Source organism: Gymnogyps californianus, chromosome 3 (assembly GCF_018139145.2).
Source record: "Gymnogyps californianus isolate 813 chromosome 3, ASM1813914v2, whole genome shotgun sequence".
NCBI lineage: Eukaryota > Metazoa > Chordata > Aves > Accipitriformes > Cathartidae > Gymnogyps > Gymnogyps californianus.
The window spans coordinates 66,210,611-66,332,506 of NC_059473.1; the positions used below are offsets into that span (position 1 = coordinate 66,210,611).

A 121,896-nucleotide genomic window follows, 5' to 3' on the forward strand; every position below is an offset into this window, starting at 1 on the left:
AAAATTATGCAAGTTTTAAAGACTACGAGATAGATTATTCTTTTTTCCCCTGAAGCCCTATGTGTTATGCGGTATAATTTAAGAATAATATTCTGTTTACTTATCTGTTGATTTATATAATAAAGAGGTCCCATTCCAAACAAGGAGACTGACTTCACAGATGGGTTTAACTACCTACTTGTCCCCAAAATGTATATGCTCTTAAAAACCTTCTTCACAGCAACCTTCAAAGTACCTCACATCCCTGGGTTTTGGTGCTCCCTCTAACAAGCTCCTTGGGTTCCTGCTTGTGGCATCGAAGCCCCACAAAGCCCCCTTCTGAGGGAGGTCACTTTCCTCCTTGATCCTGCTCTGGGCCCTGCTGGGGTTGGTACAGAGTGCCCATCACCCTGTCACATCTGGTGAACAAAAGTGATGGCACAGCTAGGATCCTGTCCTATTTACTGCCTTAATCACTTATTAGAAGTCTCACATGAGACAGGAAGACCAGGGTCACTCTCTTCGCTGTTTGCATGGTGTTAGACCCACATCTCCAATGTGCTCATGGATAACGCAGCTGTGAGATACTCTGGGGTAAGGTTCCTCAAGCCTTCTGGTTTGAACTGTACCATTTTGCATGGAATAAGGAATGATAAGTACGACTCATTAGCTATTCTAGATAGCTCCCTTACGTGCTGTATTTTATTGAACTGGGTCTTAGATATTTAATTATCCCTGTGAATTTAATAAGGAATTTAGTGGCCTAGAGAGAAACATGACTAAAAATTAGATATTGCAATGTCCTGTTGTCCAGGAATACTTGTAGGTGCCCACCTCCACTGACCTGGGTTCTTACACAGAGCTGTTCCTAAAAGTATGATACTGCTGCTTTCCAAAAGGCTCATGAGAGCCACATGGATCTGGATGTTGGATCAGACATGAAAGCCTTGAGAACTTCAGGAGGGGTTCAATCTAAAACATTCCTTCAACATTCTTGAATCATCAGCCCCTGCGATGCCAAGTTATGGAAAACCTCAACTAGAGGGCAGGGAAAAGTCTCAAAATTTAGTCTGGCAATTCACAGAAACACAGAACAATTTAGGTTGGAGGTCATCTAGTCCAATCTCCTGCACAAAGCTTAGCTACTTGTCACGTAATTGCAACATCAGCACCAGGAAGAAGATGCTAAGGCATACGTATCCTACTGTCGTGGTTTAACCCCAGCTGGTAACTAAGCACCACACAGCCGCTCGCTCACTCCCCCACCCAGTGGGATGGGGGAGAGAATCGAAAAAAACCAAACCTCATGGGCTGAGATAAAGACAGTTTAATAGGACAGAAAGGAAGGAAAAATAATGGTAACAATAATAATAATATGACAATACTAATACTAAAAGAATTAGAATATACAAAACAAGTGATGCACAATGCAATTGCTCATCACTTGCCGACCAATGCCCAGTTAGTTCCCGAGCAGCGATCCGCCCCTCCCGGCCAACTCCCCCCAGTTTATATACTGGGCATGACGTCATATGGTATGGAATATCCCTTTGGGCAGTTTGGGTCAGCTGTCCTGGCTGTGTCCCCTCCCAGCTTCTTGTGCCCCTCCAGCCTTCTTGCTGGCTGGCCATGAGAAGCTGAAAAATCCTTGACTTTTAGTATAAACACTACTTAGCAACAACTAAAAGCATCAGTGTTTTATCAACATTATTTCCCTACTAAATCCCAAACACTGCACTATACTAGCTACTAGGAAGAAAACTAACTCTATCCCAGCCGAAACCAGGACACTACACTGTGAAGCCTGGAGGTCCCCCAGTTGCTGCTGTACTCACATGGACCAGCCATCCAATTCAGCTGTGTTGGCCCAGACCTGAAGCATTGAAGCGATGCTTGGATTCTGTGTCATTCTGGCATCAGCAATGCTGCTTTAAGGCCCCACCTAGGTAGTCTGCATGAATCCTACTTGCCATGTTACTCTGCTACCTTCGATAACCAAGCCCACACAGGCCCTAAAAAGAGCTCTTCCTGGACTCATCTGCAAATCACCTTGAAATTGGTATTAAAGTATTAAACTGGAATATAATAATGAGTAAAAATGGATTTATATTAAAGATCAGTGACGAAATAGTTGGGCTGTCCAACTGTTTGGCTCCAGCTGTTATTTAGTAAAGAGAATGCAAAATAACAAGTGGGTTGCACAGATGCAAGCCTCCAGCTATTCTGTTATTCTTCCTGTTTTTCTCTCATTTTTGTTTTGTGTTGCATCCTCAAAAAATATTGTAAAACATCCTCAGTGCTGAGATTTCAACACACTTGGACTCACATAGCATGGTAGTTAATATGCAGGAATTCTGAGATTTTACCCAAATCATTCCCATTTCTGGCTGCTAAAATGCATGGCCCAACACTGAGCAGAACAGGACAGCCCATATCAAGCCCTAGCCACAAAAAGACCAAAATCCTAAATCACACTTCATTTTCAGACAAATCCCCATGCCTAGTATTTGCCCTGACAGTGCAGAGCGAGCCAATAGGAAACCCTTGATCCAGAGATTTACATGGATTTTAGGCTTCTTAAATCTGGACCCAAAGTGCTGGACTCAAATCCCACTTTGGTTCACAGGAGTCTTTTTGCAGAGGTTAACCCCATGTGCACAGGAGCAGACCACCATCACACAGGCAAAAATAGGATGAGACAAGCTTTTCTGTGCTTGTCTCAGTTGCTGCTATGCTTTCCTGTGGGTAGAGGGAGGTATGCCAGCAACTAGATTAAAAGTCATGATTCCCTTAAAATAGTATTTCTGAAAGAGACAGGGTACCTGGTACAAACAGAGGAGAAAAGTGGGTAGAAATGAGTAATGTCACAGTCTGGCTACCCACAACAAGGATCGCTGCCTGATATTAGGCAGCAGTGTGCAGCCTGAATCTGTAGGAGTTGAATGCACTGTATTTTTTTTTAAAAGCCTATGAAGAAGATGTTATGGCTGTCTGCAGCTGCCTGATCAGAGAAGACAGAAGACATGAGAAATTCCTGTTAGATATTAGTAAAAGCTTTTTTGCCATGAGAGTGGTCCAATACTAGAACAGGGCCTCGGGAGGCTGGGGAACTTCCATCCTTGGAGACCTGATTGGACACAGCCCTGAGAAAGGTGATCTGACTAGACCTGCTCTGAGCAGGAGGTCGGAGTAGATGAGACCTCGGGAGATCCCTTCCCACCTAAATTATTCTGTGATTTTCTGAATCTGTGATTCAAGACACACAGAACCTGGCAGGGATGGGCCTTCAATCTTTGCTCACTCGTTGTTATGATCCCTCTCTGGATACGTTGAACACGCAAGTCATTTTCAGTGTCCACACATACAAGTGGACAATCTAGACAAGGTCATGCTTTATTTCCTTTAAATACGCTCAGTGAAATTAACCAGGAAAATTTGTATTTCTGTACAATGCTCCTGCAGAGAACCTGATGATGTCAATCCAGACATTTGGGAAAAAAAAAAAAAAAAGAAAAATAAAAGAAAAAACTCCCTTTGCCAGACCCAGACTTGGAGCCTGATACAGACCTCATTAATTGCAAAACATTGGGTTCATCCTTAATTTCAGTGGCTTTCTAGAGGCAATTTCAACACAGATATACTCAAAATGGTGTTGGGAGATCATTACATTATAGATGAACTCCTGGTTATACTCCAATGCCCATTCCCATTTACATGCAGAGGCATAGGATTTTGCCTCTTTTGCCTGTTACTTGTAGGTTGTTATTAGAAGCCTACAGAAAATAAATAAATAAATAAATGAACATGATTCAATTGTCAGGCTTTTGAGGTCTGCTCATTGTCCATATAGGCATGCTGCAAAAAGCTGATATAAAAGTAGGCATCAATACAGAGAAGGCTTGTACTCATTTCTCCTGCAGCCTGTACCATGAAGGAACTCTGCCCCTGAAAGTGGTCGTGGTGCTTGTGATTCACTGGAGTCTCTCTTCAGGGTTATGAGCCACGCCCGAGCTGATGCAGACACACAAAGCTTCATGCTCTCATCTGTTCCCATCCTAAATTAATAAAACCTTAATTGTAGGAGCAGGGGAGCAGTAATTATTTTTGAACAAATTAAAATACTCCATCATGTGCTTTGTGCTTTTTTCTAAGCAATTGGGTTTTTTCGCTCCTTATTAATGCGTTTCTCTGAGGATGCTAATGGCTTACTCAGTAATGATACCATTGCTTTTAGTTAATCAGTGTGTTAGCAGTCACTGCCGGTGTCAAAATGAAACCAAACTCCTCGTCTCCCGTCGAGTATAATTCACACATTGAAGGTTAAGCAGTGAAAGCATTCACAACAAAAGGTTTGTCGTAAGGTAGCTTTTACCCAGATACCTTTCTGTTGCAACCGTCATGCCAAATTCATCATCAACTATTAATATTTGTTCTCCATAAGTAATAAATTCCTCTGTGTTTTCTTCTCATTTGCAGAGGGGAACAGTTACACAATTGGAAAGGAGTTTAACCCTCTATAAAACGGAAAGATAAAGTTCTCAGTTGAATAATTTATATAAAGATTATATAGGGCATGCAAGGAAATAGGCTACAGTAGAAACTTTCGAGGAATTATCCATTTACATATTGGTATTGTCAAACTTTGACGGCTGGAACTAGGGATCCTGATGTTGATACTCTCAGTTTTTTACTACAGTTTAGGTATCCATTTTTACAATAATTTATCTTTTGTAAACATGAGAAGAATATTGGCTTCAGATTGCAAGAGGCCCAGAAAACCCTCCAGTTTTGAAGTTTTTTTCCACTGGCAGAATGTGGTGGGGACAACTGGCAGGTAGTGACACCTTGTCTTACTTTCAAGGTAGACAGAGGATGTGAAACAAAAAGACAAGTCAGTGAAGAGCTGACTGAAATTTTACCATTTGGTTTGCTTGTTATTATTTCTATAGGTAGATTGGCACGAAATCATTGATAGCAGAGAGCAAAAGAGGACTCACATTCAACACTGAAAGTACAGAGACACGCAGCAGCAAGGAGAAAATGAAAATAAGTGGTAGCCATAGCACTGCTCTGGTGTTCCCCAAGCTCTGTGCTACATCCTTCAAGGGAAAGGAGTGGCTGGAGGAGAAGGAAGAGGGATGCTTGGGAGATTCAGGGAAGGAATCATTGCATTTGCAACCCCAGATCTGAGATGCACCTAGCAGGAAGGACTGCAAGTTTCTGTTCCTCTGGAAGGAGGGCATAAACACAACAGTTTGAGAAATACACTCATCATCTTTTTCTCTTTGTAAGGCATGCACAAGAATTTAGAGAAGTGCGTTTCCAGTGTACTCACAAAGCACCAGGTATAAATGCCGACTGTTGTGATGCTTTCCTTTTCTTGTGTTTTCTGAGTCATTTAAAATTGAACCTTAAAGTAAGAAAAGTAAATCTAGCTTTAAAAGTAAATCCTGCATCTTATAACAGGTTGGATTAATTTCAGACTCTGTTTACTTTGCCCCTATAAATTTGCCATTCTCAGTACTGCTCATTACTGGTTTCTTATTTCAGATTTTATTTTTGGTTTCACCCTCTGCTGCTGTATTTTGGCCACTTGGTGCTGGACTTTTCATACATGTCTTCTCCCATTGAAATCTCCTTCTTTTGACCCCAAGCTGAAGCAGCAAGACAGATTGCCCATGAGTAAGGACACTGAGCTGGAGGATACAGAAACTTTTGAGGATGTTTTTCATTTCAATCACTATCTCCTATCAGAGTCAGTGGAAAGACTCCCATGAACTTCATTAGTTAGCAGACTGGGCCTTTACTGAACACCTGCCTCGACAATGATGCAGACAGAAACTCTCTAGCTAACATAAGGGTAAAAGAAATGTAGTGGAAATAGATCAAGTTCAACACTGTTGAATGTTTCTCCTGCAAGGAATGAAAAAGGTAGTTTAGCTTCTCAGCTTAGGAAGAATGTCAGCACATCAACTAGAATTCCTCTGTTTTCATTATTTTGGTTGGCCTGGAGTAGAAGGTGCAAGGAAAGATTATAGGAAAACCCCTGTGAATTGGCTAGGACAGTTAGCTGAATTTAAAATTTTTACTCAGTTTAATTTATAGTCCTTATACAGTATCTGATCAAACATGCAAAGCATCCCTTCTGACAACACACTTGTAGAACAAGTGGTGTATGAGACAAGATCACAGCTTCAGGGAAAGAGTAAACAAAGTAAGCTATCTCTTCTGAGTTTTGACCTAGTGCCTTAATGCAAGATGATCCACCTTCTCCAATCTGTAGCACAAAAGCTTTCACAGTGAAGCTATTGTCTTCCTATCAGACTTGATGCTATTTAGATGCACACCACTGACAAAGCATGAAATAGTCTTACCACGCAGATATTGAAGGAGATCCTTAGCATTCTATGCGATGAAGGTTAATGCAATAAAAGTTCCCAACTTCTGTGATATTTTCAACAGAAGGCACTAGAGAATTAAAGTTCTTCAGGAAAGAAGGCAATTTACACATGATCTCACTTATCTCAAGGGTACTGAATAAACAAATATATATATAGTTATTGTTTGTAAGAAAGTGTAAATCACTTTTTATCACTCAGTTCTACCTGAACATAGGAAATCTTTTTCATACCTAGCCTTTGGTCTTATTGAATCTTGCAAAATAAAAAACCCCAACACTGAGGGGGTTGTCAACAGAGCAGCCTCTTGAACAAGCAGAGCCTTTTGAACGGTCTTTAAAAATACATATATATGCTCCCTGCAACAAAGCTAGTCTTAGACATTATTGGGTCACTTTAGGATAGTTTTAAAAAAAGTCTATTTAGAAAGAAGAGCTATTACGAGGATTGTGTGGGACACATTCCTCATCAATTCCTTTTTTCTTTATTCAGATGCAGTATTTATAGGAGTATTTGGGTCACCAAAGCTTTATTTCCCTAGCATGTGTATGTTTTCACACTCACAGCTCCAGTGTCATCTGCCTTTGCTGGACCTCACAAACAAATAGGTGAAATTCTGCCCCTCTGTACCTGTGTAAATGAATTGGCTGGGTTTTCCAGCTCAAATGGGAATGACACCATCAGCTTTTGGTGTCAACTCTCAAGCAGCGATAAAAGCCTCATAGCTTTTCTTCACCACCAGACTGTGGTGCAGTCAGTCAGTCAGTCAATCAACCTCTCTCTCTCTCTCATTTAAGGCAAAAGCTGTGAATATTAGGACAAGAACATAAAAGGTTCATTCCAGTCTTTGGCTTATGGTGGTAGGACTGCTGATGAATTCAAACTAGAAAATTCACAGCTAATTAACTCACTAGGTAGCTGCTTGTTGACATAATTTGCTCTGTTTGTGATCTAAATTATTCAAGGATAGAAATAAGGCAGTCTCCTACTCACATTTTTTTAAAGCTGAATTGGTACCAGTGCTTTTGTTGTCCTACTGCTCCTTGCCAAAAGCCAAACAAAGGCCCCTCCTAAAAAAATGTTGCATCATAGAGAATGTTGCATAGTCAGATGACCCCCGCAGGCAGGTTTAAGAGGGGTTGACCTTGCTCAAATGAGGTAAATGCACAGAAACCATTGTTAAAGAATTAGTTTTGTGCAAACAAACTTGCTAAAATAAACTCTTCAGTGTGCTCTCAAGCTGCATGGATAGTGACAATCGGTTAGTCCAAGGACACTTGCCACGCTTGCAATTGTCCATTAGCCAAAGGTGAGGGCTGTGGGAACATGCTGGTGAGATGCAAGACTCATGGGAAGCGTGGCAGAGTCAAAGAGAAGGGAGGGACCACAGGGAGGTATTGGGATCCAGAGGGCCAGGAGGCCAAAACCAGGCTTTTTTGAAGGGTTTCAGAAAGGGCACAGAGTGAGAGTAGACCAGCTGTATAAATGCAGGGATTTAGGTCCACAGGTGAACAGTAGGAACTACCCTGTCCTCCCCAGCTCTTGGAAACAAACAGCTTTAATTAAGCCAAAACAAATATTATCCTCTCAGATGAAAACAACCTAAACAATTAGATGATTCATTCAACTAAAACAAAATATGTTGTGCGTAATTAAACTTTCAATTTTGTTTTCTAATTTTGCTTCCTTTCTATACCAAACCTGTTGTTTTGAATGAAACATCAAACCATTCTAGTCCAACAGCATTAAGATGAACCATTTTGACATTTTCAAACCAAGACTTTGTTTCCATGTCCCTTTGGTTTTTTACTGTTGAGGCATTTTACAGATCTATGTTGCGCATGGAGAGAGTACGAGCAGAACTGACCCATTTATACATGAGTTTTCTGAGGTGCATCTGGGGCTGTTTCTGAGGCGCTACTATGCTATAGCACTGAGGGCTACACAAATGTGTCTATGTGATGTACAAACAGATTTAGAGAGGAACTGGACAAGATTCATTAATCATTAGTATACAGGAACCTACGAACACAACTTTCAACACCAAATTCTTAAACTGCAGATTATGAATGCTGAGAGGATATGCTAAGGAAAGGAACATGTTTTGTTTTACTGTTTCTTAGAGTCTGGCTCTAAGTTTCTGTTTCTATGATGAGCCAGCAGCAGTCCTGGACAAGAGGACACAGAGAAATACTTTACCCTCACAAATCCAGTGTTAATACATTCAAAATTATAAATAAAACCTAAACATGTGTTTATCTATTCATACTGCCATTCTGCACAGCAACACTGAGAATATATATTTTAAAAGGATTTTATATTTATATATTAAATTATTGACATGCATTGAATTATTAAATATTGCATGTTAAATATGTAATTATTAAATTATCTAAATACAAGTATAAAATATTTAAATAGGATTTCAGTTCTACTAAGATTACGATTTTTTCCCCCCTGAGAGCAGCCTACATTAAAAACTCTGACTTTGGTCCATCTGTTGGTGGGGAAAAGACAACCCTTCCAGAGAGCATAGAATCATAGAATTGTTTGGGTTGGAAGGGACCTTAAAGGTCATCTAGTTCCAAACCCCCTCCCATGGGCAGGGACACCTTCCACTAGACCAGGGGGCTCAAAGACCCGTGCAGTCTGGCCTTGAACACTTCCAGGGATGGAGCATCCACAACCTCTCTGGGCAACCTGTTCCAGTGCCTCACCACCCTCACAGTAAAGAACTTCTTCCTTACATCACATCTAAATCTACCCTCTTTCAGTTTAAAGCCACTAGCCCTTGTCCTGTCACTACATGCCTTTGTAAAAAGTCCCTCTCCGGCTTTCTTGTAGGCCCCCTTTAGGTACTGGAAGGCTGCAATAAGGTATTCCTGGAGCCTTCTCTTCTCCAGGCTGAATAACCCCAACTCTCTCAGCCTGTCTTCATAGGAGAGGTGCTCCAGCCCTCTGACCATTTTTGTGGCTCTCCTCTGGACTCACTCCAACAGGTCCATGTCCTTCTTATGTTGGCACATAAGTACTCCAGGTGGGGTCTCACAAGAGCAGAGTAGAGGGGCAGAATCACCTCCCTCGACCTGCTGGTCACACTTCTTTTGATACAGCCCAGGATGCGATTGGCTTTCTGGGCTGCAAACTCACATTGCTGAGTCATGTTGAGCTTCTCATCAACCAATACCCCCAAGTCCTTCTCCACAGCGCTGCTCTCAATCCACTCATTGCCCAGCCTGTATTTGTGCTTGGGATTGACCCGACCCATGTGCAGGACCTTGCACTTGGCCTTGTTGAACTTCATGAGGTTTGCACGGGCCCACCTCTCAAGCCTGTCAAGCTCCCTCTGGATGGCATCCCTTCCCTCCAGCATGTCGACCACACCACACAGCTTGGTGTCATCGGCAAACTTGCTGAGGGTGCACTCAATCCCACTGTCCATGTCACCGACAAAGATGTTAAACAGTGCCAGTCCCAATACCAACCCCTGAGGAACGCCACTCATCACTGCTCTTCACTCCGACATGGAGCCATTGACTGCAACTCTTTGAGTGCGACCATCCAGCCAATTCCTTATCCACCAAGTGGTCCATCCGTCAAATCCATGTCTCTCCAATTTAGAGCAAGGATGTCATGTGGGACAGCGTCAAATGCTTTGCACAAGTCCAGGCAGATGACGTCCGTTGCTCTTCCCTTATCCACCAACGCTATAACCCCATCGTAGAAGGCCACCAAATTTGTCAGGCACGATTTGCCTTTAGTGAAGCCATGGTGGCTGTCACCAATCACCTCCTGATTTTCCATGGGCCTTAGCATAGTTTCCAGGAGGATCTACTCCATGATCTCGCCGGGCACAGGAGTGAGACTGACTGGTCTGTAGTTCTCCGCGTCTTCCTTTTTTCCATTCTTAAAAATGGGGCTTATGGTTTCCCCTTTTCCAGTCAGTGGGAACTTCCCCGGACTGTTATGGCTTCTCAAATATGATGGACAGTGGTTTAGCTGCTTCATCCGCCAGTTCCCTCAGGACCTGTGGATACATCTCATCACGTCCCATGGACTTGTGCTCCTTCAGGTCCCTTAGATGGTCTCGAACCTGATCTTCTCCTATGGTGGGTGGTTCTTCATTCTCCCAGTCCCTGCCTTTGCCTTCTGCGTCTTGGGTGGTGAGGCTGGAGCACTTGCTGGTGAAGACTGAGGCAAAAAAGTCATTGAGTACCTCAGCCTTCTCCATATCCCAGGCAACCAGGTCTCCCGTTTCCTTCCAGAGAGGGCCCACATTTTCCCTGGTCTTCCTTTCATCACCAGTGTACCTATAGAAGCTTTTCTTGTTGCCCTTGAATCCCTGGCCAGATTTAATTCGATCAGGGCTTTGGCTTTCCTAACCTGATCCCTGGCTGCTCAGACAATTTCTCTGTACTCCTCCCAGGCTACCTGTCCTTGCTTCCACCCTCTGTAGGCTTCCTTTTTGTGTTGGAGTTTGTCCAGGAGCTCCTTGTTCATCCACGCAGGCCTCCTGGTGTTTTTGCCTGACTTCCTCTTTGTTGGGATGCATCGCTCCTGAGCTTGGAGGAGGTGATCCTTGAATATTAACCAGCTTTCTTGGGCCCCTCTTCCCTCCAGGGCTGTATCCCATGGTCCTCTACCAAGCAGATCCCTGAAGAGGCCAAAGTCTGCTCTCCTGAAGTCCAGGGTAGCGAGCTTGCTGTGCACCCTTCTCGCTGCCCTAAGGATCTTGAGCTCCACCATTTCATGGTCACTGCAGCCAAGGCTGCCCTTGAGCTTCACATTCCCCACCAGCCCCTCCTTGTTGGTGAGAACAAGGTCCAGTACAGCACCTCTCCTCGTTGGCTCCTCTATCATTTGGAGAAGGAAGTTGTCATGAACGCATTCGAGGAACCTCCTGGATTGCTTATGCCCTGCCGTCCGACAGACACTGGGGTGGTTGAAGTTCCCCATGAGCACCAGGGCTTGTGAACATGAGGCTGCTCCTATCTGTCTATAGAGGGCCTCATCTGCTTGCTCTTCCTGGTCGGGTGGCCTGTAGCAGACCCCCACTATCATGTCACCTGTCCCTGCCCTTCCTTTAATCCTGACCCATAAGCTCTCAGTCGGCTCCTCATCCATCCCCAGGCAGAGCTCCATGCACTCCAGCTGGTCATTGACATAGAGGGTGACACCCCCTCCTTATCTCCCCTGCCTGTCCTTCCTAAAGAGCCTGTATCCTTCCATTCCAACACTTCAGTCACAGGAGCCATTCCACCATGTCTCCGTGATGCCAATAAGATCGTAGCCCTGCAGGCGTGCACACATCTCCAAGTCCTCTTGTTTATTCCCCATGCTACCTGCGTTTGCATAGAGGCATTTAAGTTGGGCCTCCGATGAAGTTGATTTACTGGCTGGAATTCCTTTGTCCTGCTCTTCAGGTGCTCTCCAGCTGACCTGTGATCCCTCTCCAGGCTCTGGGCATCTATTGCTGGCACTAGCATCAAACTGGTAGGAGTGGGATGGATTGAGGTTTCCCTCCCCCGGCAACTTTAGTTTAAAGCCCTCTTCACCAGCTTGGCAAGCCTATGACCGAAGATGCTCTTCCCCTTCTCTGACAGATGGACCCCGTCAGCCCCCAGTAGACCAGGTTTCTCAAAGTGAGTCCCATGGTCTAAGCATTCGAACCCCTGGCTGTGGCATCAGTCCCATAACCATTCGTTGATTCGCCAGATTCGACTGGCCCTTTCAGACCAAATGCTCAAATGCTTTGAGATATCTGCAGGTGGGTATTTTGGTGAGCTGCAGCTTACTTCAGATGATAAACAATTTCCCCCTTCTCAGGGGCTACACACCCAAAGGCAGGACACGGACATCCTGGTACTCCTGGCAGCAACAAATGCCCATGCAGAATCGCATCGGTTTTGTCTGGGGGAATCCTTCCTGCATGTCAGTGTGGCAGACTCACCGCACTGACTGTTCTGGGCTTGGTTCTCATCTTTCTCTCTGGCATGGTCCATTTTCTGTGATTGTCCAAGAGTTTCATTTAATGTAGTCCCTGCAGCAGTGAACCTAAAACATAGGCAATGCCTACGATCCCCTGATCTCCTCTCCAGCACGTTGTACTTGCTGGTGTTTGACCTTTTGCAGCAGGTTTTAAATTTGCTACAAGGTATTGGGAATCGCTTCAGTAAATGCCCTTTCTAGCCATCCGTTACCTGTGCTCAAGCTGGTCCCTTTCAGTTCAGCACTCCTACAAAGCCAGTGCTTGTGCACCGTGACTGCAGCATCGTGTTTTCACTGCTGTTTCAGCCTGTTAGAAAACAGGACAGTTTCCAAGCTGCCTTTCAGCGCTGCCTCCCAAAAGGCGATGATTTGGGTTCTTTGTTTGGTTTAGTTCTGGTTTTGTCGTCCCACTTCCAACAGACAGTCACGTGGACTGAACAGAAGTGGGAAAACATAACCCGCACCATCTGTGGCCCCTGAGGGTCTAATGACACGTTAACCTCAGAGCCCAGGTGTTTATCCCGTGCTAAATGAGCCCTGGAGATTTCTTCTGCTCAGTTAGCTGCTTCCCAAACCAACTGTGCAACACTAAACGCTCGCCGTGCTTAGCGCCAGGTATCTGGCAAGCCAGGAGCCACGCTGCCTCGGCTAGCCTTCGTCCATGGGGGCTTTGAGCCCTTGTTTTGTGAAGTGAGGATGACAGAAACTAGAGGAGCCCCGAGCAGCCCTCGATGCGGCGCACGCAGCCCGGCTCTGGGCCGGGGGGCTGAAGGAAAGGGTTTGCGCTGCAAAAACCTGAGCTCTCACAGAGGTAAAGAGCATGCCATTTTTTATCTGGATGCCATTAAAACTTCCTCATTTGTGCAAGATGCAGTAGAGAGAATTGTATTTGTTTTAAGGATTGGAAATGCTGAGGACTGTGTGGCTGTAACCCATCCTGCTTGCAGCCATCACCTGAAAACAGGCATGTAAGTATGCCCAGGAGTATCCCCCCGGGGCCCCAGAGACCACCAAGCACTTGGTTTCTTGGGGACTACTGGCATGTTATTTTGAATGCACAGGACAGCACTAAGGGGCTCTACAGGGAGGTTCAGGGATGGAGGTGGTGGGTCTGCAAACACGGGCCAGGGCCGGAGGGCCCTCAGCCAACCCGGGAATGGCTGTGGCTCACATGGGACTCTCGACTTCCCTGAAGGAAGATGAAGCGCTTGTCCCAAGACAAGCTCAGTGACTTTGTTTCCATGGGAAAGAGCTTTGCACCGAATGAAGTCGTTTCTGGACGAGCCTGGAGCTGAAATGGAGTGTCCCGGCGAGGTGGGAGGTCTCCTGCCTCCAGGCAGCCTGCTGTCCCCCCAGCCCGGCAGCCACTGCCCTCCCAGCATGGAGACCGAGAGACACTGTGTGCTGGCAGGGAAAGGAGACGTCCAGCAGTGCTGGGTCCAGGGCAAGGAGATGCCCCAAGCACGCAGGGCAGCTCCCTTGTGTCACTGGGGCAAAGCCGAGCCAAAAGGGCCAGGTGCTGGGGGCCCTTCCCTGAGGCTCCTGCTGTTTCTAACCTTACTCTCGTATTCCCTCTTTTCCCTGCTAAGTGCTCAGCCCTCCTTACTGTCAGCGATGACCATTACAAAACCGAGATGGAGCAGGACTCTCTCCAGTTGTCTGCCACATGACTTGCACCAGGCAATGGCTTTGTCAGTAAGGGCAGCAGGAGACTTGTTGTTTCTGTCATGACAGACACTGGCAGGAGGGGTGCTCGGTGCCCCAGCATGTGCTTGAGGGCTGGCAAAGCACAGCTCTGCCTGCCTGCCTCTCCCTGAACCATAACAGGCGGGAGGGCGCAGAGGAAAGAGAAGAAATCCATGGGAGCAAACCTCAGGGACAAATGCGAAGTGCTGGGAAGTGTGGGCAAGAGCCAGAAATAAAAAACAGACCAACAGTTTCCATATTGATGTTAAACTCCCAGCGATATACCTGTGTGACGCTTGGGATTTCCATGCTGGAACCTGGGACTTTGGCAGGAGGATTTCTCTGCTGGACCGGGCGGAAACTCAGCTGACATTTTCTACTAGCATCAGGAAGGGCCTTTGCAACGGAGAACTTCACTACCAGAGCTTTTTCATGTCTGCCGTCTTACTTTTCTGATAAAAAAAGTTTGTAACAACAATTTAAATTTCAGGATCTGATCTTTCATAACATAAATCAATGTCAATGCTTATTCATATTTTTTCTTAAATAACATCTGGCTGAAGTTAAGCGATTCTGGCAGAAGGATTCAGCATTGATGAAGTGGCATGTTGCCACTTCCAATGACTTTCAGTCCTGCTCTGTGCAGGCTGGGGGACATGAGAAAACACAGACGTGGCAGTTTAGCACAGTATTTCCTTACTAGCAAGCTCAACTGTCCTCTGTCCCTAAATCTTAATACACCTTTCAAAGTGTATGTCATGAGTCCCAGTCTTGCTTCTTGCCCGAGAGACATTTAAGGTCACTATGAGAACGATGGGTCTCAGTAACTCATTAAGAACAGTAAATTAATAAATCTGTAAAACAGCCTGAAGACCATGATGGTGTCAAACAACTGCAGCCCTTTTATTTCCTGGCAGTTACCATACAGTGACATACTAGAGCTGCCTGCTGTCTCATGATTCATCTGTCATATCAGACTGGGGCAACCACCAGTAACCACTGGCCCCGCAATGGTGTCCCTGTAAACGTGTGTCCATCTCGCAGTGGAGACTGGCTGTGTCTGGCAGCAGCAGTAGCTGCAGGACATGTTGGCAACGCACCGTAGGTACCAGCTCATCCCCATCTGCAGTACTTGGTGGTGAGCCACCAAATGGGGCATACTGTGCGTACCAAACCATATGTATGTATCTTTAGCTCTTTTAAGGTGTTTTGGTAGAATAAGTCGCTCTCTTTCCCCACTGTTCTCGTTCTTTCAACACCAGGTCCAGCCTGTCTGGTCCTGGTGGGGCCCTTCCTGGGTCCCTCAGCCAGAAGTGGAGTGGCCGCAGGCACTGCCTCCTCCCCTGGGGGAAAGCAGCTCCCTGGGGACACCTGAGAGAGACCTCTGAGGCCACACCACCCCCAGAGACCTCTGTCCCTTGCCACTAACACCAGAGAGAGTGTGTGGAGGGAAGGGTACATGTGTCTGAAATGTCCAGACTTTGGGGGATCAGCTGCTGTAAGGGGGCAAGCTGGTTCCTTAGTAGCTACATGGACTTTGGGACCATGTTCAGTTCCTGCCTTAAAGCTGGTCACTGCTCCAGTAACTCACCTAAAGACTCTTAAATCTGAGTATGAACAAATTAAAAATAAAGTGTTTAAAAGACATAGTATGAATTATTGGGGTTTACTGTAAAAAAAAGTGAAAGAGGTTTTTAATTTTTCCCCTGTGCTAGTGAGCACCTAAACAACACATTCTCCTAGACCTTTAGTTGTCTAAGCTGTTTCAAAAGCTCAAAACCCAACTAAAACAAAACAAAACAAAACAAAACCAATCTCAGAAAAACTGTTGAAGTGAATGAGATTTTTAATTTGAAAACTGAAAACAGAAAGTCTTACTCTCCGAAGACCACAGAATTGGAGCAAAACACAAAACACAAGGCGGAGGCATCCCACCATGACCATGGGGAGCCGGGGAGCCCCAGCTGCCGTGAGCACATTGTCTCCAAAGGCGTGGACTTTCTTCGCCAAGCTGGAGGAGCTCTTTTCCCAAGGGTCGGCAAATGTCCTAGAAATAGAGAGGAGGCATCAGGTGGAGAAAGGGACATACCTGGATGGGACTGCTGTGGCTTTATGCCATGAAAGAAAGCTTAGGTCTATATAAAAGACTGTATTTTAAATTAATGTATCATAGTGATCTCGTGTAATATCCCCTGGGTGGAACAAGGCAGGTCAGGGTTTTCCCATGGCTGCTCTCTCACCTGGCTCCAACGAGGTTGCATGGCAATCGCAGATGCTTCTCTGAGATCTTAGATGCCCTGATATCCCAGCTAACGATACCTGCAGTGTGTTAGGGTGCCGTACTTCCCAGCATACGCTAGAGAGTAGCCTTAGAGGGCACGCTACAATATTAGTTCATGAATGCCTTCAGACAGGTGAGGAAAGCCTCCCACTTCCCAGCCCAGTATTTGGTTTAATAGATGCTGGGAGTGAGGCAGGGAGGAGAAGTGATTTACTGTGGGTTCAGAGTAAAAGAACTTGCAGGGCCAGGTAGAATTGCTTAAAAGGTTGTTTTGAATAAAATGTTAAATAAAAATATTGCTTTAAGTACCACTAGGCAAGATTAGCATCAAATATCATCAAAATGCCAAACAAACAGTAAGACGGTTTTATTAAATAGCAAATAGCAAAAGGAAATGTACCTTTCTCTGCACAGCAGGGAGGAAAAAAACCCGATCAATAGGGGACTAATGAAAGTATTGAACAATTAAGTTGCCTCTGGCATTGCAAATGAGAGCTGTAGACAAGTGTACATATAAAACTCGATTTACAAGGTCAGAAGAGGACTCATGCACCATGCAAAGAAGTGGCATCAGATCACGCCTAAGAGATTAAGAATATTTTAACTGAACAAAGACTCCCAGCTGGAAAAAACTATGGAGAATCTATGTTTGTTTCTTGGTGTTTTCAGCATTTCTCCAAGGGAAGAGAGATCGTTCCCACAAAAGAAAAGTGTGAGCAGGTTTTCCTCGAAGGAAGGTTTCTGCTTCAGATTTTCATTTCAAAATAATAACTGATGTCAAACAAACTTTATGGGATTTTTAGGACTTCTGCTAATTTTTGTTTTTTAATGTCTTGTTCTCTGTTTCACAGATGCTGCTAGGACTGGAACTGCTGCATAGTTGTGTTAAACTGTTCCCAAAGTATTTTCAGCCCAAACAGAAACAGGAAACCCCAGTAATCATAAGGAAAACCTTGTTCTAATCCAGCCACAAGGTTTAGGTGCTTTTTTAGTTGCTTATCTAAACACCTGCTGTTATCTCTTAAGTGGTTTTTCCAGGATGACTTATCAATGGCAGTTGTGATATCCAGAGGCATGAGACCGTTGAATTTGTTTTAAACTTATTTTAAATATTAAGACAACACATCATGTGAACCAAAGTTCAAACATTTGTTCTCTTGCAAATGAGATGTACGGTGTGGACTACGTCTAAATATACAAGAAAATTTTTGTCTGGATAGATCTGTTTCTCTGTCATTGTGGAAAAAGTAATCCTAAAGGTACATTTTCAGATAGGTTTGTCCTGATGTAGAATAAACTCAAGACAATAAAACTATATTGACATATGCCAAAGATCTTCTCCAGTGCTGAGTTTTGCATTTGAAAATGAAGACTTAAATTGGATTCTTGCATCTGTTACTCTTGCCACATCCCTCAGAAAGCTGATGGGACCTTGAGTCTTTCAAGTTTGCTTTCCATAGTGCTAAAATAGCAGGCAGTGTTGCCACTATACTTAGCAGGTTCGGGATCAAGCCACGGGGTGAACTCTGGTTCTGTTTCTAGCACTAGCAGAAGGGAATGTGCTATAACAGGCTCCTTGCAAGGATGTAACAACTTGCACATTAAAGAAATGGAATCTCTGAAGAGAAAATCAATCTAGTATTTGATGCTCAATATTTAGTCTAACTTATGCAATATTATCATTGTAACTGAGTTTTAGAGATCACTGTAACTGAGATATGAAGCTTACACAGGAATGAAAATATTTCCTGCCTGAAAACTGGAACAGAAGTCCAGATGGTGCGAAATGGCTTTAGCATGACAGAAAATTGAAAGCAGCTTTCTTTTTGAAGGCCAAAAATAATTTTTCTTGTATGAAACATTATTACCTTCAGCATGTGGGTTTTTTCTTTTTGTTAAATCATCTCTGTCCCTCTCTCTCAGATCCTTATTTCCTACCCCTCAAATTGCCTAAATCTAAATGCAGTCAAGGGGAAACGAGTCTAGACCAAAGCTATTGTAAATGCTTGGAAAATCTCCCATCTTCTCCTTCCTACAATGAACTGCTGTCTGAGTTTGTGCCCTGGTTTCACCTGCACGAGCCTTGGCAGAAGGATGAAAGGGGAGGCCCATGCAATTTGACCTCCACCAGTATCTCTGTTTTCTCCCCTGAGGTGAGCATGGGGTCACCTCGCTTGGGAGCTTTCGTTAGCCAAACTATTCATCTGAAAGAGAAGAAATACTCTTTTTCTTTTTGGTTGCGAGGCCATGTATGGTCCAAGGTTCTTCTGGTTATTGCTGAATTGAGAAGGAGGTAGTTGCACATGAGCTCAACTATTTGAGCTTCTCATACAGCAAAATTAACTAATCCATGTCAGTTTTGTTAAACTCGTTATTATAAAGGATCTAACCCAGTTTTCACAGCACATTTTGACACAAGGACCGCTAAAACCTTTCTGTTGGAAGTGCACTGTACACTCAGTTAAGGCCACTGCAACAGGTGCCTGTTCTTACTACTTTCTGTCGAGCCTTTATCGGTAGTCTAACAAATCCAAAAAGTCCTGGAGTTGAAAGCAACTGATACAAATGAAAGGTGTGCTCATCTGCAGGCAGACGAGGTGCTAAGCCTGCAGTGTGGCTCCGCTTTTCCTCTGAAATTTCCCACAGCAATGCAGCAAAACAGACACGGTAAAGTCCGGCTACCAGACCATGAGTAATTTCTGCTTGACTCAGTCCTAGGATGGTTTGAAATGGCCAAACTGTACCACATTGCTTAAAATTACCTCGGATCCCAAGGACTGGAAAATGGTAAACATGGCATCAATATTTAATAAGACCCCTAGGGAAATTTGGAGAATTACAGGGAGATAAATCTGCCTTATATACTGAGTAGATTAATGGAAAAATATTAAAAAATAGATAAATATGTTATACAGGGAATGAATCAACATGGCTTTTAGAGTAAAATCTGTTGGAGTTATCTGAAGGTATCAACAAACATACAATTAAGGATGAGCTAATCACCAAATCATTTTAACAATGTCTCTCCTCAAAGTGCATTAAAGAAACGAAGCAATTATGAGTATAAAATTAGTAGAGTAATAGGAAAGGGAATAGCTGTCCATAAATGTTTGTAAGTGATCATGAAAAGAATGTGAAGAATTAGGAGACACTTTTCGCCGATGATACTGAATTATTCACCGTAGTCAAAGCTAAGCCCATCAAGAGCTGTAAAAAGATTTTGTTTTGTGAGAATACCAGTAAATAATGCAGTAGCTGAAGAAATTCAATACTGATAAATACAAAATAATGCAAAACCCACCCTAATTACACATTCACAACAATGGTCTCTATATTAGCTATTACTACCCAGGAAAAAGGTCTTGCAATCACTGTGAATATTTCCCTGAAAATTTCTGCTTAGTTCAGGGCAGTGATCAAAAAGCTAAACTGAATGTTCGGAATTATTAGGAAAGAAATAGGGAATATAAAAGAAAACATCATCATGCCAGACTGTATATGCCTCTGGAATGACAACGGTGTCTTCAGTTCTAGTCACGTCAGCCCAGAGGGCCTGTCCTAGAGCTAGAGAGGTATAACAATGGCCAACAAGGATAAAACCACAGAAATACAGAATGGTTCCCATATGAGAAGAACACACACTCCCAAATAAAAGAGAAATAGCAAGTAGGTTATTTGTGTTAGTAAAGAGCTCTAAACTGAACTAAAAGAGGCAAAGGATGAAGGAGGATAATTCTCTGTGCCAGTGGTGGGAAAGATACTGCTGAAGCAGGAAAATTCCCTTGGGCTATGAAAGAGCGATCTGCACATCTTATCACCTCCAATAGGCTGTCCTGAATTTACCAAGTCTATGATCATATTTTTATTCGTAATATGATCGCAGCTTGGTAATAATGTTTTTCCTGTATACGATCAAATGTATAGTACAGCAACTTTCCAAAGCCCAGGGAGTAAGGGTAGCAAAGCTCACAGCTTTTACAAACTAGCTGAATTAAAAACTTAAATAATTCCATATTTTGAAAGACAGAAACAGTTTTACAGTTGGGGCTTTCCTGAAGTGGATATGGTTTCCATATCAATCCACAGTGGATTTCCCCTCCAAGTACTCATCCATTCGTCCCCCTGAGCCATGTAAAGATTTTCCATTAACAAGATCCATCTGCAATAGATTCCACAGGTCAATTATCTGCTGCATGACAAACCCCTTCTTCTGTTTGTTTTGTGTCCTGCCAGCTTCTTCTGATGCCCTTTCCTGCTCACAGTATATTGAAAGGATCCAGGCTGCCAAAGCACCAAATAATAATATGCACCCAGCCTGTTGCCATGTATTTGAGAAGGACCATAATTTAAAAGAACATACATAGGAAGGAGCATAACAAAAAAGGAATATGAATAATACTTTCTCTTCAGTTAGCAGGTTTGTGCATTAAGAAGAACCAGACTCTTCTTCTAGCTATGGAAATGCTATTTCACCCCCAAACCAAGTGGAAAAACAAAAGTGTAATTTCATTTGTAATTACTATTCAGTAATTCAGGCAACATTTCTCCTGACCTAATAGCACGGTAAGAACATTTTCTTTCAAAATATGTCTTTATTTTCTGCAGCCACAAATCTACCACACATTAGCTATTTTGCCTAATGTATTGCATTTGACCCTCTGGTCTAGTTGAAATACATTTGCCCTGGGAGGGCGTAAATTATCCAAATTGCTTACCTGTGAGAAGGAGATCTTGCTAATGGCACTACATTCATGCCAGGCAGAACCGCATGACTGCTCCACGGCTGGTGGCCATGGCCTCTTGGCCTCCCAGGTGGCAAGGATTTGCAGTGTTCCATTTAAAAAACAGAGCTGTCCGCCAGCTTGTTGCTGGGAACATCCTCCTTACCACAACAGCCAAACGTTTCTGATTCAGCATGGCAATAAAAGGACAGCTGTCGATCTCAGTATTTAAGTGCTTTGGGGAAGGCTTGCTACAGGATGCTGAGAACCATGGTGTAGTATGTGCTTTGCCATTCCCTGCGCACGCTACGGGTACAGATTCATAGCCGATAGCAGTAGGGCATATGAGCAACCCAAGCCACTCAGCATTTTGCAGCCCACTTCTACTTCTGTGAGAGCTGGAACTATACCAAATAATACTCGATTCATTATTGTTAAATAGAACTGAGTTTCTCTCTAGCTCATTAATTCACTTACGACTTCAACTGTCTTTTATTATCGTCTTCTTATGTCTCTTCTCTGCTTTTTGGAAATCATTTTCATTTTTGGTAATCATCAGGCTGGTAATCAAAGCCTCCAGTTCCAGACACAAGCTCCCACTCACAAAATCCCTGAAGGGTTGATTGCTGGAAACTGGGAGGATTTGCCAGGAAGAGAAACACTCAGCTGCCCCTGTTTAAGCAGCCACTGCTGGCTGCTCTTACAAGCCAGCAACATGGATCTTTGCTCTAACTCAGTTCTTACGTTCACATGAGTAAAGTAGATGGGGAAAATTTCTGGTTTGAAATAACATGTTTATTCATGTAAAGTACAGTTTGATATGTGTAATACCTGTTAAGACAGGGGATAGAGTTCCTATTCTCATTTGGCTCTGAAATGCTATAGGAAGGGAAACAGTCAAAAACAGAAAAAAAAAATATTGAGTTTCTCTAATGTTTTGTTTGTTGTAAAAACTGGGCTGATTATTCTTGCATAATTTTATGCATCATGATTTTTGAGCCCATAAAAAGCAATAATGATGTGACTTGTGGAATGAATTTGTAAATATGTTCACAGGTTTACTTTGTCATTATTTTACTGTGTTTATCCCAGAGGCTCAGAACAAGAGTTTTAAAAGTATTCACTGTTGGCCTAAGTCTACTTTCATTTCTGTTAATGTGAATGTCCCATCCTAGGTATGTTTTTCCTGTAGACTGTTAGATGAATTTACCTCAGTTGGGTAGCAATGGCATTTTCAGTTTTTAAACACACTCTAAGTGTGTTTCTTTTGAAAGCTTCTTAATTTATTTGTATGATTTCCAGGGTATGTGTTGGTAGGATACGAAGTTTCTTTAATATTGAGGGAGTGTAACTTGGCTGCTGCAACATGTTCACACCAGACTGTGCTAGGTCTCTGTTGGGCTCGTGTTTATTTTTAAACTGGTCTTATACAAACCTACAAATCTAAATAACACGGATAGTGAAGGATGAATTAAACAAAATAGCTGAACATGAGCATTTCCATGTGGCATAGCCTCCACCAGAGGAGCACTGCAAGATGGCTCCCAGGCAAACCAGAGAAAGGAAAAGATGACGTGCAATATGGAGATTTTATCTGTGTGTTCAGTGTCCATCTCCCTAGGTTTCCATTTGATTTTGGCCATATGCCTCCTGTGCCTCTGCGACTAACCTTCTGGGGCCAGCCATGGCTAAAGCAATCTTCTCTTTGGATTTCTCTAGAGTGAGAACAGGAGACAGGGTAAGAAAATGCAAAACATTATGGCGGAGCCAAGTGCTATGGGATTTCTTTCAAGAATAATGATTAACAGATGTTAGCTAACACCCTTCTGAAACCTCCTTGTTCTAATTCTTGCAAGGACCAGTTTGAGTCTGGAATATTAACAGTAACATTAATCCACTCATGCATAAGCTAATGTAGTATTTGGATGGAAATGTCTGCTGGTATGGGGAACAACTCACATGACAACTGTGGACGTGGCTAGGTCACCAGTCGTGTTGTGGCTATGGGGGTTGATGTGGTGCAGGAAGGGCCAGCCGAGGCTGCGCAGAGCTTGCTGTGACCCACACGCCGGCACTGCCCCTGCCTGCCCGGGGTCCTGGCCGAACACACGCTGAGGCATGGCTGGCCTTCCTCAGTGCCAGTGCTTGCCCCTGCTCCTCCGGGGAGGAACAACACGGATGTCCAGCCAGGACTTGGCCCTGCTGCGTGGTACAGGCCACCTACAACCATGTCTTAGCTCCTCTTCCCTTTCTGTGAGTTCGCCTTTGGCTCACAGCAAAGCTAGGCCAGCCCCTGTAATGAGTCTCCCTCCAGCTGGGGGTTAGCTGCTCACCTACCCGGGAGCCAAGGTCCTGTGCTCTGACACGGCCCCTCTCTGCAACTCTGATTCAGGCTGCTGAGAAAGATGTGAGACATTGCGGCAGGAGGTCAGCAGTGCAAAATTACCGTGCCGGGAGGTGCACCAGCGTTGGCGGAGGGGGTGGCAGGCAGCAGCTCAGCACCGGCGAGGCTCCGGTCCAGGGGACTGCGGAGACCGACCCCTCTCCTCCTGTTCAACGCCCGCCTGGCCAGCAGAGAGACGTTGGGGTGGGGAGCATGCTAATGCTTAGCTTAGTAGTTTGTCAAATCCCATTTTTTAATGTGTGTTATGTCATAAATGATCACTTTATGCTTTTGAGTTGTGCATGTCCTGTTTGCAGAGTCTCTTTGTGCCCGGTTAAAGATGCCCAAACAAACTGACCTGAAAGAGAAGCCATAACATGTTTTGAGCTAGGACTTACTTGTGTTCACCTTCCCAGCCTAGGTTTTCCTGTGCTGGTGGGGCAGGTTGTTCACCCAGCTTCGCAGAGCACATCATTGCTCTTCTCCACAAAGACAGGAGACTCCGCACACATGGTCTTTTAGTCTCTCTTCATGACCCTGGTGACTTCATTGACTACAGAAAAGATCCTTCTTCCCTTTGATCCTATGGCCTCCAGCCTCTGTTACTCCATCAGACTCCCTAGTGTAAATTATTAATGTATATAAATTATTAATTTGCATTGATGGTCCAGAAATGCTACACTAGTAAAAACCCAGAAGCTTAATAAGTAATTAGGAAGGAGCATCTCCACAGTTACCACAGATGAAAATGGCCTTCCAATAGTCTGAAGTTACAGGATAGCAACAAGACCAAATGACGCAAATTGATCTGTGGCTTCTCCGTACATATCTGTTGTGTGACTCACTAAATCCGGTGATGTCCAGTAACATGCGTTTAGTCTGTGTTATTTTGAAAGTAATAAACCCTCATATACTGAAAATGCAAAAAGTGTGTAGTATATAACTAATTAAGTTAATTTCCAGTTTCTCAAAAAAGTGTATAACTTCATTTCCTTTTTTACACTCTTTTTTTTAAGGTACAAATTAAGTGGGTGTCCTCTGTATTTCAGTGCCTTTCCTGTATTTCTACAAAAATTGTTACTAGGTCTACACGGAAAATTATAGAATACATATGTAACAAAAATGCCAGATAATTTACAATAAATGTTAGCTTGCTGAGCAATGAATCTATTTCTATATGTCTGCTACCTCTACCACTAAAAGCAGTTTCAGTTATGTGTTTCCTTGATTAACACATTTTTTATGGTTTAAGGGTAATGGAGCTATACATATTAGAGACCCGTCCTGCACTTGAAGTTTTGCTAGGAAGGGTGAAGTTAAGAATATCTGGATTTACTAAAAAATTAATCAGCTTTTTCCTTTCTGCACCTTCACTTTTAAAAACGTCTTCCTTACCTTTGCAGTATTATTCATTTAGGATGTTGATTTAGCCATTCTCTACATATTCCCTTGTCAGCAATCGTTCTACAAACAAGAGTATCCAAGCTGGTGCAGTGATACATCTCATTTTAGAGCATAGTGGTAAAGCGGCTTTTCATTTATCTAGTTATCATATTTGCTTGATGATTCCGCCTGGTTTTGCAGTGGATCTTTTTTGGTAATTAACCTAAATAAGCTTGCTGACATTACCTATACAAAGAATAGACATTTCATTTCCTCTTACCCATGATTTGTATTCCAATTTCCTGTACTTTACAAGCATAAAGTAACGCAGCCATCGCAGTCAGCCATTTGCAAGCATTCAGTCATCCATTTGCTTCTGGAGGAGGGAGGTTTGTTTCCCACTCTGCTCCGCTGGCTGGCAGCATGCATACCCCAGAATTTAAGATTATTTGCAATTAATTTTTGTAGCGCTCTGTGCACATTTAAGGATTTGACTACTTAGTCCACTTTGATTTCTAGACACAGAAGTTCAGTGGACCTACACAATGATAAAATGCGTTAGTAAAAGGAGCTTCAAATGCACGCCTTGTTTCTTTGCTTCTTCCTGCTCCTCTAGAGACCATCTCCCCGAGCTTTGCCTTGACTTTGCCTTGACTTAGCCTCTATCCTGCAACATTTCTTGTAGCCCTTCACTTCAGTGCTCTGCCAGAGCGGTATTTCACAGCCACATGCTCATTCAGCCTTCCCTCTCAGATATGTTTGATTGGAAAATGTGACTGGGAAATGGGACATTTGCCTGTACAGTACAACTGAGTGACAAACACAGGTGTGCACCATTTGACCGACCAGATGCAGAGAATGCTATCATTTTGCTTCATTTCATCCTTTATTCTCCTAAACATTTGGACTTATTACATGTTTTTTACACTGGCAGCTACCTTCGAATTTTATCAGTAGCTGCTGGCGTTTCTTCTTGGCTTTGTTTTTCTGTTACATTTTGGTTGTCTGAGTTATGACTGAAGTTAAATCATATCAGCATGTTTTCTTCTTCTTCTTCTCTTCTGACTGTTTCAGTGCCTGAAGTTCTCTGTATGGCTGGGGAAGAAAAAGAATTAAAAATAAAAAGGATTCTGAAAGTGCAATGCTTTCCCTGACTTTTAATTCAAATTGTAATTTTGCTAAAAAAACCCCACCAGAATCTCTAGAGTCAATCCTGACCTCAAAACATCTCTGCCTTTCTTATCTGAAAGAAAAACTCCTTTTATTTCAAATAAGCTTCTGCTGAAATCCTTATGTGTCATTTCTTAATCAACTCCTTTTAACTACCCTAATTCTGCATTTTTGATTGGTTTAATCCTTAATCACCAGGAGCAAAAGGGGGCTTTATTTTCCAGCAATGAGGAGAGTCCCTTGCAAGAAACAGTTCCACGTCCCAGTCTCTGCTAATGCATTTTGCGTCCAAGAGTCACTAAACAAAGCACATAAATAGCAGTGGGAGCAGCGACCAGAATGCAGCAGTCAAACTCCAGCCTCTTGCTGCAGAAGTATTTGCTTATCGATGCCAGAGTGCCCTTTTTGCTATGCCAGGAATGGCAGGCATATCACTTTTTGTTTTCCTATGTACTGTTCTAATTATTGCTCCACTATGAGTGCGTTCTATTTCTCAGCCCAGCCGTCTCTCAGGACTGATTTTCATTCAGTACAAATGTTCTCATTATAAAGACTTAACATGAGGAGAATATAAATGAGAAGATGAGTGCACGCTAAGAACTTGCTTATACAGAAACTGTATTGATCAAAGGAACAGCAGAGTAAAACACATGTCAGCATTAACGTGCTCCTATTTCCAGGGTTCAAACAGTTTCCTTTCCCATAAGAATGGTGTGACTCCTTGCCTCTGAAACCAGGCCAAAGTAATGATTTTGTTTAACTGAAATAAAAAGTGCAAAGCATTTCTATAGAACATTACGGTACGGCACTAATGAGCTCTTTGAAAGCAAATGCACGTTCATCAGTTCCAGAGATTACCCCTTATCACTATGTGAAAACTTATGGAAGAATCAAAATTCCAAAAGGTTTTCGCAAATTACATTACTACATGACCATGACTTAGAACAATTTTCATAAAGCTGAAACAACATTTACTTACTTTATCCAACTGCCCCCTAATCACGCAGCTGACCCTCTCACCATCTTGGCTCTGGGACGTGCATCCCTCGGGAACTGCTTTTGTCCGGTGGTTTTGGGCTGTCTCCGCTGCCTCAGGATCAGACAGCAGTCATCTCTAGGTGAAGACTTCAGCAAACAGCCACGCAGGCCCTCCTCTGACCTCTGGCAGTTCGAGTGAGACCAGAGGTGTCTCTGCAAAGACATCAACCTCTTTGGGATTTCAGTGACAACTTCCCCCCTCGTCCAAAGGGATGGAAACAGCTGAGAGCTACAGTACTGATTCAGTCGCTCATTTTCTCAGGCCAAGACAATATGCCATTAACAGCTGAACAGAGGCAGAGGGCATTCACAGATAAAAGACTGCTTTGAAAAAGACTGTGCAAAACAAAGTCCCAGGCTAGAAGCAGAGTGAATCAACCCTCAGGCGTCCGGCTACCAGGCTCCACCTGAGGCAACCGGATTCCCTCCTGGCTTCCATGGGGCTGCAGCTGGCTCTGCAGGTAGTATTTCATCTGCAGTGAAAAAGTTTCAGTTTACACTTCATTTCACGAGCATATTCTCAGATATAACTGAATTTAAAAAGTAAATTTATTTTTTTACTAAACTTCAAACTTACAAGCTCTACTGAGCACAGTGGCTTTGCTCCTCTATTTTTCCTGCTTGCTGACTACATAAATGTGTAGGATCTCTCTCAAGACTTTTATAAAATCAGAATCCTAACAAGAATATGTGAGTCATGTCTAGACTGACATAAAAATGAAACAGTATCATTCTTGTCACCAGAATGAAGCATGGCTGACACTCTTTGATCCATGACACACTCCCATGGCCTTTAGGCTAAAATAGCACACACAAAAGTGTGCACAGTTATAATCAGAAACTTCTATAAATATATAACATGAAGCCTCTTGAATCCTAACTTCCAGATTGTATAACCTTGCCATGAAGTAGTGTTTTGCCACTCCAAGCATCATACTTTCTTCAGTAGGACCATTAGTAGATACAGGGCATTATCCAGTGTGGGTCGCAATATCTGTGTATCTGGATGCAGTGTCTGAATCTGACCTTAAGCTCCAATCCTTTTTAGATTTATATCACCTTCAGTCAACACAGAAACACTGTTTAGTATCCTTTTCACAAAGATCTTGATGCACGTTCATCTGCTGCATTACTGTCTAGCTACCAGACTGAGCATCCTTATGCCATGTTCACCCATGCTTGGAGACATTGATTTCTACAACAGTCTCTCTTCCTGCATCAGAGAATTGGTGTCTGTTGGTCAGGACTTACAAGGATTTACTGATCTCTCTGGTTACTCTTGTCTACTCTTAAGCACAGCGCAACAGTGCAGACAATTTATGGCAAGGGCTGCTCAGGTATCAAATGTATGGCTTCTGCAACTTTTGTGCTCTACGCCTAGACTAAGCGTAGATGTCAGGAACAGTTTCTCAGTGGGTCACGGCAGTCCAAAGACCTCCAGCTAGCCTAGTCATGGAAGCTGAGCTACTGCTTTTAAATCTGTCACAGACATGTCTACAATCAGCAGTGTAGAAATACTGTTGAGTATGAGCAAGCTAGAAGGTAGAACTAAAAACAAAACATGGACAAACTTGCACCATCTGTTTTGAAATGCCAACACTTTCCCGGAATAACCTGTGCATCACTACCTCAAGACATTCCCCAAAAGAAGCGCTTAATTAAAAAACAGAATTGTTGTCTGAAAATGATTTATGAGTGTGAGGAAGGCAACATATTTGTTCTGGTGTGTGCGGCTCAGAGCTTCACACCTGCCTGTATTAGGTTCAGTCTCTATGTATCCGCATTCTTCAGTGCTCATCTCACAGCTCCATACAAGAGATTTATGCTTTAATTTAGCAGCCAGACTTCACTACCAGTGGGGGGAAAAAAAAAATAGAGAAAGCAAGAAGGGTTGTCATAAGAGAATGAATCCAGATGCAGGATTTTTTTTTTACCCTATTTTGTTTTCAATTTTGAGTAAATTAATAGTGGTGTCTTGTCAAAACCAGAAATAAAGGCTATGGTTAGCATTTTAACAGAACGTGAATGGCTTAGAAACAAAAGCCCTGTTGACTTTCATAGGTCAAAACATCTGAAAATCAAAGATGGGGTTTAGTTGCTTAAACATAGGTATCTAGTGTCTTTTTAGAGGCTCTGGGGTATCCTCTAGCCCACAGTTCCTGATCCAGAACATGTCTCCTGCAGGGTTTGCCTCATATTTGCCAGACCTATGCCAGGCCCGCTCTAGGGCATCCCAAATGATACTAGCTGCCTATGTTCAGGCCATTAAGTCCCCCATATTTTATTTTTTCAGAGCTGCTATTCTTGATGCCATCCATAAGAACTGTGAATGAGCAAAGTCTCTAATAACCAGGTCACCTATCAAAGTGTCTGGACATAAATTCAGTGACTAATTTCTACTGTCTTACTTGAAACTTGAGAACAATGACTGTTACAAGCTGAAAAATACAAAAAGGCACTTAATCATAGTAATGACTGGTATGGAAGAAAGGGAGATGACAACCTGAGACTCAGATAGAATACAATAAATTGTTTTCCTGTTTTCATAGCCGATTGTCTGGCGTTGTGTTGCGATCTGCAAGTTGGATTTAAATTGCTTGATACCATATGAATAGCTATCTCAGAACGAACTAGTACTCAGTAATGTTTGATATGACAAAGAAACTTCTCTCCTCAGGAGAAGCTTCTCTCCTCAGCCTATAGAATAAGGGAACAAGCTGGGCTCAGAGAGTCACCGTGCAGGGATGTACAGATCCACTTGTGAAAGTTTGGGGTTTTTTTTTATCTCCAGGCATGACTGCAGATTCAGATTTATTTTTTTTTATTATTCTAGAGCAAATTTGAGACTACTCATTAAACTCAAACTCAATTTTTGATGTTGAAGAGTGGATACAGACCTCTAAGAAGCTGCACCAGTACTTCCTTCTAAACCCACACTGCTCAGAATATAAATTAATCCCTGGAGTTTCAAAGTTTTGCTATCTAAAACAATAATGACTTGGGACTAGCTTATCTGCATGAATTCCTTTACATGATTTCAGCACCCAAGCTCTAGATCAGTATCTTGGCACAACACCTGTAGTCCCCTTAATGGTGTGATTCATACAAGCACTGTTTCTGTCAATCCTGTTACTTGCAAGTATTTAATTTTATTAAAGTCCATTTGGAGATGAGTGAAAACATACATAGAGCGCAAAGGGAAAAATACTTTATTGTGAACATGGCACATATGAGACTCATTTCAGCATATACTGTTATATATCAAATGAGGAAAAAAGAAAAAAAAAAGCTCTGATGCATGAGATAAATGACCAGTGCTTGAGACCAATGAAGAATATGCACACAGCTGTTCTAACAGCACAATTCTGATACCAATCACAACATATATTATATAGCTTTTATGATCAGAGGCAATTTTAAACAATGTTTATAAAAAATGCAAATATTGGACCTACTCCTGCATTGTTGTACATCCAAAGCTTCAGTGAATCTTGCAGGTGTGTGGAGGGAACAATGAGAGTAAACTGACACCCCACCTCAGGCAGCAGAAGGCAGAGATGGAGAAACATCAAAAACAGAAGACAAAAACACTGTTCTACAAAAGTAAAAAGGCAAATATTATCCCAAGGAGTATTATTATTTTCACAAGAAATCTTAATTGCAGCATCCTGACTCCATTAAAGCCAATGAGAGTCTGCCATTGAGATCAGTGGAGCCTGAATTTCATTCTGAAATTTAAAACATTCTCGCGTTAGTGTAAACATCAGCAGAAACAACATGTCAGCATCTATACAAGTATTCAAGTGCTGTTTAAAAAAAGAAAATAAAAACCAGACAGTGCTAACCCAGAATGCCAGTACATATCCAAAAGGCAGATAATTAAAAGTTTTTTTTTTTCAAATATACATTTTAAAGTATTTAAAAGCATCCATTTTTAAATATTTGTCTATCATTGCTAGGGAAAGGATCTATGAGAAAAATCTGAATTATTTGTGATGATAAAGGAAGGGCACAGTGTTTGCTCAGATTTATTTGAAACCAGTATTTTTCCACTTTGGAGTCATGACATATACCTGCACATTCAAGCGTGTTTCAAAGCAGTGCTGAGGAGTGGCTGTACTTCATCATTATGAAATATAACCCTTCTGTGCAAGTATTTCAGCATGATTCCTCATGAGCCATTTACACCCATTCATATCTTCAGTAAAAACGAAACAGAAAGGAAAGTTTCTTGAAGAAATTTTTTTGTCTTTAAACAACCCGATGAGATTTCACATCATTTACAATCATGCATTTGGAGATCCAGAGTCTATACTACTTTTCCATTTACTGTTAGAGTTGTGCCTGTCTTCAAACAGTTCTTTACTAATTTTCGTGCGGATCTCAGGACTGGATAACAGCTCCTTTATCTGATTCAGTCTGGATAACAGGGCCTGTGTTTCTCTGTGCAAAGCTTCCTTTACTAAGTCTGCTTCATGGCTCTTTCCTAGAGGAAAAGAACAATATAATACATTTTATAACTAGTGTCATTTAGAATCATTAACGTATGGAGATAAAGAGACGGTATCTGGTTTGGACAGTATTAAGTGCTCAGCCTTTTACCCACATTGATTTTTTTATAAAAAGGTACTTTGTCAAAAAAATATAATTTACATCAACGAATGCTACCAAAAAGTGAAGAACAGTACAGCGTCACATTTAAAAGAAACTCCTGCCATATTACATACTGTGTAATAGTATCTGCGATGAATATCTGTAGTGGTAATTTTTAGCTTGGGATTGACTGCTGTTGACTAGGAAACAGCATGTGCTCTCACAAGGAGTAAGCAGCCCTGCGGCAGTGCCAAACCCTCGGGCGGAGGGCATCGCTTCCACTTATGGCAAGGCCTCTTCCATGGCCACTCATGACAATCCGAAAGGCAAATGCAAAGGTTTCAGTTTCTCTTCAAAAGCAAGGAAGGGACTCTTGGCATCAAGAGCCAGCGAAGACTGGAGCTGCCTGCTTCACCATTCTTGTCTTTTTTCCACCGTCCAGCCCTCCCAGCATTCAACAGATTTTCAGCAGCGCAAGCACTTATTAAACCGGGAGACAGTGTCCTTCGATTCAGAACAAACTTTTGATAAGAGACTCACAAAGCAGAGTGCCTGTCACCCAGCACCACTTAGCAAATTTCAGCAGGGAGCTGGGACATGTTTTTGTGGTTATTCTTGGTGGGATATTTGCTCCTGGGCTTTTTGCACAGTGCTCACTTGCTGTTATCATTGTCGCTCTCATTCTTACTGCCGCTTGCTGCTTCTTCAGTTTTCACGGGGCTTCCATCAGTCTGTCTGGTTTTGTTTTGCGTTTCTTCCAAATATTGCTGTACAGCCTTCAGCACTGCGTTCTCCACCAGCCTTTTGCTGAGGCTCACCAGCTCTGCATCGTCTGGCTCTGCTGCATGTTTTTCACCTATGTGTCACAACAGACAAGAGAAGGAATTCATTGCCACGGAAAGATAGTAGCCGTAATTGTATCAGGAGCCTCTGCCTGAGCTGGATTTTAAGTTATTAGCTGCCTTTTCCTGATTGTAAAAAGTAATTTCCCCCTTCTCAAGCTCTGAATCAAAAGTGTTTCATGAAGATGTATGCAATATATCAGATTAAAAATATTTCACTGGTCATCTTTATTGTAACACTCCAGTAAAAGCCACTGGCTAACACTATGAGCACCCACTCAGCTTAGAAGAGTAAGCGTGCAAATGTAATTTCTTCTGGCCAACAATCACCTGTGCCATCTGGGCAAATATCAAGAACATGGCACACGATGAATTTACATTTTAGCAGCACTCTTAAATTTAGCTGCCCCTGTTTTGTAATTTTGCTTAAAAATCTAAAATCTTCTACTTATTTATTCATTGCTTGTAATTCAAGAGTTTCTCATGGGAAAAATGACTAAAATACTCTAAGCGCAGGTTAGAAATTTTTTTCTAAACAAAGCATAAAACTTGGAAAAACCATATACTCCCTCCCTGTCTCTCTTCTGTCTCCTAACTCAAAGCTCTGACATTGAAGGAATGCAAGTTCCAGCAGTCTATTCTTAGATACCTGCTGATAAATGCAAGAAGCTGGCGTTTCCCTGCTTTGTTAAGAGTTCACATGAATAAACATATACAACGAAATAACTGTATATATAGTGAGGATTCTCACACATCATTACATGTATTTTGAAATTGTACTTTTCCATGAATCATTTTCCTAACAAACTATATAGCCTACTACAGCATCCTCCTTTTATGAAGAATGCAATCCAGGAAAAGTAGATTTTATTGTCCGATGTCCACTGGCCATGTAATTTGCCACTTCGCAATTTCTTGCACTAGGTAAATAACTGTTTCCCTCCATCTACATTTAAAGGCCATACTTTTAATGTCCTTTTCTGGAGTTAGCATTCTGCAACCAGTAATAAGAGGCTGCTTAGTCACACACATCTGGTGAAAGAGAAACTATTGTGTGCTCTCAGCACAAAGCTCTGTACTGTTCAATTATCTAAATTTGCTCTTTTTCATATATGTAAATTTATTCAAGTTTGCTAGCACATATAGATTATAGTTCTAAAAGACTTTTATTAGTCTTCCTAGTAGATTGCACAGCCCGGGAGTGATTTCACTGATAAAACATAATTCATATAGGGATTCGAGGGGGAGAGGGAGAGGTAAACAAAACTCTTCATTTTCAGAGGCAGCACCTTTATTAGCTGTTAATATGAGCATCCCGCTCTGGAACAGCAAGACAGACCAAACTCTTCCCGTTCTGAGCCTCCACAGCACTGTTACTGTGGGGAAGGAAGAACTGTGTTCTCCAGCTGAAGAGTCATCAGACTAGACCTGGGTAAAGCATTTCATTACATTTTGGAAAAAGTTTTGAAAAATACCCTAATAAATATTTTAAAAGGCAGCTATGGGAATAGTTTTGGTTAAAACAAAATTAAAAAAATAAGAGAAAACATTAAAAATGGGTTTAGCATTTCCAAGAAGAAACATTTTAGGTTAATATGCAAGTCCGAGGGAGGCACAGGCACTATTCCCAAAACCACTCAAACAGCTACATACTCCATGTTCTCTGGCCCACTGCTTACCACGTTCCTTTGCTATCTCCAAAACCTGGGCTTAAGCCTATCCTTTAACTTACTTAGAGGAGGGACTTAATTCAGGCTTTTATCTCTCAGGAGACCAAGATATATATGAGCAGAATCTCCTCCCAGCTTTTACGAATTGATCCCACGTGCTCCTTTGAATGCAGCCCTTTGATTCCAAATTTCCTTTCCTTTTTGCTTGACAAAATGTTTTGGCTGTCCCAGTCTATTTATTCACTAGAAAAAAAATAATACTGTGGCTTCCAGTTGGAGAGTTTCTTATTTTTCAGAATTGCTAGTAAATCACAGAAATTGTTACTCACACAGCTCTAATGATCTGTCCACGCAACTCTGAACAAAATCAATGGGAAATATGGTGCTCAGCCATTCTGACACTTAACCCTATAGTACTTAATATGCAGAATATGACTAATCAGTCACAGAGGCCTCCAGATACCACAAAACAGTAGTGATTATATTTACTCAGAATGTAATTTTACTTCTAGTACATTATGTATTATTCTTAGTCTAAAAAAGGACTGAGCTCTTCTCTCATAAGCATTTTCTGCAAAACAGTTCTCATTTACATATATATATATATAAAAAAAACATATATCTACTATTGCATTTAGAACTTCAAATTAAGTAGATAGCTCACTGTGTAAGTAATTTCTCAAGCACGAAAAAAGTCAGACTACTAAAAATCAGCCTTTTAAAAGTACAGTTTATGTAGCTACAGAAGAATGTTGGGGGGGGTTATTTGTTTGTTTTTAATATTTTGAGACATTCATGGCTCACCAACAGTTTGGAGTCAAGTCTATAGTACGTTCTAAGTAAGCTCTGCATTCCCACTGGGAAGACATACATGGGATGTGACTGACGTGTAAATGCGAATGCATGCACATCCCTGTATGAAGAGCACCCTTGGATTTATCTGTCCAGCCACCTTTGTAGACTGACACATGGGGCTATATGATTCACTCATACTCTGTTTATATTCTCAGACTCCCTAAATAGCAGTTGTGTGAGTGTCTGTGCAATGCTGAGGTTCATTGGCAAGGCAGTTGTATAGTATCGTATCATTCCTATTCATGACTGTTGACAAGAAGAAATAGGTCACATAATAACAACAGGTATTGATCATCTGTATTTACTTGAATATTTAACACACATATATGTCCTCTTTATATCTCTCTCTCCATGCTGCATCTGCTGCTTGCCTGCTTCGTAGATGTATACAATTCCTTTGCAGCAGGCAAATGCTTCTTTGTGTAGACTGTTATACGTTATAGGAATTATCAGAATACCAGTAAAAAGCCATTGTAGATATGAATGGCTTAGATTTAAAAGGGAGGTTTAAAAATTCAGAATTGCTTTGTTTGTAAACTCTGTTCTGAAAAGGGAACAGATATACCACGTGCACTGTATTTGCATCTATGCTGTGCCTCTCCGTATGGACTGTGCCACTATATTTCTGTGCCTGTGAATAAAAAACTTCCACTGCCTTCTCCTGCATGTGGCTCAGAATAGAAATGAAAAAAACCCTTTCATTTTGTTTATTCCAGAATTCTCTTCTATAATTTTCTAAAGATGAAAAAAAATTCATACTCTGTGAATGTATCTCAATGCATCCATGCTAAGCAGTGCTTTTTATTACTGAAACTGAAGCATACCTGTTGTCCTGAAATGACCACCATTTTTTACAAAAGGGAACTATCAACTGCATAGAATTATTCAAAAGGGGCTTTATGATCCTACAGCGTGCTGCTAGCCATTATGGACATGAACCAGATCCCTGCAACCAAATCCAAGTTTGGATTCAAATTCACTGCTGTATCTCTCTACTGGACTAGGTTTACTCTCCAAGTCTACATCCCCTTACACTTTACAAGACTGTGATCTGGATTTTGAAATACTGCATTGGAACAAATCAGATTTCGTGGTCCTGGTACAGCATTTTCATGGTCCTGACACAGCCTGTTTTAGAGGCCATGTGGATATCTCAGATTTGGAGACAGGCAGGACAGTTACTTGGATCCCTCTCCTGTTTATACTACTAGTCCATTTTTTGTGCGAGATTTAATTGAAGGAACTAACAGTGGATCCCTTTTACAGAAAAAGCCAGTTTTACAAACTTCTACCAGCTACACTCCAAGACAACGTTCTGCAATCCTTGCCTCATGGCCTCAACACACTGGGTTTTGTTTTTCCTTCCAACAACCTTTCATCACAACAAAGTGATGCTAACATGGGGCAAATTATAAAGGAGACCCTTGGTATTTTGAATAGGTGGCTGAGACCAGCTGGGAAGTCCGTACTCTGGCAGCAGAGGTTACAGTCTGCACCCTGGGGAGGGCTGCGGTAACAGACATGCCTCCATCTACCTTTTGGTTCATCAGTTTTCTAATACTGTTTTTACAAACTCCAGAAACAAAAAAACCACAAGGGACTCAGGCAATCTTTCAAAAACTAAACGTTAAGAAATTCCTTCCGAATGCTGGAAGACTTCTTTTTTCTACTTATGCTGTGCCTCTTACTGATACCAAGAGGGCGAGCCAAGTTGCTGTTGCATACATGCAAAGCTTTCAACCACAAGAACCCCTTTCTATGGTGACTCCTCAGTGGCTCCAACTCATAATAATCCCTCACTATAAGATAATTGATTATTAAGCCCTCTGTACAGGGGCAAAAGCTTTGCTGGTGTGCAGTATAGTGGGACTAGAAGGAAGGAGACAACTACCCTAATTACTGATGGACTAAGAAACCTCCAGCAGATAACTATCAATTATTTTTGCATATGGTGGGGTTGGAGAAAACAAAGGAAGGTCAATAAAACAAATGCCAGACAGATTTCAGCATGTGAATTCATACAGTTTGCGATGTCAATGGTTGTGCCTTTATCATGGTTCACCATCTCTATGTTAGCAGGACGTAGGAGTGGAGATCATTTATGCTCACAACACCCAGGCAGATGTAGACTATTGCAAGGCTGCCATGCCCGGCTGCAGCCAGTGGAAACATCTAGTTTTTGCTACACTAGACTTTTCTGTCTACAGAATCTGATTCAAAATTAAATTAAATCTCATTGACTTCCATGGGAATTGGATGAGGTTCCTACACCTACATACTGAACTGCAGTGTCCTATGCATCAGACCAATGTGTTGAACATTTGCTTTACTGAGGACTTTCAGATAAATTTGGTAGGGCATATATATTAACAGAACTATAGCATTAGAGAAATACCATCCCCCTTCACCCTGCAAAGACAGTGAGTCCACAGTCCACAATAAATTGAATAACAAGCTATAACCGGGCACCAGACCGTATGCTTCCCACCCTTGCGACAGACGGTGAATGAGCCAGCACATTCAAGATCATGGTTTTGAAGTAATGAACACAAACATGAGCATGTGCCCATATCTAATCAACACAATAAGCATAGACAGGAAAGTCAAAACTCTGAACATTTCCTTGTTAATTAGGAAGGACTTCCATTAAATGTCTCTTAAGTGGTCACTTAAGCAATTGGCACAAATAAGGCACCGAGAGGAAGGGTGAAATTATAATCTCATTATGACATGATGGTGATGACATTTGTGTTGCTGGATGTTCCCAACTGATGTTAAGCAGTGTGTGTAGTTTAGCTCTCCTCTTGGAAATCTAACAAACTTGTTCAGATTTACATATGTTGCTCTGTAAATACAGGACTGTGTAACAAGGCAATACCAATCTGTCCTTCGTGCTGAATACATGGGTTTCTAGTTTGCTGAAAGATTGTTTTATTTGATTTGGCCCACCACGGAATAAACCCAACAAAATTAGGAATTTCTAGTAAAGAGGAAATTAAGGGTGTTGCAGCTATTCAGGGAAAATGGTGCTCTTGCCAGTTTCAGTGATGACAGCAGGAATACCTGCAGCTCCCTTTGAGCTGGCGGCCTGGCAAACGTGGCAAAAGTTTGTTTTGTTTCGGACAAAACCCTTTGAAGCTCAGTGATCTAAAATTTCTGACCACCTCTAACTGTAAGTGGAGAAACAGGATGTGCTCTGCTAAACCTACTCTTCCTTCTGCGAGCACTGAAGGATGCGATGCCACAGGCATGAACCTTCAAAACAAAGAAACAGAGAAGGTAACTAAGACTCTACTCCTGGCATACCGGAAGTTCTGTTAAATACCTTGGTTTTATTCTTCTGTTAAAAGAGATCTGCTGACAGAGAAATTTCCTGACTCCCTTAATGTAGTTTAATGCTTAAACTTAATGAATTTATAAAAAGCCTAGTGTAACAGGAAACAAAGATAACATAATGGCTGAAGGAAAGAAGATGGCTTAAAAAGCTGAGTTTTACTTGATTTTCTCACTGATACTCAGGTAGAGAAAGCAGCCCAAGTTACAAAAGTGGTTTTACATAACCACAGGAACATCCACTGTGCACGCTGATAATGGGAGAACCAAAACATCCAGGCAGATTGTGATAGCAAACATCCAGGCAGAATTATTCGCCCCCCTTCACCATCCACAGCGCTGCCTGGTGCTAGCAGCTCAAGGGAAGCAGTGAACAGGAGCCGCCTGGGCCGGCAGGGCTGGCGGGGAGAGCAGGAGAGTTCCTCCTCCCTCCCGGACACAGCCAAGGGGGAGGCTCCTGCTGTTTTCAGAGCCTGAGAGAGAGACCAGGCTTCCCAGCTTCCCAGGGAAAAGCTGAATTCTGGAACAGGACAGACCCGGCAGTCCCCCATCTTCAGTGGCCCTCCAGAAATAATACTGAGAATGTAATACACTGTGGGAGACAGCGTAGGTTGCTTGCCCATTAACCTTGGTCACCAGTGACCGCAGACAGAGCTGGATGGTCTTGAAGGCAGAAAATCACCCTGCTAGGTCACTGAGCTGAGGGAGGTGTAGGCCCAAGAAATGCAGCAGCTAACCAAAATAGGATATACACACACATTTTAATTGTCCAAGTCCAAATGTGTTGCCAAATCCTAGAAGTCCCTGCTTATGGACCAGTCAACCATGAAAATTGAACGTTTACTCACAAGTGTGATGAGGGAAGTCATTTAATATACATTCGCCTCTCGTTACTGTTTCCTAACCTTCTTATATTCTCTGTGAACTTCAATTTCAATTCTTTAGGATTCATCTGTTACTATACAGCTTCCAATGGGACACTATTTTGGCTGAGACTTCTTCATGCTACTGTCAAGTAGACTGAAAAAAGCAACCTTTTTTGGACTAAGACAGTTGTTAAACAAGTGTTAATAAGTGAATCTCAACACGCTGATCCTGCGTTGTTGCTCAGAAAAAGACTACATACAAACTCATGCTATCAAACAGTCTCTCACATAGTACGTGTCTTTCCTCTGCAAAAGCAATTTTGAATATATTTGTAAACTATGGAGACAAAAGTCACATTTCAATCAACATGCATTTTCATTTAATTATTTCAATTGCAGTAACATGAGTTGTGAAACACAGCTGCATACTGCTTGAACTGCAAAAGGAAGATGAAATCTTGTCCAAAAAAGATTAAGATGTAAGTATAACTACAATTCAAGAGGATGTCCAACAGCATCCATAAAATACTGTAATAAGGTGCAATTTTTATGGAAAAATGTCATTTGCAAGGTGTTTTTAACATCTCTGTAATCGTGCTTAATTAGACTCTAAATCTAATGCAAGAAGGTTCGAGTCACCTCTTCTGGTAGGAGCATCTTACATAGGTTTGAACTGGTAGTGTAGCTACATCCTAAGGGATGTATAGATGTATAGACCTACAAAATAGATGGGTCTAATCCTTTTCCCCCAGGATCTTGCATGAAGGAATTGAACCCACTTCATCAGCTTCTTGGGCAAACCGTGAAGTTATGTATTTTTGAACATAAGAGTAGTATTGTTGCTGTCTTTCATTTCATGGATCAAGCCTACAGAATCTGACCAAATTTGTTAATAGCTTTGGGAAAACTAACATAACACCCTTAAGTCAATTTGAATGTCATTTAAAAAAAAAAAAAAACATTAAGTACTTATCATGGCATTTTCTATCTTAATCCCCTTTATATATTTTGCCTTAAGTAACATAGTTAGCATTATTCTTTCTTCCCTCTCTTCTGTTTGCCACATAACCTCCACTTTAAATGTGGTTTTTTAAAGCTAGAATTTGATGTAAGTTTTCACTCTGATTTTGTGAGATGTAGCTGTATAAATGTTCACTGCTCTACCACATATAGGTTTATGAAAGGTTCGTAAATATGAAATTTATTTTTGACACTTGGAAAGATTAGTTCATAAAAGTTTAGACCTCTCTTTAAATGCTCTAGCGCTGAACCCATAAAACTACTGCTCAGGATCTTCTTCAGGACAAGCTCTTCCTCAACTTTAATCTCTCTCTAAAAGCCCAAATATACTTCCTTGCAAGAACAGTGAATCTTGATGTCCAAAATATTTAGGTAAGATAAGCAAGAAATTCAGAAATGTGTTTGGTCATAATAAATTGCTCTGTGTCATGACGCTTTTGGTCATCTCAGCCATATGAAATCAGCATAGCTCTAGTTAAAGAGTTAAGAATGCTGACAGTATGACTACAGTTCACTTAATCTAATTCACAGGATTCTAAAAACTGTTGCTAGAGTATAGCATAAAGAGAGATCACTTAATGAAATCTGTGGATGAAAAAAATTGAAACATTACCATGTCATAAAACTAAATTTAATGCAATCAATCCTTCACATAAAATAAGCAGACTTTATAATCTAGGACAAAAAAAAAGAAAGAATATTAGAGGACAGCACTCATTTTTTTTTCCATCCTATTTTCTTTATGAATAGTGCATATATCTTAAGTTGATGAGCAAGCACCTAGTAATCAAAATTAACATTATTCTTGAGTCTGCTTCACCATTAGAAATCAAGAATAATTGAGTCCTGATTATTTGTTTAAACCAGTGGGCCTTACTTTCACATCTTTTCTATGCTAAATATCAAATAGTTGTAAAAGCATTTTCTTTGTGAAACAACATAAAACTCCTTAAGAACATAACCAACATTTCCCTCCTTAACAGCAACACTTCTTTCATGAGAGTAATTCCCTACAGCTCTTACATTGCACTCTAGCAAAAGAATAACTCCCTCTCTCTCTTCCCCCATACCTCTACTTCCTCAAACTCAGTGAGTCAAAGCCTATTCTAGCAGCACTTCAGTGAAATCAATCCAGAAAAATACATCTGCTATGCCAAAACCTGAACTAATTCTCACAACTTTTACCAACTTCCACTCTGTACCATAACGGATTGCTCATAACCATGCCTTAAAATTGATGGTTCTCTTCTCTTTCCACTCCTTTTTCCATTTGCAAATTTTATCTCTACCTACACAGCATACACAATTCCATCCCTTCCTCTTCAGCATCCTAATAATTCTAATTCAGTCCCATTAACATCAATGGAGAACTGCTTATTTATGCCAGCTGGTCTTCTGGTCCTTTATTTCTATCAGGCTAAACAGTTCTAATTCGGAGTTTCATCTTTGTTTCTTCATCCCCTCTTATTTTAAAGTAATATTTTTCTCAGTCTTTCGCCAACTCAGAGAAAAAGAATAAAGGTCGGATATTCATGCCAAAAACAGTTTTTGCACTTCTCTTCACTACATTCAGAACCCACTGTGAAATCTAAAGCAGGTATTTTTTTCTTCACTCCAGCTAAACAGCAATGCATTTGATTCCACAGTTGCCTTTGCCTTTATGTTTTCCACATAGAAAAGTTCTCCCACTTCTATGTTTGGCCACAGGGGCCAAGAAAAGTTCATTAAGGATGAGGAGAAGGAAAGAGATGGGCAATGGTTCCCCTCAAGAGCAAATTATATCATTCATGATTTTGAGATTTCCTGAGATGGGTAAATGCATACAATAGTTGCACGGCACAATGCAATGTGGTTTTAACTCCAAGAATGCAGGTATAGCTATACATCGGAGTGTTATGCGCTGTTACCATGCGGGGCACCAGAAGCAGTAACCTAGAGCATTTGAGAATTAGCCTGTCTTCACAGCCTGGGTGCAGCATCACGTCAATCCAGATATTCCGCTGCTGATGTAGGAGCTTATACTTGGACACATCTTTCCACATAACGTGTTTTTATCTGAAGTCTAATCCTGTAATCTCTTATTTTATGCCTTCTATAGAGATCATGGCTAAAAAAGAACCAAGGGAATGACATTAATCTTTCAAAGCAAAATAATGCACTTCATTTGGAACAGTTATTATGATTATTATTATTAACTTGCCCTGAAGCAGGCATTACAGGCAATGCCTCCATGATCTGGGCAGTGTTACACCAAGCCCTCTGTCCTTATTACACCTGGCCCTCCTTCCAAATGTTTCAGTCTAATTATAACAGAGAACACACACAATGTGCGAATAGGGCACACAGGTGGGGTCAACAGAAAGTAATATTTATTTCATTAAATCAGAGGATCAACAGTGTTTCAAAAGACACAAACACTACACCAAATTTCATTTTAACAAGAGAAAGGTAATCCCAGACTTTAGGAGGGCGTACAATCACTAGAACTCACCTTAGTCACAGGTTATATTTTGTAGAACTACAAGAATAAACTTTTCATTTTGTGCTGGAAAAACCTCTCACATTCTATTAACAAAGTGTAACTGAAAAGTAAAAGGGGACCCGAGAGAAGAGAAGAAGAAAGGAAAACCTTTTTGATTGCATTAGGCTATACTGGATGGTAATGGATTTTTAAGACAGCAAAAAATGTTATTTGCTGATTCTCCTCAGCCACAGTAAGTGCTGCAGAAAACATGCCTGATACTTAATATGTTTTTGTTCAATCCCCATCCTTTGTACTAAAGTGGAAAATTGAATAAAATGCCATTTAAAAAGTTATTTCTATGATGTGAAACAGAATGAGTAACACAATAATAGACCGTGGCACAAGACATTTCTCCTCTTAGCAAAAGGATACAAGTTCTCTAGTGAGAGCAAATGAATTATCCATGCCTGAGGATTTTAACTCACAGGAAACTCAGCAGGTGCCCAGATGAAGTTCACCTGAGACTGGCAGATATTCAAAGGGATTAAGTCATCAGCAGAAAAGATAAAGTTAATGGTGGATTTTGAGATTTTGGGGATTGGGATCCAGGAGAGATATTTAATAAGGAGTGAATTTTCTCTATACCAACTTAGGACAGCAATTCCTAAGGTTCATGAGAGTTACAGGCAGGGTCAAGAGCCCGATAAAAGTTCAGCTGTGTATGCTAACATCAGAATTACAAGTCTAAAAGCACCGACTATTGTAGAAGTTTGCCAGTGCCAAATCTATCACTGGTACAGTGTATTTTTAGCTACTTAAGGCCCAAGGACTTAGTCTATAGTCAAATGTTTATCAATTGAAGGTATCTAAATTCTAAACAATGTTTGTGGCATTCAGTTCATTTTCCTTTTGTTAAGGCAGGATAATTTCCTAGCCCTTTCTCCATGCTAAGTTCCATAGCATATACGACCTCATACCCAAATTCCTCTAAATCCCAGTCTCTTCTGTCAATTCTACACTTCAAGCTTATGGAAACAGAATCACTCAAACTTTAGGAATGGCCAAAATGATTAGGTATGAAACATTACTAAACCAGCAATAATCAGCTGCTGAACAAGGTGCCAGTATGCCTTACTACAATGCTTTTCAAGATATCTTATTTTCCACTTTGCCTATAGTAATTCCACAAATAATAACAGACCAGTGTCATTTAAAGGACAATGTCTCACTGGACCAAGGACCTCGTTTGCCTTGTTTTCTTTGCCTGCATTAATCTGAAAATCTTGGTCACAACATTGCAAAATGTAGAGACTCTCTGCAGTCCAGCATCTGTTACTGACAGGAAGCTTTCCCCGAAATATATACAAAATGTTCTCTCTTGTTCTTATTTTGCATGATGCAACAGAAGTAATCCCGTGCTATCTTAATAGTTGCTTAATCGTGTTAACCAGTTCTTCCTTCTGCCTTCTGGCCTTGTAGCTTTTTTTTTTTCCCCAAAACTAGCTAGTTCCTACTCTCAGAGCACATGGGCTGTCCCCAAGATGTAGCTCCGCAGCTCCCCAGGCATTTTCTGAAGTGCAGCCTGGGCTCCTACTTTGCGTTTGGAGCATTATCTTCTTTTGAAAACGTAACCCTTCCTCCAAACTTCTTCCTCCTCTCCTCCATGATTGTGCCTCTTGAGCTTCTAGGACAAAAGTTACACTGATCTTTCCAGTGCAGATTTAGCTAGCACTGCATGCATGCCATTTCTGCTAAAAGGTTGTAGGTCTGGTGGCACATGATCTTGCTGGAGGGGAAAAAAGAGATAGGGTTGGTTTGTTTTTTTTTTTTCCTTTGCAGAGGTGAACTTTTTCCATAGATGAAACCTGTTTCCCCCCCTTTTTCAAAGAGGGCTGAGTACAGCCTCCTGATCATTCCAGGTCAGTATAGAAATGTCAAATTTGAGAGTCTGATTATTTGTCCAGATTTTGGTTTCTAGAGACCTTTAATGAAACAAAATAAAATAACTTATTTTCCCTTTCTTAATTATATGATATCTTTAAGAGAGGCTGTGCAAACCAATTTTATATTTTTTTTAACTTTAATATTTTAACTGTTTCTGGAATAAAGATTAAAACATGCCTGCCTGCTTCCAGGAATAGCACTCTCCATTAGAAAACAAAGCACTCAATTAGCTAGCATTAAGCATCACAAATAAGACAGTATAAGAGAAAAAAAGCACATTTAAAACATCAGGTTAGGAAGAAGTAGACAACTACCACATTTTGGTAGTTTTCCCACTGCCAAGTGTGGCTATTCTATTTCTGTAACAGATGTTTTTTCCATATGTTACAATTTCTACATTGTGAGTGGCTCCACTCTAAGCTCACAGCCATTAGGTTACAGTAGGACTTGTCATGCAGCAACACAATAGGTCGAAGCAAATGAGTATCTAAATTGGGGTAGCTGTTCATATATAGTAACAGAGAACAGCATTTCATGTTTAGCATGTCACACTTCTTATTTGGCTGTAATATGGATTTGCTCATGCATCACTTTTGAGCAGAGAAGGAAAATTCAACTTAGGTTCTATGTTGACATTAGACAAAACGCCTGTCCTCACAGTAACATGAAAAGCATCTCTGAAACCCAGTGTTTCATTCAGAGGTACCTGGCTATGTTTGCACAGGTGAGCTCCACAATGCCAGTACTTGTTCTTTGGCTATGAGGCCAATTAGCACAGAGCAGCTCAGGTCCATCCTAGCCAGCTCTGCTAGCCTCTGAAATGGCATGGCTGCACCCAAACTGCCTGCTGGGAATGGACTTGCGTTGGTGCTAACTCCTAAGCAGTGCCCAGGAGTTGCTGCAGAAGGTGCCCTTTTGCCAGGGCCAGAACTATGCCAGGGTCATAGCATGGGCAAGGCAGTCCCAGCGCCCAGGCACATCCCCAGACACCCTGTCATGCAGTACACGGGAGTCCAAGACACAGAGAGTGGTCTGCAGAGCCAGGGCATGCCTGTAGGTTGCAAAGCTGAGAAGTACATTGAGCCAAATCCTGCATTTATAAAAGTTACTTCTGTGGATTTCTACTGGCAGAGGTTTGACTCATAACTCCAAAGCAGCCCAGCACAAATGAAAACAGAAATATGAACTAAGAACAGTTTCAGAGTAATGCAGTAGTAGCTAGAGTAACGCGTGTGCCAGAGGACAGGATTTGGCTCGTGACTCCAGTAAAGCTGTGGGAACAACACAATTTCCATTTCCTCTTCCACTACAATGAAATCCTACTGCTGTAGTGCTGATTTAATCTCCAGAAGCAAGGAAATGGAAAGGTAAAATTCATAACTCTAAATAATTACACTTTCCGATGCTTTCTACTTTTCAGGGCAGGTCTTACAGCACCTCAGAAAACCATTCTGCTCCTTCTACTGTTTAGTGAGTAACAAGTGGCACAATTTGTATAGTGAGTTGAGAGGCACTGTGCCAGAGTATACATAAAACTAAGTAAACTGAGAAAGGAGTATATAATAATGAATATGAGAAACAGTACTAAAGGGATTTCCATTATACAGAAAAAGGTATTTGGATGTTGTTCACTGGGAATATAGGGCAGCTTTTAACATTATCCAATAGCAATGGCCTGTAATTTACCCTTTGGAAATCAATAAAAACATAATGTTGTAGCCTTTGCCTTATTCAATAGTCTGCTAGGGTAAAGCAAGCAGAGTTCCTCTGAGAACCCAGTCTTCCTTTTGTTGTGGCAATGGTGTTACTAAGATAATCTTGAAATCATCTTAACAGCTTAAAAGACAGAATATCTCATATCTAGGTGTATATAGGGTGAATACAAAATATATTTTCCACTGATGGGCAATAATGTTTAACCTGCATACTTACAAAAGTATGAGAAATCTAATACAATACTTCATCTTCTTAAGTGGAACATCTGCATACAGGCCAATCAGTGCAGTTACTCTCTTCAGTTTATGTAAACCCAACACATGTTTATGTATGTTTACTTTGTCTTTTGCCCTTTATTCTCCCTTTCAAACCCAAAAGGATACAGGATAGCAGCAGACACACAGCTTAGGCAAACTATTGTAAATGCAGAAAATTTGAAAGTGATCTTATTTTCCTTCCAGGCTCACTCTCGCTTTAAGAAATCATGTTGGAAGTCTCCTGCAAGAGCTACGGGAGCAGACTACCAGCCTGATTTTTAATGCCCAGGGCTGCAAGAACAGTATTTTACCCGGCCTCCTTCCCTTGCTGTGTACATACTTACAAAGAGGATTCCAGATGGAGTTGGCAATTTGTTGGCTTGCCATCTGAACCAATCTCTCTGATATTATTTATAGAAGGTCTGCTTTCAAATGGGCTAGCTGATATTCTCATCCATCTCGCTGCAGCCCTTGACTCCAGGGACTGCCAGCGGACTGTCACAGCCATGACACTTGGCAGGCCGGGTCCTTGGTTGGTATAAATCAGCACTATTCTTGCTTAGTGCTGCTAAGAGTTTCACTTGACATTTTCACTACCGCTTGATTCATGCCCCAGATAATCTGTCTCACTTTCATGGTTTTACTTGCATGTTTAGCAAAAATCCTTAAACACTGTTAGCTTGCTTCTAATGGAATATTCCAACTGAAGTGTCCTTTTAGACAGCTTCCAAGCACTGCAGTACTAAATGGTATATTATTATTGAAATTATTACTTTTAATGAATATAACCATTATTAAAATTCCCATTTCAGTTACTGTACATCAGAAATTTTTCCGAGATTTTATCACTACCACAAAAGTATAATTTTTATTACAGAGAAATAAATTCATGGGCAAAAGGAACATGTATTCTTATTTATGTTATGTTGCAAAATGATAGACAATAGTTAACTGTCAATTATTTCCCCTTTACAAAAGATTAAAAGCTATTAGCCATTACAGTATATTTAAAAAGAGTTATTAATTTCTATTCAAGTTTTTGTTCTAACTTTATGCTGGAGATTTACAAAACAAACTAATTGCATTTGAAAGATCTGGCCCCATGAGAAATGGTATTCACCATTCTTTGGTCTGTACTACTGTTTGGTTTTTTGAACCAAGCAGCAGCACAATTTGGAATATTAAATGCAATTTTCAGCTCTAATCTGCCACTGCAGCTGGTGGCCCACAGAAATGCCCACGGCTATTTGAATGCTATTGCAGCAGAACTCGCTCATATTCCAAATCATCGTAAAGCTTCCTTTTTCTGAGACTGCCATATGGAGCGTTTTGGATATATTCTTGGGCCTTTCCCCCCCCTAACAGGACAAGGAAATGACCTACGGTGGATGGAATTTAAACTGATATCTACATAACTTAAATACAGGGCTCAATTCTGTATCTACTGAAGCTTCCTGTCTCCCCAAATGTTTGCCAATCAATTTAATTGAAGGAGCATCAGTGTGCTCGGTAAGGAGATCAAGAAAATACTACTTTTCCTTTGGAATCTGCTCTTTTATTCATGTGGTTCTTTGAATGAAATACCTTCCGGAAACAATGAATAAAACGTCTGGCTAATGTCACGGTTAGAAACCTCTCCACATAAGCAAGTTTCCAGTGCATTACTTCTCCACATGGACTGCCTGACCTTGTAGCAAAGCATACTAAAAAGTTACTTGGCCATAAATTTTAAAATAGAGAGCAAAAGCAAGAAAACAAATGACAGAAATAATTCATTGCATCAACGTGCAGTAAAATAAATATTTTAAGGAAGGTCCCTCTCCTTGACAGAGGATTATTTTTTTCTTTTCTTTACAGTGCTATACATATAATAGCAGCAATACTGCAGGGTACTGATCATCGTCTCTCACTGTGTTTTATTTCCACCCAGGAAGAATAGCATAACCATAGTATAACTAATACTGCATTTTTCACAACCCCCCCAACCAGCAGCCTCTGTTAGTCTGACAAGCATGCTGACTAGTTCCAGCAGTGGTGACCTTTGTATGGGCTCACTGAGATCACAGACTCAGTTCCCATAATCTGCAAAGAAGCCTCTAGCTGTAAACAAAACAATTTTAATGTTGTCTCTCATCTTTGCTCAATGAAAAATCCCGTAACAGAGTTATCCACTGCAGTACTAACATGACTAAACAGTGAAGAATCTGCTCTGGTATAATTAAATACATTATTTCACCTAAAAATCCACAAATGGCTCATACAACGCCCTTCACAGCAGAAATGAGGTATAAACTTGCATTAGTTGTTTCATTTTCTTCCATGGCTCTTAACATTCCCACACTGGCATTAACTAACTATCACTTCTTTGTCAATAAACTTGTTTCTGGAATTCTCAGAGAATTATGGTTTTGCAGATCAGAAGAGGAAGGGGAAGCATACAAATATGAAGATAACCTTCTTGTGAAGTATAAGCATGATAAATGCTACAGCACCTTGGAAGTTAGCCAACCAACAAGAAGTACAGTGCTTTATCCTGTGGGACAGCAGCCATATGAGGCAATACAACTGGAGGGATGGCAAAAGGGAGATACATCGTCAATACACCTCTCAGAGACTCGCCCTTCCAACTATTCTTGCTGCAGTTCCTGAAAAGCATTGGATCACAACCAGGCAGGTCATCCTTGTTCTCTCCATCTGAGTCCAGGGCAGGTACAGAGACACCATTTCACTGTCCTGAGAACACTGACCTTGGCGGGAAGGCTGACCCATCTGACATCTACATGATTGAATGTTTGATCCACAAGTATCAGTGGATCAATCTGCACAGAAACAGAGCTTATTACTTTAGACACAGTAAAATCTCTTTTATTGCACCAAGGGAGTAGTACAGTTTTACTTCATCTCAATGTAAATGTTACTAAGAGTCTGTCGAGAAAGACACCGTAATTAACCTATTCTGGTCAATGTCCCCTCCCCTCACACCACTAATCCTTCCCATGTGCAAGGAAAGCTTCAGCTCCTTGCCACCCCAGCACCCTCTGCCACCAGCAGGAAGCCAGCATCACCACGTGTGCACATGTTCACAAGATATCGAGGCTGCTCAGCACTTTGCAAGGCTGAGCCTGTGTATTTCTGAAGCAACAGATATTCTTTACTGGATCCAGTCATATAGTGGAAGAAGTTATTGGGGCTAGGTGGTGCTTACCATCATCTGCCCCAGGATTTTTGAGGATTCCTTAATTCACTTCAAGCAAAATTAGCCAGGTTAGTCAGCCAACGATGGAGAAGTGTTTAACCTCACTGGGGTGATTTTGCGTTGAAGGAGTGCTCACATAACCTGCTCTGCTATGGATCAGTGCACACAGCATACATCACCAATGCATGGTGTACACAACCGGCGATGGTGGCAGCAATGACTACATGGGATCAGCAACTTCTTCTGTCAGCAGTTTTGAATCTAAAGAGGATGGGGTTTTTATGGCCGTAGAGCCATTATTGTTTTGCTTATCTAACAATTGCCAGCATAGTAACTCTGTTTCTATCAACATTTATCTGTAACAAGTGAGGTTAATTAGTACTGTGTATGATCACGTATTTCTTCCTAGAACTCACTAGGAAAGATGACAGCTTGTACCAACCCACCACAAAGTACAGGCACCACAAAGTACAGTTACCAAAAGTGTAGCCAGTTTTCACCTTCATAGTCTTATCAGGGAGGCAGGCATGCCAAAGATCACACAACTCCCACATAGGGGGTAAAGGGGACTGCGATCATGATGAAGGTGAAAGCAAAAGACCAGAGTTATCTTATGCCCCCTCTGCCAGTCATTTAAACGGATATAAAAGATATGTATAATTCTCTCTCTCCCAATGCGTTTGTGACCTAACGCAGTTGCAGAGGTACTGACAGTAAGGGAATAGTAGCATGCGAATAGAGGATGGAGCACTTGGTCTCAATATGGAAAATAAACACAATTTCAACAATATAGGAGGAATCTATGCAAATACTTCTGCAAAATATTATGTGTCATCTGATAGTCGAAGAGGTCCTTATTTTTTCCGCCTACGCAAAGTGATGGTTTGGCAATTACACTGACCAGAAGATGGACATTAAGCTATTTACCCTTGAATACTTAAGCTAATGGACAGTCTAGGTACAACAGACAGGAACAAACTGCCCACAAAAATACCCAGGGGGGAAGTTTTAAGAAGGTCTTAACCATCAGCGCAGACATTTTCTGCAACCGGCTCCCAGTGGCGTCAGTGGAAGACAGAAAACAACCAATATATTGCAGTAACAGCAGGCTGCACGCTGGGACCTGGGCTGTTCTCATCTTGCTACACAGTCACAAATGACTGGAGGCTGGTTCTCTGCCAACACACTTTTTGAAAAGTGATCATTAAGTTCATTAAAGTTCCAACTCCATCAACATGGAGCCAGTTTTAGCAACCTCATCTCCATTTCGAAGTTTCTCATCAGGGTCTTCTGAACTTTTTTATTACTCTTTTTCTTTCTCATCTTCTCTTAGTGCAATCAAGAAGTAGTGTTGGTACCTGTCCCATCATGAAACTAGTCATCGATACCAATTAGCTAGTCCTGGTCTTCTTGCTACAACTGAAATGAAATGAAATCTCTTCCTAACTTCTCATGGGTAAGTCTTCAATTCCTTTAATACAAACAGGTTTGATTAAGGGCTTTGCTCAAGTTTCTCAGTGTAGAGTAGTTATGGATCACTGTGGTCCAAAGTACTCCCAAAAAAGGCCTTTGGCCCCACATATGTCTTCATTTCATACATAAGTGCATGTTACATAAAGATTAGACTTTTAACTTAATTTACAACTTTCACTATTTTAGAACAGTTACAAATTAACCTGGACATTTTTTGATTATGAACCAAAGAACTCCCTGTCTTCACTCATGTTTCCTTTCAGGAAAAAAGCAGTTCTGCCATATCTCTAAATAAATTATATAATAAACACTGCTGCTTTTTTCCCCCCATCCGTAACATAACTTAATAGCTAGGCAATCACATTTGACTTGATTCATCTCCAGAATTTCTAGTTGCAATTCATTTTACACAAAACATCCTGCCAGGAAGGTGGAAGGGAGCCTAACATCTGTAATCTAATAGATTATAGAGCAAGACAGTCTGCTGCATACTCATGAAATAGTAAAATGTAACCTCGTTTTAAAAATGATATAATTCTGTGCTTCAAAATTCCTTATACCCAAGTAAAAACTGGTACAAAAATAAAATTCAGTAAGCTAATTTAATTTCTTTCCACGGGCCGTATATGCTGATAGGATTTAAATTTGGACTTACATATGTCAGTAGTAAACATAAAGGGAGAAAAAAAATTGAATTTCACTTTTCAGTTAAAAGTCAAATGTCACCTGAAATGACTATAGATCAGACACTGGAGGAAATTCAGCAATATGTGTTCATACCATGTAGGACTATTTTCCAAAAGCAGTTATTAATTAAAAAAAAAAACACCAAACAAAACCAACAACAGAACTAAACCAAAAATGTAGAGACATTGTAATTTCAAGGAGGATTGCCTAAGGCATATGGACACATCTAACATAATTTTAAAAATTCCCCAATTTCACAGTCATCATTATGTTTATTCTCTTTACTTCAAGATGACTATATTCTCCATTTTTTGAGGTCACAAATAGGCATTCACTGCTGAAGGCTTTTTTAAATCTCCCTCCTCCTATTTAAAAGCCTGTTCTTCTATCATCCCCTCCTGGATACCTTGCAATGAAGTTGAACTTAACAGTTCATCTAAACCCCCTATTTGCTCTCCTAGATTTTCCTTAAATCTCTGCTTTCTCGTTGTCTTCACTGGTGCGTACAATTCTTCTAGCAGTCTAGCTTCATTACTGATTATTTTTGACAGCCAATGTCAGTCCCAAGAATGGACATACAAGTAGAAATACTTGTGATTCACAAACACTAATGACAGTCTTGGCTGTCATCAGGCCTTGGTTAGGCTTATTGTCTCGGTCATCAAACCTAACGTTGTTGGTTGCAGGCGAAGAAAGACTTGTGTAACTTTCAACTTTGACATAGTAAGTATTGAACATTTAGTTTTGGTTGGGACCACTAAATTTTCTTCCTTCTCTTCCAGTAGAGAATGGAAGCAATCTTAGCAACCTAATCACAGGCACTCTGAAGTTCTATGACGGAAAAAGACAACACCTAGTTGTTATTCAAAATGTGATTTCGAGGAACGCGCCTTTCCTTCAAACTATTTTTTTTTTCAACCACATCATGCACCTCTTTGTCTGTGTATATCTTGTGTGTATGAGTGAACGTATGCGTAGGAGTGAAGAAACAACATTACACAGGGAGATTGGCAAGACAGGAAAGAATATAAGTGCTGGAGAATGGAGTGCATATAGGGCTCACCAAGCTCAGCTGACGAGTGTGTTTTCACATTTAGGGAAGAAGAAGGGAAAAGGATAATGACTTTATAGTACCAGAGCAGGTATCACTTTGAGCAACTAAGAGTTAAAACCTCATAAAACAGAAGTGAAAAGGACACACAACCTGTGGGATGGGGAGCTATCAGTATTGGAAACTAGTTAGCCTGGCAAATGTACAAGGGCTGTTTAACAACAGGGATTGACTTACTATTTGTGGTAGGCAAACCTGTCCTGTCTCTCATGACAGGAAGCCAGACAATGCATCTTTTGTACTGTAGCCACATAAATGCAAAATAATTCATGACAACTTATAACAAACTGCAAATTTGACCAAGTCATTGATCTGCAAATGTAACTTTCAGGATTTTCAAAATCAGTTTAAGACCTAAATAAAATAGTTGCATTTCATTCACTGAGCTTTCCTTTACCCTCAAAAACCAATCCCTACTTTGATACACTTGGGCAATTTTAGTCAGGCCCAAAAGAGCAAGATCTGGACTGAATGTCACTGGCCTGGCTATGTGTTGGAGCTTGCCTGCTTGCCTGGTTCCTGTGCACAGGGTACATAGCCCCAGGCCCCGTGTACATTTACTTATTTCCACAACTATTTGCATGTGTTATATTCAATATGCACCAAAAGTAATGGTGTATAATAGCTATCAAACAACAAATTAAGTGCTTAATCTCATTAAATCAAAACATGTAAAAGTGCTCACATTGCTGTGCTCTGCCCTCTCAAGTTGTGAATCACATCTTTTAGAATGCAAATAAGTTTCATGTTCTATTTTGATGTGACCAGCTTTATTTCACATCAGTAATTGTCTGATACAGGAATTTTGTATGCGTTCAATATTTAACAGCCTTTTTTAACAATTTCTGGCCAGTACAACAAAGACTCTAATCCTTGGTTTCCTATCAGGTAGCAAATGGGCTAACACACATACAGCTACAATGAACTGCAACAATGCTTATTTTGTAAAATGCTCTCTTTTATGCCGCATGAAAAAGTGTCACTCTATGAAGTTAAAATAAACAAACAACTTTAGACCAGAAATAAGCTTCCAATGAGATAATTTCAAAAAGCAGTTAAAGATCATATGAGATCATTTTGAAAATGAAAAAGCACTTATTTAGCATTGACATAAGCAAATCAATATGAGGTCTAATTCCAGGGTTATCATACAGGGAATTCCTTCATGATCTCAGAAATATGAAGAATTAATTGTTAGACTATACACTAGTCTTTTTTTGGAATATGCAGTCTTTCAAAAGCCCCTCCTTAAACACAGCAAGCCAAATTTTGAAACCCCCACCAACTTCACTGGAATTTAACATTGTTGAATGAGAGAAGAAATAACATTGGGGTTTTTTGTTTTGTGGTTTGTTTTTTTTTAAATAAACAGATTCCCACCCTAAGACTTTTAATTTAGAAAAAAGTCTTCATAAATTTTATCAAAATTTATGTAACCTCTGAAACTATTATTTCCATTCACGAGCATAACTTCCTTCAAATTTATAGGAACCTGAGGGATCTCTTGCGCAAGATCAGGATAATAATATCAATATGATTTCATTTTATGTACTTAAAAACAAAGAAAAAACTAGTTAAGCCACTGGTTATTTAAAAAGGGTTGTCTGGTAAAGGACTCAACATAGATGCATAGATGAATATACATAAAAGCAGCATTTGGAGATGCTGAATCAGGTGTCCACATCCCTATAGAAAGCTCCCCAGCCTTAGAGTGCTTACATGATTGTTCACTGAGACAACTGAAAGAATAGGTTGTGAAGGTCCTAAATGCCTAAGTTATAACAGCTTCTACTCATGCTTTACTTGTATCTCTGTCCCACAACCAGTGGTGAGGACAGATACTTCTTTCCTTCCCTTCTCTGCAGAATACCCTAGCTCTTTGCTCCCCAGAGTACATTCTGGGAATTGATTTCTATCATCAAGTGTGCCAGAAAAACTGTTTATTTAGATAGTACTCAGTAAACCAAATTGTATTTGTTGGCATGGCTAATAAGGTTCTTCACAAAATATGTATTTAAGCTGTAAAACTCCTTGCCAGAAGATAGTACAGATACTACAAGTTTACGTGGATTCAAGAGGTGATGGGAAAAATTCTTGGAAGAAAAATTTATTAAAGACTTTTAACTATCAAGGATGCCACCCCGCTTCACAAAGTCTACAAGCCTTGAACTGCTGCAGCATTGGAGCTGTATTTTGAGGAAACACCTTCTTACACCTATCTTTTTCTAATGGTTTTATTAGGGACCCTGTGCCTACAGTGCTGGGGAGAGGGATCTTAAATCTGGTCCAGAACAACCACTCTTATGATCTTATCATAACCATAAAACTTGGCTAAATGTTTTCCAAGGTTATACCTGTATTTGAAGAGAATAGAGAGGGATGTGAAATACATACTGTGTGTGGATAAAAGATGTAAGCAAGTGGCTGTTCAAACTTAATAACACAACTCAGCTTCCACTTGTCAGTACTTCAGTGCGTTTCAGCTACAGGCATCTCAATTTCTAAGGTTAATTTTTTTTTATTTTTTTTTTTTAAACAATGCAAATTAGGCAATGGGTTGAAGCTAAATTCAATTCAGACTTGATATGAAATAGATTTAAACTCAAATTTTAAAAAGCACGCCATGAAATCAGTAAGCTTTCACCTCACTCAACACAAATATGTACTATGTAACAGTACCAGATCATATAATCTACAACACCTTTTGAAGCTATGCTATACATGAAATGGAAACATTTCCTTACCAAGTAATGAACTCTCAGCAATTCAGTAACTGGCATTTGTCAGCTGTATCTAACTTAAGTCACCTCAGCTGAAACAAAACTCATAGGAAGACCATAATGAAGTTTGGACATTTTCATCTTCACTGTGACTGAAGCGAGTCAAGTAGCACGGTGAGCTGCTGTTTACTGCAAATGCTTGCCTTTATTTAATGTACTTTTTGTTTCTCATATACAACAATCACAATCGTGATTTGCACCTGCACGTTTGCTAACCAGGATAATTTAGTGGCAATAAAAAGCCCAGGTTAATTTCCCAACACAATTAGTTTAAAAGCCATCATGATAATATGATAGGAAGATGAAAAATGGATGTGAAAGTCATTCCCTTCTGCCTGTTCCGTGCGCCCAACTTCAAACTGTCCACCTAGCTGAGGCACGGCCACACGCGGCAGCGCTTCCTCCCACCACCCAGAGGGAGAACCAGGCGTGGCAGCAGAGAGGGAGGGAGGCCAAGGGACCAGTCGAAAGGAAAGCCCTTTCTGTTCTCTCTCTTTTCTCCAGACTGTGCTGGACTGAGGGAAAAGCCAATCGTATCCACCATGCTCGTCACATACTTCCTCTATCTTTCCCTTTTTAAGATGTCTCAGTCTGTCTTACTCCCCCACGAACACTGGTAAAACAGTGCCACATCTATTTTTTTCTCCTCATTTCAGACACCGCCCTCTTACCTCATCCATAGCCAGACCTCCTTCCTTCAGATTCCCATCGTCCTATAACTATCCTTTTTGTCCCTTCCTCATTCTCAGGGGTTTGCACCGTACCTTTTTTCAGTTGCTACATGCCAAAAGCCCACCTCTTTCAAAAGCCTTTGTGACTTTGCACACAATGACATCTCCTGAATGATTTTTTTGACTACAAGCAGTTTGAGGTCATACTATGCTAAATGCTATATTCAGTGTATGTTCCATTCACTCACAGGAGCACACACGAAGAAAGCCGGTGCATGACAGGTAATGCCAAAAGAAAAGTCGAAAAGCAGCGAAGTGAGGGGACTGAGAGAAGCAGGATGCAGAAGAATCTATCGCTTTTTTGTATCTTTTGTTCTGTGTCAACAGAACAATCTTAAAAACAATTTGTATTTGCTGTCTGTCTTCACTTATTCTGTATATTAGGGGTGAGATGCACTATGTACTTGCTTTTTACATAAAGACATTTTGTACTGGCTATATGATAAAAAAGTTTTGAAATATAAAATATTCCTAGCCATTTTACCCAAGTAAAAGTTACAACATTTACCCTCATACCATGACCTGTGAAGGAAAAACATTTTAAAACAGCCACTTCATTTTCTTGAGGCTGTCTTCCAGATTTCTTGCACTATTAGTGTACACATTTATTTTTTAATTGATAGTATAAACTCTCATTTTATTTATGCCTAGTCAGCTTCCTGAGTAACAAGAATGAAATATAAACCAGATCAGAAAACTGGATTTTCTAGCCTACAGCTAACGAATTATGTGAATTTAGTTAAAACTGATTTCAGACACAATGTGACAGAAATTTGGCTGCATCTTCTAGAAGAAAGGTTGAAAATATTTCACTGAGCAAAAAGTCAAGAGTAAATATTTTATTGTGTAACCAAACTTAGGACAAACATCATTTTCAGCACATAATTTAACAGAAACAACATTCCAGTCAAATTAGCTAGCTTGACTCAGTGCACCAAAGGATAAGGTAATCAGAACTGCTTCCTCTAATTCAACTTACATTTACTCAACTAAAAGCCAAACCAGAGATATACTCGACAGTCACTCCAGACACTACCAGATGAATACATAAAGCGCAACTATTCCCTCACTCGGTCAGCTTAAACTACACATCCAACCAACACCCAAATGGAAAATGAACTGATGATTCCCTTCATCTGTCAACACTGCCATCAACAAAATCTCCATTCTTTCTATCTGTTGCTAATGAGCATTACCATCAACATATGTATGCTATCAACATCAAAACCTTCTCATCTCTTACTCTAAATTACACTTGCTAAAAAGGAAAATTAAAATACTCACTTTGGCTACATTTGTATAGAGAAATGGACTGCTAGAATGCTCATAAACAAAATGAGACATAATTACTTATCTCTATTACAAAGAAATCGTAATCTACTTAGTGGAAATATTGCTCAATTTGTCTCCACCTATCCCCATCCTTCCTCTAAGAAGCAATCAGTTAATTTTCCAAAAGGCAAAAAACCCCCCCAAGGAATGCCCGTCTGCTTCCCGCAGCATTCCCCTCCCCGAGGCGGCAGCAGGCAGCGCTGCACACTACTGCCCACTTACTGATTTTTTCCTCCCCTCTGGAGAAAGGAAAGCAGCAGAGCTGGCCCATGGCATCTACGGCTTTATTTTCTTCCTCGTCCTCTCTGGGCGCACCTCAAGCGAAAGCTGTAGATCAGGCTGCAGCCCGTGAAGAAATTGCTTATTCTGCTCCGGCAGCGAGCGGGAGACCGGGAGTGAGCGGCAGGCCCCGCCCCCGCCCCGCCCCGCCCCGCCCCCGCGCATCTCCGCTCCGGCTCCGGCAGCCCCAGCCCCAGCCCGCGGGGGACGGGGGACCGGGGACCACTCGCACCCTGCGCTTCCCTCCCTGCCGTGCAATCTGTCTTAAAGACGGCTGCCCGATCTTCCCTTTCTCGTCCTTATGTTAAAGGAGGGATGGGCACTTAAAAAAAATAGGCACCGTTTGGCCACCTTAAATGAGGCACCGGTCGTTTAAAAAGTGTGGCTGTCTGCCCTCTGCCACCACAGTTCCCCTCCACTTCACAAAAGTGTGCTGAGAAACGGGAGGAAATATGGTTAAGTATATACTGAGTATATATATTAAGCATTTATACCTAATAAACGGGCTCTCCTTCTTTCCTCCAGAAGCGAAAATGAGGTTATAAGACTAAGCAAGGAAAAAACTGGTCGAGCTGCTGGAGGAGCGGCAGCCCTAGCAAGAGATGGTGAGAAAAAAACTGGGATTATTGCTCTCAGTTCGGTGGGGATTCGCTACCGACTTACAGAGCTGGTCACCTCCACTCCAGGTTACTAGCCTTCCTTCTCAACAGGGTATATATTACAAGTGTGGGTGACGAAGGTCACCTGGTGGATGCAATAAACTTGGGCTTTTCTAAGGCAATAAAAAACTAACGAGATGCAACATCAGTAAAGAGTAAATTAGTGATTAAAGATGAAAAATAATCAAAGGCAGTCCTACAGGGATTAGTACTAGTCCCAACATTACTCAACACAGTCATTAATTACATGAAATTAAATAAGTAATAAAACACCTAAGAGTGGAAGTTTGGCATACACGGTGATACAGGATAGTAAATGGGCACAGCCTGCACGGCTTTGGCAAACTGAGTCTATTCATCCAAAGTATGTAAAGAAAACCAAATGTAAAGACATGTATTTTGTTTAAGTATTCTTGCGTTCACCAGAATCAAAATCGCCTGGCTTCCTACCTATTTTGTCTTGTGGTTCATTGAATTTTTAAGGGAATTAGACAAACACTACTGGGGTGCTCACATGCTGTTAGCTATGAAAGCATCCTTGCAGGGCAAGTATATTGTGAATATCCCAGTTTTTGCTGCAAATAGCTGTCATCACAAACTGTTCTGTTAGACAACAAAGAATGTACACAAGGTACGTGGCTGAGAAGTAGCTCTTTGGTGTCCAATGAACTCATATTGAAGACTGACACATGGTAAGCCATTCATAATGACAACAGTCCCTGGATGCCCCGTGGCTCTTAAAAGTTGAGCTCATACTGCAATTTTTCCTTCACTATGGGAATTAATAAAATCTCTCTCTTCTATCTGGATGTGTATTTCTGCTAACATGTAGATATTTAATATTTTGAGACATCTACATCTGTTTAATTTACCAGAAATTTGCCAACAACTTTTAAAGTTATTGTAATGGACAGATAACACACGCACATACACATACGCAAAGCATGATTGCACAAGCCTTCTATCATTAGGCTAATAACAAAGGAACGCAGGTATACATAGAAATTGTGGGATTACAGTCTAGAAAGTCTGTACACAATTTCATGTCCAGAAGATCCAGGAAAACCATGGTGTTTCACTGAAAGATCATCTGTGTGCACTGGAAAAGCAGCCTTTCATGGCTGCAGTCACTTTGCTTTTGAAAGTAATTTTTTTACATTCAGAATGTAAAAAAAAAAAATTCAGAAGAAACCAAATCCACAAATACTTTCTGTTAAAAGACCTAATTTTGCACACCTCCTCTGGTAATACGTGCAGTCACTGATACATTTTGAGCACCCACTGAATATAACAGAGAGCCTGTGATAGCAACGGTTCTTAACATTTAATATTAATATGAAGGATAGATAAAGTATGCACTTGTTTTCCTTATCACACAGATAAAATAAATGATAAGGCTTAGATGACTTTTTTTTAATATTCTAAAGACTAATATTTACAATTGGAAAAAGAATCCATTTACCACAAAATGAGGGTACGAATTCTGCTACTATTAACCCTCACTTTTTAAGTGTTCTAGTTTGTATGACACGCTTTCCAGAAAACCAATAATTTAATCAGCAGCAGAAATTCTCCACAAAAATGTCTAGTGCTTCATATTCAAACAACTACTTGATTCACGAAATTACATGTTTGTTTTCCTAGATGTAAGAATCTCAGACTGGAGAATCCTATGAATATTTCATATTTCTTACAGAGATAAGTCAGCTTATCTGAGAAGAACAAGTGTAATATATTTAACATATTTGTAAGGCATGGTTCCTTATGAAAATAGAATTGTCTTTAAGCTAAGTACTATTCCAAAACTAAAATGCATTAAAATAAGGTTGCCAGGTTGTAATTTTTTTTATTCTTTTCCATCACTACTCTGTTATTAACAATAATTAAAACATCTACTGTTTTAAGAACTATTATCTTCCAGTAGCAGAAACAAAAAATCAGGATGGTATACAAGTTTTTAAAATAACAACAACAGTTATTAAGTTCTATATTCATAGAAATTCATTTCAGCTGTGCAGTTGCCTCACTTGAGGAGATGCTGTCAGCCTAACCAAAAGCAAAAAGAAAAGAACATGACCCATATTCTACAACATAAGTGAATTAAACATGAATACTACAGGGCATAAGTGAAGCCAGTCATCAAAGCACAGAGAGACTATTTCTAAGAGTGAGCAGTATCTTCCATTCTGCTCAGGATCAAGACAAGAACACAGGCAACATTTTAGGCAAGAAAACATATATTCTCCACCAGGAAAAGTTAAAAACCCAGAAATGTTCAAGTAATACACCAAACAATAACATATATTTTTCAGTTTTATGTAGGCATAATCTCCTATATAGACAGATCACATCTATGTAGTACCTAAATGAATACAAAACTCCTGGTGCTGTCATCTTTTGAGAAGCATGTTTAACAAAGCAGCATATGAAGCACAAAGTCCTCTTGTACTTAAAACCAAGCATCCTTCTGTTAAAACATGCAATAACCATAGTTCTTACTGATCACTTTCTAAGCAGTCCTGGCAATCCATGGATGCCAGGCTGACAATACTCTATTAAGCAATTCTGGAATAGTCACAACCAGTGACAGACCTCTTTCATCCATCTACAAGCCATTTTTTAGCCAAAACTAACAAAGCACGTAAGTGCAAATACGGATGCGGAGAAGAAACAGAGGATTCAAGGAGGGCCCTGGCCTTTTAACACTGGCCAGATCAGTGTACGTGCTCTAACTTGCAAGATGAGGGTAGGGACCATGAAGTCAATTGAAACCTCCAGAGCTGGATATCATCCATCTTAAGTATTTGGGCATATATTCAGTACCAAAAGTGGGCCCGATCATATTTTCAGTGCTTTGCTAGCTCAAGGCCTGTAGTTTGTTCTGTTTTGACATCTCTTGAAATTTCGGTGAGATATACAAAGTACATTTGACAGAAGTTACAGCACAGTGGCAAAGCTTTCAGCTGTTTCAGGCACATGTGACTGGATACAGAATTATAATAACTCTAGCCGTATGAGGCCTAAACAGCCAAAGTATTATTAAAAATGAACAAGCCCCAAAAGACACTGGTATACATTTTGTTGGGAGGCAGGGAAGCTGGAGGGCACCTTGGGATTGAAACTGAGGGGTGGAATTTTTCCAGGTAAGGAATGGCAAGATGCCATCCTTTATCAAGGATGGTTGCCTAGACCAGCCAAGACAAACTGGTGCAAAACCAGCAAACAGAACTACTGGCCTCCACCAAGCAGAAATTACAATTTTGAATCTTGCAAAGTGTCTCTCTTCAGAGCAGATAAAGACTAAGAGAAACTAAAAGGTATTCATTCTAAGCAGAGACAATTTCAGCTTTCCTAATGCTCCTGCATACTGTTCAGCTGATCCAGAAGGAACGTAGCAAAGCTTTTTTTAGATGATGCTTGTGGTGCAAATTATGTAAAAAGTGGGTGAGGAAGAAAAGCTGATCTGCATTTCAACTTAAAAGTATTTCTGCACTCAGAACCTAAGCTGTTCCCAGGCTTATGTATATAAACACACATATACACACACAGAGAGTGCAGAAGACAGTGTATCACTGTAAGTGTTGTTTTGGGAGCACCTACCAAATCAGAATTACAATCCCCATCTAGAAGAAAAAACAGGGATAAACAAATCATCTGTTGGACTTCCCAAAATGCAAGCATTTTCCTACTGTGTTTGACAGTGCAGACTATGCTCCCATTTCTTTCTGATACTTGGTTTGTAATGCAATGTGTAATTCTATCACATTTTCAACTGTGTCCTTCTGAAAACACTTCCAATTCAATTTTTCTGGAGAAAAAGCTTAAATGACTAGACTAAACTATTTTTAAAGTATTTGATTTTCTTATTCTTCAATGGCTTAAGAATATTCCTAGAAACATGTACTATAAAGAAAAAAATGTTACTGAGTTGGCATTTGCATTCTAAACCAGAAGTGCCTATTTTAGCTATGCTTTTTAAAACCACATTAAAATACTTCCAGGAAAATCTCATCACTAATACATGTTTTACAACACTGCCTTCTAGAGAGAGAATCTTGCTCCTATTCACTGTAAATCACTATTTCTGTGAGTTTCATTTGCTGAACGCACTGTACCTTTTCAGCAAAGGCTGGGACACCAGCCACCGATACGCCTGCCTTCTATTTTAAGTGCAACCTCTGGGCGAGGCTCAAGACCAAATCTGCCAACTGTCCAGATTGTTTACCCTCAGGAATGCATTCAGAGCCGTGTTTAGAATAAGCCATACAGCACCTCTGGGTGAAAACCCCAAATATATTCAAGCTCTGCGGAGTACGCACAGCACCCTTCTTTGCAGAGTGGACATGTCTATCTGTGGTGTGTACGTCCCGAGGTATCCCATCTATTCCTGCAGTGATTTTGCCTGACTGAGAGTGGGTGTATGAGATGGACTTCATAGTGGATGCCAGCATACAAGAATGTGTCCCTCTTGACATATGAGACTTGTAGATATGTCCCAACACAATGACAATGTGAAAAGCTGGAGCAAGATACACCTCACACTTCAGGGTCTTCCCAAGGCTCACCTTACAAGCCTAAGCCTCTGAGACCTATCAAGCATTCATTTAATTCAATATTCAGCTAGTTCCTGCTGTTGTGGAAAAGAAAGATTAAGGAATGTGTAAAAGTGGGGGGACCAGAAACTGAAGGATATGTTAGTTGTTGTGGGGGAAAAATCCTCCAAAATCACACAAAGAAATTGAATCGCTTAGCTTAATACAAATTACTAAATACCATGTGTGAAAAAACAGTGCAATTTAAGTCAAGGCAAAAATTTTGGTACTTATATACTTTTTCCTTCTAAAACTTCAAAAGTGAACTGAACAGTTGAGATAATGAGGCTTGAAAAGAGTTATGTTCATAGCCTGGCAGTCTCTCAATGATTCTGCCAAGCAGTAAGTAGCTAAAGACAGCTATCATTGTCCAATTATGGTTTACTGAGAGTTAACCTCACTGTGAGGACACCAAAAAAGTTTTAAGGAGAATATAAAAACTTTCCCTTACTTTCAACTTACTTACTACAGTAAAATAATGAAATTTTTTTTCTTATGTGTATAAAAATTAAACAAGAGAAAGATGTGGCAGTGGCAAGGCTCTAATGACTATGTTCTGATAAACTGGTAAACCTTAATTTCCAAAAAATTATCACTACACTGTTTGCCTTTTTTTTAAGAGGACTTCCATTTTTTGCCCAAATGTTGTTTTGAATATTTTCTTTACTTTCCTGATTACATTTAGCATTTTTAAATGCTTATTTTGAAATACAGGAAAACCTGGCTACCAAGAAAAAGAAGTTAGAGGTCTGTTCTTATACTTCCTTCCCTTATTCTCCATTCAAACATAACAAATTTTTACATTTAAAATAAAATTCAATATGAACACAGCACAGTGAGATATTTTTTCCAATGTACATATATTATCAATCAAACACATTATGTTAAAACTTGCTTTCTGGAACACTGAGTGTTGTGCATAGCCTAGAAGAACAATTCTTGTTAAAAAAAAATCAAAATTAATTTTCCACTAGAACAAGCAAATTGAATAAACTTTTTTAAAAGGCAAAAAAAATTTAAAATAAATGGTGACTACTAATATTCTTTCCCTTCAAAGTTTGTCAAGAAAGTCAGTGAAATGCACTGACACTGTATCACAGTTTTGTGTGTCACATCTGCTAAGGCCGCTGACTCCAGTCAGTATTTTATTGCTGATGTATTGCTCTTCATTATCGTTCTATACTAGAATTCTTCTGGGATATGGAACACTTATTTATTTTAGCTCACTAAATGTGCCCGAACTTTAGCTGGCATAAGGTTGCACAGTGAGGCCCTGATTACAGCCCTCTTTCCATTCCTGTTGCAACACTCCTCAGTATTGCAACTTTTCCCCATTCTCCAACATGTGGAGCTCCAGAGTCCAGATTTGTTAACTTTCTGAGAATATTACAAAGTTCCTTTTTTCCTGCTTGTTAAACCTGCTGGTAAGAATGCAAGTCAAGACGGAGTTGAGATTTAAGGTAGTCCTTTCTGTAAAATTTTCATTTATTTAAGAGGTACTTGACAGCAGAAGGCTCCTTAAATATGTACTTTTACAGTCTGAAGAAAAAGTAAATGTTGAATACACAGATGCCCTATGCTCTTTGAAGTTCAGGAAATCAGCAGTAATAGGTTATTTCTGCTGACTTTCTGGTGAGAACAAAACCCCAGCATTTTAGGTCATTTTTCAGTCTTTTGCATATTATTCTGGTATGCCAGTGAAAATGTGGTATTTGGTGCTGTGCAAATAAACACTTAGCATTAAAGAATAGAAATGAAGGGACCAATGCTAGTTACTGTGCATTACAGTTATGTTTTCAAGATTGTATCAAAGGCTCTTCATGATTCACGGGAGGACAAAAGGAAAGTAGCATGAAGTCAGCAAAGGAATCCATGTGAAAATTATATTTAATAAACCACAATTAATAAGTTTTTGATGTTGTCAGCTGATAGCACTTGCTAGATCGCTGCACCTTAATATGGTTCACTGAAATCTGCCTGCATGCTGTCATTTGCTTTAGTAAACTGTATAGCTACCCCAGGAACACACCTTAACCAATCTGTTTGTTCAGATTATACAGAAAAAAAAATATTCTGAAAGAAAAGGATTAACCCTTGACTTGCTTTCCTTTGAAATAACACATTTCACCTCAAAGCCTTCCAGAAAAGGAACCTCTAGATTTGAATATATCCTTAAATACCTCCTTTTCTTTCACAGCCAACAGGCCTTCAAAAGGATCAGCCACAGTGGGAAGAAGGTCTGTGAATGGAGCAGGAAGAAAGAAGGATGCTCTGACCAGTGACCAGGTTCAATACAGAGAATCCTCAATTTTGAGTGCTTGACTGGCGCACACATACGAAACGTGCAGGAAGTCAGACCGATGACCAAAATTGATGCCCAGAGGAATTCTAGCTTCCTCCACACCAATGAGATGAGAAAGCAGCTTAGTCTTCCAAGCAGTTAATTCTCCACCATTGCCAGGACTTTGACCACTGGCAGCAGGCAAAACGTCCTTGTTCCACGCCTGCACCACGCACCTGCAGGACTCCACAGGAACATCATCTTTGCAGCCTACCTAAACCCATTCAGCTCAGTGAAGGGCCAGGTGGGCTAACAGCCCATGCTATAGCAGAGATCAGGCTGGACTATGGAATCATCTCTGGCTTTATACTTCATGCAGCTTCAACAGCTATTTTTCAGAAATTCAGCAGTCTCCACCTTGAGTTTCAAACAGAAATCAAGTACGGACCCTTCAGGCTACCCTCTTGTTTGAATTGTTTTATCTGATTTATGTGCAGCACCATGGCTTTCATCTGAGATGCACAATGTAATTTAAAGCAGTATTTACAAGGCTAAGCCCATACCTATGCCAGCTAAAACTGATACATGGAGTACAATCTTTTGCAGATAGCAAATGCGCTAAACTGTTAAGCTCTGCTCTGAGTATACCGGTTAAAACAAACTTATTTCAGGAACAACTTTGCTCTCAGTCCTTCCTAAAAAGACAGAAATGGGGCAATGGAAAATATTTCAGGATCTAGCACACATATTCTAGAATGCTGTAAACATTTAGTCTAGCAATCATTTATTGACTGTAATTTTAAAAAGCTGTTTCTTTCCTTTTACAATTTTTTTCTTGCTGTTTTAATTTACACTATGAAAAGGAAGGGGAAAACAGCATGGAATTTGAAATGTTCATTCTTACAAACAGGCACAAAAAACACATTCATTATTAATGTATCTTTGCAGCAAGTGTACTGAATAATCTGCATTTATCACTTGCAGGTGACCCCTTAGCATATGGTCTACCAAGACACCACAAACACATTACCAAAGGATTGAAAGTTGGACAACTGTTGATGTAATTTTAACTAATAGGTATTGCACTGCCATGGCTGCCTCTGTGTGAATCTATTGGATTCATCATCATGAAGAGAAGTGCCAGATAGTCTCTACTAAAAGATCAGGACAGGCAGTAACACTGACTCATTTCTTACGGTATTCTGCTCCAAGGTTTTCTTGAGACCAAAGCAGAAAACTCATTCTAAATGGAAAGGAGAACTGGGAATGCCAGACAGCTTTTGCTTTCCCAGATGACTGTGAACTAAACTCCTTTTGGTTAGTCATACACAGATGCTTGTTATTGCCTTCATACATTCTTCTCAGAAAAACCTAAGTAACACAAAAATCATGTCCTGCCCCAAAGTTAACAGAAACTTCTGATGGAACCCAGCCATTCTTTTGCTACAGATCAACAGCCTCCTAATTTTAATACTGATTTAAACAAATAGTTCTGCCATTTTCCATTGGCCTCCAATTACAGATGAGATAAAATATTAGAGTTCATTAAAATAATGTAAACCTAACTATACTACTTACCCAAGAGACTCAAACATTAACAGAATACACTTACAGATTTAAAATTAAAATACACGTATTTTCAAATAAACTCAAATCAATGTTATTATTTTGTAAGTCATTATGTATAAGAGTATTGACAACAATTAATCTGAATGTCATGTATACCTAGAAGAAGTAAAAAGTAAAGTAAGAACAAGTGAAGCAAAGCTTGTGCATTACGATTTTCTATCACATCTCTATAAAAAGATGTAGAAGTGATATCTACTTAATATAAAGTCGGTAACACTGAAAGTGCATAATCTGAAAGTCCTCCTAGAAATCTATGGAGTCAAAAGTGAGCTAACAGCTAGGAGTGATTTACTGGAAGGTTCTCAAAAAAAGCCAGCTAGCACTACACCTAGAAGAATTCCTTGTATCTTCATCTAGAAACATGCTTATTGTCTTTCAATCTCAGTTTTCTAGACTTATAACTACGAGGGCAGTGTGTTCTGGAATTTTCGTTTCATATATGAACACCTATTCTATTTGTACAAAAATTGTATCATTTTGAGAAAAACATTTTCATTCTTGAAAGGGAATTCAAGAATTGGGAGCTTTGACTGAGATGCCTATATTAACTAAGTACAACTAAGTAACTGAGTGGGCATTCCTACATATTTCTTTAGTCCAAGGACACAGTGATATTTATAAAGGTCAAGAAAAAGGGAATGTGATTCTGCATGTGCTGTCACAACAAGGAAAAGACAGAATATCTACTAAACGAAATAACAAATTCTTTCTCCCTTCCTCAATGTATTGAAAAATATTTCTTCACAAAATGTACTCATGTATAAACAGGCTTTAAAAGAAGTAAAATGGTTTCTTGTGTTTTCTCTGGATTCTGTTTATTTCCATAAAATTTCTGTGTACTGTACAAACTACAACTGTGTTTCCCTCCTAGGGAAGGGAAAGAGACATTTGTTTTCATCCTTAGCAATGATAAATATGTTTTGGAGATAGGAGAAATCACTGGTTACACCTTCAGTAGCTGCTCTGATTTTTAAATTGCTGTTTTATACCAATTGATAAAATAGGATTTATCTGTTTTAATTACAATGTTAAACATGAACTTTTTATTTAAGTGCTAATGAAGCTTTTATGTAAGAATGCAAAAGATAGCATGGCTTGAAAAATAAGCTCACATACAAAAGATAACAACATGCAACAATCAAAAAAGATGCTCCTTTAAATGGACATTCATAAACATGTCAGTGTATGAGACTCTCTGAACTGTTTCCAAAGAAAAGGAACATTTCAGTGACTCATGTACTAACAATACATCAGAAAACGAACATCTGGGCTGTACTCAGTCCAAAGCCTATCATGGGGAATCTACTGTGCAACTGGTAGGAAGCAGCTTTGATATATGTCAAGGTACCATATGAGTCCCATAGTCAAAGGCTGTCCAAACCCACATTTATTCACTGCTTTTCTGGTGTGCTTTTTCTTAACCTCCTCCATGCAAACACCACCCACTTCTGTGGCTAAATTGATTAAAAGGTTTCCAGCAAGAAAAGAGCTGCTTAAAAGTAAAATATTTTGCATTACCTCACAGTAAAGTAATTACCAGGAGTTATGCTATGTAGACATGGATGCATGTGCATATACACAAACGTGCAAACACACACACACAGAGACATATATACATGTATCTATCAACCCTATATACTGATAATTTGTCTCTAATGAATACCAAAAAAAGACAGGCACCAAACAGAGCATTTAGACAGGAGTGATGTGTCTGCATCCAAAAACTGAATAAAAAACACATATTCTATTATTGTCCAGCAGTAGAAGTAGCCACGTTCAGAACTGGCTCAGTTTGAACAGCCTGGGCTCCATCTGCTTAGGATCCAGAAACTGGACACTCCCTTTCCTAAATTGCCACAACATTAAGAGTCCAGTGGGCATTGTAACATTGTGCCTGTGACCTCCATAAGGCTAGGCACTCCAAGAAATAATCACAGGATTACAGAGTCTGACCTGGGGCAAGATGGGGCTCATTCTTTGGCCCTATGAGATCTGAATTCTTTGCTACTCTGGAGAAGCTCCTTGAAGAACACAGGTGCATCATTCAGCTTCCATGCTAAGCTGCTGGTTGTGGCTCTTCCAGCCTTCAGGGGCTTGAATTCCCCCAAGCTGGGGGAAGAAAAAAGCCCTGATGTCCAACTTGAGTGGAACCAAACTATATATGTAGTAAATACTTCCTCTTTAAAATAAAAGAAGTGAAACCTGATTTAAGTACCCATGTATCATCAGCAGAGGATACTGGGGTTTGGATCCCAGTAGGGTGAGAAGCCTAACTCAAAAATCAAAGAAAGAGAGAGAGGTGTTGACACAGTAAGAACTGTGTTGGGTGTTTCCCACTGGCTTGTTCAATGCAGCACTCAGTTCAGCCTGCAATTTCTTGACTCTGCTCTGAGACACTGGACTCTGCACACAATTGGAAATGGAGGCATCTCATTCTGGGGCCAAATTCCTACAAAAGATATTCACCTAAAACCTTTCTTTGACCTGTAAGTTTTGTTTATACACAAAGACATATAACAAACCCCTCCTTTAATAAAAAACAGCAGGACTTGTCAACATAATACACCTATCAAATGCACTTTTCAGTCAGGTAGATAACATACATTCAGTCCATGTGTTATAGTTCAGGGCGCAAAAGCCTGTGGACCAGGACTGTGGACCAAAATCTGTTTGGAAAACAGCCCGTAAGAGAGTGTCTGTAGAGCGAATTCTTACTATAATTGCACTAATAGCACAAAGTTATTAATATAATTGCACTGATGGACCATTACATTTGAATTTGCACAAATGTAAATTTACACTGAAAAAATGTATACATGTGACAGAATGCAACCCCTTACAGGTTCTTCCATTAGATTAAATAAACCCATAAAGACAAAAGTGTTCAAATAAAAAAGCAATAATCAGAATAGCTACCGCTACAAAAGACAAACTTACTAAATATATGCAGCTGACTAATTCCATGCGTTTGAGCATTGCAACTCATCTGGAGTCTAGACAAGAGGGGTGCGAAGTAGAAGCTCAAAAATATTCAAATATTCAAAAATATTTTGTACTTGACTGTTGCATTCTACTGTGTAATTCTTACCTTTAAATCTACCCTACTACAGAGCAATATTCTCCCAAAATAATGTTCTTTTTCTTAGAATTTCATTATGTAAGCCTCACCACCACTGGCCCTGTACCACTGAAGTCCCAAACTCAGAAAGAAGTGAAGAAAAGGACTGAAAGTGATTGGAGAGTTTAAAATTAAAAGGGCAGATAAACAATCAGAAAGAACTCAATTTTTAAAACCTCTTAGCCCTTGTTCCTCATAAGCAACCTGAATAATTACAGCATCATGGTGAAAATTGGTAATGTAAGCCAAAAAAGGCCCCATGAGACAGAGAAGCAGTAAAAATACAGATGATACTTTATCAGGAAATTATTTACAATAGTTTAAAAATAACTAAGGCATTAGGATTTACACATCTGTATTTCAAATTACGGATTTAGGTTTACTTCGAAATATGTGTTTGTTATGCCTATATAGAAAGAATTGTACTGTAATATTTCAAACTCCATTTGGAGAAACAGTATGCCTTCATGTGTTTTGTGTTCTTCAAAATTAAGAAAAGCTATCCTCAAGAATATAAATAACCACTAAGTACATTCAAACCAATCCAGGTAATGAATTATGAAGAAAGATAAACCAGATGTTCTGTATATTTCTGAAAAGAAAAAATATGTATGAGAAGCTCTGACTAGATAACTAGATAACTAACTGCAAGACGACTGGAAGATGTAAAGGATTGAGGTAACAGCTAATCTGGATTATGGATGGTAATTGAGATATTTGGAGATCAGCATCTCTACATCTTGGGTGATATGTCAGGAAAGGAAATGACAATGAATAGAAAATGGAATTCACCAATAATAAAGATCACAAAGAATTCAACATATGCTTCTAAAAGAGTACATTCATAAGTAGGTATATTTGCCATGTAAAATAATGATTGCTTTTACTTGCTTTCATGTGAAAATAACATTTCTAATATTAAGGATACACTAACAAGTCTCCTCTTCTGCCAAAGGTTGTATAACATCCTAATCAAGTGATGTACAATTTTAACATCCAATGTGTTTTGTGTTTGCAATACAATAGATAGGAATGGGGAAGGAAAACTATAGAGCTTGCCTGCATTTGAAAGATAAGACAGATTAACACTGGCTGGGAATTTTAAAGTACTAAGAGCTGTTTCTGAATAACTCCATATGTGAACGCTCTTATTTTGGAATAAGAGTGCTTTGTTCCTGTTCAGCTTGACCCACTTTCCAAGTGTATTTAATTAGGAACAGTTTTATGTGTAAGTAAGCCTTTTGTTTGTTCTCTTGATTAAAGCAATAAAGTTGAGTATCTAGGGTTTCTGATTCAAAACACCTTAAACATTTTAAAAAAAATAAGCTATGGAAACAGTGCCTAGGTATTAAAATGCAATTGTGGCATTTTCACTGTTTCCCTAAATAAGTGTTTTCAAAGGTAAAAGGTTTTTTAAACAGTCTTCAGTCAGCAATTACTTTCTGCTGTAATCCGTAGGTTGTGGATGGTTACTCAGAATTCTTTAAGACAAATCTGCTCTTCGCAAAACACGAAGTTACAGCAGAGGTTTTTAAAAGTATATGCCAAAGGGTCAATGGTAGTGTCTCAGCACTTCAGAAATCAAGCTATTTACCTGAAGTAAAACCATGCAGTCTAGAGAGGACAAGTGGAGCTCACTCTTCCTGTACTTATAGCTGACCCAAATCCAGGTGAACAGAATCTGTGGTGTCAGCTCAAGCTGTCAAGCTCTGCACTGTGCCAACCATATACTCCTAGATATCTGCTCAGAATGCAAGCGGTGTGAATCCACACTGACTCAGAAAATACAATGTAGACATGTTTAGAAACTTGAAAAATTGGAAGCCTAACTTCAGGTGTCTGCAAGTATGTCTAATAAGTATGAGTATGTATGCATGTTTGACCCAGGCCTGGTACCACAGCTTTGGCCACATAAATCTCCTGACCTACTGATGCTTGTGTAGAAATTACTACATAGCTGAACACTATAGCATCAGCCTAGAGACGGCAGCCAACACTTGAGAAGCAGGAAGAACAGCTTCATTAAGCATTGTCATCTCCACCTGATCCCGAGTGCTCCTTGTTGGTTCCACAGCACAAGCAAGCGGGGTACCTTAAACTGCTAAAGTAATATCAGATAGTTGATGTCATGAGTGGTTGACACATTTAATCGTGCAACGGAACAGATGAGGAATGTCCACCTAGAATGAAAGGCAGTGTAAAACAGTTATTTCTTATGCATTGCTCAGCCATTTATTATTGGCTGTAAACGGCAAGGTTTGGCGCTGCTCTGCCTACAATGGTTCTATTCTAACCCACGTCCTCTGGTAAATTTTCAAGCTGTGGGGCAGGGGGATTAAGCCCAATGCTGGACCGTCCCCTGCTGGATGGCTGACAAGTAAGGGCCCACATGCAGACTCAGACATACTTCACCAAGAAGAAATGGAAACTCTTCACCTATGTAACAAAGCAACATGTTTATGAATTGTATATTGCACCCTCCCAGAAAGTTCTCTAAACTGCATGAGTACACCCTCCAACTGTTCATACCCAACAGATCTGTGTAAGTGTCCTATAAACAGAAGGGTGGTTCAGATTTCTCTCCTGTCATTAAATCTTAATTCAGATCTTAAATGTTTGATCTTCATTTGAAAAATAGAAGATCGCATACTATGTGTTCAGCAGGTACTGTGATGACCCTTTCTGATGTGTTTAAGAACAGATTAAAACTTCAGGTAATTTGGCAGCCTACTGATAAGACAATAATGTCATGTTTTAGCTTGTGGTGGACGTAAACTTGCTCTTACATTCAACTGCTTCCGTAAGAAACAGAGCATTGCTGCTTTCTAGGAAACAAGAAAGGACACTATATGCCACATTAACAATGTTTCTTTAAAATCTCTCACATTTTATCTTGGAATTATTTCCACTGAAAAGAAACCACTTTACAAATACTAGGGTAGGGCCTTCAAAAATATTTTATGTACAGCCTAGAATAAGAAAACTACTGGAAATGCAATTATCACCTGTTTCTATTCGTTGCTGAGTACTGTTCTGAAAGAGTCACGTAAGTTGTAGTACTAAGCAAAACAAGCCCTTTTCCTCAACAACTACATTTTTATGTCACTCTATTATCCCTGAAGTACAGATCTCTATTGATCTGCAACCATGTCTTATTTTAGAATACCTCACAGGGATTAGGTAGGAAGAATAGTAGACTCCCTCTGTGTAACCATGCAGCACACTGGATAAGCTCTTCAGATCTACACGAACAATCAACAATTGAAAAATGGGGACATTTGAACAATGGAAAACCGGTTTTTCTTTCACTCCATGTCCTTCAAACTACTGAAAAACACTCCCCACAGGAACCGCAACCTTCCGTTTGATGTTAAGACTATACAATAAATACATATCAACAAAAGCAATATCCTAGATAGGAAAATTTTAAGAATGAAAAGTAATTATTTTTTACTGATCTATTCAATGAAAGAATATTACATATTTAATTTATTCCTCACCTCCTAGGCGGTCTGTTTACTTTTTGCAATTAACATATCTTGAAATTAATGTTTTACATAATTTCAATGTACTTTTAATATATTAAATTTAGGAATAATTTATTTGTTTGGACACCAAAGTCTGCTTGAGGAAAAATGTCTTTAAAGCAGAAATACTTAAGATACAAAAAAGCTGCTGGACGTTATTAAATTGTATTTTATAGCATACTATGTTATGTTGCAAAAAATCAATTGTCTTTTTTATATACTCAACTCAATTTGCAGTCATGAGTCACATTCTTACTGATGTCAAATATGCTTTTGTGCTTTCCTGTCAGATTTACCTCATCAGTTTTATCCCATTGTCTGCACGTATTCTTGAAAGTCATTTGTGGAAAATCTTATTTTCACTTATTTTCAACTACTGATAACAGCTCTGGCATGAAAACACATCACTACTTCAAACACCTTTTTGTTGAAAAATAAAAGGACAATAGCCTTTTGAATAGAATTACATTATGGTATTTTTTAAAGAAAATTGCAAAAATCACCCTGTACAATAAAGCAAATATTACATACCTCATAATCACAGAATCATGAATCACAGAATCACAGAAGGTGATGAGAAGGTTTTACTTACTTTAAGTATTAGGAGATGAATGATTGAATTCTAAACATCATGTTCCTGTCTTTAAAGCTCCTTGTCACTTTCTAACGAAAAGTTTGTTACACATTTGCCAACATTAAAGCTCAAAGTCAGGGACATTAGAATTTGCCCTCAAAACAATGAAATAATCTGAAATGAAAATTTCCACTTTCAAACCATATTTACATTGGTTGTTTCCCTCTCATTCAGCTTGTTCCCTCCTTATCCACACACAGAATGTATCAATATAGCTTTTAAGTTATAACTGGTATTACAAAATTAATGTAAAAATGCTATCTCATTATGAAAAATGCTATACTAATGGTCAACGTTTCAACAGCAGAAAATTACCAAATACAGAAGAAACTGCCCAATGTAGCGATACAAGATGAGATATGTCGCTAGAGCTAAAGAGAACATCCATCAAGTTTTAATGTAAGACTAGTGAAAAGGAATTGATAGGGGACCACTCTGTTCTCAGTAGTGAATGGAAAATATTTGATGTGTGTAAGAAACCACTGGATCACCACTTTCTAGTCACTGTCCATAAAGAGGCTGGCTTCTAGGTTAATAACTAAAATGGGAGTGTTTCTCTGTCATGTTTAAAAGAATCATTTTTATAAGTCAATATTCTACCACATGACTCTGCTAAGAAATTGTGCTTTAGGAAAAGACTTTGCTGATTAGCACACAATACCTGTTGCTTTTTATGTAGGCAAAGAGTTATTAAGCATACTGTATGCACAAAATTGCAGCAGCTGTGGATAAACTCAACACAAACAGTGAATTAATTACTAATTTCGAATGTTAAGAAACAGCCCCTGGGAAGCTGCCCAAGACATTTTTATCCAAAAGCAGTATGACTGTCATATTAGTAAGTAAAATTTGGGAAGAGTGCCATAGATATGCAAGAAACTCAAGAGCAGGTACTCACAGCCTCGTAGAGTGGAGATAGTAGAAGCTAGCCTACAAATAGACTGTCAAGGAAAGAAAAATTGAGAAGAAACAGACCTAGGAGCATTTTGAAATTATAGAAAAAGAAGAAAGAAGGACAGATACCAGATAAAACAAAGAATGATTCATTATTTTAGAAGAAGTGATTCATTGTCATGCAAGTAAGAAGGAGAGTAAAAGAAAGCAACACATGATATGCATAATTTTGCAGGATGTAGAATCTGGACAATTAAAACAGCATTTACTTGGTTACCATTGTTGTTTCCAATCTGCGAAAATGTTTAATTGCTATATGAATAAAATCAATCACATTTAGGTCAAAACATCTGTAGACAGAGAAGCAGGAGAGTATCTAAAGGAGACAAATGCCAGTCTTTCTCTTCATTTAAGCCCGTGTCACTTTAAAAAGATTTCAGACAAATTGGGCAAACTTCATATTGCAGACTGTATTTGAATCCTCTTCTTCCTGATGATTGTCGTAGTTTAACCCCAGCCGGCAACTAGGCACCACACAGCTGCTTGCTCACTCCCCCCACCCAGTGGGATGGGGGAGAGAATCGAAAAAAACCCTCGTGGGTTGATAAAGACAGTTTAATAGGACAGAAAGGAAGGAAAATAATGATAAGAATAAGAAAATGACAATAATAATACTAAAAGAATTAGAATATACAAAAGAAGTGATGCACAATGCAATTGCTCACCACTTGCTGACCAATGCCCAGTTAGTTCCCGAGCAGCGATCTGCCCCTCCCAGCCAACTCTCCCCAGTTTATATACTGGGCATGACGTCATATGATATGGAATATCCCTTTGGCCAGTTTGGGTCAGCTGTCCTGGCGGTGTCCCCTCCCAGCTTCTTGTGCCCCTCCAGCCTTCTTGCTGGCTGACCATGAGAAGCTGAAAAATCCTTGACTTAGTATAAACACTACCTAGCAACAACTAAAAGCATCAGTGTGTTATCAACATTATTTTCCTACTAAATCCAAAACACTGCACTATACCAGCTACTAGGAAGAAAATTAACTCTATTCCAGCTGAAACCAGGACAATGATGAAGGTGAAATATTACTGTATTTTTTGCTTGACACTGTAGGTGCATTTTTTTAAAAAGAGCAAACTGAGGGATGTTGACAATCTACCCAACTATCAATTGGTTTCCAGTTCTTTTATTTTCAGTCTTCTATTTCTTCTCAGTATTATTTTGAGATCATAGAGTGACGTTATCATATCTATTTTCTGTTTCAGGTACAGATGAGTCTTTTCTTCTGTTCTTCTTTCTTCTGTAATTCTTTCTTCTTTGTGGGTATTCCCCAAACCTATTGCTGACAAACTGATCTTCAGTCTGGAGAGCTCTTATACAAGGTACCACCGGGAGCATCTTGTTCTTTGTTTGAGACATGGGTGTTGAGCAGCTGCCTGGCTAACATTGTAAAATGTAATGTGGAAGCATAAACTGCACCACTAAATCCTAACTCAAGGTTATTAAAGTTTAAGTAACTAAAAAGTTACTTAAATGATTCAAATCATTTAAGCCTAACAGCAGCAATCTGCAAGAATAAATTTTGTTTGTAATGTGTTCCATTCATAATGTTACTGATCTCCCTCAGAAATGTGAAGTTTGCAAATATAATGCATCTTTTTGTCATTAAGTTGAAAATTTGTATCTTTACATATATATATATAAAATTAGCAAGCAAGCTAAGTAACAAATATTAACAACTGTTCAAGTATTGTATCTTAGACACCTCTTAGATCTTGCCTGTCTTACACACACACTTTAGGATGGGATGAACGACTTTCTGTGTGTGTGTCTCATTTCTGAGAGACTGCAGAAGGTACCTTGATGACAAGGTCAGACTGGACACCGAACTTGTACATAGTTCCACTGAAATGTAAATCGACCCATTAATGTTCTGCTACTTAAAAAGGTATCTGTCGGAGGTATTATTTGAGCAGCAAGGACCATTACCTTTTATCATATTATTATGCTTTTATCCAGATAAAATAGATGTTTGTAGTCTGATATTTCAATTTCCATATTGCTACTGCTAGATTGCAAGGGTTAAGGGGAACTGTAATAGCACTTTAACCTCCAACTTGGCACACATTTCGGATATATGAGTTCTGGCTGTGCAAAAAGTAAGAGTAACCTGCTGGGTGGTTTCCACCAAGGAATAGACTTCTTGAAGTTTTTCTACCTCAGAGATAGCACAGGGGAAGTATGATATATAAACTTCTCCTTACTAGTTGCTCAGGATAACCTTATCACAGTTTACAGGCTGAATACAGCTTGGCATGTGATAACTTTCTTTAATGTATATATAACCTCATTTTACATTATATTACTATAAACAAATTTTCTTTGAAACAAGTCTACAAAAATCTTCATGAATGGATCTTGGAAATATTTAAGTGAGACACTTAACGCTAAAGACACATTTAATATAAGAAGATTTACATAATGTTCCCTTTGATGGTCAGAGGGTCTACTGAACATCTTCACTGTGATGTAAAGAACCAACCAATCATTCAGGTGAAGGAGTATATACTGAGAAGCTCAACTCATTCCAGCACTCACTGGTCTTCTTTGGGATTTGAGGTGACATACAACAGCTGCCATGAGGTAGGTGGTCTGAAGAAGGACACTTTGTTGGCTTGCTGTTTTGTTTGCTTTAAAGAATAAACTGAACTCTACTTTGAGGATGAAGCTTCAACATTATTGTCACTGTCACATCAAATCTTAACTCCTGAATACATACCCTGTGGGACTGGCATGCAGATGCAGAGAAATCTTCTGGTGCGGATATCTGTAGGCTCTGCTGAAGATAGTGGATGCTGCTCTGTAACATACTGTCAAAGCCTGTTTACCTGCTGTGCATATTGCTGCAGCTCAGCAGGTGTTTCACCTCTGCCTTTATTCCTATCAATCTCTTATGCTTCCCATATTTTTAAACATGCTTTTAAAATGTGCTGCTACCAAGCTGATATGTGTTGTGGCACTTATTAGCCATGGTAGTATGCAATTCTTCATTGTGTATCAATTTCTGTTTCTAACATTAGTTCTGATCCCTTTTTAGATCTTTTCATCTTATTAGATGCGTAACACTCAAGTCTGGCCCAAACTCTAGGTAACAAAAAGTAAATACTGTTTTTGTATTTCTGTGCAATTCAAGAAAGAAGATAATTGCTTGAGTACACGTACACATAGAAAGAACTAGAGCTGGATACAGTGTCTATATTAAGTAATTTTCAAATTTCACTATTTCTGATGTATTAATAGAACTGCATTAACTCCCTCCTGTGTTTATTTTAATGTCCTAGCTGCCTATAGTTACTAAAAACCCTATTCAAATCACATTTTAAAACATTTTAAATCAAATTTTTCAAAATTCATTAAAATATAGTTTCTTCTTCTCTGAAATTAAAAAAAAAGTAATTGAAACTCTGTTCCAATATAGCTGTCTTCCTTCTCCTATTGGCTTTAGATAAATATATATTAACATCTACAAAACCAGAAAATTAAATGCATGTATTTGGGCAAGATGCACCATGTCCATATAGGACTGAGAAAAGTGGGCATAATAATACTACACTTTCTTAATGTGGGATCAGTGAAGAACATCCATTCAAATACTATGGCTAGAGAAAGCCAGATGTAGTACTCATGTAAAAATAATTCAGAGGAGAATTCTGTTTGGACTGTGAAAATAACACTTCCCATAAATTCTTTACGCATTGTCACACCAGGATTGAGTTAAAGCCAAACAAGCATCTGATTCTTGCTTTGAACACCAGTTGATTGACTGCTGTTATAAACCATTTAATGGGACTCATATTCAAAAGACAGCTGAAAGACTGACTGTCTCATTTTAGCATTCTGAGATGTCAGTAACAAGACAAGTTCAAGAAGAGAGATTAAACAAATATTTGAAAAAACATTGTCAATATCTACCAAATATACTACTAAACAGCTTTTATTTGTAATGAGTTATTTACCAAATTCCTTAATCAGATACACATTCCAAAATATTCTGAAGTATATTTGTGAATAGTGGAGCCTCAATTTCACCGAAATGAAAAATTTTATACCATGTTAAGTAATCTTGTAATTTCTCTTTCTCTAAGCATTTGGATACACATAAATAATATTTTAATGTACAAACATGTACAGAAGACGTTACATATATAGTTATATACACAGATATAAACATAACGAAGACATGCACAACACAAGGTAATAAATAGGTTAATATATTTAGATAGATAGATAGATAGATAGATATGTATAAATATATCTCACTTTGATTTTGACTGGTCTGGATTTTGCAGTAGTGTTGTCACTAATTTAAACAGACATCCTATACTTCTTTTCCTCTGTACAGCTTTCGATTTGTTTTGTAACAGTCTACCTAAGCTGAATAAAGGTAGCCCTAAGTGCAAACAAAAACATTAACAGCAATTAGCATTTGCAAAGTGCCTGACATGTTTAAAGTATTGTATACGTATTTAATCTTAAGTCCTCAAAACAGTCCTCAAGACCAGTGAGCACTTCCACCAGCAATGCTGCAGCATAGGGAAACAAGTTTCCACAAGGCAGAAACCAAGTCGTCACCAAAGCCCTACACAGAACCAGCACTAACTTTTTAATAGCAGTATTTATGTAAAGCTAGTCCAAACAACAGGAATTTAGAAGTCATACTAACTGTTCATGAACACCTTTGTCTCCAACATAGCGTTAGTTTTATAGCATTAAGAATGAAACAATCCAGATCTTGAAATCGGCTGAAAAACAGCAGATGAGGCACCGGGTATAACCAGGTATAACCTGCCTATTAACCAGGTAGAGTTTTTATGATTATGAAAAAAAACAATATGTGCTTAGGAAAAATGGAGTATAATGCATTATTCACATGTATTTCTGTCAACTATAAGCCTTTGAAAGTTGGATCTTTCCATCAAAATTAGCTCAACTAGAAGAGATGCCTGGATCGGAAGTTTTCCTTTTATTTTATGCTCGTCATACCTTTAAAGGTTTTGCAGAATTTGGGGATGGGCACGGTACCTTCATAAAGTCTTCATATTCTTGAGATTTCTTAGTCCTTAAGGATGTATCTTCATAACAAACAGAAGTTTTCATCTTTTCGAGATTTCTTAGTCCTTAAGGATGTATCTTCATAACAAATAGAAGTTTTCATCTTTTTGAGACTCCTTATTACTTAAGGATGAAGACAGGGCTTTCCTTTAAAACTGTCCACACAAGAAAAGATTCCAGTGAAGGCGTTTCTATTCAGCTAGTTGGGATGGCAATGGTCTTGGAAGATTTCCCTAATGTTGCATGTTTTGTTCTTTCTTTCTGAGGATATGATCATTCCTTGGTCATGAATATTTTCATTACTAAGGGTAGCATGCTTTGGATTGGGAAACATTAGATCCACTGAGTAATTTGCTTGTTGGAATGATTTCTGGTAATTTTTTTTTTTTAATTTCTGCTTATTACCAGAAATCTGGAGAATGTTGCAAGGTATATGAGAATAAATTTATCGTAGTCTTTAAGCAAGCATTTTATTGTTGAGGCTCCTTGTAAAAGATTTTTCACATTTCTTTCCTATTATTGGAGGATCCATACAAGAACAGATGTTCTCTTTTCCTTAAGTAGGTCAAAGTTAAGACTTTGCTTTATTAAGTTTTATTAAGACTGTCCATATTCTTGTTGAGATGGAGCTATTGCTCACTGACAACATGTCAAAGAGTTTTGCTCTATTTCTAAATTTATATTTCTAAAGAAAAAAGACAAAGTTAAGTCTTCACATAAACTTTTAGTGTGAATTTCAGAATCCCATGTCTTCCAACACGACTACATTCAACCTTTGACACGACTGCAGAAAAAAAAAATCCCAAAAACATAAAAAACAAGCTGTACCAGTACAAAGAAGAAAAAATATAAACTGACCTCCAAAGACCATGACCTGTTCCCTGCTATAAACCTGTCTTTTGAGACTCACCTCTAACATGACATATACAAAGAATCAGCCTAATTAGGACAGGTGAAAAAAGCAGTTAATATAAAAACCTTTGCATTTTGCTGTATTACTACTTAACCATCTTCCCATGTCATCTGATTTCTTAAAGATCTGCAGGTGCAGGAATGGTATTTTTAAAGATATTCCCAACACATCACACAATACATTCCTAGATTTAAAGGGGTGACTGCATTTAAGAAAAAATCCTCAACATTCTCTAATTATTCCACTTAGAGTGTTTTAACTCATGTTCTTAATATGACTAATAGCAGCCCCAAGATCCACTATCAGCTACTGGGAACTAACCATCACAGAGACGTTTATTGTACAAGCCATTATCCCATAGTCTCTCAGTCCGTAGACCTTCCATGTGTACCACCTGAACTTCCAGCTATACACAACTTGTGACAGAAATGAGAAGACAAGCCTAGAATATTAATCATAGGGACGTGAAGCTTCTGTTCAGATAAAGCAGGAGGACACAACTGTGATTTCTAGCATTGTAATGATCCAGGCAAGGTGTCTCTACAATGTTTAAAGTCTTGATGGTATTCTGAACAGTTATTATGAAATCTGTTGTACCACTGAAATTCTCTCTGTATATGAATATAGTCCAAGTAAGGTCACATCTCTGCCAAACCAGAGACATTTCACTTAGCTTTAGTCATCTGTAATTACTGCGTCTAATCTAACTCAGTCACACAGGCTGTCTTTATAGCCAACAGAGAGATGAGCAGCTCCAGGGAGTGATAAATCTCACTTATCTTAAACACTCATTTTAGGATGAGAAATGGAACTGGATTCTGGGGATGGATAGTTGAACATAAATTTTAGCTGTCAGCAAGAAGCACTGCACAGTGTTCCTGGAGAGCCAGGGTTGAAGGACAGACTTCTGTCAGACCCCATGGGTATTACTACAAGAATCGCCTAACATACACTCCAGAAAAAATGGCTTTTCAGGCATATAACTTATAGACACAACTGATACAAGAGGAAAATGAAGATGTACTTACCAAAAACAATAGAGGACTCACAGTAGTAGTAACCATTCGGTTGCTTTTTTTTCAACATGGAGCAAAGATCTAGGCGGTGCAGGATTTCATCTCCAAAATAACGGCTTTTAAAATCTTCATATAGGCTTGAGTCAATTTTTTTCACCTTTAAATAGCAACATAAAATTCAATTAGGCATTCTACTAGAAGACTGAATTTTCATATTTAATTCTTATAGTTTTCATTTTAATCCGAGGTGTAGTTAGGATGGAAAACTACTTCAAGATGCAAAAAGAATACAGAAACAATAATGTGCCAAATCTTCTGTTTTAGTTAAGCACTGTCTGCTGGAGAACTTAAACGAGGAAATAAAAGTGTCATTACACCACCTTTCTACCCCTCCCTCTTCAGTCCTGTAGGAAACAAACTGACATACACAATGCTACAACTGGTTTAACTTCCAATGGTTTGCAACGCTCTTCATGGAACAGGTAACTGGAAATTATTCTTGCTGTCATCACTGGGCATGCTACTACAAGGAAGAATCTCAAATGTTTGTCAAGGGCAGTTTTCTGGGTCTTTAAAATCACCAAACAGGAAAATGTGATTGTATTTAACTAGCACTAGACTTTTTATCTCAGTAAAACTAAAAACTTACAGTGATTTGTAATATCAGTATCATTATGTAGTTTTGCATATATGAAATGGAACATAATAAATATTCTATTAGGCTGTTTTCAGAAAACCTCATTTCAGTAGTTATTTTAAGAGTTTAGGGGTCCTCATTCCATCATAATCTCAATAAAAATAGATGATCTCTGTAGAAATTCAATATTTTCTCCTTCAATCTACCTCACAATAATGCTGTTTGCTTTTTAAAAATTGTTACTATATGCTAAGGGATGTTAGGAGCAACCGCTGCCTCGAGCAGCTCCAGCCCAGGGCTCCCTACTGCCTGACCGCTGGAGCCCTCCCCATGCCCTGGGGACCCAGGGTCTCTGATGGATGTACCTGCTGCTTTCACATCCCAGAGACACGTACACATGCTCAGAGGACATGGACACAGCCGGCTACACAGGCTGCCACAGACAAGGCACTGCTTTCAACAGCACTCACATACATGGCTCACATGAAGACACAAGTGTGGGCAGCCCCCAGCAGAGACAGAAGGTCACTAGCACAGGCGCACACATGACTTTCTCCAGGTTCACAAGCACACGCACATTTGTCCATCCCCCAAGCACTGTCACAGCCCCTCTGTCTGCCCGGCACCCCTGCCCAGATCCTAGGCCCCCTTACCACAGGTCCCCCACTTGCCAGCTGGTCCACCTTGAGATCTGGTAGTGACCCGCACCCCTCACACACACCCAGTTTGGGGAAGATACAGACATTTGCCCCCAGCAGCCAGCACCCAGCACACCGGTTCAGTCAGACAAGCGTGCCCACCAGCCCTGTTTTACACAGGTCTGGCCCCTTTTACACCCCATTCTGTCCACTCCTCCTTTGTTCCTCCCCATCCCCTTCCCCTGCACATCCCCCATCCATTTGCACAGTCCCATCAACCCCCTCAACACCCTGGACTCCCAGCTTTACATCCCCAACAGCTGCAAAGTCCCAGTTTCCCTGTGGTTTCTTGACAGCCTATCAATTAGTGTGACTAACAAGGTTTGTTTCTTGGTTTTGTGTGTTATGTTTGACAGGTTTGTGTCTCTGTATATTTTGTTTATGGCTTCCCCCTTTCCCTCACTGTCCCATTTGACAAGGTCCTCAACCAGCCAATCCTACTGAAATAAACATCCCCGCAGTCCACATGCCCTTATCAGTCCGTGTGGCTGCCCAGCTGTGGCTCCTGTTACTGCCTCCCTTATCGGATGCTGGTCAGGTTTGTGTCTCTGCACGTGTTGTTTAGGGCCTCCTCCTTTTCTTATTATCACCTTCTGCACTGAAAAGGTCCTTCAGCAGACACCCTAAAGGGGACAGATGCTATCTCCTTCCTCACACCCTCACACTATATCTGTTCATCTGAGGATCACACTCACGCATTTCCTGTGGTGCTTCATTCACAATTACTCATATGCAAGATGGGCTCTCTCTAATTTAGAGACTTTTGGTCCCCTAAAGTGTAATTTAGAGAAGGTCAGAAATGTCTTTCCATTTCCTAAATCTCTGAAATGATGACATCTAGTGGTGGATGCTTTTCATTTTGGGTACACAATATCCTTGGAAGTCTAAATTTATTCCAGCCTCACTGTCATTATTTAAAATTTTATATTCTATGGCTACATTAGTCCTTATGTACTAAGGTTATTTTGAAATTAAATCATCATTCTTTGCTTTTTGGCTGACAGTTCTTTGAAATACATTTAGACATCAATCAGTAATAAAAAAAGACCTTTTCAGTCAGGAGAACACTTGTCAAAATGTGAGCCCTGAGTACTCATGGAACAAAATGAGGAAAAGAACAAAATCACCACTTCACGCTCCAATAAAAAATACCATTTACAAGAGGTTGGGATGTTGCTTGTCAAAACCAGAGTGGTAAGGTGTGAATCAAATGTTGAATGCTCAGGAATTGAGTTATGCTTGTGATGCACTACTGAAAGATATTTGGAAAAGCAGCCATGGAAAAACTGTATGATATTTTTAGTAACCTGGAGCAATTTCTGGAGCGCTGTTTGCAATGGTTGCAATGAGATGTGAAAGGATGAAACAACGCAGGTGCATGGGAAGGTCATGGTTCATTTCTTAATTGAAAGGGATGAAAGAGAGAGTTGTTCCCACATGGGAAAGTTATAGATGCTGATTATAGAGATATGCTATAATTGCAGGAGGGTGAAAAACAAAGTACTTGAGAGGCCATTTTGAAGCATTTGGTGCTGGAAAGGGAGGAGGAAGACACCTGCCTCTTGAGGAAGCACTGTAACGCATGGATGCATGTAAAGGAACATGGTTGTGTAACATGAGCCTGGAGAGGCGTTGCATGTGGAGCTCTTGCAAGACCAGCAGGGCACCAAGGAGACAGCATTTGGTAGCCCTGTCATGTCTGTTAACTCGCTGTCTGCACCTACTCTGTATGCAGGCAGGGAAGGTGCAGCCTGCCATCCCCAGCCTGCAGTTAAGCCCTCCAGCTGCATGGAGTCCCCGTGGCTGCTGTCAGCAGGCAGCCGGGCAGCGTTTGCCCCTTCGTGAGATCAGGGGCAGGAAGGCTCAAGTGGTGGCAGGCCTTAACACGGCTGCAAAGCGAGGCGCCCAATGCCCCCAGCAAGCATCTTCAGTTTCCATGTACTGGACCCAAAGCCAAAATGCCCAAACACCACACGTCCAGCTCTCCAAAGGTGAGGGCTGCACATGAAGATTCATTTACAGTTGCTCAAAGTAGCTCGTTAAGTGAACTGAAGAAGCCCCAATGGGTGAAAGAGGCCGGCAGTGGGGAGCCGGGCAGTGGGTAGGGACAGCCATGGGTCCCGCTGGAGCACAGGCAGGTGGTGCAGAGGCAGATCATGGAGCTGCTACGCAGCAGCAGGTACTTGGCATCCCTTGCCGGCTGGCAGGCTGGGCTGCTCAGGAGGCTTCTTCGAACCGCCTCCTCTCCCTCCCCCTCAGCGCGGGGCTCCGAGGAGGCCGGGGAGGGAGGTAGCCAGCCGCTCCCCGCGACGGGGCAGGGGCTGGCGGGAGGAGCTCGAGCCCCGAGGAGAGGGATGCACCCATTCAGCCGGGAGGCCGCAAGGGTGGTTGAGGGTCCATTCCCCGCATGACGGCAGGGACTTCCTGCCGGGAGAGGGCTGCTGTGGGCCCCCGGCAGCGGGGGGCGACCGGCGGTTAACGGCGGCGCGGCAGGGGCGGGAGCGGGATGGCGGCCGCGGCCTGGCTCCGGAGACGGGGTTCAGCGCCACAGCGCGGCGCCATCCTGACAGGACCCGGCGGCGGGGAGGTCTGAGCGCAGGGAGAGCACCAAGCTCCTGGCTGGAGAGGGAGGGGAAGGGGGTCAAGATAAAACTTTTGGGCTGCAAGGAGACGCAGCAGCCGAGACGAGCTGCCCGTCTGTGGTGAGGACGGTGAGTAGAGGGGGGAAGAAGTGGAGAGGGTTGGAAGTGGTTTGCTGACAGCGACTGCGGATTCTGTAAGGGAAACTGTTTGGTATGGTTGATCTCTGCAGCAGTACATTATGTACTTGTATAGAAACCAGTACTATGTGATGGTGCTGCATAAATACTGGGGTAGGACCTTGAAACGATGACCAGTTTATGTGGCTGCCTTGTTGTGAGGATCTGTGGTCAGTGCTCGTAGGTGTCCCATACCTCTGAGGGAGGATGATTTTGTACATGTATATACATGCGCATGTACATTACCATATTTATGGGTATTTGGGCATACATATATACTTACTAAAATAAAGGATGCAAATTAAAACTGTAAAACTATTCCAGCATTGCTGGTAGCTAGCTCAGTTACACCTTGCTTGGAAGGAAGATGGTGGCTGTAATTATTGGCTGCATCTTTTTACTTCAACAAATAACATCTGTCTTTAATTTCTGGTAGCATCTTAGTTTCTCCAGGGTTGGAAGAATGAGTGTTAACCTGCTGTTGTCAATTACAGTTACTTCTCAGGACTTTTTGGATGAGTTGCAAATAAAAATACCTTTCTCCAACACAATGAGTGCCACCTCAGTCACGAGTTGTGCCTTGCCACCACCACTTGGGCCCGAACAAGAGGACCAAGAGTGCTCTGAGACACACATGTCTGTTTTGTGGTATGCAGGGCAGCTTGCAATTACTTATTATGATACAGAAGATTGCTCAGTCTACTTCATGCCTGACATACCTGATAATGAAGACCTCAAGCTACTGCATAAAGTGATTGGGGAAGTTAATCCTCAATGCATAGTGACCAGTGCAAAACAGGACCAAAATATTGCCAAATTCCTCACCAACCTAACAGCTACTGCTGGTGATAAAGATATAGGAAAACCAGAAATTGTCCTGTTTCCTAACATAGATTTTGGCCTAGAAGTCAGCAAGCAACGGATCCTATCTAGGCAATTTCCATTTATCCCATCTCATATGACTGCAACAGAGAAAATCCTCTACTTGTCCTCAGTCATCCCTTTTGAGAGCCCACTCATGATACGAGCCCTAGGGGGACTCCTTAAGTTCCTAGACAGGAGAAGGGTTGGAGTTGAGCTCGAAGAAAGCACTATTGCAGTTCCTATTCTGGCCTTTAAAAAGTTTGTGCTGTCAGATATTGTGAATATGGACCAAGACACTTACTGTGTCCTGCAGATATTTAAAAGTGACATCCATCCTTCTGTGTACAAGCTGTCCAGTGGATTAAAAGAAGGATTCAGTTTATACGGAATTTTAAACCGTTGCAGGTGCAAATGGGGAGAAAAACTGCTGAGGCTGTGGCTCACACGACCTACTCGGAACTTGACAGAGCTGAACAAACGGCTAGATGTTATCCACTTCTTCCTGCTGGCTCAGAACTATGAAACAGTCCTCACTCTTCAAGGTTGCCTCAAGAATATTAAAAATGTGCCTCTTATTCTGAAAAGAATGACTCTTTCCCACACAAAAGTTAGTGACTGGCAAGCACTCTATAAGACAGTGTACAGTGCAGTGTGCCTTAGAGACACATGTCGTTCTCTGCCCAACACTATTGAACTCTTTCAGACTATTTCGCGTGTCTTCACTGATGATCTGCACTACATTGCTAGTCTAATCAGCAAAGTGGTGGACTTTGAAGGCAGCATCTCAGAGAACCGCTTCACTGTTAGACCAAATGTGGACCCCACCATCGATGAGAAGAAACGGAAGCTGATGGGACTGTCAGACTTCCTTACAGAAGTGGCACGAAAAGAACTGGAGACCTTGGACAATCATATTCCCTCCTGTTGTGTTATCTACATTCCTTTGATTGGGTTCCTTCTCTCCATTCCACGGCTACCAACTATGGTGGATAAGAGTGACTTCGAAATCGAAGGCTTGGACTTCATGTTCTTGTCAGAGGATAAACTGCACTACAGAAGTGCTAGGACTAAGGAGCTAGACAGCCTGCTGGGTGACTTGCACTGTGAGATCAGAGACCAGGAAACACTTATTATGCACCAGCTGCAGACAAAGATCTTGGAGAAGTCTGAAGTGCTTAACAGTGTGATTGAGTATACTGCACACCTAGATGTGCTACTAGCTTTGGCAGTGATGGCCCGGGAGAATGCCTACTGCCGGCCATGCTTTACTCACCGCCATGGCTTCCACATCAAGGGTGGGAGACATCCACTCATGGAACTATGTGCAAAGACTTTTGTGGCCAATCCTGTGAACAGTGGCGAGGCTACCAGACGAATAAAGATCATCACAGGGCCAAACTCATCTGGAAAGAGCGTCTACTTAAAGCAAGTAGGTCTTATAGTATTCATGGCTCTAATTGGCAGTTATGTCCCTGCAGCAGAGGCAGAGATTGGAGTAATTGATGGGATTTACACAAGAATCCACAGTAGGGAATCAGTTTCTGTAGGGCTGTCCACTTTCATGATTGATCTTAACCAGGTTGCCAAGGCAGTAAACAATGCCACAGAGAGGTCCTTGGTACTTATCGATGAGTTTGGTAAAGGGACCAACACACTGGATGGTCTGTCCCTTCTGGCTGCTGTCCTGAGGTACTGGATCAGTCAAGGAACACAGTGTCCACAGGTCTTTGTCTCCACTAATTTTCACAGTTTAATGCAGCTAGAACTCCTGCCTGACACACCTCTTCTGGAGTACCTGACCATGGAGACCCACCAAGACGGAGATGAGTTGATATTTTTCTATCAGATCAAACAGGGCGTGTCCACTGTTAGTCATGCTGCCAACATTGCTGCACTAGCAGGAATGCCAGCCAAAATCATTGAAAGAGGAGTGGAAGTGTCAGAACTGATTCGCAGTGGAAAAGCTATCAAACGTATTGATCATCCTTCAAAAGGAGATCGAATGGAAAAATGCAAGTCTGTTGTGGAAAAATTTCTTTGCCTAGACCTTGATGATCCCCATGTGGACTTAGAAGAGTTCATGCGTAAAGAAGTGCTGCCTTCTGCAGCCTCAGTCCTGTAACAGGGGTATGCGTAAAAGCATAGATTACATCATATCTACCATGTTCAGTAGGAGAGTTTGGTAATTTAAAGAATGATCACTATGACTAACAGCTCACACTACATTTAGCTTGTAACAAACTGTCTATAGTTACGTCCTTTCTTCTTCTTGTTTAAAACAAGTACTGTAGTTATATATCTCTGCAATATGGTGTATGATATGAAAGCAGGAAGACAGAAAGAAAAGAATTTAAGAACCTCTTCCAGCTGTTGGGTCACTCAGTTTGTGCATCTCTGCCCCTGTTGTTAGATTTTCAAATTAAAAAAAATACTAAAAAAAAAAAAAAATCACAAAACATTTCTGCTGGTCTCATAAGACTGAGAAAGCAACGTGTTTATTGTTTTGTATTGTGCCAAAGTGATCCTTTCCGCCATTTTAGGATTGGCATCAAAGATTCCAAATAAGTATGTGCCTCAGACTCCCATATCAGTAAGTAACAGTTGTCACAATACAAACCACTGACATAGAGGCTGATAGAGGAAATACAGAGGGATTTAATGAGCTCTGCAGCTTTTCTTATACCAGCATTTCTGTCCAAAATGCCAGAGATCCCAGGAGTTATAAAAAGAATGCTGGAGGTCAGAGTCGGTGGGGACTGATAAGCAGGACAAGTGCTTTGGTTTTACTGAGAATCACTCTCTTCTCATAAGGTCCTATATGGTACGACTATGTATCTATGCCATATGGGTATAAATAAAAGCAAAACTACAAATTTAGGAAACTGAAAACTATACTAGGGAAGTAAGACAGAAATGCACATTTTATATTCTATTTTTGAGTATTGAGTAAAACTTAACATTAAAGGAATAATACCAGAAGGGGAGGATTCCCTTTCACTTCTCTTGTCATGCGGAGGATCTTTACTGAACACAGTATTTGATGTATGCATATGCAACAAAAATCCATTAACCCATTAATGAAGCAGGAGACATGATATATAAGTACTACAGAAGTAATAACCTTTCCTGCAACGAGGTAAGTGCCTCAGATTCCTTATCTAAATAAGACAGAAGACATTAGATAGCTTATTGTCTGACTGCCAAAACTTTCTGTAGCTGCTTGCAGTATGGCTAATAAAAGACATCAGCAGATATGCTACATCTCTCTTCAGCTATATTTGATTTCAAGAAGCCAAAAATATTAACGTCACATAAATTGAGAGAAAATTTACATGAGAAAAAATTAATTACCTTCATAATTATCAGTATTAAACATCCTATCTGGTATGTCTAGCTGAAGATAGCAAAAAGATGAATGTGGGTGCACATCAAAAAGATTTGAATTTGGAGACACTGCTTTGGGCTTGATTCAGTGTGGAATTTCCTCCTTTATGATGAAGGAATTATTATTCTTACAAAATAAGTACCTTGTTATCTCTATATGAAACTAGGATAGTGGCAAAAGGTTAACATAATTTACATTAAAAAATACAAGAATGAATTACTGAATCATGCAGTTACTGCTATTGCCAGTGCAATCATAATAATACTGTCTGCAAAATATCTAGCATCTTGACAATGTTACCATTGAAATTGAATGGTAACAGCGAATCAGGCCCTGTACAGCACTTGCAAGTGTTGTAAAAACGGATTTTTCTCACTAATATATTCTCTTTTACTAATTATACATATAGCATTCTAAAGATATACTGTACAGAAGAATATCATATATTAAATATTCATAAATTATATTTTGGGCATTTTTTCTTATCAACCACTGTCTAGGCTAAGGATATACTTGTTACTAATTAAGCAGATGCCATCAGAGCAATTTAGCTGTCAGTCATCTTCTACTTATGAAATCCATTTCACAGTACTTGCAGTTCTGGCAGGACTAGGTATCAAAGGATCTCCAAATGTCATACAGCATTTATCAAGTGTGCCTCACAACATGCCCTGAAATAAACAGCAGTCTGGACGAATGAAAAAGAGGGGTTGTGACTGACCTGTGGCAACGTAGCAGGCTAGTGAGGGAAGCAGGAATATAAATATTATCTTCAAGTGCAAAACTCCAGTTGCTTCTTTCATGGTGTTTCATTAGGTTCTTTGTACAGAAGACAATGATGCTAACCCAAGTTTCTTATCATTCAAACAATTGTGGAAATAGCTAAACAAGTGCAAGTAAATTATATCCCTTTATCTCCTTCCACAAGGACACCTAGAGGCACACTGTACCTCCTTATTTTGAGGAAGTTTTCAGTGGCACGTTTGATCTCAGAATTGTCCAACTAAGCATGAAGAATGAGTTGCTCCCAATTCTGAGTAGGTAAATAAGTTCTTTAACCTGAGAAGCTGAAGAGGGTACAGTAACCCAGGTAGCTCTTTTCTAACCCACTTTATCTCACATTTTTATCCTTTATTAATGTCTGTTTCCAATTTTTTTTGCATTTACCATTTTTAGCTTAATGCTGTGCCTTCGAAGTGGAAAGCTGATTTCTTGAGATTTTTATTAATTTTGAATTCTCAGACTCTTTGCTTTGTAAATATTAGCAGCAATTTGGGAAAGTTAAAATCTTTTCAGAATATATGCATTTCAAAAATGCCTGTAACTATATTAAGGTTTGAAAAACAGATTTATTTTTTTTTCCCCAAAAGATAACTCTGGTGGAATTCAGATGTCATTATGAGGAGAGTGACTTAACAGAGTATTGCTTCAAATAAGGAAACTCACATTTAAAAAAAAAATTAATATAGTTATAAAGCTATAGCTGTGAACTATACTCAACTACTTTAGTTCAATTTGCTCTTTTATATGCTTTCTCATGTAATCTTCATCCACCCTCCCTTTCTTGTTTTTCATACTGTTGTATGATCTGAAAATGCAGTTAGACATTATATTAAAATGTACTACAAAATAGTTATTCCTTTTATGTTTCATGTTTCTATTTATTGTTTTCAGTAAATGCATGGACACAGTGAAACAAAAAATGATAGTAAAGACCGATGCTTATGCCTGACAGTGGATTGACAGAGAAAAATTTACAGATTTTTAATACATACTATCTTTCTATACAGCGTATCTTTAGAATACCATATGCATTATCCAGCATTATGGAGGACTAAGGAAGATGATTTGGAATGACATTGACCTGGTTCTGTCAGCAGCAATGAATATCAGAACACAGAAAGTATGCATCCTGGCTAATAGTTCATGCAAGGTAGATAAATGTAAACAAAACAAACAACCAGCTAAAAAACAACAAAAAAACAGAATGGCAGAAAACCCACCCTGATTGTCTCAGATGTTTTAACCAAAGAGTTAAATTACTGAACAGCTGATATTCTAGAAGAGCTGTGGATTTTTAAAATGAGTGTTATAAAAAACAACTGTTAATACAAGCAAAGGCTTATGTGAGCTTACAAATTTAATAGCTATAATATACCACCTATAACCTGTGGACAAGTCCTTATTTCTGTTTCAGAGCGAGTATGTGTGCCCTTGAAGTTTCTTGATGTATCTCAAATCTCACTGCCTTCTTCCAACTGATTTCACAATACTACTTAATTAAAATGTGCACCTTCAGCATTTTTAGAGTTACTTCTAATAAAATTTTAAAGTATTTTTCTTTAATGCTTACTATTAAGGAAAAAAATCAACTTAAAATATTTATATTATGTACTTTAATTCTTATTTAAAAATGTAATTTTTTTGAAAAATTATTTTCCTGGGCAATGTTAAAGGATCACGTAAAACATTCTATACAACATCAGCAAAAAAAATTTATGGAGATATACCTTATGTTAAATAATGCAATATTACTGTTAAATTAGTATGAAATAAAAAACTAGATACACTAGTATTGCTTCTATATATTTATCATCATAGTTATAACCTACTTTTATGTATTTGTGTATTTTGTCAAAAAAGCTAATAAATAGGCAAGAAATAACTGCCGGCAAGACAGAATATAGAAGATGTGTTTCACCACTACTCTGAAATTCACCAAAGCATATTCAATAGAGGGAACTGACAGTCTGCCTATTATGCATAATCCAAATATAAATGCCACTGTTTATTTGCTTATTTTCTCCTATACAGTAACAAAACAAAACCATCCAAACAAACTGCATGCATATAATCTACACCCTAATCATAATTCTGTAATTTTGAACAAGTAGTTTCATCCTTTGGTCTTGCCTAGTTTCACTAAAGAAAATAGACCATGATATTACTGTACTGAGAATATCAAGAGTGGTAACTTAAAGTACAGTACAGGACTACTGTTTATATGGTAGATGTACTAATTATTTTTTCTAAAAAAAATCAGTATTTTAAAGTCTTACCTCTTCAGCTGGTTACAAAGTAGAAAGTATGATGCTATAGCATAAGCAACTCCATCGTTCGTCTCCAAATTAAACTTTCTAGATTGCTGCTGAGCTATGTGAAATGTGAGCTCACCTGCTTACGTAGCTGTGTTGATTTTGACAACTTCATGAAGGTCAGATGTGGTTTAAAAGCTCTTTCTTCTCCTGCCAAGATGCCCTTTTCTTGAAATATCTTCTTCATAGTCTCTGAGGGGGGAGGAAAATGTAGAGGTACAAAGATATTACATGACAGAATGCTTAAAAATGTGATTTCAACTGTAATATGAGTCACAGCCGCTCCACATGGAAGAAACAAGACGATGAGTACTAAAAGGCAGAGAGATTTCTAGTTACCTTCAAAGGTATATATTTTTTCATGTGAAAATAGTCTTATATTTGCAGTTAATATGGGTCACAAATTCGGCTTTACTAAAATAATGGCAATTAGAAAGCTGTCCATACTGTCTGCTTTTGCTATCAAAATAGGAACTTGACAGGAGAACTGTTCAGGAGTTACTCTCACTGGAAGTTTTGGAAACTTCAGGAAAACTCTGAGTATGTAACAGAATTGTCTCTCTTCAAAAACACTGTTTTGTGGTGAGTTCTATTATCTGTATTTGGGTAGTCTCTCGCTCAGACCAAAGGAAACCTGAAATTGAAAGCTCTAAGTTCTGGCACTGGATTTACATGGCAGAATTAGAGAACATACCAGGTATGCTGATGATTTTTGTTTGTGTTTTTAAGCTTCACTGTTGCCTTCCAAGCTAATTTCCTATTTTTCATGTACACTTTTATCTGTCTACAGTCCAGGCCAAAGCAACACTGACCTAGTTTACTATTTCCCAACTCATCTGCCCAATGTAATGCTTTATTTCTCAGAAATAAATTTCAGTATAACTTTTGAATTATGTTCCATATTTCTTTCAGCTGAAATACTTTACATGAAAAATTTCTGTTACAATTTTGAAAAAAAGTTTAGATAAAATTGATAAAACCTGTGGCAAAAATAATACCAGTAAGTAGAATATTTCTATTACTGAAAAACAGAAAAACTGCAAAAACTTTTTTTTTGTTTTGCAAATACAACTTCCAATTTTTCACTAGCTGTAGGTCTAGCTGACTCATACTATCCTTGAACTAAAATCAAAATGGGGGGGGGGGGGAATCAATCCTATCACATTAATTTAATCAACCCTTACCATAATGATGTATTTGCATTTAAGTGTATTATTTTTTGGCTTGATAGTTCAACTGTAACAGAAAGGTCCAGTGCTTTATTCTCCCACCTGGAAGAAAATGCATTACACTGGGAAGCAAACACCACAGCTGGCTGAAAAAAAATAGGGAAGGCCCAAGGAAGAGGAATATAGGCATATAAAGCTGGCTAGCATAAGTCTGCCAGTTCACGCTCCTGTAACATGTCATTCCAGGGTCCTTACTCTTACTGTTGTTTTTTTTCTATAGTAACTATTTAAGTGAGCTACTCTGAAAGCACACTTAAGAAGAGATTTTACAAGTTTATGCATTACTTTGCAACAGAAAAGTTCTAGAAGAAGCTCTGAGTATTCACTTGGGACCTGGAGATCAAATTCACTTCTCTTTCTCTGCTGCGTATGATTTATAACCTTAGGCTCCACAGCCTATGCGAAAGTTGGGATTTTGAAAGAAGCCAAGGAAATCAAAGACCCAAATGCCATCTCTTAAACAGGCCCACTTGAAAATTCTCTTTCAACCTTCACTTCCCACTTAGAAGATGCTGATGCATTTTACAAAAAAGAATTAGCCCAACCTTTTATTCTAAGTCACGGGATGCTGAAAGGACAATCAGATTAAAACTTGTGAAGCATTTACACAATGGTAATAGGGGTCATATTACTATGGCAGATGCTGAAAATAGGCTACCACAATGGTTGAGGTGGGAAAGGACCTCCAGAGGTCAGCTGGTCCAACCTCTCTGCTCAAGCAGGGCCACCTAGAGCCGCTTGCCCAGGACTGTGTCTGGATGGGTTTTGCGTATCTCCAAGGATGGAGACTCCACAACCTCCCTGGGCAACCTGTGCCAGTGCTCGGTCACTCTCACAGTAAAAACGTGTTTCTTGATGTTCAGAGGGAGCCTACTGTGTTTCAGTTTGTGCCCATTCTCTCTCTCTCCCTCACCCCATGTATGTATACATGTATACACTATACAAGCATAACTGCTATACAGATCTATAGATCTATGTATCTAAATCTATATAGCTATGTATCTAGATCTATAGACCTACTATATATCTATAGCTATGTATTTATACACAAGTACAGCTTACCTACTTGTATTATTTTAAATTGTGTCTGCGGGAAACATTTCTAAATTTACACTGAATCCCCACTAAGCTATTGTACAGCTATGCACACAAATGCTGCTGAACAACAGATTAACACATCAAAACAGAAGACTACAAATAAATGTTTGCTGCTTCTTCAAACTGAGATATGGAAGTTCAAATTAAATCATTTAGTTATGGTGTGCATGTATTTCCATGCATCCAACAGCCCACTTATTTTCTGATGTTAGGAAGCTAATAAAATGTTACATTTATTTAAAACTGAAATTATCTGTAACAAAGCCATTTTCTGGTTCCTGTGTTTGGTTCTCTGAACTGCATCATTTGGGGACTCATTGACTTTGATGTTCCAGCAAAGGATTAGTCTTATCAAAACCAGGTTTATGCTACCCTGTGATATTCTGACTCAGTCTTTTTTCTCCCCTAAAAGCTCAAATTCTTTCTGCCATCACATCTTACGCCAAGCAGTGTCTTATCTCCCTCTCTGCAATTAAGATCTGTGCTGGTGAAGATCTGCACCTCTAAGGGTGTCCCCCTAACTCCAGTAAGAGCTTAGTGTCAGACCAGTGGTTTGCCAATGTGCATCTGATCACAGGATTTTAAACCCTGTGTTTTCAACAGGGTAGGCTGATTGTATGGCACTATAAATACGTGTTACAGTGGGACAGTAGGACACCTACACTTTACGCTGCTGAACAGCAACCACATGGCCTGCGTGTCTTCATTTTGTGCTAAATAGCTTCGTTCAATATCTGCTTCTATTTATCTTTCTAAATTCACCTTTTTTTCATACCTGGCAATTATAATCAAGAAAAAACATAATGAAAAACTGGGTCACAGGAAAGAAAGCATAACTTCAGAGAGAGATTGCATTTTTAAATTTAATAGATGTACGTGTGTGTGTCCACACATGTTCTCATAGTGATCAGACTTCTCACACAGCTTTGTCACGGCACAGACTTACTAAACATCACAGGCTCAAGAGATTGGCCAGGCTTGCTGGTACTACAGATAGCCCCAGTTTTGCAGTATTTGACACTTAGGGAAGTGTGACATTTTACTGGTTAAGGTGACTTACAAACATAATTAGCACAATGTTTCCTTCTTCAAAAATAATGAAAACAGAAAGAAATCTGAGTAGATGGAGGGGAAAAAAAAGAAACAATGGGAAATGTTTTCCTGAGAGCACAGGAAGGTTAAAAGATAATGTAATGCTATTAATATCCATGCAGCTCTTTGAAGAAGTGGCCACAAGAAGGGTTTTAAAAGAAACGGGGAAGGAAGCATGGATGCTGTGGGCAAGAGAAAGTTCCAGGCTTATGGGACAGCATGAAAGTGGATTTGAAGACTGAGCAAATACACGAAGGTTAAAGTTTATAATGGAGATTGCCTGAACTGAAAGAAATTAGAGGCCAGTGACAAGAATCATAGACAGACAATGCCCATGGGTCTTAACAAATGAGGATCTGCCATCTTTCCCCCAGACATCAACATTACTAGCTAGACTGAAAAATCAAACGAGATCTGTGTTTTCCCTTATTAGTCTCAGGCTGACCAATGTTTGCAGGTTCAAAGTATACCCTAGAAAAGTTAAGGCTATTTTTACAAGCTCAATGACTTCCTGGAACAAATTTTTGGACAGCTTTCAGACCATCTTTCCTGCAATTTGAAGTACTCTGCAATACCGTTTTGTACCTTATTTTTATAATGTCAAAATTACTGAATGTCATCTGCCTCTTACATTGGATGCGGCAGAATCCATTAGACAACTGTTTCCCCATAATTAGACTTGAAATGCGATATATGAAAGTTACTCAGAACCACTATATGCTGGAAAGGCTCAAAATTTCAACAGCTAGATCAATACAGAATGATTCATAGAAAAATTGCACACTGAACCATATTCCATAATACAAATGGCCATCTTCTCTCCCAAGATTTCACTAAGTATGGAAAACTGCTATGTATGTACATTTTCTTCCAGTCTATTAATTTCTGCTTGTCTCTGAACCATGTTCCCTCAATTAAAAGGTTTAGAATTTAGAAACAATATTCTTTATTGAAAAATTCTTTTACTTCACACTTGGAGCTGAAGAAAAGCTAAGCATAGATAACTTACAATTGTAACTATCATGTTCAGCCATGTTAAAATTTTTAAGTTCTTAGTTGTTTTTTAAGAGTATTCTGTTGGCTATCAGTTAGCAGAAGTTTGAGGTTTACAAAGAAGATCTTCTGGTCATCTTTCCTTTCCTAATAGCACTGAGGATAATGCCCTTGCAAAGCCTTACAAGACCTAATTTCCAAACCAATGAAGAACTCAAAGTCATCTATTTCAGATGCTAATATTTATCATTACCTCAACTATATGTCACCAGAGGTGAGCACCACGTATTAAAAAAAATTATTTTAGATATCATGTTATGCTTGGAATATATAATCAAAGGCTGCATCAAGCACCAAACTCTCTACCATCCTACTGTTAAGACCATTACGAAGGCTAGTATCAGCCTGAGGAGTGTCCCTGGTTGCTGCCTGACAAAAACTACTGACTCCTGAACACCTCAGCAATTCCCAATCTCTGATGAAAAAAAACAGTGGCTAAACCTGGGTCAGTCACTACCTCATGTGCTGGTGATTTTTATCTCCACGATATAAGAAAAGGAAAGGCCTTGCTTCTCACCTCTCCATGTGAAAAGAGGCTATTTTTTCTCCCCGTCAGTACTAGCATTTCTCTGCAAATAGTCAGCTTCACACTGTGCCAAAAGGTAAACCAGAGTCAAGCCAATTTCCCAATGGTTCTTCTACTGCTACTTGGTTATATATTACTTAGGCTTTTCTACAGTGAGTTGTTACTGTACCATACTACTATCATATATCAGTGAGCTGTATGGTTATTTCAAACACGTATCAGCAGTGCATGCACAGGTTGTTCTGTTTCTCTCCATTGCCATACACGTATATAGAAGAAAGATGTGCTCACTCATAAAGCAGGATCCAAGCAGCAGCTGGACCAAGCAATCCCCACTTTGTGCACAGATGCCAATACGTAAGGTAAGCCTTACAAGACAAATAATGATAATGTGAAGGCTCAAAGTACTAGACTGAAATAGAAACTTAGGTAGGACCTCTTGACGAAACTCGGTTCTTTTACTGGCTTTAATCCATTCCAATACTTCCTAAAAGTTTGTCACAATCACAAAAAGAAGAGGGTGAGAGTACCTTCTATTAAACCACAAAAAACATATCTTACTGCTTCATTTTAATGAGGTATTTATCAGAGTTATTGTTATTCAGTGTTTGGCAGCACAATATGAAGAAGGTGGTAAATGAAAATCCAAAAGCATTTGCTGTCCTTGCTTTCAGAGAACCATACTTTACATTTTTAGCATTAAGGAACTAATGTGGAGATCACTAATGGGTGTTTTAGAGGAACGAAGGCAATTAACATAGTGAACAGCACATCCAGTTTCATTAGATAATACAGCAGTGCTCAGTGGCCTTTAACCAGATCATCGTATGTGTTCTGTACAGAGGGATGTTAACAAAAACATCTCATAATAAACAATCAAGGAGAAATTAAATGGCAGATTAATTAAATTCAGAGCCAGGCATGCACGTGGTTAGTTTGTTTTATATATTTCACATATACAACTACGGTGAGAATAAAAACCACAATAAACATCAAGGTGCAAAGATAAAATACTATGACAAACTGAAGATGTTTCCATCTCCCTACTAATTGAATAAATTCCTTGCAACAATTTAAAACTTTGCTTCCAGTCCCATCTGACTACACAACAGCAAATTAGAGACTACCTGGTCTGTAAATGCCAAAATCCTCCCATAAGATTTACTTTCTCCTTGCCTTACAAACAGATCCTCTATTTATTCCTGCTACTTCAACTTCCTTTCTATTAAACCCTTATTCTTCCCTTGTATCTGCCCTCTCTGTACCTTACTGAAAATGGCATTATACAGCCAAATCACATTTTTCTTAGCAAATTGAAAAGATTCTTTCTGACTCCTTCCACACACCTGATCAAAATTTTAAGACCCTGCATGAAGAGTAGTAGAGTCAAAGGGCAGGAGAGGCACTGTAATACAGTGCTCCAAAGCCAGGCCTCTGTCCCAGCCTGTTGCTCTTGCATATCTACTTTAGCCTCTTCTACTTGTCATGTGACACGCAAAAAAGGTGAGCTAGGAGATTTGGCAATAGCACAGCATTTAATATTCCCATGCAACTAATAAAATGCTAAGCTTCAGCGCAAACCGTATTTAATAACTGTTACCTGTTGGAAGCACAAACTCATAAAACTAACTGGTGTTATATTAGGCCGTAATAGTGACTGTTCATTTTCACTAAAATGTTTGCCCTTGTTGTCAGCATTTGTCTAGTCAAGGGGCCTAAAACAAAGAAAACTGTCGTGTAGCGCAAAGCTGAATTAGAATAAGGTTGCATGCAGAAAACTTCGTCATATCAAAAGGCGTAAACAATGTTCAGGTCTATTGGAATCAGTCCTTCATGTAAGTACTGTCAGCAGGCAGGTATCTCGGCTCTTGTAATGAAATCAAGAAAAGAATTGTTGGGGTTTTTTTCTGCTGGTTATATTCATCACACAATATAGCATATATATATTTGCTGACATAGATAATTATATTCTTGAGACAGCAGAACATTGCCATGTTCAAGTTTAGAGCATGCTTCTCTTCTTGCTGTGGATGAGCCAAGTTTCTACACAGCCCAGTAAAGTTCTGCTACACACATTAGTAGGAACTATAACTAATGGCACATGGACTAGAAGAAAATCCAACATGTCACAGCAGCACATTTTCAATGCAACTGTTATGGATTTGGACTAGCAGCTTTTTGTTCACTTTGTACAAATCAGTTGTTTTAATGGAAAATTACAACAGTTTTCAGTTCTCAGTTTTTCCATCATGTGAAATGACTTAAGAATAACTGACAAGACGCAAAATTAATTTATCTTAGCTTCAGCCATCTGGAACTAAAGTGAACTAAATTAACTGAATTAAACTATTTCCCTAGGCTCTCTGAAGTCAGGGCAATGTAACTCACCCTAAAATAGATGCTAAATGTGTGGTTTCATAATCTTTAAAAAAGCTCATAAACCACCATCCTTGCCAAAACAGACTGTTCCTCTCCAGCCCCATGCCTGCCACTGCTCCTGTCTTTTGTGCCGACAGTCATGTAGCTATACAGTAAACTGCACTGGCAAACTGAATAGGTTAAAAATTAGCTGGCAAAGGTAAAAACATTAATTTAACCACAGTTGAATTTACCATGTGGCTGCACAAATCCCCCGCACAACAAAAGGAGCCAGACTGCTTTGGTATGGTGGTAATGCCAGCTTATGCTTGAGTAAAGCTGTCATGTACCTAGAGAAGACGACGGGCAGTATGACTCCCTTTCCATTTCTCTCTCTCTAGTACGGACTGTTGGAAAAATCAATTTAATGAGATTAGACTAAATGTCATTTATATAAAACTAAAGTTAAAGGAAATGACTAGTTAGGTGTACTACATGTCTATCTAGTGCAGTCCTAACTGTATGAAAATATTTAACCCAACAAATCAACATTTCTTAAAAACAAAGGACCAAAAGCAAATGAAATAGTTATCTGCATAAACAGAAGAGTAATTTTTTTGTTCATGAAATACAAGCTCCCCCTCATGGTCAGACCATAATGTGAATCATTCATCCATAAAACCAAAATCTGCAAATCCTGCGGGTAAAAAACAGGATTCACTTATTCACTTTTATCATCTTCAAATAGCATTTACAATATAATTATCAAAATGAAAATTGAAGCCAAAGAATTCATTAACTTTTCCAAATTCACTTAGTACTTCAAATATTCTGTAGTGTAGCAAAGCACAAGAAATGAAGAGTTTTTTAAAAATCACTGTAAGTGTATACGTCGCTTTTAGCTCAGGATTTCTAAAAAGACTTGGACAAAGAGTGATTAAAATACTCCTCAAACTTCTGTCATAACAGTTTAGCACTATTCCTGGTAGATAATTATATGATGCTCATGTCTTTTAATGGATTGTTGGGAAACAACTAGCAAATCATAACTAACAGATCCATCCTAGCACTGCTCTTCCTGAACTTTTGTCTCTGGCAAACCTACGTTTACCTTGATATTAGCAGACATGCACTTACCATTATAACGCTGTACCACATTCAGACATTATTGGTATCAAACAAATTTCCATATAATTTATGGAACTAAATGGGCTCTTACAAGAAGCTGATTTAACTTCATGTATTTTCTATTGCTTGTGTTATCAATATTTCTCCTTTAACATTCATGTAGAACACAAAATAACACATGAAGTTAAAATTCACCTTAGAGCATAGCAGAAACCAAACATAATCTTGAAGTAGCAAAACAGTAATTCTGTAATAAACTAAACTTAGGTCTTGCAAAAAATCAAACCAGCTACAGAAGTGATCTCTCTCTACTGTTCCATGGACAAGAACAGAATGATTAACATCCTGCAGGCAATACTGTAAATTTTTTTCCTTTCTGCCAGCTTCAGTTTTAAAATTGCAGTTTTCTAGGGACACAAGTTATATCGCAGGCAAGCTGTACTAGGAGCCAGAATAAACTTGACAATTAATTTCTGTCAAACATATATAACCTCACAGCAGTATATATGAAGAGCTAATAGCAATCTTCACACAGATCCTGACAATAGCAGTCCAGCAGAAAAGAGTTTCCAATGTCTTCTCTTGCAGCTGTCTCTCTAAAATTGTGTAATCACGATACTATCCACAGAGCAGGAATACTAGGCATAATTTTGACATACAGCCTGTTTTGAATTAATATATGAAACGTATTACAGAAAATAAGCTCAATGGCACATTTCTGCTAATACGATTCTTTACATTAGAAGGTATATTTATTGTGTCAAGTACAGCCCAGAAAGTACCCAAAATGCAACACCTTGAGTAGGAGGTTTGGCCCTGAGAGGACTGTCTGCTAATGTGTTGTAAAAACTGCACGCGAACTAAACTGTGTTGCAATTAACTCTGTAAGTGTAGTCTTGAGTTAAAGGAATTATACATGATACCTGATACGCTTGGGGAAAGGGGTGGGAATCCTAATGACTCTCTTGTTTCCCTCATCAGTTCTGAAGAGTTCACATGGATTCTTTTGTTTAATATTATTTCATATTCCAAATTGCACTGCCCTGAAGGACATCTGTGTAATAAGAAATAATCTATTTTTATCAGGTTACTTATATTCAATTCTTTGCAATTTAATCTAATGAAGACATATGTAGAAACTATTTAGTGTATTCGTTTTCTTCCTACTCATACCTGGCCTTTCCACTAACTTAATATGTAACTAAGCTAACTTTTGAAACACACTTGTATAATCTCCAGTGTTACATAATTACAGACCTAAAGTCTTTTTTTCTGGCAGAAGCATCAGTACAAAAACTGAATTTGCTTTCATGAATTATAGGTTACCTGTTATGAAATAATATTAGCACTTCCAAGAAGGCATAAAAAGATGCTCTGAAATCAGCAGCAATTCAGAAGTTACAGTTATGACAGTCACTAAGAAATGTTAAGATAGCATATCCTGAAGTCATACCCATTAAATACTTTCAGTCATTTTACGATTTTCTTCTGGTAACGTTCAGCTCCCTACCCTGTTTCAGAACTAAATCCAGACGAAACAAACATCATTGTACAAGTCTAGAGACTGAACGATAGGCCTAAGGCCAAGAAATGATCCATTGGGTTGGCAAAAGTAAGCACTGAAATAAGAAACATTTTTACTAAACAGCAGTGTTAAGTGAAAATAATAATATACAGCTGTAGTTCTAATATAAGCAAAGAATGCTCACCAGTGAGTATCAGTAGTTATGCTTCACAAAGAAAACAGAGGTTTGCTTGCTTGCTAAATTTGACTGTACTATGAGTTTGTCTACTAGGAAGGACTGTCAAACTGAAAAACAAAGGTCGAAATCTGATCTCATCTTTACTTGGCTAATTCTGATCAAAATCTGGTTCACTAGTCTAAGATGTGTAGAAAATCACTCATAACAAACTCCTTTATTTCCTGTAGTTAAAAGATATTTGGCTCTCCATGTCTAGCAACTTCAATTATTTTGGAGTTCTTAACTATAAACTTCTCAAAATCAAAAGTTACTGTCACTAACAGAAACCATTCATCTCCTTTCACAAGAGGTATTGAAAGGGAATACAGTTTATGAATTATCTCACTGTTTATAAAACAGCACACATACAATATTCTGTCATCTTTAGAAGAAATATAAAGACAAACTCAAAGGATGAGGAAGCATAGCGTCCAAAGGACTAAAGAAATACTTGGTAGATTCAATCTTTGAAATAATTGTGGAATTATTTGACAACTGAAACCTCCCTGGAACCGTAAGAACTGTTCAATTTCTACCATACTGAATATAAGAAATACTTCTCTATCCAGCGCTGCTTAAGATAATAAAGCATTGCCCAATAACAGCATAAGCAATTTGGTAAGCTGAAAAGCTCAGTCTTCTATTCAACCTTTCTTTAAAATGTAAGTTAAAAAATACTCAACATTTTGTAGATGCACTTCAGAAATTAAACTAATGAATTGCTAGAGAAAGCACTGTATAAATAAAGACTTTTTCCATTTTTTCTCTGCACTGGACTGCAAAGAGGTAGCGTGACAGCAGCAGTCTTTGCTACTCTGCAAAATGTCTTATATGGGTTATTGCACTATTAAAAAATGGTGTGACCTCACATTCCTCAGAGCACAAAAGATAATTCATCAATACTGAAAAACTCTTTTAAAGAGTCTTTCCAAGGAATACTTGGAATTGCTGGGATAGTTTTAAAGGACACCAGTGAATTACAGACAGTACTGTTCTCTGAGAATTTTTATTTAATAACTGTAAACAACATAGTTTAAGTATAGACCCATAGACAGATAAAAAACTCCACTCTACCTTGTTTTGGTCTAGGTACTGACTGCTGTTTCTCAGCTGATATTTATACTCCTTTTAATTTATATATTCCTACTGACTTGAACTGTATCTTTGGATGCACTTTATCTGACTGGCAAAGGCAGTGGCCTTAGCTCCACTGTTACTACAGAACTGAGAGTTTTGCTCTTGAAGTGAACATGTGGGTGCACATGCATAGTGAGTAGCATGTACCTGCCACATCTTTCAGTAACTTCCTAATTGCTAAAGGAAGGCAATGAACATTGAACAAGCCACAGACTAGTTCCATAACTGCTCCAAAAAAAAATTTCAGGCTAAACCAGCATGGAATCCAACTCCATTACTCTGGCAGATGAGTCATGTCCTTCTCCTGAATTCCCCTTATCCTCCAGGGGTCCAGAGAAAGTCCAGATTTTAGTTTATACAAAAATGGAAGTGTATGTATAAAGTACATATATATACCTATACATATATACATGTGTGTATCTATGCACTTATACATGTGGGAGTGGTAAGTTACAGTTAATTCACTGAGATTTAAGAGTGATATGTATAACACACAGTAAACACAAAACTCAAAGACTCCCCAGACCATGGAAGAGGAAAGAATGTCACTATCTCTCAGTGCTCTACTGAGCATGAACACAAAGGAGAGAACTATGTAACTTTGCAAGTCTGGTAAGACGCATCAAAGATACAGTTCTTAAAGTCAGTAAGTATGAATATACAAATTGAAAGGAGTATAAATATCAGCTGAGAAACAGCAGACAGTACTTGGACCAAAACAAGGTAGAATGGAGTCTTTATATCCATCTACAAACCTGCACTACGTTTTTTACATATACTAAATAAAAAGATATCAGAGAACAGTACTGTCTGTAATTCATTAATATCCTTTTGAACTATGCTGGCAAATTCGTTATGTAGCCTTTGCAGTTGTTAAAGGTAAATTAATGTTGACTAAATCAGCACCAACTTATCTTTGTGCTCCATTCTCATCTACATTGTCAAAAAGTCTTTAAAGCACTTAAACTAGATTGACAAGTTGTACCTGCTATTTCCGTAAGTATAGTTGTATGATCATTTTCTGCCAACTTCACAAATCCAACTTCATTTTTGAAGTGATCAATTCCTTGAAAAGATAAATCCACAATTTTTCCTTTCAGGAGATCTTCTACAAAATCCTTGCTGTCTGAAAGAGCACCAACTGCTCTGTCAAGAGGAAAGAAAATATCTATATGAAAGTCAAATATATTAATACTGTTTACATTGCTATTAATCATTATATCCAAAAAATCTCACAAAGTTTTATTAGTATCAATTTATTATCTACTCAGGTACTTTTGCACTACTTCCTATCAATGCAGTCAGTATTATTATTACCATTTTATAAAGGTAAACTTTATAAAGGCATACACCCTGCTGTAAAACCACAGAAATAATAAGGCAGACCTGGCAGCAGGTGTAATTCCTCGAAACAATTTATCTCAGTCCTCAAGGTGACTAGATATTAAGATGATAGTGTCTCTATTACTCTGTGCATCCCATTTAAATAAGATGCTTACTCGGAAGCATTTGGGTTTCCATTCTTAAATTAATTAACTTTTTTTATCTCCTGATAGCTCAACTGAACACTCTAAGATTCTGCTTCATTCAAAGTTACTACAGAGTGTTACTTAATATTACAAACAGAGGTTAGTGACATTATATATACGTAATGATAAAATTATATGGAAATTACTATTAAGCTTATTGAGAACTGTTATTAAAAGAAGTACTATCTAAATTGATGCTTACTTTCTTTAAGAGATAAGTAGCATGCACACATAATCTACATGTAACTTAAGAAACAGGAGCAAGCCTGGTAACCTTTTAATAATTATTTTAATTAGCCACATTAAGTGTATGTACAATTACATGAAATATTTGTTTTGACCTGGACTTGAAGTGATTCACATGCTAAACAAAAACTATATAAACATTCTTAGTCTCTTCTAAAAGATCTCTCACATGCTCACAGTTTTTAATTCTATTCAATGAAACTGAATTTAAACTTTTCACTAAACTGATGTTGACTTTACAAACACTAGATGGCAGTAACAGGTTAAAAACTCTGGAGAGTTTATTTTACTTTTTCTGACCTAGCTGGATGAAAGCCATCACCGTGACTTCTAAAGTAGGCTAAATTATATTCTTTAAGCCTGTACAATTACAAACAACTCTACACACGTTTCCATTGTGTTTAACAAGATGGACTCTTGATGAAAACTATGCATTTAATTGAAACCTAGGCCAGGTTAAGAAAGATGTTAAGGTTGATTACATGACAAAATATCCTTGATTGATATAGTCCTCCTGTGGTTTTTTTATAGGGCTTTAATCTACAGCCTAGAAGTACTTTAGCTCCTATATAACCACTTTAAACAACAATGCCATTACTTGTTCCTTGGCAAAGATATTTTTCTCTGAGCATAGTCTCTGCCACTTACCCACCCTTTTATCACCATTAGACAAGCCTGTTCCTGTGTCTTCCATATGCGCTATACTTCAAGACCTTTCAAAAACGCCATCTAATACCATTATACCTGTCAGATTACTTCACAGGTAATCATGTGTAGATTTATTTACCAACATGAACCTGAAAATTGTTCCAAAACAAGGACAAATATTTCAAATACACTGTGTCAAAGATTGCAGTGAGCTTTCACGTAGTGAATCATTCACATACCTAAAACCCACCTCTGGAATCTTTGCATCTGAGAACTGGTACACAGAGAGTAATGGAAAGCTCTGTTCCCCAGCTGAACAAAGATTTACAGTTCCATACTGTAGGGTGTGCTGCACAACTCACTGACCAGCTCAACTCTACCTCATGGGGTCTATGAAAGGTCAATTCAAACAGTGCAGTGTGTTTTCAGTTTAGCACTGTGTCACTGAAGATTTGGTTCTACTTTTTCTTTTATACATAATCTTGTAACACTAAAATATTTCAGAAAATAGTTGTCATCTCACTGTAGCATATTTTGTATTTTTGTATTCTATCAATCACTTTATAACGTGTAACAATTGCTTTGTAAGAATAACGCACAAGGACAAACATTTCCACTGAAGTCAATAGCAAAAAACACAACAGTGGTATTTTCTTTTTATTCCATATCAAATAGTATTTACGATGCCAAATAGTAGTTACACTCAGTGCAACTAACCCACAGGGATAACAAAAAAGTTTACAAGCATTTTGCTCCAAAGTGGAGAAAGGAAACAAAAAAAGAATTAAGCAGCATATTCTAAATGAATACAAAGTAGGATTATAGAAGCAGTGCCTGTTTTTTTCTATATTGTTGTAATGTATTGTAGCACTTTAAAATGATGTAGTTTCTTTTTAGAAATTTCTGAATTGTTAATTTTGATTACTTGTTAGAAAAAGCAACCTTGCAAAAAAAGCCAAACTGAATCCTCTCAGCTCTCACATTTACAATGAAAAGGTTAGATTCACAGAGTCTTTGATACATAACAGGCAAGAAGAACTTGACACTATAGTCTTGTAATGAAGGCATTTACTGCGAAGGCAGGCATCCTGATTTCTAGCACCTGATTCCATGACTATGCATACAGTTAGCATGGACTAGAAGTCCATTGCATGAAGTGAGTGCTGTTATGACTCTTGCTTGCTTGCTTTCTTAATGGTTTTTAAAATCTCACATTCCTGATTTCATATAGTCCTACAAAAAGAGATGTAAAGTGCATTCATGAAGGCTAGACCACAGCCAATCAGTTAGGAAACTCGCATGGGAATTGCAGGTCTGGATTCCCTTAAAAAGAGCAGCCTGGAATACAGATCTTCCATTTTCAGGGTGAAAGCTGTATGTACTAAAATACCAAGCAAAGGGCTTTGTGCTGAACTGAATGTTATGTTTAGCACATTCTTATCATGCGTTTTGACTTCAAATAGCATTCAACACATTTCATTTCTGTATAGACAGAGGCACTATTGTGCAAACACAGTAGAAAAACTGTAGATATCTAAGTAACTTAATGGATCCAGACCTGAGGATCTGTGAACTCTCAGATGCCCAGCTGACTAGCTGCACTTTGTTTGAGGGATTACTCTCACCCTACGTTACACACAGGTTCTTTTGCCAGTCTGGATCTTGGTTTCTTTCCATTAACCTCGTATCAAAAATTGGTGAAGCAAAGAAAGGAAAATTCAACTTTTTACTCTTCAAGTTCTCCCAAAAGATTAAACAGAAAACATCAGTTATAAAAAAAAAAAAATAAGAATCCTGTATAATAGAAAATGCAATCTAGAATACCTGAGGATAGCTGAGCTAGATACCTGTAGAAGGCATCTGGCCAGGGAAGGGGTGAATCACTGGGGAAGCTGCTGCTGACTAGAGGACAGCTCCTGGGTGCCTGGACTGTGGAGTTCTGCTGGGAGAGGCAGAGAAGAACTCCGTAAGTGCGTGCTTCGGTGGCAGTCGGACAGTGAGAGCTGAGAAGGAGCTCAAGGAGTAGCAGAAGATACTGAATTTGAGAATATTTGTTTTGACATACAGTTTAGGACTCTAAAAAATGTTCATGAGGAGGCACACTTGCCTTTGAGATAACCTCTCACATTCCCTTTTTCAAAAGTTCATACTTCAAACCCTTTTTAAAAAAATCTTGCGCACACAGTCGGTGGTTGTTCTCACTGATTTTCAGGTGCTACCACAGTTTGCTCATCAGCCAGGGCAGGAGGAAGCTGGTGTGCCTGGTCCAGGAGACAAAAGGCACATGGAGAGGAGAGGGAGTCCAACAGATCTACTATCCTTTGCTTTCCTTTCTATTCTCTGTTCCTGGCTATCTGTTTCTCTCCCTTTAGATCAGACCGTTGGAGACGAGGATGCTGACAGACTCACATCGTCACAGGAGAAGTAAGAGTGTAGAGGCCTCAGGGATATAGCATTCAAGGAAACAAGTGTGAAAAACAAGCAGGTATCACATTATTTTCAGATGTGTTAAATGTTTTTACCCAAAATACTTCTACTTATTAGAAGCATGCCCTTGACTACCAAATGGTTCCTACATTCTATCTTGGATTCTTGCTTTCTTATGAGCAGTCTGCACTTTGACAGCCAAACCTTCTGAAGGAAAAAATTACTCAACACACGCTTATTAGAGACAATATTTTGTAAGTGTATTACCATAACCAAAGCAATGTCTCACTGCACTTATTCATTATTTGATCTAGATAATTCAGTACATGGACCGCATGCCTGCTAACACTGCGGAGAAAACTAGTAAGAGATATATATATGTGACAGAGGGCCCCTGAAAGAACTCATCTGGGGGAGATGAAACTGAGAGGCTTCTCTTTCACAGAATTATAAGGATCTGATGAATTTTGATTCATTAGCAATTCACTACAGAATTGACACATAAGCAATGGAGATGTTTGTAGAATGTTTGTAGATGTTTGTAGAATGCCAGTAGGCCATTTATCAGCATTTTACATAATACTCTGTTACAGTTACCGAAGTGTTTGCAATCTCAATTCTGCAATTATAATGTGCGAATATAGAGACATCACATATGCAGGCATTGGGCACCACATCTAAATAGAAACTGTTGAGAAAGTCTGTGTAAAGCAGGACTATAAAATACAATGTATGTTTTAATTTCAAGTCAAAATTACAGCTAGACACACAAATTATTATTCTGAACATTCATAAATTACAGCTGTATAGACTTAAAAGTCTGAACATCTTCATATTAACCATTGAACTTGTACGTTAAAGTAGGCTTGTCAGATAGCAGTACAGCATGTGATAAACAGTAAAAAACACCAAAGAACTGCATTTTTAAGCAAGTAGTCGCATCTAACACTTAGACACATGACGTCATTGTATAATACATACGCCTTTCCACAACTTTTCTACCTTTTATATGATCAAAAAAAATCAGCTATATCACTGAAGCAACATAAAAATTACACTTTTGATAAGCTCTAATAGCCACCTCTCTTTTAGTGTACTTAAATTCTGAGTATAATAAATTCATTTGGGGACATTAAAAAAACTATAACTGCATAAGGCATTAGCTTGGAGCTAAGGTTTATTTCATTAAAGTCTTTCAGTGACAATTACTAATGTGGCTTATAACATTTGCTAAGCTATGAAATTCTGAAAATTCTCCTGTTAATCTGTTCAGTGTCACCTATATCAAAACATTGTTTTAAAATAATTACTTTAGCAAACATGAGATTTGTGCATGCAAGTTCAGCACACAGTAAGAAAAATGCAAGGGAAAAAAGCACACTTTGTTCAGAGCTCATGACGTACCATAAGTTATGAAAATGGCTAATATTAAGATTAGCATTTTAAGAACAACATGAATTAAATGTTCAGTAACCCTAGTAATTTCGGGCTGTGTATTGCAAAAAATAAGCATCAGTTACCCCTTCTAGTCTTTTTATGAATTTCTCCAGCAAAAATACTTGTATATGCTTAATTTAACACCAAATACCTACATGCTAATTTCTTCTTCATTGGCTAAATGCATCACTAACATGGTGACATGCAACGAGCCAGAGCGAACCATTGCTTTGGAAAGCCTTTGATCCTTTTGTATTATTGCATCTTGGACAGCCTGAATACTGCCAGTAATCTGGGAAGAAAGACAGACACAGAAACAACAGTTAGCCATTACAATTACTGTATCCCATCATGCAAGTGAACAAGAAAGCACACAAACTGAAATCAAACGTTTATGTAAAAACCATTCTAGCAGAAGAAAGTTTTATCCTCTGACAAAGCTGTGCTAATTGACGCGAGTAAACCCAAAGTGGGTACGAATGGAGTGATTAATAAATCACTGGACACTCCCCATCACATCTTAATAGGAGTTTGCTTCCATAAGTATGATAAATTCCTGGAGCAGATTAAGATCATCCAGTTTTACACTGCCAGTAATCCAAATAAAAGGCTTCTTCAAGGACCTTCTCTGCCTGCTTTGCTAAACTTGTGTGTTGCTATGTGCAGACAAGCGTCTGGAAAGAGACCTTTACAGGATCAGGCACATACAAAACAGGAATATTCAGTAAATAATTTGTAGATATACCTGATTTACAATTCTGATTATACTGTCCAATAGACAGATATAATTTATGTACTCTCTTAAAACATATTTTAATGAATTTCCATACAACATGTATACAGTTCTAACTTCATCAGTCTTTTTCTTTAAAATTATTTGAATTACATTTTCTTCATTGAAAATTATTTGTATGGTTATACATGCTTTATAAATTGTATCCAAAATGTTTACAGTGCTTGCCACTATGATAGTTGTATGGTAGTGATTAAAAAAAAAAACAAAAAAAACCCACAAAAAACCAACCAAAGCTGCAATAATTCTTGACTATGTTAGTGGAAATTAAATCAAAGCCAGTAACCTTGACCATCTGACAAAATGAGTTATTTCTTAAAGCATGGTAAGCAAAGTCATTACAGACAAAGCAGCTCTGGTGTATAAAGTCTAAAAGAAGCACACAGAAAACTTCAATCTCTTTTTTTTTTTATTTGAAACTTGGTGAATGCTTCACAAATATACCATACATACTGACTTTTATAACATAAGCACAAGTAGCTCTTAGGGTAAAAAAAAAAAAAAAAAGCCTTGATATATTTTGGTAGCTCTGTTAATCATAAGGAACACATAAATTTCCTGAAAAAACACAATCTAATGGGAGTGGTCAGTATTTTTCTGACCGAATTTCTTAAGATGAGTTTTGCCATGCAGGAGTTTTACCTAATGTGCCACAGATATCTAGTAGTGCCATATAAATAAAACCAAATTATAACTGAAAGGAACCAACTCTAAGAAGGGTGGGGAGGAAGAAGGAAGGTAAAAGCCACTTGCCAGAAAAGGTGATATGGCATCTACAAAACCACAAGTGTCTCAGGTAGTGTAAGACATATGAAGAAAACTGCACCAACATTTTGATCATAAGTCATGTTGTAATAAGACCATCTTACTTCATATGTCAGAACTGATCTTATCCTGGATAAATAACACTTTTATTGTCTCAGATATAGGAGAAATTTAACCCACATTTAAGCAAAAAATCTGGTAAATGTAATCCCTGATAATTATAATGTATTGACTGCAAAATTATTTAAGCAAATGCAGTTATCTCTGTAAAGAAAAAAAAAACCAAACAAACCTCAAAAATGAAATCACCTATTGTATGAATTACAATTTTCAACTATTGCTTCTAAATTTAATTTGCACCTGAGAGGTGGCAAAGAAAAAAATATAAATGTAAGTGTACAAGCCCTTCAGAATACAGAAGACAGGTGTGGAACTGTGTTATCATAGCAGTAAGACCATCCTAGCTCTGAAAAAGATCAACGTTATTCAGCATTCAGATTAGCAGCCAATACCCCACATCCCCTTACCCAAATAGTTTCCTTCAGTAGTACTTCCAAGTCCCTTCCTGCTCATGTCCTAAACTACCTCCAGCTCCCTCATACAGTTCAGTTCTGGCTTGGGCGAGAAACGACACATGCTGTGGCTGATTTTCAGCTATAAGGGGTTGACTGGCTAACAAACAGGCAGATATTCATTCGTCAGCTGGCAGGTCTAGAAGAATAGGTAATTGCCACACTCACGCTACAGTCTTTAACACAAGCATGTTCTTTCAAGGCTCTCTCTTCTACGCAAGCACCAATTCCACAAAAGTTGTAGGAAATAAGTACCTCTGAGATGTCAATTTTTTTATCCAAATTTGGACAACAGGTTGAAAACCCACAGCAGGTTCAAAACCCACAAAAACCCAATGGGGTTATAACAAGGCAAATGCATAGGCAGGCTCACATCTGTATAAACACCATTAGGAAACCAAGCTAAAAACCTAACGAATAACATACCTTTGGAACAGGATTAATTCCAAAGATGGCCAGTTAGCAGTTCCAGAGACAAACTACTGTGGAACCCACCAGGCAAGTATGAAATGAGCTGCCTTTTTGATAAAAGCAAAATAGAAAGAAGACTGAGCATGTTCTCTCTCTCTGGCTAAGTGACAACATTCTACACAATCTACACTATTTGAAAAGAAGAAAAAAGTTTTCAAGTACATTTTTGTGAATTTCAGGAATTTATTTTTAATATATTTTTCCAGAAGTTATGTGATCAAAACATAACACAATAGCTGGGCCATAGCTGGGCCATCACAATGCATAACTTCAGATTCGTTCCGTTTTCTTCAATAAATCTAAGGTGCAATTAACACTTGAGTGTGCTGAATTTTAATTAAGTGAACCAGGACTCTTTCTACATGTCTGTGTAACTAGTTATGACCCACTACATAAACAAAAACTTTAAATTGCTATTTAACCTGCTATTTACATTACCTTACAAAGTTTTATGTTACATTTCAACCATTATCATGCTGACTGTTTCTTTTAACTTGAGATTTCCTAACTTAACTAAAAGAAATGTCTGAAGGCAGATCATACTCAATAATTCCACCCTCAGATTATTTTAAAAAGTGCTCCAAAGTAAGGTCTCAAATACTGATTTCAAGGTCCCCTCTCCCCTTACTTGGAATATGTTATTCTGAAGAGTAATAAAATAACTTAGTTTTGCTTATTGCAAGGATACTACCAGCAAGTGAAAATAAAGACTGTAAGCTTTAAAGATTTAACAGATTAATTATAATTATAATCAAGACCAGAGAATCCTGAAAGGCTAACCTACCAAGTGATAACACATCAGATGAAACACAACTTCAAAAAAAATTACCAGAAAAGGACACAATGATAATCATCCATTTAACTATTTTTGCACAAGTAATAATGCAAAGTTCAATATAAATTCAAAATTAATGGAACACCACATTTTATTTCTGAAGATTCAAAACATAATTAAAATGAAAACAAGGAAACTGTTTAATTTCCAAGAGGAACAGTTCACTAAATGTTCCAGAAATATCCCTTATTACAAAATGGTTCTCTGTGTAAAGCTTAAAATACTACATAAAATATGAAAAAAGAGTACTAATGCCTACAACACTTCACTGGAATAAAATCAGATCCTCAGAAAAAGAAAGGTCTCTCATTACTAACTGAAATACTGCCAGTAATTACCGGATTCCCTCTGGCTATCAAGAAACCAGGTGTCTTAAGTCTAAATTTTGGCTAATGTTACCTATACAAATTCCAACGTGTATTTTCTACTTTCAGAACAACTCTACATCTAAGGCAAGTATAAACAAAACTTTCTAGCAAAGTCCTGGAATTCCCAAATGCTCTGAGATTTAACATAGTTGTTCCTTTACCTCTGTAAATGCTATAAGACTAAATACATGACATATAAAAAAGCATGCATAGTTAAGACTTTTCCACTCAACCAGCCATTCAACATAATAACAACTGTGAGCAGGAATTCTCAATTATCAGATTATGTAACCCCTACATTATTCTTGTACTTGTTAAATCATGGAACAGACAGGAAGAAAAGATATTTCAAACTAAGATGGCACAAAAGATCTCCCACAATAGTCGTGTCAGGCTATCCTGGATCTTCTAAAACCAGCCTCTACAATCTCTTCTTCACATAGTATGTTTTGAAGAATCAAAGACTGCACTCTAATTTTCAAACCTATTTTGGTTTACTTTCAATTCTGGATTCTCTTAATCTTTGACTTACTCAGAGAACAGGTAGTACAGAGGTAGGATGAGTTAAAATTCACTTGAGACAGCTCCTGGTATTAAAAAATAAACCTAAATTTGGAAATGGTGGTAAACTGTTGGGTTTAACTTTTTAAACATAATGCACCTACTTTCCTTGTTTACAGACACAAAAGGTATCGAAGTCGTACCAGAGACATCCCAGAGCATGTAAGAAATCATTCTCATTCACTGTCTAAATGAGACAACACATGCTAACTTCAAGAAAATACATTTTCTTAAAGAGCTCTCTGCACTTCTTGAATCCATTTGAACAACATCTCACTAAAACAACAGGTTGTTTGAATTTTAAATAAGATGATCAATTTTACTGGAAAACGTTAAACTACAAACTGCCTAGTTAAAACAGCAAGAGATCCATATTTAAATTCCTATCTATAAGGACAGCTAAAAATATTGCTAGGGATTTTCTTATTAAATTAAATAGGAATGTCTCTCTTCCTTATTCTAAGTGAATGACAAAATAAGCAATACCGGAACAGTACAGAGGGGAAATTTACGCCAGCTTCAGTCAAAATAATGTGAAATCCATAAGACTGACAAACTGAATAAAAAGATAAATATTTTTCCTCTAGTCTTTTCCAGATAAGTAATTTTATTCAGAAAAATGTTACATAAAATAAAGTGACTCTTTGAATAGGCTGCTAATCCTTTAAAAATACCTGGAAAAAAATTATTTTGCTCAAGATCACTGTTCTTCTTATAAACACATGCAGTTGTTGAAGTAATTCTGGTTATACCAAATTAGTATAATAAAGAATATCACCTCTGGATTAGTAATTGGAAGAGAAATGAAATAATTCGGCTGATACTGTTTTTTCTTTTTCTTCTTTCTCTCACTGCCTTCTTCAATTTCCCTTCCAGTAGTCCTCTTTCTTTTCTTTTTTATATTTATTTCAGAGGTTGCGTGCACTGAAGAGAAAAAAAAATTACTTTCAGCATACAGACAAATCAAAACAAAGATACACTTAATATCATGCCAACAGGAGCCGGACTTCAGTCAACCGACTGGAGCATGTCTTCCCAGTCATCTGATCTGCCCATACTCTGAACTGTCTGATTGGGATGCTACTCCAACCTGAATTAATGTAGTCATACAAATGGAGTACCATACTGGAACTAACAGCCTACACCTCTAAGCAGGGGTTATAAGCTGCTAACATAGACACGCAGCTTCCAAACTACTGCGCTTCATTTAGCCAACTCACACTGCAGTGTAACAGGCCTGCAAATTGTCTACACTTGAACGTGGACATGACTTTAGAGCAAAAGGGCCAATATCAAGTTTCAAAAATCCCATGCTTGCTGCATTTTTAAATATAAAACACGATAACACATAGGATTATTAAAGGAAAAGGTTGTATTAGACTAGGACTGGCCAACCTATAGTTCAAGGACCAAACCCAGCCCAGAAGAAAATTTAATCCAAGCCAGATCTACTTTCTACCTCCTCCTTTCCCAAAGACACCTTCCAATATAGCGAAAGAAAAGTGTGTGTCCTCGATTCTTCCTTTGCACCATAAATTATTTTTCTCCCAGCTTACTTCCTCAAGCCTTTGCAGACCCTCTCCCACCACGTGGCCAGATACATACCCATAAGCTGACCAGGCTGCAGACATCCACTGTCCAATTAGAGGTGCACTTCTAGCCCCATGCTGGGAATACACATATTGGAAGAGAGCTCATAAAAGCCATCACTTGAGAAGCTCATATACAGGAATGTGAATTGACATACGAGATGTCTTTATTCTGTGACTCATTGCTGCAATGGATCACAAAATGGTAAATTTTTAATATGCTCAAGTATTTGCAGGACTGAGTACTCATAAGAGAGGCTCTGGACTGGATCCTGTTCGCAGGGAGGCTACGTTCCATGTGCACAGCCCACTTGTACATGCCAACAGGCAGAACCAAGAACTGAGAGCGTGATGCATCTATGCTTCCACACTACTTCTGTTTAATATACTTACTAACAAATTCATCTTCCATATCTGTGTCGACAAATGGCATTTCTGCCATCAGAGATTCTACCAAATCAGCAGGACATGGCTCTTCTATCTGTTGTGTCCTTTTCTTATTCTCTTCAAAGATTTTCTTCTGCTGTACATTTTCCAGCCCTTCTGTAATACATTTAAAATAACATACTGGGTCTTAGTTTTTTATATAAACAGCTAAGAGACATTATACACAAGCAATATACCAAGTATACCTTTCTCTAATTATCAGCAAATGAATATTGACATATAACCCCCTTAAGAATGCTGGTCTTCTTCCTTGTCAACATATCAGCAAAAATACTTCAACGCTTTATGTGGAATAGCAAAAAAAGGGAGTTCAGCCTTCTGTATTTAATAACTTATGGTCTTGTTTGGTTCTAAGTAAATGCAATTACGTGCAAAAAAAAGGGATACTTATAACCGAGCATGAAAAAATAGTCTTCAGACATCACGTAAAGTTCATTTTAGATAACAGTAGTGGCGTATGAAAGTCAGTGCAGACCAACATTGGCAAATGAATTCCAATGTAAATACACTGAAAATGAGGCACAAAGGAGCAGGAAGGGAATCCTACCATTCCACATATAACAAAGAGTTCTCAGCTGACTATATCATTCAGGAATGAGATGATTATTCTATTCCTGCATCTCCCACACAGTATAGCATGTTATAGACAGCAACGATCTGAACTTCTCGTTCTAAAAACTGACTTTTAGTATTTAAGCTAAAGAAGGAATCAATATAAATCAAAACTCATCTTGCATGTATAAAGATATACATGAAGTTCTATCTCAGAGTAATACCACAATGACAGAATAATCTCCACTAACAAGTTTTTAAAAATGTCTTTTTCCCCCCAAGAGTACTAACTAAGCATGAGTCATTTCCTTATGCCTGCTTCATGTTTCTGCATCAGTAAACTCTAGTATTTGCGTATTAAGTTATACCTTAAAAAATGAAAAAGTAAAATCTTCTCTAGCAGCAAAAAATGTGCACATAACCAGGCATCCAGCAATATTCTTTTGGGACAACTCCACAATGGGATTACTGTAGTGGAAGAAGCCTTATGTCAGAATTGCAGTTTATCCCAGGACAGCTCATTACTACAGACAATACACTTTCAAAGCTCCTCTTGTGACCAGTGCAGATAGTCCAAATCTGGCCCAAGGGGAAAATCTGGCAGCAAAAGTGCATATTATGTTTTTGTGGCATGCAAAGCTACACTGCACATATAAAATCAATACTACAGACCCAATCTGGGTTATTATCACCCTGTGGAGTGTTTCTTGCATATATCACTTTATGCTAGGGAAGATAAGTAAAAGAACAACCTGATTAAATGCTAATTCACTCCAGCCTAAAGTAGGGAGGCATAAATCATTCTGTGGTTGTGGTCTGACACCTAACTTTATCCCCGAGGCTATTAAAAAGAAACAAAGTATTTAGATTTGTTGCTTGTTCCCCCTGCAGACACTAAAGAACTATGTACAACAAACAGATGTTGAAGCAATGATAAAATTATTACTTAACATTCAGATTAAAGTAAAGCTCACACAAAACAGATTGTTGCTGGTGATCCATAAGCATACAGAAAACAACAATCTTTCCCTCAAAGAGATCTCAAAGTGAAGGACAAGACAGAAATCCATGAAACTGACAAACAAGTAGGCCAGTCTGGGGCAGAAAAGTTATCAACAAGATTAAAAAATGCAGAATCATAACCAGCTGGGAGCAAAAAGGATTTATTAAGGTAGAATCAGCTGCAGAACGACTCACATAAATCTGAGGGGTGTATATTGCAGATTATGTGTTTCCTTTGCTCTGTCTGCTCAAGAAGCAATATACTTGTGCCACTTTGAAAAATTCTGTCTGCTCACAGTAGCAGATGGGCATAGCAAAGGCACAGCTAGCGATTAACAATATCCCTTCTCAAATCAATTAGCTGAACTGAACAGGCACTGCTTCTAAATTCCACAGGTTGTGCCCCAAGCAAAAAACTCCATCCCTCACCTTTTCTGAAATATTTATTAACGAAATCAGCAACAAAATTCAAGAATTGTGTTCTAGTCACTAAACCAACCTGAAAACAAGATTTTTCAGAATTCTTGACTTAATGTTGACAATCTGAGACCTAAGTAACAAAACCAGCTTCCATGGGAACTCCTTGACCATCAAGCTGTTATAGGATAAACTTTTTTCTTAATCGCATGCTTAATTATATTAGCCTGAATTTCATATATGAACAGGTGTATACATTATTTCCATATTTGTATTTAAATGGCTGCTGATCTTCACCAGTATTCAAGTCATCTGTTCCAGCAGAAAAAAAAAATCATGATACACCTAGTTCATAAGGAAGAGAATACAAAAATAACGTGCAATAAAACATATTTGACTGCATTCTCTTCCCAGCCCTCTTCTCTCCACACTTATAGTTTCAGATAGAATAATCTTCTATTATTTGACACCCACACATCAGAGATCACAGTGAGATTAGGTCTCCAGGCATTGTTCCCTGTTTAATATGTTTCTGTTAATATGTTTAATATGTTTATTTTCATATGTTTAATAACAAAACCTTTGGAGACAATTTAACTGAAAGCTGCTGTAGAAACAGATAGTCTTACTCTCCAGGCACTTTGAACCTCTGGTGCCGGCACTAGTGTTTACATAGTCAGAGAACTGAAAAAGCTTAAAAAAAAAAAAACCAAAAACCCAAACTGTGGGAAAAAAACCGGTAGGTTTAGTATTCAGCCAGGTCACATGCTTACACTCACTGCAAGCCTGGGGACAGAGCGGGGCGGGCAGGGAAAATAAAAGGCGAAGTACTTTTTAGCAACAGCCCACAACTACGCTGAATCGTTCTCCCCTACGATCACCGCAACCCCTGCTGTGAAACCTACCTCCTTCCGTTTTAACACCCGAATGTGTGTGCACAAGCTACAGGTTTTTTTTACCGCCGCTCGGCCCAACGGGACCGTTTAACGCCTAACGGACGCCAGCAACGTCGGGCCACCCCCTCCTCGCAGCACGACCCACACGCTGCCCCTCAGCAGCGGAGGGCGCCCGGCCCCTGCTGAGGCGCCTGCGAGGCTCGGCGCCCGCCTCCCCCGCCGGTTGCGGGCAGGCGCCCGCAACCGGCGGGGGAGGCGGGCGCCGAGCCTCGCAGGCGCCCTGCCCTCTTCCCCCTGCGCAACGCCGCCTCGCCGCCTCCTCACCGTGCTCCGGGGTCGCGCCGGCTACGCGGGAAAGGTCCCCGCCGCCGCCGCCCCCCCCCTCCGCTCCCGCCGCCGGCCGCAGCGCCATGAGGCGCGGGAGCGCCGGCGTGGGCCGCCGGGCGAGGAAGGCGCGGGCCGCCGCCGGCCGCGCCGAGTAAAGCGCGGGGAGAAGCCGCCGCAGCAGCCGCTGCATGCCCGGTTAGGGCGAGCAGGGCTGCCCGCCAGGAAAGCGCGGGCCGGAGGGAATACCAGCGCAGCCGCCGCGCCTCTCGGGCAAGCGGGCGCGGCACTCGGCGGGAGCGCGGGGCGGAGGGGGGAACAGGGCCGTGCGCCCGCTGGACTACAGCTCCCAGCGTGCTCCGCGCCGGGCATGGCGGGAGGCGGCCCCGAGTCTTGCACGTCCCCAGCCGTCGCCTTCCTCTGCCTTGCGCTCTGTAATGGCGGTGTTTGGCTGCGCCCGCCAATTCACAGGGAAGGCACCCAGACAGTGCGTCCTGAGGCGTGAGGTCCGCATGTGCACGCGTTGCTGTCACTCAGTATTTTAACGAAATGCGGCTGCCCGAGCGCTCGTCCCACAGAAGGGCTGCGACTAGTGGGAGCGGTTTGGGCTGCTGTCTCCCCAAAATAACCAGTTGTTGCTTAGGGCTGCAGAGCAATAATT

The 121,896-nt window shown here is 39.4% G+C and overlaps 2 protein-coding genes across 2 annotated transcripts; one reads left to right on the forward strand and one right to left on the reverse strand.

Moving 5' to 3' along the window:
* Nucleotides 1–32,255: 32,255 nt before the first annotated feature.
* On the reverse strand, nucleotides 32,256–121,443 carry AKAP7 (A-kinase anchoring protein 7). The gene is made up of 8 exons (XM_050894516.1): nucleotides 121,236–121,443; nucleotides 117,991–118,140; nucleotides 116,787–116,932; nucleotides 111,799–111,935; nucleotides 106,342–106,502; nucleotides 94,073–94,185; nucleotides 82,568–82,712; nucleotides 32,256–32,476 (listed from the first exon to the last, which is right to left on the reverse strand). Exons 1-8 carry the CDS (start codon nucleotides 121,426–121,428, stop codon nucleotides 32,274–32,276), a joined length of 1,248 nt encoding a protein of 415 aa, XP_050750473.1. The 5' UTR covers nucleotides 121,429–121,443; the 3' UTR covers nucleotides 32,256–32,273.
* On the forward strand, nucleotides 86,081–89,635 carry MSH5 (mutS homolog 5). The gene is made up of 2 exons (XM_050894515.1): nucleotides 86,081–86,267; nucleotides 87,189–89,635. Exon 2 carries the CDS (start codon nucleotides 87,200–87,202, stop codon nucleotides 89,633–89,635), a length of 2,436 nt encoding a protein of 811 aa, XP_050750472.1. The 5' UTR covers nucleotides 86,081–86,267; nucleotides 87,189–87,199.
* Nucleotides 121,444–121,896: the final 453 nt, after the last annotated feature.

Coding starts and splice junctions, on each gene's coding strand:
- AKAP7 (XM_050894516.1), bottom strand. CDS start 121,428: ATGCAGCGGCTGCTGCGGCGGCTTCTCCCCGCGCTTTACTCGGCGCGG. Junction 106,503..111,798: donor AATGAAGAAGAAATTAGCAT/GTAGGTATTTGG, acceptor TCCTCTTGACAG/AGCAGTTGGTGCTCTTTCAG. Junction 94,186..106,341: donor TATACTTACGGAAATAGCAG/GTACAACTTGTC, acceptor CTCCCCCCTCAG/AGACTATGAAGAAGATATTT.
- MSH5 (XM_050894515.1), top strand. CDS start 87,200: ATGAGTGCCACCTCAGTCACGAGTTGTGCCTTGCCACCACCACTTGGG.